Source organism: Leptodactylus fuscus, chromosome 5 (genome assembly GCF_031893055.1).
Source record: "Leptodactylus fuscus isolate aLepFus1 chromosome 5, aLepFus1.hap2, whole genome shotgun sequence".
Lineage (NCBI taxonomy): Eukaryota > Metazoa > Chordata > Amphibia > Anura > Leptodactylidae > Leptodactylus > Leptodactylus fuscus.
The window spans coordinates 87953645-88097823 of NC_134269.1; the positions used below are offsets into that span (position 1 = coordinate 87953645).

General features: G+C 40.4%; 2 protein-coding genes across 2 annotated transcripts; one reads left to right on the top strand and one right to left on the bottom strand.

The window, feature by feature from the left end:
- Positions 1-6469: 6469 nt before the first annotated feature.
- Positions 6470-100557, bottom strand: LOC142203152 (dual oxidase 1-like). The gene is made up of 33 exons (XM_075273672.1): positions 100436-100557; positions 88153-88217; positions 86544-86627; positions 84953-85117; positions 77956-78143; positions 77162-77363; positions 76098-76264; positions 74489-74549; positions 67876-67969; positions 64249-64339; positions 61457-61559; positions 59958-60130; positions 52563-52738; positions 50166-50284; positions 47081-47218; positions 45687-45803; positions 44709-44908; positions 42356-42529; positions 32400-32625; positions 32127-32220; positions 31144-31319; positions 27712-27784; positions 26156-26340; positions 21645-21875; positions 21144-21243; positions 19810-19859; positions 19377-19504; positions 17528-17681; positions 16560-16792; positions 16293-16451; positions 14374-14529; positions 10371-10499; positions 6470-6592 (listed from the first exon to the last, which is right to left on the bottom strand). The coding sequence occupies exons 2-33, from the start codon at positions 88214-88216 to the stop codon at positions 6470-6472; spliced, it is 4533 nt and encodes a 1510-aa protein (XP_075129773.1). The 5' UTR covers position 88217; positions 100436-100557.
- Positions 100558-116986: 16429 nt separating this feature from the next.
- Positions 116987-140849, top strand: DUOXA1 (dual oxidase maturation factor 1). Its single transcript, XM_075273736.1, has 6 exons — positions 116987-117127; positions 119183-119240; positions 119763-119897; positions 120412-120625; positions 123685-123899; positions 140674-140849. The coding sequence occupies exons 1-6, from the start codon at positions 116987-116989 to the stop codon at positions 140847-140849; spliced, it is 939 nt and encodes a 312-aa protein (XP_075129837.1).
- Positions 140850-144179: the final 3330 nt, after the last annotated feature.

The window sequence follows — 144179 nt, forward strand, 5'->3', positions numbered from 1 at the left end:
GCTTTCCCGTTCTGTGCCCCCAGTGAAGAGCTATCGATGCCAGTACGGTAGCTCTTCACCGTCAAGGGTGTTTCTGGCTGTACTGTGAGAGTGGTGAGGAACGCCTCCTCCCCTCCAGATAATTCTCGTCCATAGACGGCTTTCTAGCAGTGTATTACACTGCGTGTGCCCCAATAGGTGAAAGGTCCTCTTTAAGTAAATCTGTCCGATCTACTGATATGTCTGTTAAGGAAATATTTATATTCTCCATTAAAATATTTAACAATTCTGGAACATCTTTTATCATATAAAATGCCATTTTTCCAGGAAATAAATTGACCCCCTGGGAGCTATTAACCATTAGATTTCTGGGATTCGCCACCCAAGAATTATTATTAAACTTTGGGGCTTCTTCATACCCCATTATATAATAAGCAGATGCCCAGGGGATGTGTGGAAACAAACATTGACACTCATGTTCCCTTAGTTCTCCTTCTCAAGCATCTTATGTTTTGTTCTGGACTCTTTCAGCCCCCTTGGTGACATCAGCAGCCCAGGGGACCACTGAGGACTGTGATTGGGCCTCACTGATCACATAGGGTGCACCAATGTTATGATGTTTGCGTCAAAGTGTCATGACTGATGAAACCGAGTCGCAAGCCTCACTGAGAACTGTAGATCCTGTAAAGAATCTGATACTACAAGGCAACCCACGAGGGGGAAAGGTGGGTATAAGTGTTTATCATTTCCCCACACCTTCTCTGGGTCTTCTGTTATTGTACAATGAAGTGTAATGAGAGCGCAAAATATAATAATAGCACATCCAGTATTTGGCGAAACTAAAATAGTGGCCAAGCTTTTAGAATAGTCTCTAAATGAATCTTGTGAGATTTGCCCATCACGAGTCAACATCTATTGGACAGTGGGAGAGAGATATCAGGATCAGCATTTCATGTGCCAGTTTTGATTTTCCCAATTTATTAAGGGGCACATGCCTCTAATAGGAGTTTTCCAGACTAAAAATATTTATTAGTTATCCTAAGGATCAATATAAGATCAGTGGGGTCTGACACATGTCACCCTCACCTATCTCAGCAACTGATATACGAAAACTAGAGCAGGAAACAGACAACTCTGTGTAGTGGCAACAACAAATCACTGCAGCTTATTTCCCATTAAAGTGAGTGGGAGTTGTCTGCAGTAACCAGATGTGGCTGCTCAATTCTCTTTGGATCAGCTGCTGAGAAAAGATTACCGGTCAGGGTGACAGGTGCCATCCTCACTGATCTGGTAATGATGACCTATCCTTGGGATAGGTCAGCAATAATGTTACCATGGAAAACCCTTTTAATAAATTAGCCACATCTCTTGCCCTTCATGTGCCGGAAAATCAAATCTACACCAGATTCAGTAAATTATAGTAAATTTGTTGGGCCGCAAAGTGGGCTGTGAAGACCCACTTTTCAGAAAAGTGCCATGGACTGCAAAGAATTGATCATATTTGGCATAACAATATGCATATTTGTACTTGAGAAAACTGTCATAGGAGGACTGATATATTCCCCTTATTACGCTTTGTGTACCAGAATTTTTATCTTATGGCAAATACAAGTCTTCACTAAAACAAACATGTCAGGAGAGCTGACAGGTCTTCTTTAATGAGATGGATTGTTGACTAATATCAATGTGTATCATCGTTTTTCTTTACTTGCACAGAGGTAATTCCCGTTCTAACTGTGACCAGATTCTGCAGAAACAGTTTCCACTCTCTGCACCTAGACAGATTGTGAGGCAGTATAATACATATTGGAGTTTCTGCCTGCGGTGTTAGATGAGGACAATATACCCAGCCTAATTATAGACACGTGTGATAGATTATGTTGAAAAGGATGAATATTAATAGACACACTTATCTTAACATAACCTAACCGACAGCGCCGCACCTCCCATGAGGCGACCTGAAGCGAGCGCTTCAGGCGGCACTATGCCAGGGCCCCAGGGAGGGCGGCATTTTTTCTTACCTAAGCCAGTCCAGGACAAGCTGTCCTGGACTGGCTTAGCACGGAGCGGTGGATTGGGGAGGCCGCTGAAGCAGCGCTGCTCCGGCAGCCTCCCCTCACGCTCAGGCAGAGAGCAAGTCTTCTCCGTGCCTGCTCTCTGCTAAGCCACACCCCCTTCGCTAAGCCACGCTCCCTCCTCCGGGGGGGGGGGGGGGGCTTTCTGTCGTTCGCTTCGGGCGGCGAAAGGGGCAGGTTCACCCCTGCTAACCGAGCTATACTGGAATATTATAGGTAATGCCCAGCTTGTCTCCCTTCCCTCCGCAGCTTTCAACCTTTGCTTTGCCTATATAAAATTCAATCTTTTACTAACATGATGATCAATGGATTATGTAGATAATAATCTGTTTTCCCTTAGTCATAAGAGCAGCATAATATGAGGTATTTCTGCCCCTGTGTGCTGGTAGGACAGGCGGAATTTTAAATTAGCAATTAAATACACATGCTTAATTAGGCCCTATAAGAGGGCACAGAGACCTCCCCCCGCGTGTTAATACAAAAGTACAAATAACCATACAGATAGGGAGGGAAGCCTTGTGCTACTGTTATGACTAAGGGAAATCAGATTATCTACATAATCCATGATTCCCTGTTGTCATACCAGCAGCACAATATGGGGAGATGACGTACAGAGCTCAAGACCGACCGCCTGAAGGCCGTAGCGTCCGCAGCACGAGAGCTCAATCTACATTTGCTTCACAAGTGTACAATGTGATGACCAGAAGGCAGCCGCACAGATATGTTCCAAAGGTACCGCCCTTTGTTCTGCACATGAAGTTGAGACCGCTCTCGTAAAGTGTGCCCTAAGGCATGCTGGAGAAGGAAAACCCTGTGAAGAGAATGCCAGCTTTATGGCCTCCCTAACCCACTCCTCCCCACCTTCCATCTACTGGACTGCAAATAGCCGCCCCCCCCCCCCCCCACACACACACACACACACACACACAAATACAGTCCTATGAAAAAGTTTGGGCACCCCTAATCTTAATCATTTTTAGTTCTAAATATTTTGGTGTTTATAACAGCCATTTCAGTTTGATATATCTAATAACTGATGGACACAGTAATATTTCAGGATTGAAATGAGGTTTATTGTACTAACAGAAAATGTGCAATATGCATTAAACCAAAATTTGACCGGTGCAAAAGTATGGGCACCTCAACAGAAAAGTGACATTAATATTTAGTAGATCCTCCTTTTGCAAAGATAACAGCCTCTAGTCGCTTCCTGTAGCTTTTAATCAGTTCCTGGATCCTGGATAAAGGTATTTTGGACAAACAATTCAAGTTCAGTTAAGTTAGGTGGTCGCCGAGCATGGACAGCCCGCTTCAAATCATCCCACAGATGTTCAATGATATTCAGGTCTGGGGACTGGGATGGCCATTCCAGAACATTGTAATTGTTCCTCTGCATGAATGCCTGAGGATTTGGAGCGGTGTTTTGGATCATTGTCTTGCTGAAATATCCATCCCCGGCGTAACTTCAACTTCGTCACTGATTCTTGAACATTATTCTCAAGAATCTGCTGATACTGAGTGGAATCCATGCGACTCTCAACTTTAACAAGATTCCCAGTGCCGGCATTGGCCACACAGCCCCAAAGCATGATGGAACCTCCACCAAATTTTACAGTGGGTAGCATGTGTTTTTCTTGGAATGCGGTTTCTTTTTGGACGCCATGCATAACGCCTTTTTTTTATAACCAAACAACTCAATTTTTGTTTCCAAAATGAAGCTGCCTTGTCCAAATGTGCTTTTTCATACCTCAGGCAACTCTATTTGTGGCGTACGTGCAGAAACGGCTTCTTTCTCATCACTCTCCCATACAGCTTCTCCTTGTGCAAAGTGCGCTGTATAGTTGACCGATGCACAGTGACACCATCTGCAGCAAGATGATGCTGCAGCTCTTTGGAGGTGGTCTGTGGATTGTCCTTGACTGTTCTCACCATTCTTCTTCTCTGCCTTTCTGATATTTTTCTTGGCCTGCCACTTCTGGGCTTAACAAGAACTGTCCCTGTGGTCTTCCATTTCCTTACTATGTTCCTCACAGTGGAAACTGACAGGTTAAATCTCTGAGACAACTTTTTGTATCCTTCCCCTGAACAACTATGTTGAACAATCTTTGTTTTCAGATCATTTGAGAGTTGTTTTGAGTAGCCCATGATGCCACTCTTCAGAGGAGATTCAAATAGGAGATCAACTTGCAATTGGCCACCTTAAATACATTTTCTTATGATTGGATACATCTGGCTATGAAGTTCAAAGCTCACTGAGGTTACAAAACCAATTTTGTGCTTCAGTAAGTCAGTAAAAAGTAGTTAGGGGAATTCAAATCAATAAAATGATAAGGGTGCCCATACTTTTGCACCAGTCAAATTTTGGTTTAATGCATATTGCACATTTTCTGTTAGTACAATAAACCTCATTTCAATCCTGAAATATTACTGTGTCCATCAGTTATTAGATATATCAAACTGAAATGGCTGTTGCAAACACCAAAATATTTAGAACAAAAAATGATTAAGATTAATAGGGGTGCCCAAACTTTTTCATAGGACTGTAGCTTATTATGTTAGAAAACAAGGCTTCCTGCTTTAAAGATATACCATCATTTTTATTTTTGAGTTATCAGCTATATTTGGGTTACTAAGTGAAAAGCTAAATATTGCCACCTGCTGGACACAACTAGTACTTTACTATTTTCAATGAGGATAGGGTTACATGGTTACAACATGGTCTCTTCTGAAGAATTAACACAGAAAATCAGCAGGGGTGTAGCTATAGGGGTGCAGAGGTAGCAGGCGTTACCGAGACTTGGAAGCTAAGGCAGTCCCTACGCCTCATTACAGCAAGAAATGACAACATTATTATGTGTAGCACAAGGTAAGTAGGGACCCTGTCACAGATTTTGCATCGGGGTCCGGGAGCATCTAGCTACTCCTCTGGAAATCAGCATACTGAAAGATGTAGCAGCTCTAAAGTAATGGTAGCAGAATTTGGCAAAAGGTTCTGTTTTATGTTTTTCTACATGCCTTTCACATGCTTACTTTTCTGTATGTATTGTTTTATAGCTTCCTTTCTTTGTAGATTTCCTATATAACTATACATGACTGTGAATTAGTATATGTTCTATTCATATAAATACTGTATCTACTTGAAAATGTGTTTAGGGCGGGCGGGTTCACACCTGCATCTGGTCTCGCTTTCAGGTTTCCATCTTCTGCCGAGAGAAACTGGACAGTAGACTGAAACCTGGGGGTCAGTTTTCAAACCCATTCAATTGAATGGGTTTGCAAAGTGACCGCCCGTGAGCGTCTTCTGCCTGTCCGTGGCGAAAGTTTCTTTTTAACCGGACCCAAAGCCCTCTATGTTCGACTTTGTGTACGGTTAAAAAAAAAAAAACAGTTTCCCCGCGGACAGGCAGAAGACGCACGCACACGGGCTGTCACTTTGCAAACCCATTCAAGTGAATGGTTTTTTAAAAAAAATGACTGCCGGGTTTCCGTCCCCTGTCCAGTTTCTTGGGGCAGAAGACGGAAACCTGAAAGTGGAGAGCGGGCGCAGGTGTGAACCTGCCCTTACCTAGATACTGTTTGTTAATCCAAATGATTTTTAATAAGTGAAATAAATGAAATTATATTACATAAATTAGGAAGTTGAGAACATATTTCAAATGAGACAGTAAAGGAAAATCATCAGTAGGGGTCCTTGTTAACTTCTGCTGATATCTATACATATTGTAAAGATTTTGCTAAAGCGTCCATGGAAAGTGAAACCATTTAGGTCATTGCTATCATCTCCCATTCTCTCTCTAAAGTTTACTACGGTTTACTTTCATGTAAATGAATAGACAGGGAAGTTATCTAGTAACAATAATGGCCACTTGTCATGAGATTAGTCAGCCTTTCCTTGCAGCTTTAGTGACACTTTGCTGCCATCTAGTGAACAATAGCAGTATTGTCACAGTGTGGTCATTTACATGAGCATTTGATCTACTTGGATTCTACAGTGTATTATTGTACAATGTGTGAATAATGTACATAGAAATTTTGTTGTAGATAAGGAGTAGCATGGCATAACAAAAAGTACATCTGCCTGCAAACCCCTTTCAAATACATTATTTAGCTCAGACATAAAATAACTAAATCTAGCAGGTTCTCCCATGTGCTCAGTTTATCTGTGGTTCATCTATGAAAGCAACGCTGCAATGTTAAAAAGTGAGTGAATTTAGTGCCAGGTCTAAGTGTATTGGGTATATGGGTCACCGTCATCTCCATCCTCAGATTATTAACATGTTTACCCAGGTACAAAACCAAGTGATCCCTGGCTACAATTTTCAGTACAGCAGTTGTCAAATCTACCAGTGAAATAAAAGACAGAGGTCAAATAACATAGAAATATTTATTTCCTAAATTTACAAATGTAATTCAATCTAAAAATTTTCAAAATGGTGAGCAAAATGGGTCTGGTCCCTCTTGTTGAGCATCTGGCAGGCTTTTTCAACATTTTTTGTCATTCCTGGAGGCCCACAACTAAAAACGCCAACTTTTTTAACCTTAAAAGGAAAGCACAAAATAGTTATCCAATAGCTCATATGAAAATCAGAATAATGATAAAAATAGTAACAATATAATAAGTATTATTATATTTAGTATTACTACTAGGGGTGAAGTAACAACAATAATATAATAAGTATTATTACTAAGGATGAAGTAGTCCACCTCAGCCTTAAATAACACCCATTACTCCAACAGGGCTCTATGTATCATGTAGAGACAGATCAAGGAATAGGCGCGCACAGGGGTTAACTTTATACAGTCACACTTGTCTGTGTTCACTTCATAGATTTTATTATTGACATAGCAAACTCTTATACCTCTGCTCAATCCAAGGTTTAGTCTCCACATTGATGATTTTGCTGCAGTTTTTAGGTCCAAAGCCAATGAGTGGATTGAGCAGAAGGGAGAAGTACAAGAAGCTTCCATATATTTCCCATTCCATTTGTAACCATTCTTGGCTTTGGCTCAAAAAAAAAAACGTATTAAAATCTGCATAAAAAAAGCTGCAATTCCACCTAAGGCTAAAACCACAGTGGTTTACAGTCTCTGCAAAGTGGATGGGATTCTAGTAAATCATTATCTCAAAAACCTCCTAAATTATTTGGTGGGAGGTTTAATCCATTTTATTCCCTCTATCAAATAATTCAGTATTTTGCAGAGCAGGATAGAGTGTACAGGAGTTTTCCAAAATAGGAAAGAAAATTATATAAAACTTCACCTCTAATAAATTTAAAAAGAAGACAAAGAACAGACAGACAAACCTAGATCAGCTGTGTCTGAGTCTGGTGTAAGATAAAGGTGGTTCAAAGATAAGAAAATAGTATCCAGCCCTGTCAGATTGTCTGATCTATACCTGGAATTGTTTATCCAAGACCAAATATGATCCCTCAATGGCGGACACATGTACTGTGTTACATATAATATGTGCACTATCCCTCCAATATCACCTGGCATGTGCACACTTTCCTGGAGTATATAAATATCATGAGCCAAGTTCATGAATGTAATAACCTTTGACTAGGCCTCTTATATATAGCTCTGTGCCTTAGCTGATCAGTCACCTGGATTATTAGGTAAACCCAAGTAATTCCTCTAAACAGATTAAGGGCAGGTAGTGTTTGATATCCTATATGCTCCCTTGTTACAGGGCAGTCATGCAGTCACCTGGCCTTGCACGATCCCAGACTCCATATGCACACTCAGCTGCACAAGTTTCACCATATATTTTGGTGCGCTCTTAAAATGGCGTCCCCTCTGTTATACTCCACACACATAACCTCAATCTGATACCTATCAGGCAATGTGAATCTGACCCTCAGACTACAGAGTTAAACAAAAAAAGGTCCCTATACGTATTTCACCAGCACTCTATTCAGTTCTGGATCATCAGGGGAGAAGCAGAGTAACCTCTCAGTGTGAGAGGTAAATGGTAGTGGTGCCTGTGTCTGGTGCTATTCTCCTTGTGACCACTGCTGGTGTTATAAACATTGATCTTGATTCTGGATAAAAATGTGATCTATAGCAGTATGGAGTTGAATGCTACTGTAGGCCTAAACATGGCGTACTGACACTTATTATATGCTTACCTACATTGGTGTGCATATGATTGTGATCATTGTTGCACCTAGTATTTTCCATGCTAGAGTTTAAGTATTTGCTGCTGAGTCTTCCCACCTGAAAAGAGGGTCATGTGATGATTCCTCCTAAATGGTTGGAATGTAAGGCTGAGTTCAGATGGAGTGTTTTGGTCCGGAATTTGAGGCGGAGGCTGCCTCAGATTCCGGACCAAAAAAACGGTAGCTGCAATTGAATGCCAGTGCAGTGCAGCGGCATCCAGTCCAGCACTCTGCTCCGGATTAGGCCCAAATGAATGGGCCTAGTCAGGAGGGAGTGTCTTCAGGCAGACATCTGCAACTGAACCAGCCGCGGCATCCGCCTGAAGAATGAGCATGTCGCTTCTTTTTTCCAGGAGCCAGAACAGACCGCTCGCAGAAAAAAAAAAAAAAAAATGACTGGCTTCCATTGATTTCAATGGGAGCTGCTTCTTTGGTCAGGATTTTGAGGCGGATTCCACCTCAAAATCCTGACCAAAAAATCCCATGTGAACTCAGCCAAAGGCTGCGTTCACACGTAGTTTTTTGGTCAGGAAACTGACTCAAATTCCTCCTCCAAAAAACGCCTCACCATACAGTCCTATGGTGATCATGCAAATAAAAATCGCTGCATCTAGCTCGAATGTGGATTTATACGGTTTGCACAGGACAAGCCCGAGACTGTATAAGGCCAATAATTTCCAAATTCGCAAAAAGTGTGTCCAGCGACAACATGTCCCGAAACACGTAAGCTGTGGTATCTTCTTTTTGTCTTGCTCCTGGAACATGTAAGATGTTTCTGTTTTATTGGAATATGAAGTAAAAGTTATATTTTATATACATTGGTTTGCTGGACACACTTTTTGCGAATTTGAGTCCTATGGTGAGGCGTTTTTAGGAGGAGGAATTTGAGGGTAAGTTCACATGGAGTTTTTTGGTCAGGGTTTTGGCATTGTCAAAACCGGACCGGAAAACGCATGAGAGTTTCCTGAGGCATTTTTTTGAGGCATTTTTCGAGGAGTTTCCTGATTCGTTTCCTCTTGGGATGCGGTCATGAATTATATTTTTTTAAAAGTGGCATTTCCTGATCAGGTTTTGCCAAAAACGCCTCAGGTTCCGCAAAAAACTGCGAGCAGGAAAAACCGTCTCACATTGACTTGCATTGAAGCCGTGAGCCGGAAAACGCTCACGGCTTCAAAAAGAATGGACATCTCACTTCTTTTTTGTCGCTAGCGGAAAAAACGCTAGCGGAAAAGACCCAGAAGCGTTTTGTATACTTTGAATGGTGAGGCGTTTTTTGGGTCAGGGTTTGGAGGCAGATTTCTGCCAAAACCCTGACCAAAAAACTCTGTGTGAACTCAGCCTCAGTGTGTTGTTTCCAAGGCAGTGTGGGGTGGTACTCTGACTGTATCCAAAGGCAAGTAGAGTGAACCTAGCATGTGCTTGAGGAGTGGAACCAGTACGAGCTGAGTGTAAACTCCTGTGATAACTGGACAATACTGCATTGCTGGTGAGAAAGTTACTTTACATACCAAGGAACTACTGTCAAGTTTATGTCACTGTCATCTACTTCTATTGAGGGGAACCACTTTTGTGCCGAAAAACTGCTACCTTAATAAGGGTTAGTTCACACGTAAATAACGTGTGGCTTATTTTGGCACCGGAAAAAAAAGCTTTTTTTGAGCTTTTTTTTGTAAAAACAGATTTTTAAAAAAGCCAGGCTGTTTTCCCCTCCTGTAAAGTGAATGGGCTGAAAAAACTGCGTCGCATTTTTTTACAAAAAAAAGCGTCGCTTATTTTAAAAAAAAAAAAAACACACAGAAAAAACGCTTGAAGAAAGGTCATGTGCTTCTTTATCTCTGCTAGCAGAAAAATCTGCTAGCAAAAAAAAAAGGTAGCAGTCTACATAGACCACTATTGTAAAGGGGCTGATTTTGAAGCAAAATCCGCTGTCAAAATTAGCATCTTTGCCCCTGTGTGAACTAGCCCTAAAAAAAGTGATAAACAGGCCTATAGAAGTGTGTGTTGTTTTTCAGATGAACTACAAAACTTTGAGAATGGGAATCTGTGTGCTTGTTGGGTAGAGCGCAAGGTGGGCTAATTGTGGATAAATGTAATTGGTGGGAAATCCTTTTAGCCTGAAGACTTTTATCTAAATTTATTTAACCATTAAATCACTCACCTCTGGGTGAACTTCCTGCAAGGAGGTAAAAAACAGCTCAAACTGTGGCCTTCCAAAATGGGTTATAGATCGTAAGCCCGTGAATAAACTGCGGTTCAGAACTTTCTGGAAGTGTCTTTCACAAATATACTACAATAGAAAAGACAGGCATTATTTTTGGAGGACTTTGCTTTATTTCATTTCCTTTGTTTGAAGCATTAGATACTAATATATTAATATGAATATCGGCCAATAATATAACAACTTACATGCATTAAGACATGGTTAAGAGGTTTAGCTGATCAGTCTAAACACTGACATAGGAAAGGAAGATGACCATGTTTCTTTTTTGAGGATGAAGTGTTGGTGCGAGGATGGGTGGCTTAAAACTGCTTTTGTATTCAGATTTTGGTGCTTTTTTTTAACTAAGTGAAAGATTGAAAAAAATGGAATGGGAAATATAGATGAAGCTCTGCCTTTGGTCAACATGAGCTAGTAGCCTTTTTGTTGTTGTGTCTAGTATATTTGGACCCCATGGGGCAGACCATGAGGGTGTCATGGAAGTTGCAGCACCCTGGAGGGTTTAAATAGCTAGTAAACAACAGAGTTTGGGGTGTCATAGAGCGACATGAGCCCTCCTTATTTTTTTCTGTTATCACAAATGTAAAAGAATAAAAATTGTTGCATGGTACATCAGTCTCCATATGTATTAATGTGTTGTCTCCTAGAAGCATTGCTTGGTGGTTGGATGGAGGTTTTGGGGTTTCAAGCTAAAAAGCCACACAGGCTCCATGCAGGGTACACTTGCTCAGAATATGACAATTCTGAAACTGTGTGATGTTATCATATCCATTCCGAATACAGTAAATTACAATCTAGAATCTTTTCAGCACATTTTTAACTTCACACCAAGAAGAATCCAGGATATGACTAAAACCATATATATCCCATAAAGTGGTCACTGAATATAATATAAAGTTAGAACTGTATCACTTACATGTATTAATAATCATTTGGAACTTAAAAAAATAGCATTTACTTTATAAAAAATGATCTTTTTTTTGGTTTTTATGTGTTTTATCATCTCACTTTGTAACACAGAACTGACATTAATTATATCATGGAATATTTATAGCATATTTTATGATTTCATTTTTACATGATTTCCTGATAGACAGGGGAAATAGGCCAGGGAAAAGGCTCTTGATATAACATTACTAATGGTACTTTTCTGTAGTAAAATTACTGTAAAATTACATGAAAGTACAGTACCTATCTAACACACTGCTCTAGAAAATTTTAGTAAAAGGAAAAGGTACATTAAGGCTTTTACAGAAAAAAATACATGATGATTTTCCCCTTTTATACTATACAGATTGGCATTAAGTTATCGTTCTGATTTGTCTAACGGATTTGCCTACTAGTTAACTTAGTATCTACTTTATAGGTTAGAGAATTGTGATGGGATGAGCTGCATGTGCTGCTCATCCAATTACATACTGGAATAAATTATAAAATCACATTTGTATTGACAAAAATGGAAAACAATGTGAAAATATGATGTATGTTTATTATAATTGTTTATAAAGCATAAAACTGATTTGTCAAACTGTTGGCCTGGGTATGCAGCCTTCATGGGCCCGCTGCACAGGCCAGGGCAATCCAAATTTTTATGGAGCAGCAGTCTGTTCCAGGACAATGATCAGGTATGAATGCTTCCATAATAAGTACACTGTCTAGCCATAATGATCATAAGAGTTACGCTGTATTCTACTTTGTTATGCGGGTAATGTTTTTACAAATTTCAGATTCTATGTACATTATATTTAATGTATAGAAAACCTACATACAGACGCAGTCCAAATCTGCTTTTATGAAATGAAATACAATTTTGTATATAAAGAAAATTCTAGGTTGAAAGATGACTGTGTGAAAAAGTCATATACAGTAAATGTGTATCTACTGCTCAACCCAACCCATACTGAACGGGACATGTGTTCAATTGATAGTCAATTAAGCCCCAGGATATTTTGGATTGCGTACCTTAAATATAACATCTGTGTGTGTTAGGGGGGAGGGGGACTACTGTGGAGCATATAATACTGGGGGGCCTACTTTGGAGTATATAATACTGTGGGGGGGGGCCTACTGTGACGCATATAATACTATGTGGGTGCCTACTGTGGAGCACATAATATTGCGTGGAGGCCACTGTGAAGCATACCATAGTTTGTGGGGGCCACTGTGAAGCATATAATACTGTGTTGAGGCCACTGTGGAGCGTATTGTGTTGTGTGGGGACCAATGTGGGGTAGATTGCATTGTGTGGGGTCCCTTCACTATTTATATCACACAGTATCTGTTTTATAGCAGACATGATATTAGTACAGGCTGTAATAACATTGCACGGTCATTATAAAACAGATCCTGTGCTATGTAAATAGTGAACATTAATTGTTCAAAAGTACCAAATGCAGAGACCTTTACCTTTCAGTACAAAGTTATTTCTATTATTGGGTTGCAGTTTGGGTACTCGGTTTCTAAAAGGTTTGCATCGCTTGTCTATGTTCTAAAATTTATAGGAATTCCCTTTATAAAACTAAAGTTACTACTTGAAAACAATATATTACATGTTACAAGTCTTAGTCTTCTCTTATTTCTTGATACATTCTACAAATGCCCTGACTTCCTAATGTAGAATGCAGAAATAAAAAGTACAGTAAAGCTTAAAAGCAGCAGCCATTGTAAACGAGCTAACATTAAAGTGACCTTTCAGCTTAATATGCAGCTATATTTTACTGTTGTACTATTTGACTTCTAGCAATACTGAAATAATACACAAGTATCATATCGATGAATCCTCCTTAAGTATATAGTTTACAAGAAACCAATTCAATACAACATTGCAACATGCTGGCAACACCTTTTACAGCACTACTAGTTCTAACTAGTATCACCCTGTAGTTATAGTATACAGGCTTTATCTAGGATAAAATATTACGCTGAAATATATACCTTAGGAGAGGTCATTTTAATATGTAAATAAACTTTTATACATTAACTAATTAATATAATTAATAGTGCCGGTGTCTCTTACTATTACTCCACTCTTTACTTATTATTTGCGCTTGACTCATTTTGGTTCATAGTCCAAACATAAGCTGTGAAGCCTTTAGAGAGGGTAGGGGAGGAAGCGAAGGGAACAGGCAGATATATGAGGCATCTACAGCATTAAATGGCTCAATAACAATTCCTTATAACCCAGTTGTCTTTTGTAAAAGTGAACTCACTATCTATAGTACAGATGTCTGTCTTACTCCTTGTTCACATCTACGTTTGGCAAGCCGTTCGGGGAGTCCGCATGGGGACCCCCGAATGGACTACCGAATGCGCTATGCAGTAAAAGCACATGGACCCCATAGACTATAATGGGGTCCGTGTGCTTGCTGCGAGATCTCCGCACAAGTCATGCGGAGAGGAAAGTAGATTGTGAAGTACTTTCCTCATATTCCCTGCGGAGATCTCGCGGCAATCACACGGACCCCATTATAGTCTATGGGTCAATGTGCTTTTACTGCACAGCGCTTGCAAATGTGTTTGGTATTCTGTTCGGGAGGGTCCCCATGCGGACTCCCCGAACGGAATACCAATGCAGATGTGAACAAGGGGTTATAGGAGCTCTTCTATTCCTCCCCCTCCACTCTCCAAACTTCTATTATACCAATTGTACCACTGTAAGTGCCAAAGTAGATAAATAAATGAAGAAACGGGCACTGTTCTATAATAGAGTACATAGCAAAGTTTATCTTCACCTACACAGTGTTTTTTTGTGTCCATTTAATGGACTCTTATTTTGCAAATTAGGGACAGCAATACAGTATGTTTCAACAAGCAACATGATGGTAAAGATTCTATGCTTGTACTGAGGTAAATAAATAGCGGCACTCACATAAAGAGAAGGTTTTCAGAGAGGGGGCATTTACAATATGTAAAGTCTACAGTGTCTATAAAAATCTTCTCTTACCAACATGGTTGTACGTAGGTCAAATTTTTCAGCAAATTGGGTGATGTAGATGTGAACAGACACCAAGTTATGTTCATCATTTTCCTCAACTTCTCTGATGATCTCTGCAAGCCATTCAAAATGGCGTTGTGTACGAGTAACCCAGATAAAGTACACCTAGGAAAATAGGGAAAATCTCCATTTATGCAATACAAAAAATACTCTGGAGCTCTGTGCTTGATGACTATAGTCATAGCTTCTGTTGAAATTTAAAGTGTTTCTGTCCAATTTTTTGAGCATATTTAAGTTATTTATTTTTGCTTTTATAGCACCATCATATTCCACAGCGATTTACAGACAATGACAGTCCCTGTCCCATATAGGGCTCACAATCTCCATTCCCTATCGGTATATCTTTGGAGTGTGGGAGGAAACCGGAGTACCCGGAGAAAACCCATGCAAACATGGGGAGAACATACGAACTGCTTGCAGATGTTGTCCTTGTCAGGATTTGAACCCAGGACACCAGCCAAGCGTATTCAGAATTAGTTTATCACATAGGGACGGCATAAAGAATTTTCTAAGTCCCTAGGCCAGTGACAGTGACAAGAGGACATCCTCTACGTCTGGAGGAGAGAAAGTTTCACCAGAAACATAGAAGGGGATTCTTCACAGTAATAACAGCGAGGCTCTGGAACTCTCTACCCCAGGAAGTGGTGATGGCGGATTCATTAAACAAGTTCAAGGAGGGCTTGGATGCCTTTCTTGAAGAGAACAGTATTACAGGTAATGGGTTCTAGATTTTGCTAAGGTCAAGTTGATCCAGGGTTTTATACTGATTGTTAGATCTTTGTGCAGTTTTTTTTTCCAATACTGTTTTGATTGAATTTAGAAATGACAAGACTTATACATGAAGATACATTACAGACAGTATTACATAAGCACTAGGGTGGAAAAACATGAACATATATATTAAAATAGTGCATCATGCAAATGATAGACCTACATTATTACAGGAAAGAATTTTTGGGAGGATCAGGTATTGATTTACTGATGTTTGAACAACTTTAACATAATACTGAATAAGATGTGATGTACATCATGGGCTCCAAACTTTATGGTTTTGTGAACATTTCCTATTTTTGAATAATATACTTTCATATTGTATAATGTTGTCAATCTCTGTAGGGGTAATGATGATGGCTGGTAACCCATCTGTTATGCATTGTCTAGGTAAATTGCACTAAAGAGATGACCCTAAAGGCTACAGTGACCTATCAGAATCAAAAAAGTATATCAAGTGACATGATCGACCGATAAGCTGCTGAATTCTGTTCTATAGGTAGGGTTGGGTATTTTATTAATATACATAGATACATCTCAGACAATCAGTCATTTAATGAAGGATATTTTTACCATTACTAGCCTCCATGCCAATTATATCCCAATATAATATTAGTCAGGTAATTGTATAGGCCATGTATATGGCATACCAAATCTGAATAATACGTAATATATTGAGGCTAATTGTATTGTACAGCATAATTGAGCAATGAAAAGTATTGGGCAGCACTCCTAAACTAGTATACACCATGCAAAACAATGTTTCAGCTCAGAGACTTGACATTTTTTCAAGCCTTAGACAAGATTCAAGTGAGCTGCATACACTACACTAACTTTTTGAGTGCTACCTAATTTTTTCATTGCTTATTGTAAGGACTAGTGGCCTGTTTCCGGAGCTCAATACCCTATGGTCTTTGCCAGTGATGCCTTTGTCTGAGCTTTTATTTTTTTTATACATCATATATCTATTTGTTCTTCATGTTTCTCTATTATGCACACATTGACTCATGTATCACTAATTTTTATTGTGTTATTCCTATGGTTTTTACTATAATCTTCCCTATATTTAATAGTAAATATCACAAGTCACATCTTACCTTTTTACACATTATCTTTGAATGCACAGATGATTTGAATACCAAATCTTTAAGGATAGAGGCAAATGGTGTGACTCCAATACCCCCTCCAACTAGTACTGAGACCTCATATTTGTTCCATTCTTGGTGTCCCTCACCAAAGGGTCCATCTAAATATATCTATGAAAAGTAAGAGGTTCATTAACAAAGTGAATAGGTTTGCATTGAAAAAGTCTCTAGATATGATGAGATGATATGAAAGTTATGAGGGAAAATGTCTGACTATACCTTTGGATATCCATTGAGTTCAGCAACACTTTGCGGAGAGTATAGCTCCCGTAGACGAGTGGTCCAGGGTCCTGCAGCTCTTATATGCAGGCTTAGAGTATCTTCATGTGGAGCAGTGGTTAATGTGAATGGGTGGTACTCATTTGTCCCCAGAGACAAGCAAGCAATCCTAACCCATTGTCCTGATTTGTACTCAAAATCAACCGGACGCTCAAACTTTAGATATGTGACATCTATACACAGAGAAGAAAGCTTAATGTATTTTGCCAACAAATACAGGGGAAATAAATTGTGAAAGTCCTATAAGGTATGCTGAATGTGATCTTTAGTTAATATGACACAGGAAATACAATTGCATATTGAAAATATTGACCACTGTATTATTGGTCACTGCTTTAGGGACCACTTGTAGATGAAAGTATGTATTGTAAATAAGCACCAGACAAAATCTATGAAAAATGGACAAATGGAAATTTGGTATTCCAGTTCAATCTACATTCCATGTTAAGATCTAAGATTGAAAGAAAAAATGTAATGGTTTATTTTAAATATGAACAAATGTGTTGTTAGAAACTAGGGCAAACTTGTAGTGGTGGGACGATTCACCACCTGTTGTGACACATGCACAGGTCCTAATGGGACCTGTTATCTCTAATAAAACATTTTTTGGATGGTGAAATGTTAGCATACAGATCAGTGTTTCAGCCTTACTCCATTATACAATGAAATGTGACTATAATATAAGGTTACAATACCAAGTAGATTCATTTGCAAAGGTTTCTAGTTGAAACACTTCACTGTGTTTGAGCACACAGACTTTTTCTTACCATAGGCCTTGTCTATATATGTACATATAAGAGAATATATTTTTCTACATTCTCATCCAGATATTGACCTTCACGATGATTTTCAATAAGGAGTAATAAGCAGATTGTTTCTATGGAAATTGTTAGAATATTCACATTTACCTGAAGGAAGCAATTCTGCTTTTATTACATTGATTTGTCTCTTCTTTCTGCTTAAGCTGATTAAATTGTCCCCAATAAAAATAATACCGGGAACTGACAAATAGATGTGAAACCTGGGGTACTGAAGAAGTCCAAAACTGCTATGAAGGATAATCTGATGGAAGAAAATTATTATTATAGTAATTTACTTGCACTACAACTGTAGACGTTTTCATGCTATCGCTCCACTGAATTACGTGTCTAACCCTGTGGATTGAAGGTTATTTCTTCATTATTAACTCCACTTGTGTACTGTCAACAAAAACTCAACCATTTCTCCATACAGTGGCAGACATAACACTGGTGCAAAACTACACCAGGCCCAGGAGGTAGGTGGCCCACTGTCACCCTAAGTCAGCCATGGCTAACAACTTGTAATACATTATTAGAGAGACATAAGAGTGGTGCTCTATGACAAGATATGTTATAACATGGGGCTCATATACAGTTCCTGAACAGGAACGTTCTACTATCTCTGTCTGCCAATGAATTCTGATTACCAATCAAATTGCTAGATCATTCTAAAGGCAAAATAGGTGATTTAGGTCAGATGTATACAGTATGTTGGTGTCACCGTATTTTTTGGACTATAAGACGCACCCAGGTTTTAGAGGAGAAAAATAGGGAAAAAAAAATTTTCAGGCAAAAAATGGTTAAATATTTAATGTATGGGAGTTGTAGTTTTGGAACAGCTGCAAGGCCACATTGACAGGTGACCCTGCAGCTGTACGGGGATGTATAGGGCGTTTTTTTTGTGGGGCCAGGTGTACTTTTTAGTTATACCATTTTGGGAAATGTTTATTGCTTAGATCACCTTTTATTTAAATCAGAGGCAAAACGGTGAGAAAAACCCGGCGGTTTAGCACTTTTGATTTTGACGTTCACTGTACATAAAATTATTAGTAGACCGGGCATTTTCACAGGAATACCTAATGTATATGTTTCACAGTAATGTTATACTTTTATATGTATTCTAGGGAAAGGAGGTGAACTTTTATTTATTTTATTTTTTATTATATTTTTTTAAGTGTTTTTTTTTTTTTTTTACTATTTTATTATCCCCCGCCTAGGGGGCTTGAACCTGCAATCATTTGATTGCAAGTCCCATAGACGGCAATACAAGTGTATTGCCGTCTATGGGAGATTCTATGCATTACTATCGCGGAGTGTCATAGGCCAGCCGTGATAGTAATATATATCTATGACAGGCCTGGGAGCCTTCATTAGGCTCCTGGCTGTCATCAGAACAGGTCGGCTCCTGCGGCCTCGCCGTGCAGGAGCCGGCCTGCATCACTAAAGGTATGGGGCCGGTGGGGACCGGCCCCGGGGCTAACTTTAAACTGCTGGGACCTGCGGAGCAGGAGCAGATTTGCAGCATGGCTGCACTACTGCCACCACTGGTTTTCTTCAGCGGCAGGAGCGTGGCAATCTGCAGGCCCCGGCAGCTAAGACAGTCCCCGGCATCTGCTGTAATAGACCGGCGGATGCCGGGGAGTGTTTTAGCTGCCGGGGCCTGCAGTATTGTCACGCTCCTGCCGCTGCAGAAAACCAGCGGTGGCAGTAGCGCGGCCATGCTGTAAATCCGCTCCTCCCACACATTCGGACTATAAGACGCACCCTCATTTTCCTCCGAAATTTTTGGGGAAAAAAGTGCGTATTATAGTCCGAAAAATACGGACTATATGGAATATAGTCTATAGAAAAGCCAGAAAAATTTTGATCTATATCTCCGTTTTTTTCCTGATAACAGTATATTAGAAAATTGTTTCTGCATTGACCTAAGACAACATGTTGAAAAACTTAAACTTACCAAAATATACATCAGTATATACAAATGATGAGTAAGCCAAAATCCACGAAAGCTAATGCGTCGGAAATGATGGGAAGCAAAGACATACATCAATGCGAGAATACCCAACAGCAAAATCCCAGTAAATCCTAGAAGAAAAGATTTCCATCAGAATTTACAATGTCTTGCATTACAAAAACTAAATTTTAAAGGTAAAAAATTTCCTTTCATATGTAGCCATGTCCTGATTTCATATGTAGCCATGTCCTGATTTCATATGTAGCCATGTACTGATTTCATATGTAGCCATGTCCTGATTTCATATGTATAGCAGGGAGCCCCCTCTACCCCAGGTAAAATTTGACTGCTACATGTACAAAGTATATAGCTGCCCAAATGTAGTTGGCTTTAGACATAATTTTTCTGCAAATCATCATGTTTTTTATAAACTTACCCGGTATTGTCTGGAAAAACCACCAGTAATATTTCTGAGGAATCTCAGACCTTGAAAGAGAAATTGATATTTTGTTAACTGACATTTTATGCCTATTGAAAGCAATGTGTTGCATTAATACTAAGTTTCTTACCCTGTTATTTTTATTATTAAAGCAAGATAGGAAACATAAAATACATAAACAAAAGCACAGAATATGGCATTCTACAGAACATTTGCCCACCGATGTTGCAACTGGGCCTGTAGTTCCTGCACACTTGTAGGTAGCTAGAGTCCCAACTGGTTCCATGTGCTCTCAACTGGTGATAAATCTGGATACTGGGCAGGTCATGGTAGTGTTGCAATCTGGTAAAGACATTTATGGGAAACTCTTGCTGTGTATACACAAAAGGCAGAGTTGAAGAGCTCACCATGAAGCCTCCATACTGAAACCCAACCGCACGATCCCAAGGAGAACCTGAATTTGTAACTAATGACAATACGGCTTCAGTCTGTAACAATCCAGGTTTCTTGTTCTCTACCACTGCAGATAAAGGTGAATGGTGGCTGGCTGTCAATGGCAGGATGCATAATGGGTGCCTCAAAACCAAATTTCTACCAAATGGTTCAGCAAATACAAGGGTGTGGAATGAAGGAGCCACCTGTGTCTGGATGTAGACAGGTAAATGGGGGGGTTTCCTTGTGCTTGTTGGTGAATCAAACAATTTTCTCTGCTGGTTATCTGTCCTGGTCCTCCTGAGCCTGTTCACTGTGCATGCCCTCATATAACCAACTCCCCACACCTCTTAACAGCTAGCTTAGAAAGGCCAAGATGACAGGCATTCTGCTTCGTTTAATCCAGTAATGCGCCCCCTGTCAGTCAGCTGGGCAAAATATCTTCAAGAATATCATATAAGCATGTCTATCAGTCAATAATTTCTCAACAGGAGATCCTGTGCCCAAATGTAGCCCTTTGGGTTATTTAATCAGGGTTATTTAACTTGGGTTTTTTAATCAGTTTTTTAATCAGACCATACCTGTAATCTCTTACATATCTATCTGAGACTTAACTACAAGACAATTTTGCAACAATCTGTCAGTTCTATCTACATTATTTTATTGTCAATGAGTGTATATGTCTGAGCCCAACTCCTGCCACTATCAGATAGGGCAGCATAAGAGATCTTACAGACCCCCTTCAAGGTTTTACCTACTTTATTGATGAAAACTTTTATTTCGAAAATGCTCTTTATCTTTCCTGATATACCCTTATTGGAATGTAGAGTGCTGAATGTGTTAAGTAGGAATTTATGCCTGTATACTGCTTTGGAATTAACATAACATACGTTACTTACCCATCATCTCTAAAGACTTTAGGAAATATGCAAGAAAGGGTACTAAGGGGAGTAATGGAAAACATATAGATGTTGACTGCGTGGCCAGCACTATGGAGAACTGTAAGACAAAGAAGCAATAGAAGCACATGATATACTATTATCATAATAATGCAAAGAAATGCTTGAAAATGAAATAGTAATCCATACATATATGGTCCTTCTCTATCAGTGCATCTAACCCCTGTCTTAAGGTGCCCAAACACCTTCAATAGCTTTGTCAGTTTGTCTGACAGCTGTTCCTCCTGACTCTCAGAGTATTTTGTATATCAGAACACAATCCTTCTTCTCCAGGTACAGTATAGAATCTTCATGAAGCACACTTAATGGTAGCACATTACAAACTACGATTATTAGAACTTCTAATGGCATAAATATTAGTTCATAAAAATATAAAACATGCAATATGCTATTACTATAATATGTTTTCAATAAAAACTTCTCAAGAAGCATAGTACTAACCTGCTAATACAACGGCAGTTTTTGCAATAAGTCGGTGAAAATCCACTGCAGCGTCAAAAGGAATATATTGGTTTAAGAAGGTCTCCCTTAGAAATGTGATGAGATTGCGACACATAGTAAGCAATATGTAGGTAAACATGAAGGAGATACTTGCAGCGGTTCCTCTTGATACAATGATGCCTGGTAATGTTACTTCACCAATGCCTGAATGCTGCGACTCAAAAGCGTAATCTGCAAAGAATATAGGGAATTTAGTCTTACTGAGCATTGCATTACAAAAGGTATTATAATTAGGGTTGAGTAATTGTGATCCGATCTTTCCCGATCCTGATCGCTCAACCCTAGTCAATGCTTATCTATGGGAAAATTCACTTTTAAAGTTGAGTCGATCGGATCCCGGTCGGCGATCGAGCAAATTTCACGATCGCAATCAAGATCGGCTGGAAAATGATCGGAAATCGGATTTTGAAATCTGAAGATCGGCTCAACCCTAAAGGTGACTTTTCCCATAGAGAAGCATTGACTAGGGTTGAGCGATCAGGTTCGGGAAAGATCGGATCCCATTCGGCGATCCAGCAAATTTCACAATCGTGATCAGGATCGGCTGGAAAATGATCGGAAATCGGATTTTGAAATCTGAAGATCGGCTCAACCCTAAAAGTGACTTTTCCCATAGAGAAGCATTGACTAGGGTTGAGCGATCAGGATCAGGAAAGATCAGATCCCGATCGGCGATCGAGCAAATTTCATGATCGGGATCGGCTGGAAAATGATTGGAAATTGGATTTTAAAATTGATCCTGAAATCTCAAAATCAGCTCAACCCTAACTATAATTCAGCATATGTGTTCTAGCACATGACAATTGCAGATGGAGTGTCAGCACTAGATCGCTTGGGCAAAAATAGGGTTAGACCTGTAACTTTTTTTTTTTATTTAAAACATTTACATGTATTTTTTTTATTTATTTTTTTATTAACAATTTGGATAGTCCCTTTACTGTTACATTAATGTAAAGGCACTCCCTGGGGTTATTTAGGTTCCATTCTCAGAATATCCTCCAAATGTGTTTAATGCTTGGAAGAAAAGCGTGTAGATTTTGAATGGCTGGCTTGTACAATAACAGGATAATAGCCGTATGGGGCAATAGACATTTGCTATACATGCTGCAGATGTATGTATCTTATGTAATATCTTGAATCATTATAAATCAGAAGTGTGATGATTCAGAAGTTTTGCAATAGTGACAATTCCTAGCTGTGACTCATGCCCATCAGGCCTGGCACACCTCTTCCACTGACTTTTACGTTAATGGACTGTCTGTCATCCAATATAAGTCTTATCTGGGATATATTACTGTAAGTAAGTTGTGAAAGAAATTTTCTGACAGAAGTCCTCAGTAGTTGATACCTTTTTTAATGGCTAACTCAAAAAGTTTTTTGATGACATATTTCGAGCTTTCGGGACTACTATAAAGGTCCCTTCATCAGGATGGTATAACACAATGTCTGAAGGTAGGCATATATATACAGAGAAATGGAGTGTTAGATGCAAAATAGATGGAAAACAGAACATAAACAGTTTAAAAAAAAAAAACATATATATCAGTTCACAGGAAAGTTCTCTGGGTTTATGGCTTCTTTGATCAGTGATGTGGTGTCTAGTGGTTATAAAAGGCCATAAAACTCTGGGCCCTGTTTAAACCTTGTTGGAGAGTGCGAAAGGTCTTCATAAGTTTAAATTCCCATATGAGGCGATCTCTTCTGTCTCTGAAATTCCCCCTTAGTACCAGGATCTTCATATCCTGGGTCATATGATTTTGATTACAGAAGTGTTTTGGCACCGGGAGGTCCATTCTTTGCTCTCTAATCGTATGTCTGTGTGAGTTCATCCTCATCCTAAGTGACTGTCCTGTCTCACCTACATACAGGCCCTCAGGACACTTAGTACACAATATCAAATACACTACATTAGGTGTGCTGCAGGTGAAGTTACCTGGGATCTTGTAGTGTCGATCAGAGTTCGGGATCTTTATTTTGTCCGTAGTCAGTATGTGCAGGCAGGTTTTGCACCTCTTCTGTCCACATGGAAATGTTCCTTTGTTAGTTGGAGGTGACAGTGAGCTGCTAATAATCATATTCCTGAGGTTTGGTGGCTGTGTGTAACACAGGAGAGGGGGTTCTGGAAATATGGATTTTAGATGGTTGTCTTTTTGCAGTAGTGGATGTAATTTGCGTGTAATTCCTCTCAGCGTCTCCAGGTGGAGGTTATATGTGACAACCAGGGGCACCCGAGTGTTCTCCTGTTTAGTATTGTATTTTAATAACTCTGATCTTGGTGTTCTGGTGGCCCTGGTGATTTAGTTATCAATTGTTCTTGGATGGTAACCCTGCCTCAAGAATGTGTTTTTGAGGCCCCCAATGTGCTTGTCTCTGTCCACAGGGTCTGAACATATGCGATGGTATCTGATGGCTTGGCTGTAGACAATGGATTTCTTTATGTGTTTCAGATGAAAGCTATCCCATCTTAGGTAGGTAGGGCGGTCAATCGGCTTCCGATACAGTGATGTCTCAATTTTGTTGTCCTGTATCTTGATGACTGTGTCTAGGAAGTTTATTTCAGAGAAGGAGTGATTGAGCGTCAGGTTGATGGTGGGATGGAACTGGTTGAATTGTTCATGGAAGGTTTTCAGCTGTTGTTCAGACCCAGTCCAAATGATTAGGATATCATCAATGAAACGGTAGTATGTAGGTGAGACAGGACAGTCACTTAGGATGAGGATGAACTCACACAGACATACGATTAGAGAGCAAAGAATGGACCTCCCGGCAGGGGTGAACCTGCCCCTTTCGCCGCCCGAGGTGAACGACAGAAAGCCGACCCCCCCCCCGGGAGGAGGGGGCGTGGTGCCGTGAAGGGGGTGGGGTGAAGTGAAGGGGGTGGGGCTTAGCGGCGTTCGCAGGCAGAGAGCAGGCACGGAGAGGACCTGCTCGCTGCCTGAGCGTAAGGGGAGGCCGCTGGAGCAGCGCTGCTCCAGCGGCCTCCCCAATCCACCGCTCGGTGCTAAGCCAGTCCAGGACAGCTTGTCCTGGACTGGCTTAGGTAAGCAAAAATGCTGCCCTCCCTGGGGCCCTGGCATAGCGTCGCCTGAAGCGGTCGCTTCAGGTCGCCTCATGGGAGGTGCGGCGCTGCCTCCCGATGCCAAAACACTTCTGTAATCAAAATCATAATATGACCCAGGATATGAAGATCCTGGTACTAAGGGGGAATTTCAGAGACAGAAGAGATCGCCTCATATGGGAATTTAAACTTATGAAGACCTTTCGCACTCTCCAACAAGGTTTAAACAGGGCCCAGGGTTTTATGGCCTTTTATTACCACTAGACACCACGTCACTGATCAAAGAAGCCATAAACCCAGAGAACTTTCCTGTGAACTGATATATATGTGTTTTTGTTTTTTTTTTTTTTAAACTGTTTATGTTCTGTTTTCCATCTATTTTGCATGTAACACTCCATTTCTCTGTATATATATATGCCTACCTTCAGACATTGTGTTATACCATCCTGATGAAGGGACCTTTATAGTAGTCCCGAAAGCTCAAAATATGTCATCAAAAAACTTTTTGAGTTAGCCATTAAAAAAAGGTATCAACTACTGAGGACTTCTCTCAGAAAATTTCTTTCATTTCATATCCACTGGCTAACACGGTACAAGGATATATATTTTTTCTTTTACAAAATGTAAGTAAGTTGTAATTGTCAAAATTGAGAAAGATCAGTGCTTTTGTTTCCTTAACTATGTTCGTGTTTTCCACAGATAGCACACAGACATTTGGTTTTCTTAACCCCTTGCTACTCTGCGCCGTACTATTAGCTGAGCATATAGCTAATGGACAGCGCCATAATAGTGCCTAATAATCTGTTTCCAAAATAGAATAAAACAAATATAAATATGGTATCCACCATAACAACCTACCATAGAAAGTTGCCATGTCATTTTTGTTACAGAGTGGACGCCGTAGGAACAAAATGCAAAAAATAATTTTAAAATTGTGGATTTTTTTTTTTATCTCCGCTGTGAAAGAGGTTTTTTTTTGCACGGACCTCAAGTAGGACATGCAGGACTTTGTGACCGTGCAAAAAAAAAAAAAACTGTTTTACATCGGAGAAGCTGCACACAGACACCGGCGGTTTGCTTTAAAAACCCATTGAAATAAATGGGTTTTAAAACTGACCGCCAACAAGCCATTCCCAAGCTGTTTTTCCTGGGATTTAGGTGGAATCGCGGCGGACAGGTACAAGGCACAAGTGTGAACACTGCATAACATACACATTACAAGGAACAAATCTGTATAGTTTAGAACACTGATATGAAGACCACTATAGCCTTTCCAGTTACATGTAAAAACCTGATGATTTCAATCACATTAACCCACATAAACTCCTCCAGCTATTGAAGTCTGGCCACTCCTATATAACTCCAGTAAATGCCAAGTTCCCATAATACTTACAGTAGGCTCTTTCTAGAAATAGCCCTGCAGAAATCCCATAGAATATAACCACACACACAATATGACGCCGGTAATTCTCAACAAAACGCTTAATCTCCTGTATTTTCTGATGGATTTTGCTTCTTTGGTATTTCCCCTTTTTGGCCTCTGTATATAGACGTTGTTCTTCTAGAGTATCAGATGTACTTATGAAGAAAAAAAGCAATATTTAATGAGTTATCAGAATATTTCATATATTTTAGCACAGACAGTAAGCTTTTATAGCTAATGGTCAGATCCATGAATGTATAGATCCAGTAAATTCAGATACAACATCAAGTAAAACATCAGACTAGACTAACAAGTCACATAGCAGATATTGCCTGAGCTCCAGTCATTAAATGTACTCTATTACAGTATGTAGCAAACCACTTTCTGTATACAGTATAAGAGGAGAGTATGTAGCAAACATCTCCGTGTACAGTATTAGAGATGAGTAAGTAGTGTTCGATTGAGTAGGTGTTCGATCGAATACCACGGTATTCGAAATACTCATACTCGATCGAACACTACTAGCTGTTCGAATGTTCGATGCAGAACCAGCGTTGATTGGCAGAATGCTATACATTCTGCCAATCAACGCTGGTTCTTCTCTTACTTTTCCGAAGTCTTCTCTGCGCTGCGTCCCCGCGTCTTCTTCCGGGTGGAATTCACTCTGCCTAGGCATCCGGCCTAGGCAGAGCCAACTGCGCATGCGCAGGCATGCATGCGCATACACGCGCATGCGCAGTCGGCTCTGCTCAAGCGTAAGGCCTGGGCAGAGCCGCACGCGCATGCGCAGTCGGCTCTGCCTAGGCCGGATGCCTAGGCAGAGTGAATTCCACCCAGAAGAGGACGCGGGGACCCTGCGCCGGGAGAAGACTTTAAGCAGAATCCAGCCCGACCGTCACTCGTGGACTTGGTAAGTATGATTTTATCGAATGTTGCCTACCTCTGAAACGAGCATTTCCCCCCATAGACTATAATGGGGTTCGAAATCTGTTCGAACAATCGAACAGTGTGTGGCTGTTCGAATCAGATTTCGAACCTCGGACACTTTAGTGTTCGCTCATCTCTATACAGTATTAAAGCACAGTATGTAGGTATGTAGCAAACCTCTTTCTGAGTACAATATGTACTAAACCTTTCTGTATACAGTATTACAGTACCATATGTGGCAAACCTCTCTGTATGCAGCATTACAGAACAGTGTGTAGCAAACGTTTTTCTGTGTACAGTATTGAAGTACAGTATGCAGCAAACCTCTTCCTATATGCAGTATTACAGTACAGTATGTAGCAAACATCTTTCAGTGTACAGCATTGAAGTACAGTATGTAGCAGATGTCTTTCAGTGTACAGTATTGAAGTACAGTATGTAGCAGATGTCTTTCTGTGTACAGTATTGCAGTACCGTATATAGTAAACTTCTTCCTGCCAAGTTATCTTTAATGCCACTTAAATATTAATTGAAACATTTCAGTGAGGATCAGTATTGAGTATAAGATAGCACAGAATTATAGAACAGAAGATACATACTTCTTTTTGTCCATTGTTTCAATACAGGAAACTCTCCTGCACATTTCCTTGTAGACCTCTGGGCCATCCATACCTGTGTAACAAACAAACGTATTATTTGAAGCAAGGTGAGGTAAGACAGATGCTAAGTCTCGGAAAGACACAGAATATACACTGGTCAAAAAAATAATGGAACACTCAAACAACACATCCTAGATCTGAATGAATGAAATCTTTTCATTGAATACTTTGTTCTGTACAAAGTTGAATGTGATGACAACAAAATCACACAAAAATCATCAATGGAAATCAAATTTATTAACCAATGGAAGCCTGGATTTGGAGTCACCCCCAAAATGAAGGTGGAAAAACACACTACAGGCTGATCCAACTTTGATGTAATGTCCTTAAAACATGTCAAAATGAGGCTCAGTAGTGTGTGTGGCCTCCACGTGCCTGTATGGCCTCCCTACAACGCCTAGGCATGCTCCTGATGAGGTTGCGGATGGTCTCCTGAGGGATCTCCTCCCAGACCTGGACTAAAGCTTCTGCCAACTCCTGGACTTTATGTTTTTTGAGCAGTGTAATACAGGACTGCAAGTTTACCAGTTACATAGAATAAGAGCTGGCCTGGAACAAGAAAGAAGGTCTAGGCTCGCTTTCAGTTCACTTGGTTATCTGTGCATTATCTCCTTGAAATGTGATAATCTACCTGTTCAGGGGTGTAACAAGTAATCATGGGTGCCCATAGCAAAACCTGTAATGGGGTCCCACTCTACTGTGACCACCTTAGGCAACAAGTTTATAACTCCAAAAATTGTACAATTATTTTGGTCTAAAATACATTTGACATAATACAATCTATAAAAACAGATGTACAAAACTTTAACTTGATACTTTTCATCTGGCTTTAGAGGGTAAACTGTTATGTAACTGTAAACGATAAATAGCAATATTTCTGGCCATTATATGATTTATATTCAGCAGTTTCCCCATCTGTATACTCTATATGTAATTTGTAGTTCCCTCTAAGCTGGCGGGGGAAGACTAACTCCAATACATTGCATACAGTAAGTACAGGAGAATCTGCTCTATAACTGTCTACAGTATTAGCGATGAGCGAACAGTAAAATATTCCATATTCGATATTCATTTCAAATAGCCGCTCAATAGTCGACTATTTGAACAAATATCGAACCCCATTATAGTCTATGGGGAAAAATGCTTCGTTTCAGGGGATCCCACCATTCAACTCAGGAGAGTCACAAAGTCCACTACCTCAACTTGGACAGCAGGGGAAGCATGTCTGGGGGCATCTAACATGCCCAAGTCACTGTATTATGTCGGGATCCCTGTCAGCTTGCGATATGCGGGAGCTGACTTTTTCCTATAGGAATGCATTGACCAGCGTTGATTGGCCGAATACCATACAGAGTACAGCATTCGGCCAATCAACGCTGGTTCTGCCGGAGGCTCGTCTGTGAGGAGGTGGAGTCTAATATCAGACCAGAATGGAGACTGCTGTGGACCGATCTTAGACTCCGCCTCCACCGGCAGAACCATACTTTGTATGGCATTCAGCCAATCAACGCTGGTCAATGCATTCCTATGCCGAGATGTAGCAGAGCTACTCCGGAGATGCAGTCGAGATCAGCGCACGGCCAGCATTGCTACATCGGAGATGAAGCAGAGCTGGCCGTGCGTTGAGCTCTGATACACCCGAGATGCAGCAGAGCTGAGTGTGCAGCAAGGTTCAATGCACACTCAGCACTGCTACATCTCAGATGCAGCAGAGCTGAGTGTGCGTTGAACCCTGCTGCACACTCAGCTCTGCTGCATCTCAGATGTAGCAGTGCTGAGTGTGTGCTGAACTCTACTGCACACTCTGTTCTGCTGCATCTCTGTGTGTGCTGAGCTCTGCTGCTTCTCCATGTAGCAGAGCTGTGTCAGCACTGAGATCGGACCACAATGGCAACTGCTGTGGACCGATCTTAAACTCCACCTCCTACAGCAGAACCAGCGTTGATTAGCCGAATGCTGTACTCTATATGGCATTCGGCCAATCAACGCTGGTCAATGCATTCCTATGGAAAAAAATGAGCTTGCGCATATCGCAAGCTGACAGGAATCCCGACCAGATAGAGCCCCAAAAAGCTGGGTGAGTAACATTCCTACCTAAGTAAAGGTAATCCCTAGCTAACCCTGCCTGTACAGCTATCCCTGTCTCACAGTCGCATAGTTCACAGTCTCAAATTAATCGAATGTTAAATCCACTATTCGTATAAATTGGAGGTCACCTGATTTAGCCAGCCAATTACTTTTTCCGATTTTTTTTTCGATGCCTCCGTTGTCGTAGTTCCTGTCCCACCTCCCCTGCACAGTTATTGGTGCAAAAAAAGTGCCAGGGAAGGTGGGAGGGGATACAAATTTTTACTGCGTTTGCCTCGTGGTATTCGGCCTGATATTCAATCGAATATGTATTCGATCGAACAGTGTTCGCTCATCTCTACTGTCTATCACTCTATCTATCCACAGCTCAGATAAAGCAATTTAGTTGTGATAGAAAGCTACTATTCTGCATCATCAGGCTGTATTTCTGCTGCCATCTTCAAGACATCCTACTGCCCCCACCCCCCATAGTCATCTATAAATATATGTAACCTAAGTCGTGACCAGCAGTCTAAGGAAGGAAAACAGCATTTTTATTTACTTAGATATAATATAAAGTTTCTTATCTCCTGTACTAGTCATTTATGGAAGGCGTGTTGAAATGACAATGCCTATTTAATAGCAATAAATGTCAACTTAAACTATGTTGGAAGAATGTGTAGCAATAAATGAAAGCATCAAGTTAGAGTTTGCTACATCTTTAAACTATATGCATACTATGGCATGTTTTCTGAATTCTGTAATTAATATTGAGCTGCAGTAAAAAACCGCTGTGGAAAAGACTGTGACGGAAACGCATTGCTTTTTTTCTACAACGTTATTCACAGGAAGTCCACAGTTTAACTTTGTAAAATGCTGCATTTTCACAACGTGGGGCTTCAGCCTCTAAAGGGTTTTCTGGAATAAAGATATTGATGACCTATCTTGAAAATAGGTCATCAATATCAGATTGATAGGAGTCCAATACATGGCAACCCAACAGCCACTTGGAGAGAACAGAGATGGAAACAGAAGGTTCCGTTAATTGTGTAATGGCCAATCTGAATCACTACAAATGTGCAGTGATAAGACACATTACAATTAATAAGGGACATCAAATATTTGGCAGTCCCTCAGGGAATTTTTCTCTTGTGAACCCAAGAAACTTCAACCAAGAACGCCCTGAATTATACATCTGCACTCACATTTCTGAATAAGTTAAACTGAAAAGCTTCATCTATAACATGAAATATTGTGTAATTGAAAACAGTGTGTACTACATATGTATGTTCCTGTATGCCACACCTTTAAATTGTAGCTTTGTAAAGCGGAGCTCTTTGTCATGGTCTCTCAGCAGATAATGGAAATCCTCCCATGTCAGCTCATTCTTATTTTCAAATCCTGCCTCCTTAAACATAACTTCTATTACTTGTTCTGCTTGATCTTTAGTAAGGCAGTTGTTGGAGATTTCAATGAACGATCTGAAATCATAAATAGCTAGATGTTATTTTCACGATCTTACTGTAGAGCTAATCTAAATATAAAAATTCATATATTTCCTTCTCCCCTCAAGACAAAGCATGCATAGGTATGATGGAGTGGTGCCAAGCTTTCCTCCATTTATTTCTGTATTGGTGTACCCTTTTTCACATAATTGTGTAGCAAGGAGTGGGATTTATTTAGATGAATAATAGTATTTAGTATTCCCTATCTCAGCTGCACATACTACATTACCTAGCTTTCCTAGAACCCTGAAAGGGAAAACCTGGCAAGCCATGTTGTAATTACCTAACAAGAAGTAAATTTATTCAGGTAAATATAATATGTTATCCAGCTTTACCAGAACTCTGAAAGCTGAAATCTGGCAAGTTCAAGAGCAAGGAAGGAGATTTATTTTATAATATATTACTTTATTTTTATGCATTTCCTATTAAATCATTACCTGGTATACTACCGAACTTTCCTGGGGTGCTAGAAAAGCAACTCTGGCATGGTACACCATGCTATTAAGTACATACAGTATACATAGAGCATTAGTACAATAGTGTTGAGTAGTTTGAGCAGAAGGGAGAAGTATAAGAGCTTTCTTATATTAGCCATTACTTTTGTATCCACTCCTAGATATTGCTAAAAAGAACACACCAAAATCTGCAACAAAATAGCTGTTTTTCCTGCAATGTGGGGCCCCGGCCTAAAGCTGCAATGCAATTTAATACAAATATAATGTAACTGATAGTATTCTGACAATTCTGTGCAATGTTTTACTACTTGCAGAAAATGTAATGTACTTTAACATCGTGAAGAATTCCTCTTTTGAAAGAAATCCATTTCCATCAAGATCATACATGGTGAACATCAGTTTTGATTTCTCCTCTGGAGATCCTGTAATTGACAAAGACTGAGATGTAACGCACATTAAATAAATAAGTAAATGTATGTATGTATATATATATATATATATATATATATATATATATATATATGTAACGCAATTATGGTTTACATACACATATATAGAAAAAGATAGCTAGATATCATGCATTAGGTAGTCGGTGACTAACCTTTCATTAAAATTAATAATATATTTAGAAACTCTCGAAATGAAAGATATCCATTTCCATCTTCATCTGCCAGAGAGAACATTGACTCCACAAATAAGGAATGAGGCTTCAGTCCCAGGGATTCTGCAAACTCTGTTCTGCTCAGTTCACATTTAAGAGCCTCTTTCACCTTCAAGGAGCTTCCTGCGGTGAAACTTTCAACGCTTGACTGATCGATGTGAAGAACCTGCAGAGTTTATATAATAGGTACAAAAGACATAGTGAGAGAAGAAACAATATATTGGATATATAAAATGTATTAAATATGTCTTAATTAATATTATTTACAATGGCAGGAATTTATTATCCCATGTATGCCAGTTTTCTGGCATAGGTGGGTGATAATGTGGCACATCATTGGCGCAAGGACCTTTCTTATTTTTTTGTGCCAAAGATGTGACACATTCTCACTTCGGTGCCTCTGTCACCACTTTCTACAAAAGAAGATAGAGTGGGGTGGGAGCAGAGTGGGCTGGGGCCAGTTTTCTAACATATGTTAAGCACCAGGTGGCATAAATGCCGCGATTTTGCCACAGTGTTTTACAGTACCTGCAAAGTGGATGAGATTCTGGCTAATTCCAACCAAACATTGCAGGTAAACTCTGCGGACTTTCTGTGAAAAACGCTACGCGTTTCTGCAGTGCAGTCTTTACTGCAGTGCTTTTTGGCCTTGGTTCACTAAATAGGATGTCAGCCTACTACAGGAGATCTTTGCCAGTTCCTGACTGGCATAGATTTACATTGTAGCTCACAAGTAAGTGGCTGAATTATTAAAGCGGTTTTCCCATCTCAATGTTTCAGCAGTCTGCCTAAAGTCTGTTGTTCTCACTCCCTGAATTTCTTTCCCCTCTTCCCCTCCTTGCTGAACAGGCTTGAGAAGTATCACAATACTACTGCAGATCAGATAATATGCAGACGCTTCTAGAGAACTACTCAGTGTTATCTGTGTGTTACAGTGAGATAACAGGCTTTATCAGCAAACTGCAATTATCTGAACGGATTGCCCTGTCTGCACTGAGTAAGTGATGTCACTTGTCCTATCTCACAGGTCTGTGGTTATAGCAATGCTGTGTAAACAATGGAAGGAATAAGGTCACAGAGCAGGAAAACAAAGCAGCATTTCAAAAGCAATATATTTAGGAAAAGTTGTCATTTACATAAGTTACCAGTATAGATAGGATCCTTGAGATAGAACAACCCCTTTAAGAGGCCAGAACTTATTAGTAATTCAAGTGTGCCCTTGCACCAGCGGGGCTTTTTTTTTTTTTTTTTTTAACCCCTTAACGACCGGCCCATAGGGAATCTACGTCGGCACTTGCAGGTCCTTCCTGACTGCCCTATAGGAAAACTACGTCGGGCAGTCAGGGAAGGATTCCCTGTAAGTGCCGACATAATTGGATGGGATTTTAGCTGTATCTAACAGCTAAGACCCCATTCCATAACCCCCCATCGGAGGGGTCTCCGATCGGGGGGTTTTAACCCCTTCAGTTCCGTGATCAAACATGATCACGGAACTGAAGCGGTTCCGTGACAGTGCCGGCGGTATCGGCACCCCCCGCGGCGAGATCGGGGGGTGCCGATATACAAAACATGCAGTCTGGGGTCTGGCCAGTGACCCCAGACTGCTAAAGACCCCCCATACCTGGTTGATCCTGCCCGGGGTAAGAGGAAGTCAGACGCAGGCAGCCCCTGCGTCTGACTTCCTCTAGACGCTGCAAGACACTGACAGCTGTGTCCTGCAGCGTCTAATAGAGAATTAGTGATGCTTTTATCAAAGCATCACTAATCCAAGTGTCCTAAAGGGACACATGAAAAAGTAAGAGAAAAAAAGTGAAAAATAAATAAATAAAGTGTCTGATAAAAATGAATAAACTTATAAAGCCCCAAAATTCCCTTTTTTCTATAGAAAATGAATTATATTAAAAAAAAAACCTCAAAGTTAATAAAAACAATACATATTTGGTATCGTCGCGTCCGTAACAATCTGAACAATAAAACTGCAACAATATTTAATGCATACGGTGATCGTCGGAAAAAAAAAACGGAAAAAACCCGCCGGAAGTAGTGATTTTTCGCCATCTCACCTTACAAAATATGCTATAAAAAGTGATCAAAAAGTCATAATCACCGCACAACAGTACCAATAAAAAGCGCACATTGTCCCGCAAAAAATAAGCCCTCAACCAACACTGTCAACCAAAAAATAAAAATGTTGCGCCACTCAGAAGATGGTGATACAAAAAACGTTGATTTATGTCCCTAAATGTGTTTTTATTCTACAGAATTAGTATCGCATTAAAAAATAACATAAATGAGGTATCGCTGTAACCGTACCGACCCGCAGAATAAAGGTCACATGTTACTTATACTGTACGCTGCATGGCGAAAAATTTAAAAGGTAGAATGCAATGCCAGAATTGATTTTTCTTTAGAAAATCCAGCAAAAAAAGAGTTAATAAAATGTATTCAATAAGTTGTAGGCACCCAAAAATGGTGTCATTACAAAATGCATCTCATCCCGCAAACAACAAGCCCTTATATGGCCATGTCACCAGAAAAATAAAGAAAATATAGCATCTAGTAATGTGAAGACAAACAACCCCAAAATCGCCAAAATCATTAGAACACAACTGGCTGCGGCAGGAAGGGAATATATAAGCGAGCGAATATCAGGGGACACCCCAGATTTACAGCTTGTGAGGGAACAGACACCAGAAGTGACCCCCAAAGTGACCCCCAGTTTGACTCCCCCAATCATAGGAGCTACTGGGACATAGTAGGGAATTTGGTGTTCCCAATGTCCTCCGCACAGCTTATATATTCCCTCTTCGCCATCCGCTGTGCAGTCACGTCTGGGATACTAATACTCACTACACCCCCTGATAAATTCTTTGAGGGGTGCAGTTTTCAAAATGGGGTCACTCCTTTGGGGAATCCACTTTTCTGGTATCTTACAGGCTCTACAAACATGACATGGCGTCCAGATACCAAACATCTGAATCTGTGCTCCAAAAGCCGCATCGCGCTCCTTCCCTTCTGCGCCCTGCTGTGTACCCCAACTGCAGATTATGCCCCATGTATGCCACATGTATGACACTGGTGTACCCAGGATAACGTACGTAATGTCATATGTGGGTATATACTGATATTAGGGCACAGCCGGACACAGAAGGGAAGAACGGTTATTGGGTTTTTGGAGCACAGACGGTTTGGTTTTTGGATGCCATGACACTTTTGCAGAGCTGAAGCGCCAGTAAAGTGGAATCCCCTGATATGAGACCTTATTTTGGAAACTACACCCCTGAAGGATTCATCCAGGGGTAGACAGCATTTTAACCCCCAAATGTTGCTATAACTTATTATCCATAAATGAATACGCGGCTGATTGTGAAAGGTGAAAATGACCATTTTTCCAGGAATCCGTCATTTCAGTGCATAATATGTTGTGCCCGCCTTGTATCAGAGATGAACGCTCCAAAAGCTGTTGTGCCCGGGATACCCGCTTAACAGTGTTTGGAGTGTCTCTGCTGACATAAGTCGGGCACAACATATCAGATACTGAAATGGCGAATCTCTGGAAAACTTCATTTTTAACTTCTCATTATCAGCCGCAATTTCATTTCTGGAAACCAAATAAATGCAACACTCAAGGGTTAAAAATGCTCGCTACACCACTTGATAAATCCCATCAGTGGGCTAGTGTCCAAAATAGCGTGACATGTCTGCGGATTCCACTTTATTGGCAATTCAGGGGCTTTGCAAAAGTGACGTCCAAAAACCAAACTGTGCGCCAAAAACCAAAATAGCGCTCCTTCCCTTCTGTGCCCGGCTGTACCCAAATAGCCGATTCTACCCACACATGGCATTAAGTCCGTTATCCAGGGTACACCAATGTCATACATGTGGGCATACACCGCCATTTGGGTACACAGCAGGGCGCAGATGTGAAGGAGCGCTATGTGCTTTTGGAGTGCAGATTTAGATTGTTGGTGTTTGGACACCATGTCATATTTGCCGAGACCGTAAAATTTCCCCTACAAAATAGGGTCACTTCTTGGCGAATTCCAGTTTACTGTCACCTCCAGGGCTCTGCAAAAACAACATGGCGCCCCAAAAGTCCCTCTAACTCTGTACCCCAATAGCTAAAAAGCGCAGTGCTCCTTCCCTTCTGCGCCCTGCTGTGTGCCCAAGCAGCAGTTTACACCCACATATATAATTTTCTGCCCCTCGGGATGGCCCCTTAATAGTTTTAGGAGTGCATGTCTCTGACAACACAAAGTGGGTGCAACGTATTGGGCACCGAGATGGCAGATTTCTTTAAAAATTTCAATTTTCATTCTGTACATTAATTTTTGGGAAGCATTTTTAGGCTCAAAATGATAATACCCCTTGATACATTCCTTGATGGGTGTAGTTTTTAAAATGGGGTCACATCTGAGGACTTTCCATTGTATTGGTACTTTAGGGGCTCTGCAGATACGACATGGCACCTGAAAACTATTCCAGCAATATCTGCCCTCCAAAAGCCAAATAGCGCTCTTCCCATTCTAAGCCCCACCATGTCCCCATACAGCAGATTATGGCCACATATGGGATATTGCCGTGTTCAGGAGAAATTGTGTAACAAACTGTGGGGGGCATTTTCTCTTTTAACCCCTTGTGAAAATGAAAACTTTGGGGATAAAGGGACATTTTAGTAATTTTTAACCTACACATCCCAAGGTTAGTAAAATCTGTGAAACGGCTATAGGGTCAAAATGCTCACTATACCCCTCAATGAATACCTTAAGGGGTCTAGTTTATAAAATGGGGTCATTTATGGGGGTTTTCAATTGTTTTGGTAACTCAAATCTTGTTTGAATGTGCAATGGGCCTGAAATATCTGCAAGCAAAATTTGTGTCTTGAAATCCAGTTGGTGCTCCCATCTTTTTGGGCCCTACCGTGCGTCCGTACATAGGATTAAGGCCACAAAGTGTACATTTTTGAACACGGGAGAAATGGGGCCATCTATTTTGGGGTGTTTTTCTTAATTTTCATGCCTTGTGTGCAAAAAAACTGCCTTTAAAATGACTCTTTTGTGTAAAAAATATGAGAATTTTTTGTTTGACGCAAATTCTTTTAAAACCTATGGGGTCAAAATACTCACTATACCCCTCATTGAATACCTCAAGGGGTCTAGTTTATAAAATGGTGTCATTTATGGGGGTTTTCAATTATTTTGGTAACTCAAATCTTGTTTGAATGCGCAATGGGCCTGAAACATTTAGAAGCAAAAATTGTGTCTTGAAATCCAGTTGGTGCTCCCTTCTTTTTGGGCCCTACCGTGCGTCCGTACATAGGATTAAGGCCACAAAGTGTACATTTTTGAACACAGGAGAAATGGGGTCATCTATTTTGGGGTGTTTTTCTTCATTTTCATGTGTTATGTGCAAAAAAACTGCCTATAAAATGACACTTGTGTAAAAAATATGATTTTTTTTTTTTGTTTGACGCAAATTTTCTCAAAACTTATGGGGTCAAAGTACTCTCTATACCCCTCAATGAATACCCTAAGGGGTTTAGTTTATAAAATGGGGTCATTTATGGGGTTTTCAATTGCTTTGGTAACTCAAATCTTGTTTGAATGTGCAATGGGCCTAAAATATCTGCAAGCAAAATTTGTGTTTTGAAATCCAATTGGCCCTCCTTACCTCTTAGGCCCTACTATATGTGCGTACATAGGACTAAGGCCACAAAATGAACATATTTTAACACGGGAGAAGTGGGGTGATATATTTTGGGGTGTGTTTCTTCTTTTTGATGTGTTGTGTGCAAAAAAACTGGCTTTAAAATGACATATATTTGAAGAAAATGAAAATGTCATTTTTTTCATCATTTGTAATAATTCTTGCAAAACAATATTTATTTGATCAAAATACTCACTAAACCCCTCAAAGAATACCTGAAGGGGTCTAGTTTTCCAAATTGGGTCATTTAATGGGAGGTTCTGTCATTATTCCACCAATTCCTGTCTGCAAACAGAGCTTGGTACAGGAAAAAATGACAAACTCAAAATTTCCAAAATTTGCTTATAAACTTGATAAACTTGTAAATTGTCTAAGTTACTCAAATATGCTAAAATTATTTCAAATATGCGTGAAACACAAAAGGGACATTTGGAAGTATATAACTACTAACTTTTTTGCCCTGTATTATTGTGTATATGTGAGATATCGCAGCTAAAAATGGAAAACATTGAAAAATTTTCAAAATTTTCAGCATTTGCGAGTTTTTAAATAAATTTACGCAAGTTATATCAGTCTAATTTTACCTTCTCAGTAAAGTACAACATGTCATGAAAAAACAATATCAGAATCGCTTGGATGCGCTATACTGTTACAGAATTATTCACTGATAAAGTGACACAGGGCAAATTTCCAAAATTTGGCTTGGTCATTAAGGTCCAAAATAGGCTGGTCACTAAGGGGTTAAACTGTGATTTTTATTGAAATTTTTAAATAAACAGTAAACAAACAAACCAGGTGTTAAGGAAATGCTAGGACAGCAATTCCCCAGTAACTGTTTGAACCCTAGGACGGGACACAAGAGACAGTGAGCCCTAAGCTGAAGCCCCCAACTGACCCTTCCTATTGCCAGGCCCTATCCTACGTAATAGGTGGCAACTACGAAGATAGTCTCTTCCTGGATATGTGAGACACAAAACGCAGACAAGCACTGGTGTGCATGAGAGTCAAGACTAAATAGGGAGGAAGAACCCGCCCTGGAGTTGACAGGAAGGCAAGCTGTCAATCACACAAATTAACCACTTCAAGAACAGAGGCAAACAAGGGCAGAAGACGGATGTGGTGCAAATACAATCTCAGAACTAGAGCAGTGTTCAGACAGTGCGACCAAAAACTTTAAGCCAAGTAAATATTACTGCCAGAGCCGGAAATGGCGGGGAAAACAAATATTAGAGCAACATAAACAAAGTTGCAATACAAAGCTGCAATAAGAACCAATGAAAAAAGGAAAAACTGACAAGAGACAAAGACAGGGAGACACAAGGAATGAGGAGGGAAGGAGGAAGGAAGGGAATCAGAGACCACGGGTAGCACAATACGAGTCCCAGGGTGCCCAAACCGCTCGAAGCTTCTCAACTGTATTGTTTAGAGAAGCTGTGAGGTATTCCAAGCATCTAACATCTTTAATGCGGGCTAAAAGGAAGGGAATCGGAGGTGGCTGGGTAGACTTCCAATGGCAGGCTATAAGGGATTTAACTGCAGTACAGATATACAAAAATAAGATAGAGGGACATTTGCTCAGGGAGCGAGGGGGGAGATTGAGGAGGCAGGGGCCTTTTATTAACAGTGGGTGTGAGGGACAGAATATCTGTATATGACATAGACATTGGTTCAGCCATCTTGTTCTATATTTTTCATGTTTTAAACTTTGCATGAACTTCCTTGGCTCTTAGAGGTAGAATTTTCCGTAAATGTTAATTAGTACAGTGTCGCATCAGAATATCTTGAGAAACCTTGAAGCCTTTGAGAATGTTCTAATACTCCCTATTCCTGGCAGGACATGGTGATGGGAGTATTCCTCATTAAAATTGTTGTGTGGAGCATTCTCAGAGACTACTGACTGTAATAACTAAAATGATTTAATGTCAGGTGCTCAAGATGGCAGACACGGGCATTCATGTGTTAACTCCTGGGTGCACGTACTCAACATATGTGAACACCCATTATATTCTATGATCATTTATAATGCATGTTCTTATGTGATGTATTCTGTGATGCTTAAGGTGGAATAAAGCCTTTATTTCTTTTTATAATCCTATGCTTGCTAGCAAATAAACTGAGATGTATCTTGGAAACAGAACTGCATGTATCTGTGCCTCTGTATATCTCCCGAGCGCTCGATATGTCACCAATCTTCTTTTAATTCAGCACCTCATGGCATACCTGGAGAGTATTTGGGGTATTCCCCCCACAGTGGCAAATACCAATTCTAATAAATTCCCCTTGGTGTTTGTTTTCTGTTTTAGGCTAAAGCCCCATGTAGTGTGCCGCATGCCAAAAAGTGCTGTGGGAAAGCCCTCGGTGGAAACGCATTGTGCTTTTTTCTGCTTTTTTCAAAGACAGTCAGCAGATTTTCCTCTGAGGACTTTCTGATTCTATTATACCTGTACAAAAAACCGCAAGATTAGAAAACATGGTTGATTTCTTCTTAGGAACTGACCCTATGTCTATTGGTCACTTGGCAGTGCCACAGTTTAATCCCATTAAACTGAATGGGACTGAACTGCAGCATGGCTATGTGACCAACAGACGTGATGTCACCTCCTGAGAAGAAATCAGCCATGTTTTCTAATCCTGCACATCTATTAATGCTCTTGAATACTGGATTTTTCATAAGTCTATTTCAAGGAAATTGAAACCTACTAAGCTAATTAATTCTGGCTTTTACTTATGACAACCACACCTAAATGCACACCGAGCCAGAAGGAAGATATTGGCAGATCATGAATTATGCATAATCTCAATTAGTAGAATAGGGAAGAATCTCTGGTGAAACCTCTCAAAAAGACCTCTCTGAGAAGACCACATCTGACTTAGACCAGAATTTCAATTCCTTTATATCCTATTCCTAAAATAAACATTTTTTCACTGAATTTAGGGTGGTCGTTATATAATACAAAACTAATCTATGCAAGTGAATAGTATAAAAACATTGCCACAAAGGGAGATAACACCTTCAAGGAAGGGTACTGTTGCACGCCTGTAGTTTTACTGTGCAAGTATTTTTTGTAGCAAGAGGACATGCACTAATGGTGAGTATACACATGACACGTGTAACAGCGCTCTAAAAGTATTCACTTCAATAAACCTCATTTGCTCTCTATTATTAAATCAAATTTAATTATTACATATTAATTTTAGCCATCGATGGTTGACTGCTAATTGGCTACTATGCATTGATATGTGATGTCTAACCACATACCTAAGCATGATTATCAGTTAGGAGTCTACTAAAATCTGCAAGATATACGTAGATTCCTCCACGCATAACTCATCAGTTTGGTTAAGGACTCAATTTGTCTTAATAGCAGTTCAACATAAACTCACAACCAACATTGAAAGGCTACAACTTCTCCTTCCCCTGGGTGGTAACACATTCACACTAATAGGATAGTTAGAATATCATAACTCATCACAAAACAATGTTGTGTTTATGGTTAAAGGGGTTGTCCTGCATCAGCAAATTACCCCCTATTCACAGGATTAGGAGTAACTTGCCAATCGGTGTTCCACTGCTGGGACTCCTATGGACCTTTACCACTAGGGTGTTTTGTATTCAGTTATCTCTGGCAGACCCCATTCAAATGAATGATGTGGTGCAAAATCATGAATGAAGTTCTCAAAATCATTGTGGGTCCCTGCTCTAGGACACCCACCGATCAGCAAGTTACCCCCAATCCTGTGCATAGTGATTGGACAATGGTTTAACTTGTGATATACATATCTGCAGATACCAAGCCAAGATGAGAGCTAAGGGGGGACAGATCTGTAACTAAGAAACAACTAAATAGAATTTTGTGTACTTGACTAAGACATAGTCATTAGCACAGAAGTCTAAGGCCTCTCGTTTTGAATAGGCAGTGGTCACACATGTCCCATGGTGCTTTATGTCTATGGGGCTGAGAAAAAAAGCCATGGACTTAAGACTGAAGACTACTAGTCTGTAGGTGCTAGTAGTGGGGTCCCCAGCTATGTAATATTTATCTACTTTCCAGTGAATAGGTGGTACATTTTATATTTTGGACAACCCCTTAAATGATTAGAATTACTGATGTAATGTTGTTGTAGCAATGCATCACATTTTTGGATATAGTTGCATAGACTACTATAAGAATACACAATATATAATTTACCTGAGCAAAAGAGTGCCTAAAAAAAGTTTCCAGAATTTGACTTCTTTGTTTTTTAGTAACCGCCTCATTATGTAGGCTTTCTTCATCCATTCTGTTTTCCATTAAGGAAAACCCATTTTCTTGCAGCTGATTGATAAAACTTGTACATTCTTCTTCATTATAAAAATACAGCACCTATGATGAAATGAAATAATATTTTAAAATATGTGACGTAGCATTGCAGAAGTCTTCTAAAAGATCCTCTAGTCCAAGGTCAGCAACCTTTTTGGCAAGTTTTTTGCTGATTTCTTTTAGGCTAAGTTCCCACGTAGAGTTCCGTAGCAAAAACGCGCTGCAGGAAAAAAACTTGTGTTTCTTCACGCCGGTTTCCTCTGCAGACTTTCTTATTTAATTATACCCATAGGGAAACCGCTGGCATTTCTGTAGGTATAATTGACATTGTGCAGTTTCTAAAATTCCATCCACTTTGCTATGACTGTAAAACACCCAGTTTTTTCCGTTTATGCCATGTGGGGCCCCAGTCTTAAAAAGAATCTATCATTGGAAAAAGAGCTTTTGAGCTAAACATATGTCTGAATAGCCTTTTAAAAAGCTATTATACTACTATCTTTACTGTTTGTTGTCCCCGACATTTCTTTCTAAACCGCCGCTTTATTTCTTTAAGCGAATTAACCCCATGGAGCACCCTGGGTGTTCCCCACAGCCTCCGAGCATCCCCCATGTCATACCTTTGATACCGCCCCTCCACTGCTTGTGCACCATCTGACCTCCTCCTCAAATCTCAGTTCTCAGCTCAGTTCTCCAGAGAACTACACCAAAATGGCTGCTCGGACCTGCACAGTACCGCATGTCTGAGCGGTTATTTTGGTTTAGTTCTCTGCAGGCCAGGGTGCTCCATGGGGTTAATTAACATAAGGAAATTAAGTGGTTAGCCATTAAAAAGGTATCAACTACTGAAGACTATCAAGTTTTTTTTTTATATATTTCCTATCCACTGGCTAACACGGTACGAGAACAAACATTTTCCTTTGGCTTATTCTGAGCATAGGCCATAAAAAAGATTAACCCTGGACAACCCCTTTAATATGTCCCACACATTTTAACATCCCCCTACCTCACAGGATGTCAGCCCCATCACTGCTCCCACACAATTTAATGGCCCCATCACTGTACCCCATTCATTATGGGGGACCAGTGAAGAGACCACTGTATTGGAGGAGACCAGTGAAGTGGCCATAAAAAAATTTGGCCCAGACAGCCCAGACATTATAAAGAGGTTGTCTATAAACTGGAGTGATCACTGTGGTGGCCGCCATGGAGGTGTAAAAATACAAAAAAAACAAATTAAAAAAAAAAGTATACTTGTTCCCAGCACCCTATTGTCCCCCGCCTGTGTCTGTTCGGTCTCATGGTCTCATTTCTGCAAATTCTTTACCTAACTAGTCTCAGCGATCATATGAGGTGCAGGACTCCCAGCAAGGAGGCGTCAGCATGAGACCGAATGGACACTGGCAGCGCACAACGGAGCAACGGGGACAGATGAGTATGCTTTTTTATTTATTTGTTTTTGATTTTACACTTCCCGCCAGGGACATGGGTTGTGCCAATTCCTGGACAACCACTTTAAGGGCTCGTTCACACGGGGAAGTTGGCAGCGGATTTTGAGGCAGAATCCGCCTCAAAATCCGTTGCCAAAAATTGCTTCCAATGACTTCAATGGGAGCTGCTCGCTTCTTTTTTCCGCTAGCTAGTAGCGGAGAAAATAAGCGAGCTGCCCTATCTTGCTGCGGATTCCGCGGCTGAGTCAGTATCAGCATCCGCGGCGCGAGGCTCCGGCCCATTCATTTGGGCCTAATCCGGAGCGGAATGCCACGACGGGATGCCTGGCATCTGCAATGGAATGTTCACATGCGGAGTTCATGTATCTCTTTGTGAACTAGCCCTAAAGGATTTATTCATCTTTCTAATATTGATGGTTTGTCCTTAGGATAGGCCACCAATATTACATCTGCGATGATACAACAGCCAGGACCTCTGCAAATCAGCCTTTTCCAGGACCGAGCAGCTACAGGTAATAGTAGCATTTATAAGAGCCATGCTGTTCACTTGCCATACAAGGTGTAGCAGTACATTTAGGTAGTGCACATGGTATAGTGGGTGAGCAGCATGGCTCGCGACATGTTATTACCTTTAGTCGTCGTGTCTTGGTACCGCCACTGATCTGCAGGGTCCTGGCAGTGGGCCCCTAGAAACAACTCCACTGGTGGGCCCTAGACATCCCAGTCCAACCCTGTTTCATGATGCAAAAAAATGGGACAACTAGAAGAGGCTGTGAAGTTAAGCAGTTTCTTACCATATCATATTCATTGGGCACTTTAACTAGCAGCGTACGGCAGCCACGATTATTAGATTGAATTACGTTAAAGACCTGATGGTTTTGCATATTAATGGTTCGTATCACTGTAAATCTACTGTCCAAGATTTTGATCACTTGTGAATGAATTTGTAACAGAATAGGAGAAAGTGGTTCATTTGGACCTTGCCATTCTTGAGCTGGAAAAAAAAAAGGAACTAATACAATGTAATACACACCAAACAATGTTTTAGGATTGAATAGATTCTTATACACAGATTTTCAGATGTCATTAACATAACAAGACAGTTTATTATAAAAAAATGTTTACTAACAAACTCCATTTATTAGTTAGTTTCAGTTAGTGGTAGATACTCTCTGCTATGATGACACCGATATATTGCACATAGAGAAAACAGGAAACTGTGGTCCCTAAGGGCTCGTTCACATCTGCGTCCGGGCCGTGAGCGCGGGTGAGCATTTTGTGCTCTCCGCGGGGAAACCATTTTTTTTTTTTTAACTGGACACAAAGTCGGACATGCAATACTCTGTGTCTGGTTTAAAAAAATGGTTTCGCCACGGAAAACCCAAAACGCTTACCGGCACTCACTGCCGGACACGGTCTGACAGGTTCTGTCTTCGGCCTGCAGAAGATGGAAACCTGAGAACGGAGACCGGACACTGGTGTGAACCCAGCTAATTCACACTCTCACTTAAATAGCAGCAGCAACATTATACATTAGTAGTGAATAGAACTGATAGGAATAAAGCACTGGGGGGGGGGGGGGGCAGAAAAATTACTATTAGCTGCAGCAGCATTTTTATGTGTACATCTCTGCTCTCTCATTTAAGTCTTTCTCCTTCCTATCTCTAGATATGTAAGCGTAGCATATAATCCAATACCTCTGTGACCAGAGAGTCCATCTTGGTCTCCTAAGAAGGTTTTAGGAGATAATTTAGAGTGAGTGAGGCGATTACCTGCAATTCCTTCAGCAGATAGAACAGTTTTCATGCTGGATACAGCTCGCTTTTTTTGGATTTTTTTGAAATCTCTTTTTCGAGACTGAGCAACAGCACAGGCAATAAAAAAGCTGACTGAAACAAGAAAAGTAAATTGAAGAACATGTGAGATTGAATGGAAAGTAACATTAGTGTCATGAAATGCAGCCATGTAAAGTTAATTCTTCAGGATATTTTTATAGATCATTGAGTGTTGTGAACTCAATTACTTTTTTGCTTGTACTTTTAAGCTAAAACCGAACTAGTGTATTTAAGATTTATTTATGTATTATTTATTTTGCAGACCCTATAGAAATTCTGTTTGTAAAGGGACTCTATCACTGGGAAAAGTCATTTTTAACTAATCACATCCTTGCATAACCTTTAGAAAAGCTATTTCACACCTACCTTTAGTATGCAGATTGCCTCAGTGGTTTCTGAATAAGTCCGTTTTTATTCATATGCTAATGAGCTTTATATATGGTTTATACTTGTTTATATTAGGATATGCTCCCATAGTGGACATGGAATAGGAATTAGAGGTGAAGAAAACTACTCAAAGTTCTACTTACTTTCTGCCGCCCTGGCTTCCCGTGACTTACTTTCTCAGTGTTGATCATTTTCTTCCATGGAAAACAATGGGAGTCAGTCATGGAAAAATTTGGTGCTAATTTTGAGGCGAAATCTGCCTCAAAGTCAGTGCAAAATTCTGGCATGTGAACATACCCTTAAAATTTAAGTAACATGCCATTCTCTGAATATTATTTTGAAATGTTCAGAATATATAGATATAGAATTAAAAGTTGGTCAACTTTATAAAAAAAATTGATCAATTCATCCAATTTTATTACCTTTATTTGAGTTAGGAGCTGCATTCAAAGATCTTCTGGCAATGTAATAGGAACACTAAAGAAGCTTTGATATCAGATATATTATCTAAACTATGATAGTGCTGTGGGATCATTTATTCCCACTGTTTTACCACTGCATAGACCGCTCTAAAGATTATGCTTTATGTAACGTACATCATGAGAACTAAAGTTCTGTATTTCTTATAAATACAGCTATGGAATATAAGAGTATGTCCACACAAGATGGATAAACTATGGACTTTTTGCCATCAGTTCCATGATGGAACATACTGTAATTCAGAATCAGAACAAAATAAATGATAAATCAACTATGGAACACAGTAATAAATATTCTTCTCTGGGGGGGTCTGGAGAGTTGCAAAGAGCATCAGCCTTTACAGAATTTGTGGTGAGTCTGAGATTCCAAAAAATGAGTCTTTCTAAAGAGTGGTCAAAATAAGCGGTGTTGACCTGAATCGTATGTTACCTTCTTATATTAGAAATATAGTTAAATCTACAAACCTAAAGGAAAAGCACAAATGATCACAATAAGACTGCTGTATCCGATTATACATCCTTCAAAGTAATCAATGGCGGTGAGAGGAACACAAGGTGGAAGCATTGTAGATGCTGTTTGTGCTGGCTGAGGACATGGATCACCTAAAAGTTGAAAGATAGTATAATAAACAGCAATATGGAAGCTGGATTTTAATAAGTATTTATTTTTTTACAATAGATCAAATATATCCAATCAAGATTTTTCCAGACCACTGAGATAAGATTATCTTATGTTAGTATTGCTAGAAGTGACCATCCTTAGCACAGAAAACTGTAATATCATTCTTTAAGAGAACAAACCTTCCCACTCTCTAATGTTTAAGTACTATGAAGATGCTGCATTTGATGTTACTACAATATTGTTTTGCTATAAATAGGGAAAAATGTGCAAAAGTATTCCTACTTAAACATGGGGTGATGTTTACTGCAGTGCTAACTTAAAGAGGACCTTTCATCAGATTGGGCACAGGCAGTTCTATATACTGCTGGAAAGCCGACAGTGCACTGAATTCAGCGCTGTAGAGTGTGAGCGCAGAGGAGCGCCCCCTCCCCTCCTGATAATACTCGTCTATGAACGAGCTGTGTGAGCAGAGGGAGGGGGCGTTCCTCCCCGTTCACTCTGTACAGCGCAATAGGCGCTGCTGAGCAGAAGGGCATCCCTGGATAATTGTCAGAAACGGCCTTCTGACTGTAAAACGCTACGGTCCCGGGACCGATAGCGCTTTACCAGGGGCACAGATCGGGAAAGCCGACAGTGCGCTGAATTCAGCGCACTGTCGGCTTTCCAACAGTATATAAAACTGCATGTGCCCAATCTGATGAAAGGTCCTTTTTAATGGATTTGCTAAAATACTGTTAAGGGTTGGTTCACACTAGCGCCCGATCTCCGTTTTGCAGGTTTCCGTTTCCTGCCCGAGAAACAGGACAGGAGACGGAAACCTGTAGTCAGTTTCATTTGGAAAGTGTCTGGCCGTTTGGAGCGTTTTGCGATCTCCGCGCCGAAACCATTTTTTTAACCGGCACAATGTCGGACATTCAGGACTTTGTGTCTGGTTAAAAAAAAAACGGTTTCGGGGCAGAGAGCACAAAACGCTCACAAGCACTCACAGCCAGACATTGTCTGCCAGGTTTCTGTCTTCTGTCTGCAGAAGACGGAAACCTGAAAGCGGAGAAAGGGGCGCAGATGTGAACCCGGCGAAACTGATAACCATTACCCTATAGTATATAAGTGTGCTGCAGCTGTATATGGTAGGGAGACTTTCTGAAAGACATAAGCTAACACTGAGTTCAAGGAGATTTGATGAAAGCCATGTGTATATAGGTAGTCTATGACTTTACATTGGATGAAGGCATTCTTTGACAGGTACTATGAGAAGAGTGTATGAGAAGAGTGCTGCCACCTAGCACCTTATGTGGGGCACATCCTACTATTCACTGTATATGGATGCTCACCCCAGTTCACACTAGTTATGGGGAACTTTCTATCAAACAGGTGATGTTATTCAGTAATGCTTGGTATTAATCAGTCATGAGATGTTGGTAATTTTCAGTTATTGTAAGGTGTTATTTATTTATTAAGGATGTACAACTACATGTTCTCAAATGACGGTACCTGGTAGAAGGGCTAGTATCGGCTGTATATATATATATATATATATATATATATATATATATATATATATATATATGCTCTTTTTCATGGTCATCTTTGCTTGGGTCAAAGGTCATTCTGTATCTCTATAGATACCCTATATGTATAATGAATTTGAGTACAGATTTGTGTAAGCACATTGTTCCAATGATCAGTTTTTCCCTTTTGCCCTGAAGGTATGTCTGCAGTATTTTAAAATGATCAATCCACATGTTGAACAAAGTCAAACTGCATTGAGAACTTGTTTTCCCACATAGCCTATACTACAATAAAACTCCACCTAAGATTTACATATGCTGGCAGGAAGAACAGAGTGATACACAGTGATACATCGGTGAGCACATTCAATCAATTGGGCTGAAAGAACTCAATATTCTTTCCAATGGACCGCAGCCAAGGTGTTGTTCTCTGCCAGATTTTAGCTTGTTCTGAACCTCATTACTGATTGTGGAAACATTATATTAAAAGGGTTGGACACCTTATAGCTAGAAGAGTATAGAATGGGCAATTACTTTATCTCTACTAATAATGGAATCACCGATTTCGACTGGCAGACACTTTGGTAGATATGAACAGTGGAGGCCTATGTCTTTTAGAGTTCTTAACATTTGCCACATGCAGAAAGGCTTTCTTGATGGTAGAACAATGATAGTTAATTTGAAAAGGGCCTCCTGAGATGGGTGACTGTGAATTGGGGAAGTCCAAACTCTTTAGAGATAGTTTTATAATTTTTTTTACAGACTGATCAGAATCACAACTCTTCTTTTAAAGTCCTCAGAAATCTCCTTTGTTTGTGTCATGATACACTTCCACAAACGTGTTGTGAAGATCATATATTGATAGATCACTGTTCTTCAAATATAATAGTTTGCCCAGGTTGTCCACCTAATTGTCCTCCAATTGATTGAAAACACCCGAAATCCACTCGCAGGCTGTGAGGTCATTGAGGAGACTGGAAAAGGACTTAGACAATATAGTTTTAAATGCCACAACGGAGCCCAGGAGAGGTGAGTACAATAGTTTATTATTTTCCCACATCTCCCCTGGTCCTCCACTTATTATACTCTGGGGTCTAAAGAGACCCCGAAGTGTAATAATGAAGTTCAGTTCATAACAAATCTGGCAGATGAACCTTTTCAATTATTAACAAGACAAATCTGCATGGTACACCCATTTCTACAAAACGCAATGGAAAAATGAAAGTACAAGGTATTTTTTGTATTGTGTTTTCTGCTGTGTTTCCACAAAATGTGGCGTTAGCCTAAAACCTATGCTGAGACATCAAGTTCTTACTTCACAGCATTGCCGTATCTATCTAAATGCTGAATATTATTTTTTAGTAGTAAAGGAATAAATGTGTCAAAAGATTGAGTTTCTGGGTTCCAAACTTGAACTCACCGTCCACCCAAGTGAATACATTCCGCTGGATGTCTCCAAATTCTGCAGCAGTAACTGCTAAAATGACATCATGGAATGAAGCATTCTTAATCTTTGCTATTTCATCTGGAGTAAATAATCTACAGCAGAAACAAATATTATATAAGTTAGTGTTCTGTAGGACTAATGCCCAAATACACGTGAGCAACTGCAGCTTCTAAATTAAGTAAAAAGATAGCCTTTAATTTAGAAACCAGAAAAAAACTGACCTGGTTATGTGATGCAGGCGCACCCTTCCTGAATGTAAACTAGTTCATGGCCAGACAGTGCCAGAAAAGGACTCATAGGAATCACAACAAAAACAATTAAGCATTCCTAGTAGTTAAATCAAAACCAAATATGTATTCCCCCAAGGTACAAAGCAATCGCTTGATCTCCACTTCTGGTATGTGACAGACAATCAGAAAGGAACAATTTCCACCGACATCTTGCAATATTGCATTCCATACGCACTCCATAAGGGCCTCTATAAGGGCTGAGACAGCTCCATTTTTTTGCTGGTGAAATTTTTTCTATTTTGAGATTTTAATATGTAATATACACCTTAGATATAAGCATATATAAGGTCGATATTTACCATCTTGAAAAAAATGTATTGTTTTTATACTTGATTCTTTTGCTATCTTTTCTTATTATCTTGGATGAGGACATGGGGGGTCCAGACTTTTTCATGGGCCGCACACCAGCATTTGTTTTGTATGTCTATCAAAAGCAGATCAATTTTTTTTGTTTTAGTCTATATATATTTTGTCTCTCGCTGCTTGAAAAATGAATGACACACCAATGCCATCTGTTTTCTTAAAGGAGATATGGACAGTTTCATTGGTGCAATGAAAAAAATGCTTCCAGACTCGAGTGGGTACGCATGGTGTCTGCAAAAAATGTAGATGCTGTATGTTTGTGAAATTTGGATGTGTAAATAAGGCCTTACTAGGAAAGTTGTTCCATAATAGCATATTCCTAAATCCACCAAATGAGCGCTACTTTCTTTATATGTAGCCTTCCTAAAATAACCCTCATCCACAGTATGTAAGACATTTATTATCCTTGCAAAAAATGCTGCAAACACTTCAAAAATAGTGTCCGAACACCTTGGTGGTTGCCTTTATGATATAAACACTTAGTAGTAGTATTATTCTTGTCTTTGTGCCAGGGTTCACAACGTCTCTCTAACCAGGAAAACCTGTTAGGTCATCTGTTTTACATACCGAAAAAACTTCCTCATGGTTACTCAGACCAGTAGTAAGGAATGACAGTTCACAATGATCAAACATTAGCTGGCATAAAATAAGTATATCCATTGCAAGATGTGTGAACTTAATAGCTTTTTCCAGGGTGAGGATATTGACTTTCCCGGGATTGTGCAAAGTTGCAATACTTGTTCAAGTTCTGTGTCATCATTGTTTACATGTAATTCACTATATAGTACTGGCTGTATAATGAATAAGTCATCAATATCCTGAAACTGAGAAACCTCTTTAAGATAAGGCCTTAGTCACAAATCCGCATTTCATGTACGTAAGGTGTCCGCATTTTTTGCAGACACAACACATATATATTCATTTCTATGAGTTTATTCAGATATGCGGACATGTAAATGAGGCCTAACACTGCACATAGTGATATGCAACTAAGAACTCTACAGAAAAAAAACACAGTGGAAAAAACAATACCAAAAATGCTTGCACTTTTTCACTGCATTTTTTTCTTCTCATCAATACAAGGAAAACACAAGTAAAGTTGACATGATGCATTTTTTTTTTACCAGGACAGCTTTATTAAGCTTACTGTTTCCTATGCCAGTCTTAGTAAAGGCCTAGACATTATGGTTTGTGAAGAGACATCTACATATTCATAAATCTGGTGCAGTCCCGTGTGTCAGAATGGACATGTATATTGATATAGATTCTCATTATAACTCACTGGTGTGAGTCAGGCTAAGGCACCTGATTTATCAAGAGGATCAGGCGCACAGCCATGTGCCACAATGGATATCTATGCCAGTCAGAAAGTGTATAACTCATGACAGAAATTGGCGTGAGCTATAATAAATGTGTTAAACTGAAATGTCCCTGCCCTGGCCTTTTCTCCACCCTGGTTCAACCACTTTCGAGGAACGTGGTAAGCAATGTGCAGAATGATGGCTGTGGTGCGTTTTTGGTGTTAGAAAGGGCCTTGCGCCAAAGATGCACCACAGTATCACAGATCAGCTAGTATAGGTGTATTGATAAATTCCATCCCCCCCCCCAATTGTGTACATAATTACTATAGGCACACTGATGGAAATGTGGTTTCATATAGCTCATATTTGTTTACACATTGTCTGCAATTGGCAAATTGGTTTATTATAATATTTACCCATTTCTTTTATTTTCAAACCAGAATCGGTCTCCATCACGCAAGCGTTGGAACTGGTTCATTGTAATGGCCGTGATTAGTTCTCCAGGATCTCCATAACATTCCAACAGGGCTCCAGGGAGAAGCTCCAGTTTACTGGTGTCATTGCCATATAATATAGCTAAGTCATCAAATAACTGGAATACAGAACACAAGAAATAGGCTTTTATACTGGTAGTTCCTACAATGATACTAAAAGACTAGGTTCAGATAGTGAAATTTGAAGAGAGGGCATTCTTTCATATTCCAGTCCTGTGGATCCCGCGGCAGAAAGCTGAAGCAGAGCTTTGGCTTTCTGCCACATGTTTGCTTTATGATTACCCTCAGAATGGGGATATCTCACTAAATTTTTCAGCATTCTAAAATAAAAGTGTTCATCACTGACTGTCATTGAAAACAATAGGAGGCAAATTCTAGCCAGAATTTGGAAATGTTTTTTTGACATGGAATCCACTTCAAAATTAGCTCCATATTCTACCATGTGAACAGATGACATCCATGTGTTGCACGTGTTTGTGCCGTTCATTCACGGCCAGCAGCTAGTACATGGTGATGTGCAACCTGTCTAGGGCCTACACCTGCATGCACATATCTTAATAAAATCACCAGAACTTAAAGGAACAAAAATCTGCTTTGAAGCTGGAAATGTTAAAAATGCACCCCAAAACCTATATTTCTTGAAAGTAGACATCCTGAATATTACATGTGCCTCATGTCCACCTTCATGTCACTTTGTGACAAACACAAATCATTTTTGAAAAAATGCACTAAAACATATTTGCACCTAAAACTCATATTTAGTCATAAATTCACACACAATACACATATAAAATAACAGATCAAGGTGTACACTATTTATATACACTGTAAACATCAAGTACATGAGCTTGGACTTTCAAAAACACAAACAGAAGACAAGCAAGATTTTGCTGTTGTTCACTAATATGTTAAAAATCTATACTGCACATATCATACTGTCGCTATGGTACCAAAACCTAACTTTTTTTTGAGATTCCACAGCATACTGTGTGTAAAACTACAACATAATATTTCATATACACAACCACCTTCATGCCCATGCGACTTGGCAGCAAACAGAGATTAAAAGCAAAAATTGCACAAAAATTCAAATTTGCCATAATGTGCCGATTCAAGCAATCCCTTTCTGCAAACAAAATGTACTTTCCAAAAAACTGCAATATATTTATATTTATACATATCATACATATAGATATGTGTAGATGTTAAAGAAACAACAAAAATCTCAGAAATTTTGTGCATGCGAACTAAATAGCAATTTACTTAAAAATATAATTTTCTATCCCCCTATAAAAATTGTATAAGGAAAAATATCTTTGTACCGGGTAAAAATTGTAATGCTAAAGAATAATTATAGTCTCTATACTTAACTAATGTGATGTGGAGGGGTTAGGCATAGGGATACCATTACTGCGCTATGAACTATTTAACTAGGCTTGTTGCATGAGTTGTGGTGGCAGGATCTGAGTGAGGAGAAACAGAGTTGGTGTTAGGGAATTGCTAGGACAGCAATCCCCCAGTAGCTGTTGAAAACCCTGGGGCTGGTCACAAGAGACAGTGAGCCCTAAGCTGAAGCCTCCCCACTGTCCCTTCCTATTGCTGGTCCTATCCTACGTAATAGGCGGCAACCACAAAGATGGTCCCTTCCTGTATATGTGAAACACAAAACGCAGACAAGACGGACAACAACAAAGGGAGGTCAGCTATCCAAGGGTCAGTAACAGTCGAGCGATGCAGTGCCAAATTGGAGTCCAAAGAATAGTCAGTAGGGAAAGCCAGAGGTCAAGGATTAGAATGCAAGCAAGGATAGTGACAGCAAAAAGCAAGTACGCACAAGGAAATAGCAAGCACTGGTGTGAATGAGAGCCAAGACTAAATAGGGAGGAAGAACCCACCCCTGGAGTTGACAGGAAGGCAGGCTGTCAATCACAGGGCAAGGCCAGATTAACCATTAGAGGAGCAGAAAGAAATGAAGGTGAAGGAGATGGGTGTGGTGGAAAATCAATTACCAAGGTGAAAGAATAGGGGAGTGTTCAGAGTGCAAAAAGAACCCAAAGGAATAAATCACAACCGAACACATCTCCTGCGCTGCAGCATGCGGCCGGATGATGACGTCAAAGCCTGGACGGGCAAAGATGTTACAGTTGGTCCTTCTATACAACATATTAAATTATCTCTTTTGCTCTTAATGAACGCACCATAGTAGTTTGGTGGGGGAAACGCGTTGAGCTTTTAAAGAACTTTGAAATTAGTGCTGGGACATGTTTCATCTAGCAGCGTAGTCTGTTTACTTGGAGCCTAGAAATTATTGCTTTGACACTCTGTTCTCAGTTGCTATACATTTGGCAGCTGAGGGCAATTTATGTGGGTTGGAGGCACTAATTCGGAAGCAAGACAATTTCATCCATAAGCTTTCAGTTATTGCTGTCACAATACCGCCTAGATTATTTATTTGAGGATGAGTACATGTTGCTTCATTCTCATACAGTGCTATCTGTGTCTCATTATCTAAGACATGGAATTAATAATGCTATTGAACAATATTTTTATCTGTCTCACAGTTACCTAGAGGTTGCTTGGGGTGGACAGAGGTATCTATAGAGTACCTGTGTGATTAGACAACTATTACTATTGAGGGAGTTGAATTAAAACTAGTTAATGAATTTTTAAAAAAAAAAAAAAAAAAACACTGGCATTTGCACCGGACCCCAAGATTGTAGTAGGGCTTACTGTAGTTACTCATGTAGTGTCCTTCTCTAACTCTGCTTACAAATTACATTAAATTGTATCCAGTAGCCCATTAAATTATTTTATGGAAATTAAAATAATATATCATTACTTAAATAATATGGTTGGTAACCTAATTTTGAATTTTAACATAGTATGGCGGCCCTTGTCACCAATATTTGGTAATATATGGAACTGGGTTGATTGTAAATCTATTTATAGGCTATATAATGAATCGGTCACTTAAGGACAGAGTGGAGTGTTGGTTGAAATATTGTTGCCATGAGTGTGCTCAAATAATATCAGGTGACTAGAGATGAGCGAGTACTGTTCGGATCAGCCGATCCGAACAGCACGCTCCATAGAAATGAATGGATGCACCTGGTACTTCCGCTTTGACGGCGGGTGGCCGCTTAACCCCCCGTGTGCCGGCTACATCCATTCATTTCTATGTGAGCGTGCTTTCGGATCGGCTCATCCGAACAGTACTCGCTCATCTCTACAGGTGACCATTACATTCATTCCTAACACATATCAGAACCAATTAATAATTTTTTTAGATCAGGGATACTAAAACCTTGTTTAGAATTTTTTTAAATTTTAATATTTGTTAAAACTGAGCAAACATCTAATCTAACTTTTTAGTACCTAATAATGTATAAAAATGATGCAGTAGATGCCCTAGCTCGACAGTACAGAGACAAATGGACACATATGGTATTTAGGTGCTGCGGCACACTGCAGTTCACAGAATTTATTTCTCTATATAGGTAAATGACTAGTGATAGGAAAAGTTAGGGGCACCAATAGTAAAGATTGTACAGATAAATAAAAGTTCTATCCTCAGACTACTCTTCTTCAGGTAAAGGCAGCTGTAAAGTCGACCCTAAATATTTCCTCACACTTTATGGGGGAAATTTATGGCGACTGTTGTATTCAATACCATCTTATCTCCTGTGCTGGCGGTGGGTGGGCCTCACATATGACAAGGAGCGCGACTACTCATAAATTAGGTGTACCCTCTGTGGGCCATGTGTCTTGAGGAAAATCTACAATAGCTCATAGCTGGTGTTGATTTCCGGCATCATTTACACCAAATTCTATGATGGTCCAGAGCAGGTATTGCTGCATTAAATATCCTGATTCCTACTTAAAGCACCATGGCGGGGGAGGACATTAATATAGTTTGTACAGAAGTTACTACCAAAAACTTATATTGTATCCCAGTACACGATGAATGAAATGGGAATAGTCACAAAGGGTATAACCACAGTAGGTGTAATCGCATAGGGATCATACCAGTATAGATAATCATCATCCATAAACAATACAATTGTCACTTGTTTAGGACAAAGATGCAGACAGGCCATGTGACCGATGAGCATGACATCACTGGTTTGTAAAGCAAAATAAGTGCGCACCCATGTGCTGATTAATCAAACGGCTGATCATGAGGGTACCCGGTGTTGGGCCTCCAGAAATCTGATATTGACAACCTATCCTAAGGAGAGGTCATCAATAATTATGTACCAAAGAACCTTTTTAAAGGGGTATTCCCACGTACATAATTATTTTTACATTTGTAGGTAATTAAAAGTTAAACATTTTTGCAAGTATAGGTAAATATTTTGCAAAGTTTTAAAGATTTTCTCTATATATCTTGGACTCACAGTCTTGTGGTCTTGATCAGTTGCCAATTGGATACGGCTATGAATGCAGGACCTTTCTAAGGTCATAGAATCAGCCATGATGTTCTTATTGTGGCCAGGATATCTTCTCATACATGTAGTGTCCCCACCTGATAACCCAGCTACAATAAGATGATCATGGCTGGATTTTTGACAAGTTCCAGACCATTGAAAGTTTCTGCATTAGTGGTCGTATCCATTGGTAACCGATCAAGACAATAGACTGTCACCACTAAGGTAGTAGAGAAAATCTTTAAAACTCTTCAAAATTTTTAACTATTTATATTTGCAAAAATGTTTAACTTTTAATAATCTACAAATAAAGATATGATTATGTTCATGGGAGTACCCCTTTAAAGGACGGTGCTCCATGTTGCGAAAACAGCCCAATTTGGCCACTGCAGAAACGTTGCAGCAAACACTGTGCTGTTTCACATTACTTACAAAATGGATGGGATTCTTGCTTATCTCATCCACACATTGCAGAAAAATATCCACAGCAGAAATACTGCAATTGCAACATGTCAACTATACCTATGGAAACGCTTCCGTGTAATAGGGAAAGGAAGACCACAGAGGAAAACTCTGCAGACTTTCTGTGAAAAGCACTGCAGAAAAAACTGTAATATTGTTTCAGCTGTGGTCTTTTCTACAGTGTTTTCTACATGTTGCCTTAGGCTAATAGAGAGAAGAAAAAACATCTCAAGTAATAAAGATATCTGCATATATGTGCAGCAATAAAGTAAACTTTAATCTCATAATAACTTATTAAAATCTAATGTAAATTAAACAATTAGTATATTAAAAGCAACATGTAAATACTTTTAAATAAACATCTATAAGCAATACTGGTATGAGGCAGATGTTACAAATGGCTCGCATTAAAACATTGATTCATGAATTTGCTAATATTTCGTTTCACTTGGTTAGTGGCATATCAGTATGTAGTTATTATAAATGTGACATCACTGCTGAGATGTGTGGAGTACACACAACAGCACATTGCAGCATAGTTACATAATCCTCAGGCTTTGTCACTTCTTTGCCAACTGGAAAAAGAACATTCAGAGATATTTATTAGAGATGAGCGAGTAGTATTAGATCGAGTAGGCATTTGCTTGAATACTACAATATTCAATCGAATACTAAAGTATTCGAAATACTCGTACTCGGTCGAATACCACGCAGTAATCGTCTTTTACGTTCACCCTGTGGTATTCGACCAAGTACAAATATTTTGAATACCGTAGTATTCTATCGAATACCATAGTGTTCGATAAAATACCTACTCGATCGAATACTACTCACTCATCTCTAATGTTTATAATTTGCCCCTTTTTGGCCATATTTTTTGCAGGTGTGCCCTTTTTTAGACTAGTCATTGTGTTGTCTATTTATAATGTAGGTGCACTGCTTTGTGCTCGTGTCAGTTACTTTAGATGTGCCTTGATAAGATATTTGACTTTTTTTGCACTTTGCCCTTTTTTGTTAAATAAATTGCGTAATTGCCCCCTTTTTCACTAAATAAGGCACAATTGCCCTTTTATATTGCAGTCTGACCTGACTGGCTTTTTATCGCTTCCCATGTACTGGATTGCATTTGTGCCTTTTTTGTCCCCCCCCCCCTTTTTTTTTTAAAGGGCTCCATCATTGGGAAAAGTCATTTTTAGATATGCACATCCTTGCATAGTCTTTAGAAGGGCTATTCCACATGTACCTTTTGTATGTAAATCACCCCAGTGGTTTTTGAATGAGCCCGTTGTTATTCATATGTTAATTACCCTCTTGGTGCACCCCGGAAGTCTCATCATGCACCCTCTGCCTATTGTTTCCTATGTATGTGTACAGCACAGGCTGCTGCTGCTACTGCTCATGGCTTCCTGTTTGCACACACAGATAGGAGAGAATAGCAGAGATGAGTGCTGCTGGAAACTTCCTGTGCTGGCTAGAAGCTAATTAGCATATGAATAAAAATGAGCTCATTAAAAAACCACTGAGGCAATTTACATACAAAAGGTACGTGTGGAATAGCATTTCTAAAGGCTATGTAAGGATGCAATTAGTTAAAAATGACTTTTCCCAATGATAGGCGCAAGACATAAAGACAGCATGAAAAAGATCTCAATTCAGGCCACAACCATTTTGTCCCCTCTTCTCCCTCACACCACCCCAAAAACAAAAGTGATGATGGAAAAAAATGCACAATTGCAAGTAAAGTGCAGGGCAGAGGTAGGCCACAAAAGGCAGAATTTATAACAAAGTAGTTCAATAAATGTGACCCATTTACTATTAGGAAGAAATATAAATCAGCTTGCGTCTGCTAAGTTATCTTTATTAGAACATCATAATTCTGCCAAATAAGCAACAATGTATCTAGTCATTGTGATATAATGCATGTATGGGAACAAGACAGTGTTTTTATTCACAGAGTACTTGTGGGCTTGAATACAAACTATGTGATCTGGTTTATCAATAGCCATTTACAGTGTTCACAAATAATTGTATCTGGGCCATATCCCTTGGAAATCTGTAAAGGCGAGGCCTACAGCAATTGTATATTTTATAGGGCTGACAATAATAAGATCAGTTTAGTCTATGACTCCTCAAGCAGTGATCCAATAGACACTCAATGTCTGGCATAAAGTGTACTGCCCTAGTTTCAATGGACCTGAGATTAGTTCAATGAGAACCGGTATGATATGGACATATTTGGGACACTAAACCATTGGTCCACAAGGCCATGCTGATATTTTAGTGTCCCAAATTCACTTAATAGGCGAAGAGCATTGCAAGCTATAAAAGTACCATGTAAATATACCTATGAGTTTCAGACTCACAACAAGGTTTATATTTTACATCTCATCAAACCATTGACGTATTATTTTAATGGTAATTTACTGACCTGTTTATTAAACCGATGAAGATTTGGATTAATGTCCTGCCAACCTGTAATTGGGGCAAGTCCAAAGTATTCTCTCGCACGGTTATAACAACAAAGCCCAAAGTCTCTGCCTCTCTGAATGCTGTTGGAAATATAATCTGTCCGGGAATATTTCAGGGTCCCATACCAGTAATCTGTTTTTTGAAACAATGAATAATAAATGTAATTTATTAAGTGTGCAATAAAATGTGCTAAGTATTGGGGGTTTTGCCAAAGTGCAAGACACGCACTTACAGCTTAACTGGAAATATGCATTTAGGGATCTTACAGACGACCAGTCATCTAACAGATCTTGTATCGTATAACTCTGTGTTGTTATTCCTCCTGGAAATTCATGAATCAATTGCCCACTGGATATTACCATAACTTTGGTCAAGGGGTGGGATACATTCCTACACAGCCTGACACTGGTTGCACTGAACAATGTCAGACACCCCTCTAATGGGAACACCCAGATACCAATTTATTAATACGTTTCTAGAAGAAAGATCAAAGGAACAATGCAGCATACAGACGGATGGCTAAGAAAATGTTCTCCAAAATCTAATGGAGAATACAAGTATGTGCTCACATTTATGGACATGTCAATGGAGTCAACATGTCCTCTTTAATCTTGGAATGATTACAAATTTTGGATAGTTTTTCCAAACATTTCAGATAATGTAAAGTTCAGTAGTTCCCAAATGCCTAAAGGTAATCTCTCAATGGTTAAACATGTTTGGCAAGTATGCAATAAGATGTGTATTTCCATCTCCTGCTTCCTTTGCCTTGCCCATTTCTCCAGAAAGGTTTTTCAGCTTCTTGTAATGTAAAATACAGCAGTTCCCAAATACCTAAAGTTATTGTCTCGATGGTTAAACACGTGTTTGGCAAGTATGATATAACATCTGTTATCAATCTCCTGTTTCCTTTTCCTTGCCCGTTTCTCCAGAAAAGTTTGTTTTCAGCTTTTCATAATGTAAAATACAGTAGTTATTATTATTATTATTATTTATTTATATAACACCATTAATTCCATTAATTCCATGGTGCTGTTCCCAAATGCCTAAAGTTTGCCGTCTCAATGGCTAAACAGATGTTTGGCAAATATAAAATAAGATGTGTTTTTCATCTCCTGCTTCCTTTGCCTTGCCCATTTCTAGAAAAAAGTTTGTTTTTTTCAGCTTCTCATTACAATACAATGTGGTAATAGTTCCCTTACTTTAGTGAACAGAACTTGAAGTCCATTACTTCTCATTTTCAGTGTCTACTATCCATCCTTTTAGGCTTTGTGAACTTTTTTTTTCTAATGATTGAAAGACTGACTAGCATGATACAATGACCCCAAATCTGTAGAAATATCTGCCTTCTTTAGGTGCAGACTGAAGTCTACTGTTTTAGGCTTCCTTATACATATAACTGGAAACCACTCACTATTCTATAATTCATAGTATTAATAATGAGAATTGAAAAATATTAACCTCGTAAATCTTCAATAATAACATTATCTTCATTTTCAGCAACCTGGGAAGTCATTCCAAGAATCAGGGCATCAACACCTTTTGCTGTCTGTATATTTGGATTCTTCAATAGTAAAAGAAAAAAAAACCGTCACATAGTCTTCAGCAAACTGTACACATTGTTTGGTGACATTTCCTACATAGGACTGTATTTTAATAATTATAAATTTGTATTGTTACACATGTTTGTATTATAAGGATAATGTATTTGCAAGACACTCAATAGTACTTCAAGCCTTCATGCCACAAGATTCATGCCAGTGAGAGATAAGATGCAGCCAGAGATGTCTACCTGGGCCTTGCTTTCCTGTTCCAATTGAAGACTCATGTGCTTTAATCCAAAAGTTTGTGTATATACTTATTGTGGAGCTAGAAAAAATAGCTGTCAGGTATAGTATATGGGCACCTTAAAGAGTACCACAGACATGAGATATTAATCTGCAGATCATTAGCTGATGCAATTCACTAGGTTGGTGGTTCAGCAGAAATGGCAACTATCTGTTGTGTATGAATATCACCAAACCCTCTCCCATCAGTAGGAGTATCAGGGAGTAAAGGAACAACATTCTAAACAATTTGCCCCAAGTGAGATAAGCAGCTTCCCCATTTAAAAAACATGCACACTTGACTGAGTCCTTGTTTTCAGGTATCAGCCGATTGAGTATACTGTATAGAGACCTTTATTTTAGTAACATCTACATCTATTATTAATCTTATAAAGTCACGTCTATGGGCAACGTAAGAGCTGTTTACACTTATGTATGACTACTTTATTTAGTATGATATTCAAAAGGATCTTTCACGTTCCCCATCAACTCCAACTCTTTGCATCCTTCAATAGACGCTGCTCCTATAATTCTGGTGTATCTAAAAATTTTCTCTAGTTCCTACCATTCCTAAGCAATCAATGCTGTTATTTTCAGCACCCAGTAAGATTATCAGTGTCTCTACTCTCAGGTGGATTGTCCAGGACTGACACAGACTGACAAGGACCACCCACCTGACAGCAGAAAGCATAATGAGCATATTGGGTCCTGAAAATAACAAAAATGATTGCTCAGGAATACTGTGGGCTAGAGGGAAAAAAAATCTACCTGCACTTCAATTACAGGAATGGCAGCTGTTGATGGATGCAAAGGCTTGGGTTGGTGGTGGTGAAAGATGTATCTCAAAAAAAGTTTTTTACTCATAGCCTGACCAAGGCCCTTTAAACAGCGACATATTTTGTGACATTTGGAAGAGTAACCCTGTAGATCTGTACTAGGGTTGAGCCGATCTTGAAATTTCAGGATCGTTTTTAAAAATCCGATTTCCGATCATTTTCCATTCGAACCCGATCCCAATTCCAATCCCAATGCAAGTCAATGGGATTTTTTAAATAATCGGAGATCGGATTTAAAAAACAACCCTATTCACTACACAGCATGTAGTCCAGAAATTGATTCAATTTTTGGACCCCACGCAGGGGTGAACCTACCCCTTTCGCCGCCTGAGGCAAACTACAGAAAGCCGCCCCCCCCCCCCCCGAGAGGAAGGGTGGAGCGAAGTGGGCATGGCTGCTCGAAGGGGGCGTGACCTCACAAAGGGGGTAGGGCTTAGTGCCGTTCGTTCGCAGGCAGAGAGCAGGCATGGAGAGGACCTGCTCTCTGCCTGAGCGTGAGGGGAGGCTGCTGGACTAGTATTTTAGAGATGCAGGGAGTAGGCGGGGCTTGGTGCGGCTGGAGAGTGTGGGCGGGGAGACATGAGTGCATCACTCACATCTCGCCTCCCAGTACCCGCCCACACTCTCCTAAGCTCCGCCTTCTCTATAATACTAGTCTAGGGAGGCAGAGGTGGGGGCTGGGTGCAGGGCGCTCTGAAGCCACATGAAGGACAGAGGACCAGACCAGCAGAGGGCAGCGGCAGTACTTCTGAGCAGGTAAGTTGAGCGTAGTTCACGAGTAGATAGATATTACTGTACACTGACTTGTTTAGTAGATAGACAAGTCAATGTACAGTAGTATCTATCTACTCGTGAACTTGCCTCGTCGTCCTCACAGCAGCGCAGCACACAGTGATTTACCGCAGCCTGCCACTCTTCTACTTCGTCCCTGTTTTACCGTATATTTAGCTGAGTATACGGTAAAACAGAGACGAAGCAGGCTGTGGTAAATCCATAGGAATGAATGGACGCAGCTGGTACGCAGGGGGTTAAGCGGGCGGCTGCTTCCATCCATTCCTATGGGTGCTAAGCTTTTCCCACAAAGATTGGCCAGTAGCCAAGAATTGTGGGAAATAAGCCCCGATCTCAATTACACCCGAAAAGATCGGGATCGGAATTCCGATCGCGATGGTGAAATTTTCTCGATCGCCGATCGGAATCCATGGCTGAGATCTTTAGAAATAACTCTCTCTAGGTGTATACATCAGTTTTTGGTATATTGCATTGAAAAATATGGCATTCTCCCTCATATTTTGCATAGTTTTCAAATCCTTTTGTGTTCAGAAACGTGTAGTAAAACAACGCCTCTTCCAATATGGCATAATCCTAAACCAACAACACATTTATTAAAATATTAATTTCTTTTGGTTTTTACGCTCTGGCAAAATCACGTGAAGTTCAGCCACTGTCAGACAGAAGAGCTTTACACCCTATGATACATGATGTTTTTAACCACTCCCAGGGTTTTGCAACTATCTGTTGTTAGGTGGAACATTAAAATGATTTGTATGCAAGACTCAAGATTACTCATATACAAACATGAAAACTCTACCTCTCTTCTCCAATAGTTGTCGCAGAAACGGTAGACTGGCCAAACGCCACCAGATGAGTCGGTGATATTCTGAAAAGTACATGTTTCATCTCTACAGGAAAACAGACACAATGCCAAAAGAGTGATGACACATAAGAGAGAATATATTGCTTACATATAATGTCATTATACTAGGATTAGGCTGAATTCACTTTCACATCTTGCTTCAAAGGTGTGCCCAGCTCTCGTCTTGCTTATTATTAAATGATGTCTAATTTGAATGAATCATTGGTATAATTTTAATAACAAAATACTTGAATACTATACATGCAAGTCTCATGCTAGCTCTTAAAATTATGACATGGCCAAATAATTTCTAATATAAAACAGACAGTGAAATACACTGGAGGACCCGACTCTTCATATGTATATCTACTCTACATATTTATGTCACTTTGAAGGTACTATTTACAGCAAGCATCTACAGGACAGACCAAAACTTTGGACACACCTTCTTTGCAGTTGCAAAAACCATCAAGCGCTACAAAGAAACTGGCTCACATAAGGACCGCCCCAGGAAAGGAAAGACCAAGAGTCACCTCTGCTGCGGAGGATAAATTCATCTGAGTCACCAGCCTCAGAAATTGCAGGTTAACAGCAGCTCAGATTAGAGACCAGGTCAATGCCACAAAGAGTTCTAGCAGCAGACACATCTCTACAACAACTGTTTTGAGGATGGGGGCAACACGGTAGCTCAGTGGTTAGTACTGCAGTCTTGCAGCACTGGAGTCCTGAGTTCGAATCTCGCCTGGAACAACATCTGCAAGGAGCTTGTATGTTCTCCCCATGTTTGCGTGGATTTCCTCCCTTTCTACAAAAGACATACCGATAGGAAAAAAAAAAAGTACATTGTGATCCCTATATGGGGCTCACAATCTACGTAAAAAAACAAACAAACAACTGTTAAGAGGAGTCTTTGTGCAGCAGGCCTTCATAGTAAAATAGCTGCTAGAAAACCACTGTTAACAGGCAACAAGCAGGAGAGACTTGTTTGGGCTAAAGAACACAAGGAATGGACATTAGACCAGTGGAAATCTCTGCTTTCGTCTGATGAGTCCAAATTTGAGATCTTTGGTTCCAACCACCGTGTTTTTGTGTGACGCAGAAAAGGTGAACGGATGGACTCTACGTGCCTGGTTCCCACCGTGAAGCATGGAGGAGGAGGTGTGATGGTGTGGGGGTGCTTTGCTGGTGACACTGTTGGGGATTTATTCAAAATTGAAGGCATATTGAACTTGCATGGCTACCACAGCATCTTGCAGCGGCATGCTATTCCATCCAGTTTGCGTTTAGTTGGACCATCATTTATTTTTCAACAGGACAATGACCCCAAACACACCTCCAGGCTAAGTAAGGGTTATTTGACCAAGAAGGAGAGTGATGGGGTGCTACGCCAGACGACCTGGTCTCCACAGTCACCAGACCTGAACCCAATCGAGATGGTTTGCGGTAAGCTTGACCGCAGAGTGAAGGCAAAAGGGCCAACAAGTGCTAAGCATCTCTGGGAACTCCTTCAAGACTGTTGGAAGACCATTTCTGGTGACTACCTCTTGAAGCCCATCAAGAGAATGCCAAGAGTGTGAAAAGCAGTAATCAAAGCAAAAGGTGGCTACTTTGAAGCACCTAGAATATAAGACAGATTTTCAGTTGTTTCACACTTTTTGTTAAGTATATAATTCCACATGTGTTAATTCATAGTTTTGATGCCTTCAGTGTGAATCTACAATTTTCATAGTCATGAAAATACAGAAAATTCTTTGACTGAAAAGGTGTGTCCAAACTTTTGGTCTGTACTGTACATAACATAGTTCCATACAGACAAAATAAAATTGTCCAATATTTAAGTTTATTGACCTGTCAGGTTGGCATGGTTGGGATGAAATACAGATAAAGAATGTGGTTCAGATTATTTGGGGCTAAAAGTTTAGTTTTCAACTCAACACTCAATCCAAAAACTCAAAAATCAATTCTTTCTGCTGTTAGTTAACAGTTTAAAGTATACTGCTCTCTTGTGAATGTCGTCATCTACATTATAACGCCACTCACAGCTTAAAATATTGCTGTTTGCCATACTATAATACATACATTGGTAAACTATGTTGCTAAGCTAATGGGGTTTAATATATAAAGAGATAATCACACTCCATGTTTAAGCTAGAATGATAAGATATATCATATATGTTTGTAAGTAAACGTCTCCGAATGATAAGATAGCCATCACCTACCATATATAGAAAGAGAGTAAGTGCCGAAGTAGCATGGCATGTGCACAGCTATATCTATTGATGTCTATCAGATTAGGCATTATTATTATAATTATTATTAATAATGTTTATTTATATAGCACCATTAATTCCATGGTGCTTTACATTTGACTTTATAGGGTGTGGCTATATTGGACGCAGACACAGCAATTTGTAATGGGCGTAAGAGCCTGTAAATGCCCAAATGCACGTCTGCCACATTAGAACACACCAGTAATAGACATGGCACATGGTCTGTGAGGGGCACTGGAACCCAGGAGTTTTCAGTTACAGTATGTCTTAGCGCTTTAACTTAACTAGATATCAATTATTCCTAAAACTGTAATAACAAAGCCACATTCAGAACAATCCTTCCATTATATTTCATACTGTTTGTGAAAATCTGTCCTTGTATACTTTATTGATGTGTCTGGTCTACTCAAACACACTAGGAATTCTGGATAGTATTTCAGTGCCTGCTTAGTATCAATATAATCATATTTATCTGCTGTAGAGCTACAGAAGAGAACAGCAATATTTTACTCTTTTCCAAAAGACTTCTGTTAAAAAATATAATGTTATAGAGTAACCCATTTATGATTATACTACATAACACTGTTGCATAATAATAATAATAATAATAATAATAATAATAATTAATTGCAATAGTGTTCAAAACAAAATATTTCCTGTATCCTAAATGAGCCTCAAACAAAAGGAACCATGAAATCCCAGCAGGTTCTTTTATTACAAACAGCTAAACTTTGCAGTGTTTATAATGCACCTTCCCCAAAAGAAGATTGAAGAAGGTTCCAAACTTGCTTGCATTCTGTGAAGGTGTTTTCCATCCGTGTACTCTGATTCCCCATGTCCGGATCTCTGCCTCTTTATCCAGCTCTGAAACTGTTCCACTTTGCCTGACAACCGTATTGTGCTGCCTGCCATGATCTCTGGCTGAATACAGCTATGTACAGTATGTATACAGCCCACCCTGAATTGTGCTAGATCACTGGTAACATTTCATCCTGTCTCTTTGGTGACCTACTTAAATCCACTACCACCGAGCTGAGACTATTCTTAGTGCTAGTAGTAACCAGTTGGTTTCTTGTAGTAAGCTCCAGATTCCCATACGGGGGTTCAAAGGTGAATACAGGGGACAAACTTAGGAGAAAGCTGCAGCCAAATCAGTTGACAACGCAGCATTTCAGAGTAAAATAACAAGGAAACCAGTCAGGATCTTAGGCTGCCCAATTGTTCAAGCAGTATGAATCGCCTTTAAACTACATGCTATAAAATATGTACAGCTACTGTAATTTCATCATACACTAATTATATTAATAATTACCTGGCGTAAATGCCTGGTGGCACCAAAGAAGATAGGTACTGGTAAACAACTTGGAATTCATTAGTAAGACTGGAGTCGATATGCTGATTGTAACCTATGGGAAGTCAAGTGATTACATCAATAATAGATTAACCCAAATATAAAACAACTTTTCATAAATGACAATTACAGGTGAATATAAGAAACTTTATAATACAGTATATATTGTTATCCTCTCTTTCCCCTTTCCATAGAGTTCTGTATGGGAGCTGGATGGCCGTAGAGATTTTATGTAAACAAATAGGCTGAGTGAAGATGTAACTTAATATTACAATGTATGCATAAAAGGGGTTGTCTTCTGTCTTTATTTACAGTCAGTTTATTTATTCTCTCTAGCCTTGAACCTTTACAACATCAACAACATTTTTGACAAAGTAAAGCGATGCTACCTCCTATTCTGCCTCTAATGTTACCGCCGCTACCTCATAGATTGTAAGCTTTTGTGAGCAGGGTCCTCAATCCTGTTGTGCAAATCGATTTATTACTCTATAAGCCTGGTCTCCAAGTTGTGAAAATGCAATGTTTTGGCTCCAACAGAAACACTGCATCAAAAAACTTTGCGTTTTATGTTTCCTGTAAAGTGGAAATGCTTGTGTTAGTGTAAATGGCAACATGTCAGTTATACCTACGGTTATGGGGCATTTTCCGTATAGGTATAATAGAGTCAGAAAGTTCTTAGAGGAAAACTCTGTGGATTTTCTATTAAAAATGCAGTGGGAAAAAACAAGATGTGTTTCCGCCGCAGTCTTTTGTGCAGTATTTTTTGGCTGCGTATCGCTGTCTCATTTTGTCTGTACTTTAACCCTATGATTTGTAAAGTATGGCAGAATATGTTGGCGCTATATAAATAAATTACATTATTATTTATCATGGTTATGAAGTTAATTGTTATGAATGCAGACTTTCATCTGAAACTCTTCCTTGTATTTGATACAATCACTGGAGAAGAACCATGACATCATTCACACACATCACCGGTTCCTTGTCACCGACCACTGAACACAAAGTACTCTACATTATTATTCGATGCAGGCAAGTATGTGTTTGTTTTTGTTTTGCCACTGAGATTCCATAGTCTGCAACAGCTTTTCTCCATTGGAAGACTATAGCTGTGGATTTTACTCCTATCAATATTCTGGATTCCACCACAAAGTCACTGCAGTGGATTTGCAGCAAAATCTATGGTACAAATATCGAAATGTGACGTAAACATTCCTGTTTTTAATGTATTATAATATTAGAGAGACAGGGCATAAAGTAAGTAAACCAGCAAGCAATAATCAAAGATTATTGACCATTCAGGGCTTTATGTGATACTTTATTTGTATCTATAAAATAGAATTTATAGGAAATTGTGCAATAATTATTGGTAATTTCAGCAATTTGCCTCTTATACATCATTTTCACAAAAATAATAGACCGTGTCCAATTACTTCTTTGCAACAAGCTAGCATTGCTTTAAGGGGATTCACTAAGGCCCCATATGCTGAAACACAGTTTAAAAAAATGCTGCGGTACAAATTACAGCAGAAATATATCACGTTTTTTTTCTTCAGCATTTTTCATTGTATTCATCAGTGTGCCTAATGCCTAGTCTGCCAGCTGAAAAAGCTGGACTATCTTCCAAAAGAGATCATAAGGTAGAAGCTGTTCCTCTTACACTTATCAAAGTCTGTGGATTTACGGCAAACAGTAAACCTTCATTGTATACTGCTGGTCAGACTGACGCTCCATCATGTGCCACAGTACGACTTTATGTGCATTTTACCTTACAACGATGAAATGAAGAAGACCCCCACTATAATGATCGGAGGCCAAGGATAGGTAAGAAACATTTAAAAAACCTGTTACTTACCTCTCCACGATCCGGGCAGACTTCGGGCCTGCGTCCCTGGTCATGTGACGTCTGACGTCATAGAAGATGGACTACAGCGGAGGCCGACAGCAGAGGACTGCAGCGGAGCCGGGAGATAGGTGGGTAACAGTGTTTTTTTCTTATTTATCCCCCCTGGGTCTCCAATTATTATACTCTGGTGTCTGAAAAGATCCCAGAGTATAATAATTGTTTATTTGTGTCCACAGTGGGGTATAATACTGTGTGCAGGGGCCACTATGGGGGATAATACTGTGTGTAGGGGCCACTGAGAGACATAGTGTGTGCAGGAGCCACTGAGGGACATAATACTGTGTGTAGGGGCAACTAAGGGACATAATACTGTGTGTAGGGGCCACTAAGAGACATACCACTGTGTGCAGGGGCTACTAAGGGACATAATACTGTGTGTAGGGGCCACTAAGGGACATAATACTGTGTGTAGGGGCAACTAAGGGACATAATACTGTGTGTAGGGGCCACTAAGAGACATAACACTGTGTGCAGGGGCTACTAAGGGACATAATACTGTGTGTAGGGGCCACTAAGGGACATAATACTGTGTGCAGGAGCCATTATAGGGCATAATACTGTGTGTAGGGGCCACTGAGAGACATAATACTGTGTGTAAAGGCCACTAAGGGACATAATACTGTGTGCAGGGGCCACTAAGGGACATAATACTGTGTGCAGGGGCCACTGAGGGACATAATACTGTGTGCAGGGGCCACTGAGGGACATAATACTGTGTGCAGGGGCCACTAAGGGACATAATATTGTGTGCAAGGGCCACTAAGGGATATAATACTGTGTGCAGGGGCCACTAAGGGACATAATACTGTGTGTAGGGGCAACTAAGGGACATAATACTGTGTGTAGGGGCCACTAAGAGACATAACACTGTGTGCAGGGGCTACTAAGGGACATAATACTGTGTGTAAAGGCCACTAAGGGACATAATAGTGTGTGCAGGGGCCACTAAGGGACATAATACTGTGTGCAGGGGCCACTGAGGGACATAATACTGTGTGCAGGGTCCACTAAGGGACATAATACTGTGTGCAGGGGCCACTAAGGGACATAATACTGTGTGCAGGGGCCACTATGGGGCATAATACTGTGTATAGGGGCCACTGAGGGACATAATACTGTGTGCAGGGGCCACTAAGGGACATAATATTGTGTGCAGGGGCCACTAAAGGATATAATACTGTGTGCAGGGGCCACTAAGGGACATAATACTGTGTGCAGAGGCCACTAAGGGACATAATACTGTGTGCAGAGGCCACTAAGGGACATAATACTGTGTGCAGGGGTCACTATGGGACATTATTCTGTGTGCAGGGGCCACTATGGGGTATAATACTGTGTACAGGGGCCACTATGGGACATAATAGAGCACGCAGGAATGCGGAGGAGGGGCGGTCGTGGTCATCAGTGTCAGTCGGGGGGGCTCCATCTCAAAAGTTCGCCACAGGGCCCCGCCATTCCTAGTTACGCCACTGGTCCAGACCTTGAGGTGAAGTTGAACAGCAGCTTTACTGGAATAAACGGATTTCCAAAAGATTCAGGATTGGTTTTGGTTCCAGCAGACTTTCGCATCTAACTGGCAGGCAAACTCAGTTGTGTTTCTTCCAAACTCAACTCCGCTATGTTGGCAAGCTGACTATATATTGGTTCCTTTGGTGAGCTGCTTCTGTCTGTAGTCTGACTCTCAATTGTGCCAGGGAACTTGACTTCTGGCAACTCCAAGATGGAGTGTCAATCCACTACCACCAGAATTCAACTCCTCCAACCAGCAAACTGACTCTAACTGGTCCCCAAGCTACCTACAGGGGACAGGACTTTAGAGGGGGACCTTAATGGAATGGAAGGTTCCATTCTAAGATAGCTGTTCCAATTTGTTGCCACCTGCAGTTGAACCAGGCACACTACATGTAATACAGTTACATAACATTACAGTGAACACACATTGATGGAGGACCTGGGAAAAATACATGAGATGTCATTGGGTTAGCAGATAAGGATGGCAACAGGGCATAGGAGTGGTAACACCACTGTGGGGTGTTACACATACAGTTATCATTCACCATATACTGTTGGTCAAACATGAAATGAAGAAGGGAGAGTGTAAGCAATGACTCGCCCTGGTGAAGTCGGGGGGGCAGGAAATGATCAAGTATGGAGTAACTGGAGGAGGTGGACTGGTCCCACCTGGTGTTGAAGTTGTGCCTTCCCTGAACCCATGAGGTGATGCCAATACTAGAAAGTAATGGAATTTGCTGAATTTCAATACTGCGGCTGATGATTCTCTAAACATTGACCCAGTGGGCCATGAAAGTTATGTATTGTCCCTGTCCATAATTGCTTCACCACGTATTGACAATAACATGCACCATTGCCAACATGAACATATACAAGGAGAAGTCCAAATGGCAATATCAAGCAGGGGCAGTTTTTCTAGAAAAATAATGGTGGCTAAGTATTCTCCATGAAGACTGTGCACTGCCATCAGTGGGTGAGATGCAGTGGATTCCATTAAGTGGAATGGCAGAGAACTACACCACCAGTAACTTGCCAGTTGTGAGTTAATTGTGCAGACCAGGCGGATGGGCACACATTCCTTTATGGATGATGACTGATAATGGTGGAGAGAAGGAGGAGGAGAAGCAGATGGATGTGATAATGATAATGAGATGATTATGTGCCAGGTGTGGATGTGGCCGGCCTACCAAGACAATGGGGAGAAGGAATAGAAGGGATTTATTTGGTGTCACTGACCGTGCCATTTCATGTGAGTAGGATGAGACCTAATTCCTACACATGTGCCTGCATGGCTAACCATCTGCTTGCCGATCTTGCACATTGCCATTGATTTGTCATTTGGTAATGTACTAAAACATTCTCATAAAGAGATGAGTGCACGCAGCTGCTGCCGCCAAGTCTTGTGCTATGAAGAATATGCCACATGAGTAATAGGGAATGAGGTCTACGCACTAAAAAGGGGACCTGGTTTGTGACTACTAGACTAGAATTGCATCAGTCAGCTTGTATTTTTTTGCCATTAAAATGACAGCACATTTAAAAAAAAACAAAAAAACAAAACCTTAACAAACAGATGTTTCAGATTAGCAGGCTGCGTCACACTGTTTATTGAGTTCTGGGGATAATATCACTTTCTAAGGAGAGATCACCTTTTCAGACATATGGAGTCTTACAAAAGCCTTTTTTCGCTCCACTGGGGGGATTATGGGAAAAATATGCAAATCTGTTTTCCAAGATGTAAATAGGAAAACAGTGCCTCTGCTTGCTGACCTCTAGGGGCAGCCCCTTTAAACATCATGCCCAACTTTTTCAACAAGTCTTTGTTGCTATGATGCAGGGATTAGCCAAATCAGTATCCCAGCTGTGAACGGTGCTGTTTCGATCTGATTGGATCTCCTCAGCACAGCATAGAGAAAACTGATTTGGCAGAGATGAGAGACTTCTTGACCAGGTTCTGGGGATAATGTCACTCCCTAAGGAGAGATCACCTTCTCAGGCGTATGGAGTCTTACTGTTTAATGAGTGAGCACGAAAACCTTGAAATAATGGAGATTTTTTTCAGAGTAATGCGGGCTGTAAAGCTGTACTCTACAACAAACTTAGACAAAGTTAGATCATTGGCAATGCAAGGGTTATCCGTCCTTTGTAATAGTGCAGGTGGCTGTTGTCAAGCTCACAATATCAAAGATATGATCCCTCACACCTTTCCGTTTATGATTTCTTGTGTCTTCTTCCGGCACGCGGGGTTCAAAATTCAACGTATGCGCAAGTCAGCTCTGCCAGCGGGCCTCGTGCAGAGCCAACTTCACATGCTGGCGGCCATAGAACTACAGGAGCATACTGTACATGCTCGCGTAAGCGGCTACAAAAAGAAGGCCACCTGCATGTGAAATCAAATCTGCCCAGGGCCCACTGTCGGAGTCAACTTGTACATGCGTTGAATTTTGACTCCCCCGCCCCCTCACCCCCGCACGGCAGAAGAAGACGCAAGAAGAGACCGTTGCCGACAAAGATGGAGGCGGCGCTGGAGAGTTCTCTCGCAGCATTGGGGGCGCCTCCAGTGCTGCTTGAGCGCTGGGACCCGTCCCCAGTGCTGCAAGAGAACTCAATATCGGCAAAAACCGAGATTTTAAGAGAATGACAGCGCGAAGAGGACAATGAAAGGTAGGAGAAGAATAGCCTTTCTTAAGGATATTCTGACGTGTTACTGAGAACAAAGGGCGCCTGAATGATAGGATCCCTTTAAAGAGCCCCCCCCCCTCGTCTACGGACGAGTACTGGGGGAGGCGTCCCTCCCCGCTCTCACAGTACAGCACTATAGGCTGTCAAGAACGCCCTTCTGATGGTGAAGAGCTACGCTACCTGCACTGATAGTTGTTCACCTGGGGTACAGATCGTGAAAGCTGACAGTGCACTGAATTTAGCGCACTGTCGGCTTTCTAGCGGTATATAAAACCACATGTACACCAACTAATGAACGGTTCTCTTTACAAAGTTTTGATGTAAATACAATTAATTCTACTGGTAAGTGGACAAACACTTTATGAACCATCTGTCAAGCATACGTAGATTATGATACTTAAGATAATTATGACTAATTCAGATTTACATAAATGTTTAAAGATTTAGTAAAATCTTGTATTTCAATAGACTTACCCTGGTAAGGAGGAACTTGCTTTTGAAGGAACACTGGTAACCATTCATATAATACAATATTCTAAATTAAGAATACATATGGCAATCAGATGACAGACATTAACATTAGAAAAACATTATTAATATACCTAAAATGGTAATTAAAATTCACTAATATTGAAAGAAAACCTGAACCAATTCATTGTAGTTTACAATATGCTAAAGTTATTTATTCCATTTGTACCCTTGGATATATAGTATAACTTGCATTCTGGGAAAATCGGTTGTATTTATTAAGATAATAGATATGCTCTCCCTAGGTCTCTTACATAGAACAAAGCTTCCATGATACATGTGTCACTATATGGTGCTTCATTACAGGTCATTTCCACCTTAAAACAATACTTTAGGGAAAAACAACTCAGTGGCCCACTTACTCAGGTGCTGTTGTAACACCAATGCTTTTCCCAGCAGACCTATCATACTGGCTGCCTACTGTATATGCTCCTGTCTCCTTAGTGATTAGTGTCTTCACCTGCTAAGCTTCATTCTGCCAATCCCTGTCTGTCTGTATACAGTATATGGAACTCTGATTCTCTAGCAATACTTTAACTGTTCAGTTACTTATGATCTGTTGGAGGCATGCATGCTGTACTGTCTGATGCTGAAAATTCAATCTATCCTGTTTGGTTGCAAGTACTTCTACTTGCTATGTCTGAACTTTGTCCTAATCTCTGTCTGCCATGTTTGGACATTCGTCATTCTATTATGGATGATTGGCCTTTAAGCTTCTGCCATTTATACATTGGTTACTGTATAGACATATTGTTCTTATGCTGATTATTCCCATGTGAATGCATTGTCCTTCGACCATGTTTGCATCTCTTCCACCAAGTGGACATATACTGTATGTCCTTCCATATGACATGTTTGTACTATGTCTCTGCCTGTCATGTTTGGGTGTATATCCTTCCGTTATGTCGATATCTCTGCTTCCTGTGGTTTTCAGGCTTCCTCATTGCCCCTGCTACCTGAGACCTTTGGGCTTTTGCAACATTTCTGCTATTTGAGGCTTCTGCAAAACCTCTGCTACCTGTGGTCTTCTGAATTTCACAATACCTCTGTTTACTGTAGCCTTCGAGCTTCTGTAGTACCTCTGCTACCTGTAGCCTATGGGCATCAGCTGTTATCTGTATGTTCTGGTCTGTCTTTTTTTCCATACCTCTGTTACCAGTCTTGAACTGTTAGTTTTAGATTTTGCATGTATTCAGCATTAGCCTGCATTCCTATTATGTGTTTTGCCTATTTCTGTGGTGTGACGGACTACCTCAGGAATAGTGGTGAGCTGTCAAACTTCTAACAGTGAAACCAAATCCCTGTATGGGTGTTGAAGGTGAAAACCTGGGAGTCTGCATAGACTGAACGTCTAGAGCTCACCTTGAGCCAATATGGTTTGATAGGACAGAGGGTCCACAATCCCTTGTCCATAAAAGCTGTATTATCACGCCACACAATTTAATTTGTTGAACGCAACCTTACTATGAGGGAAGTATTACCCAGTAGACCTGATTTATACTTTGTATATTCCACATAGAAATAGTCTATTCAATCTGTAAAGCTTTATATTTACCTGGTAGGTAGCAATCACCCATTTTCTAGCATGATGGAATAAATCTTCATCTGACCAATCTGGATGAGTTTTAGCAAATTCATCAGCTAAAAAATTATGATATCTGAACCAAATGATGCTTTCAGCTTGAAGAAATGGGTTTTCATTTGCTCTGTTATAACCAAATCCTATATAGAAAAATGAACATTTTAAAAGAAAAACTTAAATAGAAATATGGCATTCATTATGTATTCAATTATGTAGCCAATACATGCAGTAGATACAGTATGCGCAGTCACTGCCTTGAAACTATACTACATAGAGGGGACAATATTTCATGGATATATAGTCTGTAACCGGAAGAACTCAGCACACTCATGAAAGATAATCCACTACAAAATCACAAGTCAAGTTTTGGTCCTCTCGCCTTTATCACTCTCAATGCTGTGCTGGTGCCACTACGGGGTTGGGACTCTACCATAGGGACCTGGCTTTGATAATACAGAGTGCCGCACACATTTTACCATAGATTTTACCATAATCACTATGAATACTTTTCTTTTATGAAAGTAGTAAAAGAATCTACTGTATATAACAAATAGATATGAAGGTTCTCGCTTGCCATACCATTTTTGCCCAATTTAATGAAATTCATTTGTAAAAAAAATTGTATGCCAGAGACAGATTCAAATGAATGAATTCTGACATACTGACAGGGAATGTAAATTGTGAGCCCTATATGGGACAGTGAGTGTCAATGTCTGTAAAGCGCTGCGGAATATGATGGCACTATATAAGTAAGCATAATAATAATAATAATAATAATAATAATAATGGGTCAAAGTTACCAGAAGTCCCAGTAAACCCAATAAACACTAATGTGAACAGAAAATAATGCGTGAATTTATTACTAGTGATATTCAGTATGTTATATGTCAATGTTATATGTAATGTTACTTTATTATCTGGCAGTATCTAACACATACAATGGTAATATGGCGCTTTGTTAATTTTCCATAGTGTTTAAAACTCAAATTAAAATTTTTGTGTTAAACCAGTCAGTTTTAATACTCTATTGGCCTTACCATAAATCCCAATGTTTCCTTCGCCCCTTTTGAAAGGGTAGACAGGTTTCCACATAGGAATCCTATCACTGGCTTCTTCAGGAAACATTGGGTCTGAGCCAGATGCCAATTTTCCGCCAGAAAAGCTTCTTAAGGCATCACTCCAAGAATGAGAGGGGCCGTATATAGAGCTACCATCAATCCAGGCTGTTTCAGAGTTAACCTGAGAAACACAAAAGCAATGTAGACCTAATAAAACACTCCTCTAGTCCTTCAGAAAGATACATTGTTCTGTATTTCACCAATGGCATCACCAAAACAATAAAGGGGTTGGAAAGCCTTATGTAAATGAAACAAAATCATTGTATAATGAAAATGTATTTATTAAACTTTCATGCTTTTACCCTTCTAAGCATCCCAAAATCTATTTACTATAATTTTCGCTAGGACTTTAAGAAGAGTAGTTAGAATTTGTTAGGGGTTGTCCAAGCGCATCCTTATTTCTTTCAGATCTAAGGCTTTCAGATCTAAGGCTGATGTGATGACACAATACTGTATGTGATCATTGCAGCCAATTATTGGCTATAGCCATGACCACAGGCAGTGGTTGACTGCATCACTCACATGTTGTGTCAGCATATCATCATTGGCTCCAGAAGAGCAGAGAACCAGCACTTTCTTATATTACAGGTTTAATGTTTTGTTAATTCTTACAGTCAGACAACCCCTTTATGGAAATACTTTAATAGGTTGCTTTCATTTATTATCAGCACAAGATTTTTTTTTAAAGCTTCCACAAGCTATGTTGATCTTACTTGGTAGCGTGGATTATTTGGACTGTTCCCACTATGTCTACACCATTTACTTCGCCGGAATGGGATGACAACCTTTCCAGTGGAGTCTGGATCGAAAATTTCATCTCCAGCTGGTACTTCAATATTTAAATACTCAATTGGACATCCCAGATTCTCAATGCCATATATTTCAGACATGACATGATATCCTGTAAAACAGGTAAATAGTATGAATGACTAAACGATAACATGTAATATGTATTAGTACATCTCTTAAGCAAATTAAAGAATAGTCTTAATATTAAGTATAGATGTATCACTATATATAACATATTAAACCAAGGACAGATATAATGTATTTGCCTGGTATGGATTTAAATAAAAACTAAAAGATTATTAAATTGTTTTCATGTTAAGGTTAGTGTTATTAATGGAAGGAGGAGGATTAGAGGTAGTAATATAAAGGTAATAGTAGTAGTGGTAGAAGCAGTGGCAGTATTGATAGTACAGTATTAGTGGTAAAAGCAGTGATAGTAGTAATAATAGTAGAAGTGGTAATAGAAGCAGTGGCAGTAGTAGTATTAGAAGCAGTAGAAGGAGTGGCGGTGGTAGAAGTAGTAGTAGTAGTAGAAGCATTGATAGTACTAATAGTAGTCGTGGTAGTAGAAGCAGTAGTAGTATTAGAAGCAGTGGTAGTAGTAGCAATAGAAAAATAGAAGTAAATGTAATAGTGGTAGTAGAAGCAGTGGTAGTAGTAGTAGTAGTAGTAGTAGTAGAAGCAGTAATAGTATTAATAATAGTAGTAGGGGTAGTAGAAGCAGTGGCAGTAGTAGCAGTGATAGTAGTAATAATAGTAGAAGTGGTAGTAGAAGCAGTGGCAGTATTAATAGTAGTATTAGAAGCAGTAGTAGTAGAAACAGTGGTGGTAGAAGTAGTAGAAGCAGTGATAGTACTAATAGGAGTAACAGTAGTAGTTTTAGTAGAAGCAGTGGTAGTATTATAAGCAGTGGTAGTATTATAAGCAGTGGTAGTAGTAGTAACTATATGAGTAAAAGTAGTAGTGGTAGTAGAAGCAGTGATAGTAGTAGTAGTAGCAGTGAAAGTAATAATAGAAACAATGATAGTCCTAATAATGGTAGTAGTAGTAGTAGTAGTAGAAGCAGTGGCAGTAGTAGTATTTAGTGGTGGTAAAGGCAGTAGTAGTAGGAGTAATGGTAGTACAAGCAGTGGCAGTAGTAGTAGTAGTAATGGTGTAGAAGCAGTGGTAGTAGTAGTATTTAGTAGTGGTAAAAGCAGTAGTAGTAATGGTAGTAAAAGCAGTGGCAGTAGTAGTAGTAATGGTAGTAGAAGCAATGGTAGCAGTAGTAGTGGTAGAAGCATTGGCAGTATTAGTAGTAGTAGTAGTAGTAGTAGTAGAAGCAGAAGTAGAAGTAGTAGTAGTAGTAGTAGTAGTAGTAGTAGTAGTAGAAGTAGTGTAATAATTCTCATTTTAAAATGAGAATGACTTGTAACACTAAGGGCTTTTTCATACAAGTATTTTATTTATTTTATTTTTTTATTAAAAATGCTGTTGTAACAAGCAGCGGCTGGTACACCCACTTCGCTACCCAATTGGTTTGACTTTTGGCCACCTCTAGGTGTGCGGTCCAGGCAGACTCCCTGGTATTAACCCTTTAACTCCCCTGTGGGAATCTGGACTTTTGTGTGGAGAGTCTGCCAATTTTCTACTTCATGAGGTAGTCCAGAAGTTCTTTGCAGCTGACCAGAGACTTTAGAGACTATGGTTCTGCACACCAAAGACTCAGGTAAAATTTACAATGTGAATACTATACAATGTGAATGCTACAATCAGAGCAGACTGAGTACAAACACAGATAAAAGTAGACTGGAGTTCAGGGCTGGTAGTAGAGGTACTAAATGAGCAACAGACCAGAGCATCCATATGACGGATCTAAAATAGGATTCCAAAGCAGGACATTTGGACAGATAACAGGCCAAGTCTACTACAAAAGGTAATATGCCGGCAAGTACATAGCACCAGGATTCCTGCTGTGGTTTTGTGACTTCATCATAGGATTCTTTTAAGTGCTCCTGACATTTTTCCTGCGTTTTTGTAATATAAAAAGAGCAGCCAAAAATCCTTCTAAAAATGCATGAAACTCATTGCATTTATTTACAGGCTAAAAGAAATACTGCCACAATATATTTATTTTATTTATTATGCGAAGAGATATTATACTACAGCAGAAAGTAGATCATGTAAAAGAATTCCATTTCCATTTTCCAGAATTGACTAATCTCATGATACTGGAGATTTACATGACTGGTTGTGGTCTCTATGAACGCTATGGAATGACTACAAAGCTTGGCATTCATTCTTTGTCTCTACATGTTATTAGAAGAACATTCAGTGTTTAGAAGATGAAATCATTATTTCTTCATGACAATGCAAACACACCCAGAATCACTTTATGCTGTCATGTCAAACAACAGAAGAGGAATCAAGAAAAACAAACAAAGTGAGACTTTACTGGTGATAGGTGTTTCCTTGCTTTGTCCTCACTCCTGACTCCTTGTATCTCAATACAATAAAAATACTGAAAGCGTTTATGTTGTGACAGCCAATGACAACATTATGTAGAACATGACTCTGCCAGAAAATGCTCCAATATGCAGTGCCGTTTGGCTCATCTTGGAGCATATTAGTATCTTCTGGTGCACTTAGTTTGACATTATTTCCAACTGGCAAGAAGTGACTATACCTTTACAGGAAATGGGGACATGACTTAAATGTGCCAAATTTTCAACGTAAAATTCTGTCTCCACTAGGACTAAGGAGAGGTATAAATTTAGACAAAACAGATTAAGGGTACATTCACAGTCTGCTAGCAGAAAAAGGAACCCATTGAAGTCAATGGAAGTTTTTTTTCAGCACTGAAATTCCATATCAAATTCCTCACCATTTTCCTCTGTGTGAATGGACCCTAAATTTGCAGCAGATCTATTTCCTTAATTAGACAATGTGATAAATCTGGCCCATTTTCAGTCTGCCTAAATTACGCTAGGTTCACACTAGCGTTCGGCACTCCATTCTGTGGTTTCCGTCTTCTGCATGCAGAAGACGGAAACCTGTCAGACCGGGTCCGGCCGTGAGCGGCGGTGAGTGTTTTATGCTCTCCGCTGCGAAACCTTTTTTTTTTTTTAATCGGACACAGAGTACTGCATGTCCGACTCTGTGTCCGATTTAAAAATAACGGTTTTGCGGTGGAGAGCATAAAACGCTCACAGCCGGACATCTTTCAAACCCATTCAAATGAATGGGTATGAACGAGTCCTGCAGGTTTCCGTCTCCTGACCCTGTTTTGTGCAGGAAATGGAAACCTGCAGAACGGAAACCGGGCACAGATGTGAACGAGCCCTTATACTCTTACTATAAGTAAATATGAGCTATTGTACAGTATATGTATATCATTTATCCCACAGATGTGGCAATTGTTAAGCATTTGTACCTTGCTAAGGAATGTTTATCCATTGACTTTGTATGACAGCAGCTATTAAATGACGTGCCATAGCATGAACATGGCACAACAAGCAGGAGTTTAACAGCTGCTACCTCTGTACTTAGTGTCCCTGTTGTTTCAAGTGACTTTTCAGGATAAGCTGCTATGTGTCTACATGAAGAGTAAGACTATTTCTGTTTCCTCCTCTTCATGCTGATTCTGTACAGCCGGTGGATGAAGACTAGCTGCCATACACTGCTCACACTACCAGGGGTCAGCAACCTTCGGCACTCCAGCTACTGTGGAACTACAACTCCCAATATGCTCCATTTACTTCCATGGGAGCTCCAAGAACAGCAAAGCAAGTCTTCATGCTGGGAGTTGTAGTTTTACAACAGTTGGAGTGCCAAAGTTTGCCTACCCCTGCACTAGGCAGAAAAAAATCTATTCTATAGCAGGCTCTCTTTTACACAGAAACAGTCCCAGGACCCTGCAGAAACATAGTGAAGTAGTGACCTGTACTAATGTGAATAAAGTACTTTAGTTGTGCAAGAAAAACTTCTATTTGGTGCTTTCTTGTGTTATTGTATGCTTATTCCTCCCCTTCCCATCTCTAAAGACTATAGCAATAAGTCATCATGGGACAGGCAGTCTGTCTTGAGACAGATACAGCAGTGATTTTCCTGTGAAGGGTTTTTTTTAGCAGAGGAAGGGGAGAAGAGAAACAACCTGCCTAGAGCAGAAAGAGGTATATACTCCAATAACATATATTACAAAGTTACTTAGAATTGCCAGTACTATTCACATATATAAAGTTTGTAGAAATGACTGTGGCTATTTAGGGGTAAAGAAAGATAGCCCAAGCAATATTAGATCACTCTAAAGAAAGGCTTTTTACAGGAATGGAAATACTACTTAGCAGGCTTACAAATGGGACCATCGGGGGGTTTTCTATTTGGAAAGTTTGGAAGGCTTGTCTTTAATAATCCCCCTTGTATCCCTTGTATTAGATACAGTGTTCAACAGTAGAAGTTTACAGCTCATCCTAAAATAGGCCAATGAGCTTAGCATCAGCAAGTACAACACTAATAGACTATGTTCAATTTCTTTTTCTTAATACGTACTGTCAAATGGAATAAGAGATTCTTCATTCAGGTCCCTGATGTTTCTGACCTTTGACCTTCATGTGACCAATACGGGCAAACAGATGGAATATCAACGGTCAGCCATTGATTGGTTTTATAGGTCACATGCAGGCAAGAGCTCCATAAGGATCAGGGAACCAGAGACTCTCTGCTGGATCCCCAGCCAAACAGAGAGGTAAGTATATTGTGATTCTTATTTTAAAGGGATTCTATCATTGGCTCTAGTGATTTTTAATAAGCATATATTTGCATAGCCTTTAGAAAGGGTATTCCACACATAGCTTTTATTCAGTAATCCTCTCAGCCGTTTTTGAATTAGCCTTTTTCTATTGATCTGCTAATTAGCCCGGAAGTGTTTGTGATGCTCTCTGAGATCTGTGTGATGTGTGTAAACAGGGGGAGTTGAGAGCAGGGAAGGCTGATGAGCCATCAGCAGCAGCAGCAGCAGCAGCAGTGGCAGCAGAAGGCTCCCTGCTCTCACCTTCCCCTGTTTACACAGATCACACAGATCTCAAAGAGCATCACAGACACTTCCAGCAGAAACACAATGCATTTTTCATAGAAAGTCTGCAGAGTTTTTCTACGTATAGGCCTGTGTTTCTGTACATATACTGATTTTGGAAAGTGACGCATTTCCGCTGCAGATATTTTTCTGCAATGTGTAGATATTAGCCAGAATCCCATCCACTATTCAGATACTGTATAATACTGCAGTTTTGCCAAAGTGGTTCTGCTACGCCAAATCGTGATATTTTAGCAACGTGAGGCCCCAGACGCATTTATGTTCCAGATGAAGAATTCACTCAAGGTTCTGCTGATGCCAACAGCAGGATATAGACTGTTTCTACACTGTCTACCAATAAGTATTTGTACACCTGTGGTAGAATAGAAACCAACATTTCTTCATATTCAGTAGTTGGTAGAACCCAGCAGATGCTTCCTTACGGATGGTATTGGTCATCACAATACTCCCAGATGCCTGTTGAAACTCCTGGTGTATGTGAGCCATCGGTTGGGTGCGGTTTCTCTGGCCAGCACTCGTCGGTCTCTATCTCCCAGTTTTGGGTGTCTGCCGACTCGGGGCACATTCCGACATTCACTGTTCATCTTCCATTTCATAATTACATTGGTCACTGTTGATTTTGGGTAATTCAGTTCACTTGCTATGTCCGTTACGGATTGACCATTTCTGTGGTACCCCACAAAAACCCCTTTCTCAAAATCAGACAACTCTGCACTTCGTGGCATCTTGCATGCAACTAATTCCAGTGCACTAATACCAATGCTGTTTCCTATTTAACGGTGGAAGGCGTGACATACATTAAGATCACATCTTCATTTGCATGGGTGTCCAAATACTTATTGGTAGAGAGTGTATGTACATCTGTGCATATGTATTAATATTTGTAAGCTGATAATTATGGGTTTTACTGCAGGCTTTCTGAGCTATGTACGATAAGATCAGATAATGTTCACAAACACACTGAAGATCTCTGATACATTGTGAAAGTGAAAAACCTGATAATCAAGTGCATTAATGATTATAACTTAAGATAAACATTGACATAGATAATACAGCAGCACTATGACTGTGACAATGTTTACATACATGTCAGTAAATATTGTGTAAAACATGACTTTCCTACAGTGTTATAAAGCTGTCTGCAGAGATTGTCAAGCTATACTGTACATCACTCCCTGTCCCCAGGCTAAAAAAGTACCGAGATTTTAATAAACTAAATGCAATATCTATCTATCTATCTATCTATCTATCTATCTATCTATCTATCTATCTATCTATCTATCTATCTACCTATATGGTATGAATCCGTTCAGCCCCTCCTGCTTTATAGCATGCTGCCTGCTGACTGGGCTGCACTTTAATGTGGCAGGTTCACCCATTCAGGTTCTGTATACATTTCTGGCAAAATTTCCTGTTTTCTGTCCATTTAGTAGCAAATAGAAGGAAAATGATGGGTGCTTTCAAGTATCCATATATGGGAATCCGTACCTTTAACATCAATTGTCTTTCTGTTTACGCCAGTTAACAGAAATATTTTAATAAATTAAAGTTACATAAATATGCTCGGCATGAATCCATTCAGCAACTACTGGTTTATAACTACCTGCTGAATGGGCTGCTTTATCAAAATGGCAGGTTCTCTTTAATACACTGGAAATGTTATTTTTCTGATACTTTTAATAACGAAAAAATAGAAAATGACGGGGGCTTTAAAGTTCCCATTCCTTTGAATGGTTACTTTAATCATGAGTTGACCTTTGGTTTGCTTCTTTACAGATTTACATATTTTCAATGAAGTAGAATAACAAGTAGAATGTAAGCGAGAAATACAGTATAAGTATTTTTCTTACCAAAAAAGACTCCTAAGACTGTTCGGTTTCTTTGAGACGATTGACCTGAAGGCCCTTTCATAGCAACATTGCTTATTTTTCTTGGGTTAGGAAGATGTGGTTCCTTCATTGCTTGATAAACTCCATCAGAATATGCTGGAGGCATGAGTCGTAGGAGTCTGGAACCTGATAATAAGTACAATTTAGTGACATTTCAATATCATTTGTAATCTTGTGATCTGCCGCCTTTCATTTTTGAGATGTGGGTTTTACAACTGATCCTTTCTGTTCCTCTTTTTGTAAACAAGTTTTTTTTTAAGATGCTAAAATAAAAAGTATTATCAGTCAGCAGGTCAGACTTATTTCACCCAAGAAGTGCGAAAAGGAAAAAGGCTGAGGCCTCACATTGCAGAAATGCAGATTCTTTGGCTGCAGATTTTGATACAGTTTTTTGAGCCAAAGCCAGGAGTGAATTGAACAGAAAGTATAAGTAGTTACTATAGATTTCCCATTCCATTTGAAGCTCATCTTGGCTGTGGCTCAAAAAAATGCAGCAAAATCTGCAACATAAAAAGCTGCATTACAGCAACATGGCTCTGCCTTAGAGTATATTTGCTGTGTAGATTTGCTGCAGAAATATTATCAACTGAAAAACTGACTTGTAATTGTACATATGAATTATCATTTTCGTGGAGAAGTGGGATTGCAGCATGAGTTTTGCTAATTTTTTTTTTTTTTTTTTTAACAAATCCACCACATATGAACATACTTAACTGAGTTACGTCAGTGGAGTGGATTTCAATCCACTAATCATCAGCACCTTAAAATACCAACTCAAGCTAAGGCCCCCTGGGATGTCCCACAGCAATTAAGCGCTGCGGGAAAACCTTGGTAGGAACGCATTTTTGTTCTTCCTGCAACGCTTTAGACAGAAAGTTTGCAAAGTCTTCCTCCTCGGACTTTCTGTTACAATTATACCTATGAGGAAACCAACAGCGTTTTCGTAGGTGTAATTGACATGCTGGAATTTCCAAAACCGCGCCCGTTTTGGAAATCATGGCGTGTCCACATGACAGTTTTTACTGCAAAGTGGGCATGGGATTCGGTTTTTCCCTTGGCGTTTCCAACGCAGGCAAATTGTGGTGTTTCTGTCCCATGGGGCCCCGGCCTAATAGGTTCAAGTCTGAGACAACTCAGGCTGTGTGGTCCGTATTGAAAATATGGGGTAAACCTGTTCTATGTAAACTCCCCTCAAAAGACAATAGGAAATGCCTCTGAAGAAAATAAAGTTTAATCTCCATAGGCGACAAGGATTCTTCACTATAAGGACTGTGAATCTGTGGAATAGCCTATCCAAGAAGCTGGTTACTGCAGCAACGGCTGACAACTTAATAAAAGGCTTAAGTGTCTTCTTACAGCAAAATAGCATGGATGTTCATGTACATACATAGAATGCTTGTATCCTTTACTCTTCCCATTAGCTAGGTCCATGACTTTCCCCTTCCCTTGGTTGAATTTGATGGACATAGGTTTATTTGTGAACCCTGCTTACTATGCAACTATGTAAAAGGACGAGTTATAGAGAAAGATACTGTACAAAAGTTTAATTTACCTGCAGATCCTCTACTGTGATGAACCAAATTATTATACCAGCCATCGTAACGCTGAATTTCCCAGTTAATATTATTTTGTGTGCCTATAAAGGATAAAAGAAAGAAATTATATAAAAAGGGCCATTGTTATATAGCAGATATAATAATCATACTAGCAACAAAATCATTAGCAATAATAATAATTTAATATTACATTCAAACAAGTAAAATGTTTGTTTTTTTTTTTTTTTAAATAATATAAACTATTCAATTTCAAATATTGTAAATAAGGCAGAATTATTTGCAAGTAGAAATCCAAAGAACTATGATTGTACATAAGGCAGTAACAGTTACAGTAATACCCTTATGTACAAGTGCATCTCAATAAATTAGAATATCATCAAAAAAGTTATCTTTTTTTTTAGTAATTCAATTGAAAAAGTGAAACACTTCCTGTGCCACTCATTGGGAGCAATACCATAAGCTTCTCTTACGCTAGTACTATACCCCACTGAGACTCTCAAGATTAAACCCAACTTCTTCACCCTTTTGCTGGAGTGGTTGCGGTCAAATCGGCTCATTCTACCATATTTTCTGCAGCTGCCCTCATATCGTTCCATTCTGGTATGACACTCTCAACATACTTAGCTACTACTGTATGTACACTACACAATAGCTCCGTCTGCCCCTCTGTCACTCCTCTTGCTGGGGATCCACAAATTCTCCCCTCATCACCAGATCCTTACTTGTCAGTTTCTTCACACTGCCCGTCTACTAATTGGAAATCTTCACACATTCCATCCCTTGCCGAACTTCTATCCATTATCTCCAGTAACTGTATGCAGGAGTACATGCTAGCTTGTTGGGAGGGAAAGCTTAAGAAAATCTTCTCACATCACCCTCTCCCTTTCAACTAGATAGCAAAACGATCCCATCCCTCAGAATTTTCCTTTATTCTTCAAAAATGTATTAACACCAAAAATTTACCCTAAATGTTTGTTTTATATGTTTTAGCAGGTTGGTCCTAATTCCCTTTCCTTTTAGGGTCCTCCTGCCTTATTTTCACCCTCCCTGTGTTTTTCTCTTCTCTTCCTGGCCACATGATATCTACATTGTCATTGCTATACTGATGTATAATTAATGTCTTCTCCGAGAGACGTCCATGAATCGCCATTGTTTGTACCATTTTTTTTATCATGGTCCCTTTCATGTGACCTTTTGTTCTATTGTTGTAATAACTCAGCATAATACTGTATATGTGTTTCACTTTTTCAATTGAATTACTAAAAAAAAAAAAAAAAAAAAACACTTTTTGATGATGTTCCCAGCAAGGAATAACAAGATGGGCCATGTAACTTGAATTGTAGGTTTTGGAGCCAGGACATGAAAAGTTAATTAAGGAAAAAGCCATTGCCACATGCCAGGTGGCATCGATGTGGGGAATATAAATAGAATAATGGGAAATGATTAGGAAAACATCTCCCTACAGAGGTTGATGAGATAATAACACAATATGCGGTTCTGCACCACTCTGACATTGGAACTTTATAGACAGAGAATGGTGCTCCAATCCCAAATCTCACATATATAACAAATACACATATATGTAATTGTGTTTTATGCACTTACATGTAAAAGTCCAGAGTTCTGTATGGAGTAGCAAAGCATAAAGCAGCCCAAGTTTTGGATTCATCCTGAAATGAAGTGAACATTAAGAGAAATATAGCAGATAATTCAGACAGAGGCTCGACAATTACTAACAATGGAACAATGTGTCACAAGACATATCTAAATCTAAATGAATATATGAGTAAGATGTCACTAGAAATTAGTGGACCACTTACATCACACTGAAAGCAGCCAGAACATGGCCCATCAATTGTACATAATTCAGAGTGCCCAAAAAAACATACCACCAAAAAATACCAGGCTAACCAGAGGGACTACTTTTTCTTTTTGGCTACTTTTTTATCTGATGTATATGAGCAACATTAGACTGTGTTTATTTATCTACACTCAGTATGGTCCATCTAGAAGTGGATCATTATGAGTAAATGGTGGAAGTGAAGGGTGTTCTGTGACCTATGTCAAATACTCTGAATCCAATTAATATGGCAGTGATACTGAGGAGGTGGACCTAGAAACTAGGACTTATAGAAAACCTTTCGCCACCTCTACCAAGTCAATTTCTTTTCATTATTTAGTAGGTATTGTTCCACTGATTGTTATTCCAGCACAGCTGGAATTTTTTACTCTAGCCCATACTTTTTTCAAGCAATAAGTGCTGTTAGTCTTAGTGCCTTATATTTTATATAGGCTCTGTATTGTCAGGTGGGTGGTGTCAAGGAGGAACAGGCATGGGGTGTGATTCTGAGCTTTTACACTGGCTGCCTCTGATTGGAGCTCTGAATCACATGCCTGATATCCTCTTCACTCGTCTTCTTCTGGTGCAGGCTTCAAACGTCTTCGCCTCGGGCCTAGGGCAAAGACGACTGCGCATGCCTACTGGCCACAAGAAAATGGACACTTACAATACTGTGTAAGTGGTCATTTTCTTGTGGCAGGTAGGCATGCGCAGTTGACTTTGCCCTAGGCCTGAGACGAAGACGTTTGAAGCCTGTGCCGGAAGAAAACGCGTGAAGAGGACGTTCCTGAAGAAGATAGAGGCGATGCTGGAGAGTTCTTTCGCAGCATTGGGGACGTCCCCAGTGCTGTTTGAGTGTTGGGGCCCGCCCCCAGTGCTGCTTGAGAGTTGGGGCCCGCCCCCAGTGCTGCAAGAGAACTAATTTGTATAATAACGAAAACTGGGATTTATACTGAACGGCGGCGTGGAGAAGACATCTAAAGGTAGGAGAAGAATAGCTTTTCTTAAGGCTATTCCTACATGTTAGTCACAAAAAAATGAGTTTTAATGATAGGATCCCTTTAAAGTAAGGCTATAGGATGTAGGTGTCTTTCTCAGGAACATTATCTAATAAGAACTCTGACCAAAAATAAAGCACAATTACTTAACTGTGATATTGTATATGGTGAATAAATTAGGAGAATCCCATTATAGTTATATATGGCTATACTGACATTCTGCTCTTTAAGAATAGACACTTAATAGAATTAGAAAGCTGTTGTGATAAAAATAAACAATTAGGCACTATGGAATCATTAAAGGGCTTTCCTGCTGTTTTAAGTATGTATGATGTTTCCTGGTTATAAGGTTGGATCGGAAAGCAGGAACCCTGCAATCTTCACATTTCCAGAGAAACCCCTTCATAGCTTTTCCTTACATACTAATTCTTAAAGGCAATTGTTGTGAGAAAACCTACAACACAGTCTCATTTACTTAGGTGGTATTGTGGGTCGCCAAAAGTGTTCAGGGCTCTGCCTACATGTTTTGTTGTTTATTAGAATTAATGAGATGTCATAGACTGGGGTTAGTGATATCCAATAAGAGTATGTGATAAGAATATATTTTTAATTTGGGCTGTCTTCTTGGAGGAAATGTTATCCTCCATCCATCTTGTAATGCTCTGTTCATTTCATTGGGAGTGCCAGAGATAGCCAAAGTGCAGCAATAAGCTATCTCCATTGCGATGAAGCAATGGGTGCATGCACAGCTTCATTAAGATTTAGGCTGCCTTCACACGAAGTGACGGCGGGCTCAATTTGAACTTATTTTTACAGGCATAGAAGTCCGTTGCACTTACGCGGCGTTTTTTTTACTATGAGCGTATACGCTGCATTTTTTGCTCGCGTACACGCTCCGCATTTTTTAACAGCCTGGTCGCGGTTGGAATGAAGGACTTGCGATAGCGCTCCTTCTCACACTTGGGGTGAAACAGACGGTCACTTACAGTGCTGCCAAGTCCCATCAAGGTCCCATACATGGGGTGGGATTTGTTCTCCCACATGGAGGTCACCACAATGGTGGACGTAGCACGCAAATGAATGGACGTAGCACGCGGGAGGTGTCAGAAACACCCTTCTGATAGTGAAGAGCTACCAGCATCGATAGCTCATCACTGGTGGCACAGAACGGGAAAACTGTGCCCCCAGTCAGCTTTCTAGTGGTGTATTACACCGCATGTGCCTGGGGCCTATGAATAACAATAACTACATAGATAAATATTGAGCAGATCACATACAGTATGATCAGAAATGTTATTATATATGTATTACTATATAATCTCCAAAGACTGTAATGATGGTTTTTTAGGTGCTAAATAACTTTCCATAAATATAAACATACATTTATAATAGTGTTTTAAAAGTTTAACCCTTCTTATATGAAGACCATTAAAGGGGTTGTCCCATGAAAAGCATCCTATCTATACTGCTAGTTTAGGTGGATTTAACTTTTCCTAAATACATTGCTTTATCAAAATTGCTTTGTTTGACCGCTATCTTAATTTATTCATTTTGTTGTTTACACTCTGTTTCTATGACCACAGGGCATATCTGCTCACTTCCCAAGTGACTTAGCTCCCTGCTCTCAGAGGGGGGAAGGAGGGGCTGAGTGCTCAGCAGCAGCTCTGAGCTGTTTATGTCTGACAAGTAAAAGAGCTCCTCAGATAGGGGAGGGGGGAGGTGAGAGCTCCGGGATTTCAAAACTCTCTATCTTCAGCTCTTCCACCTATCAGCCGGTTTAATTGAATTTGGCTGATAAGGGCTGAGATAGGGAGTCCGGTACCTCTGTATGTAATGCAAGATGACTCAAATCTAGCTCTGCTACATCAGTTTCCTCATCAGCTTCATACTGTGGTAATTCATTACCCCCAATCCCTCATTACTGACTGCAAACATAGCAGATAGCAGAGCGAGTGAAACCCCGTCCACCAATGTGCCGAGAAAACCAGGAAGTGAAGAGAGCACAGAGCCTGCAGGTTGGTGAACAAGGGTTATGGGAATACCCCTTTAACACACACCATGTAGGGTTTGTATAAAATAGCAATAAATAGAAAACTCCAATAAGCTGTCAGCAGTTGAACTCATTTTATAAGAATGCTATATCTACATGGCTGGTATAGGACTCATATTGTGCACTCATATTTTAAATAAGTTAATTATTATTGGAAGTGCATCAAAGCGCAGGTGAATTAACGCTAGAGAGCCTACATGCGGAGAGAAAAGTACTTCAAGCAGCACTTTTCTCACCGCATGATTCGTGCGGACACCGCGCAGAAAACACACGGACCCCATTATAGTCTATGGGGTCCATGTGGTTTCATTGCTCATCGCTTTTAATGCATTCGGTATTCCATTCTGGATGTAAACTGGGCATAAACAGTATGATAAATATTTTAATATCTATCATTACACAGGTGCGGCTTCTGACCTATATCCTCATGTACAAGGGACTTTGGTAGTGGGACCAAGAAAGAGGTGTTCTCTGTATTCTAAACAATCTTGAAGCAATCCTACTTTCATAGCATGGGAATGTGGAGGATACTGTCCATGGACACAGGATATTACATAAGGACTGCAGGTGGGATATATCTGATAGGTAGTGTTGTACTTTAGTATACTTTAATGTGTGTGTGTGTGTGTGTGTGTGTGTGTGTGTGTGTATATATATATATATATATATATATATATATATATATATATACACATCCAATATACATATATTTTTCCCAGTATTTAAACAAGGGTGTGACAGGCACCCAAGTAGATCTACAGGATAGGGTCCCAACCCAGATCATATATTAGAAAAAAATCCTAGTAGAGTTTTTTACGATATCAAAGATAATTTTATTATAATTCAAATTGCACTGTGCCACACGTGGCCATACAGAGTACACAAGAGCAACATTTCGGCAAAGTCTGCCTTCCTCAAGCTCTCTATTTGAAAAAGTATGAGTCTAACCTGTCAACTGTGACAGGTGGTAGCAGTGGAGGAACAGGGTGGTTGGCAGCTGTAAAGGCCTTCTGGAGGTCTGCTGTTTAGTTGACCATAGTAGCGTGGCCCCGGGCGGGTACCGTTGGTGGCGGTCTGTGGGATATATATAATAGGGGTTGGGTGCATGGAGAAGTGAGGAGTCAAAGATGTCTGTGTTTCAAACTTTAGAGAGTCAAGTCACAGCTGGAAAATGTGGTCATGGCGGCTCAAAGGGAAGCAATGGGAAATGTGGGAAGACGTCTCCTGTGAGTATTATTGTATATTATGTATATTACTGTATTATTGTTTTTATTGTAATGTTACCGCTAGCAACCCCAACTCCCCTGAGACGGACAATCACAAGATGAACAACAATCCCCCCCGGACTCAATACGGGGGGGGTGGGGGGGGTGGTGTCTTTTGATCGTCCACCTCAGGCAGCAGAGAGGCTAGATTCACCACTGGGAATACTATATAAACTACTATGAGCACATCACATTAAACAAACTTAGCTCATAACATACAACTATTTATAAGATTTACTGAATGCAACTCAATCGTTACATTGGAAGGCAGTTCATAGACTACATCCAGATGCCTCTTCTAGGTATTAGCTGCTCCATGCTCCTGCCCAGCCACACCAGGTTTCATAATACAGTCAGGAGTAGTACTATGATGCCATGATGTATGTCGTCTATCATGTGAAGCAATCTATAAAGTAGTCCTGCTACACCAGTTAAAGGTGACACGCCAAGACATTTTGGATGACACACATTCTGCCATCTCTCACCTGAGGCGATGGCTTCAGGTGGCGCCTCATGGAATAAACAGAGGAATGGAATTTTTTTTAAATCGGCAGCTACTTATTGTGCTATTACAATAAGCAGCTGCTGATATGTTAACTCAGGGTTTTTTTCAATGAATTGTGACATACCAAACTCAAAATGCTAGCTACCACTGTGCTACGCCATACACTGTAGCATCAAAGCATGGCACTGCTCTCCATTTCCCATATACACTGACATAAAAAAGGGTAACAATGATTTGAACTTTTGACTTTCAGACTCCATATCTCACCATCCACTACAGTTTCAATCGTGAGACTACCATCATGTTATAGACAATCATCTTAGCTATCTCATACAAAAATTTGCATCTATTTAGCATATGATTAGTTATGGAGATTCTTGTCATGTAACTGCATTGTTACTGTTTTGCTCCTAAAAATCTAAATAATTCATTTTTATTATTATGATAGTATTTGGTAAATCCATCTTTAGACTTCATTACATACTTGTATAGAAAAGACTCAGTGTTATCTGTGTGTTTACATAGGGATATAGCACACTCGGCTTTATCAGCAAAGTGCAATTAACTGAACGGATTGTCCTGCTGGCAATGGGTAAATGATATCACTTGTCCTATAGGTCCGTGGTTATAGCAAAGCAGTGCAAACAATGGAAGGAATAAGGTCACATAGCAGGAGCACAAAGCAGAATTTCTAAAGCAATATATATTTAGGAAAAGTCTTCAATTTACATAAACTACCAGTATGGATAGAATCTTTGAGATAGGCCAACTTTAAAGTGTTGGACTTGTTTTTAGAACATTTTAAACAAAATTAAACAGGTATTTCTTGTTTTCCACAAGCCATATTATATTTGCACTGACGTTAATATAGGTAGTTTTCTTAGTTTGACTTTAATTTACTGCTTTTACTGCTCTCATGGATTACTTTGGATTACTCCATGTGATACAACCGTACAGGGTGGTTTTTTTTTTGTCTTCTACTTCCTGAATTAAATGAAGCTGATGCCTTTCAGTGTCTGACAGTTAGGGTAAGTTCAGACTGAGTTTTTTTGATCGGAACCTGAGGCAGAAGGCCGCCTCAGGTTCCGATCCAAAAGCCGGGTCGCTGCCAACTGAAAGCCGATGCAGTGCACTCGGCATCCAGCCGCGCACTCCACTTTGGATTAGGCCCAATGAATGGTTGGTCAAAACCCTGACCAAAAAACTTTGTTTGAACTTACCCTTATCCATGTATGCACTAATCATGAAATTCTGCATACCCACCTTGTCCCCATTGTTCTGGTGTCGTTCTGCCCTCCTGATCTTCTACACTCCCAGGTCTCTTCCAGCGTTCTGCTGAAGCTGCTGATTGGGGAGGGGGAACGATTTGAATTTATATATAATTTTATTTATTTTTTATTTTAAAATTATTAGATTTTTTTATTTATAATATTTTTTTTACTATTTTTTTTTTTTATTTAGAATCCTTACGATACTTGAACTAACAATCATTAGACTGCTTATGCAATAGAATGCAATAGTGCAGTACTGCAATGTATGGCAAAATTACTATATTACTATTGAACCCTGCCACAGGGAGATCTGGAGAGAAATATAGCATAGCCAAGCCTGAGAGCTAGAAGTCTCGATTGTAAGGGATGAGAATCAAAGGGATGGAGGGATGTAAGGTGGTACAGATGCATTCCTTGTTTTGCTAACTGATATATGATGGGTACAGTAACACCGCGGGCCCCACAAAGACTATCATTATACTCGGGGGTCTTTGCAGACCCCCGAGTATAACGATTGGAGGCCGGAGAGAGGTAAGAAACATAAAAAACACTGTTACTTACCTCTCCATGATCCGGGCAGGCTTCAGGCCTGCGTACGGGGTCATGTGACGTCCGACTTCATTGAAGAAGGACGACAGCGGAGGACTGCAGCGGGGACAGGTAAGTAACAGTGTTTTTTTTTTATGTTTTTATTCCTCCTGGGTCTCCGATTATTATACTCTAGGGTCTGAAAAGACCCCAGAGTATAATAATTGTTTATGGGTGTCCACAGTGGAACATAATACTGGGTGCAAAGGCGACTATGGACATAATAGTGTGTGCAGGGGCCACTGAGGGACATAATACTGTGTGCAGTGGCCACTGAGGGACATAATACTGTGTGCAGGGGTCACTATGGGGCATAATACTGTGTGCAGGGGCCACTAGGGGACATAATACTGTGTGCAGGGGCCACTGAGGGACATAATACTATGCGCAAGGGCCACTAAGGGACATAATACCGTGTGCAGGGGCCACTATGGGGCATAATACTGTGTGCAGGGGCCACTAAGGGACTAAATACTGTGTGCAGGGGCCACTAGGGGCATACTAGAGCGTGCAGAAATGCAGAGGAGGGGGACAGTCGAGGTCGTCGGTGTTGGTCGGGGGGGGGGGGCCCCATGTCAAAAGTTCGCCACGGGGCCCCGCCATTCCTAGTTACGCCACTGCTTAGGACCAACAATAATGACCTCCAAAGTGATCATTTATTGAAAGTATAATAATTTGATACCCTGCTGATCTATTTTTACAAGAAACAATATATTCAGGTTGTATCATGTCATAAATATGAAATTTGGTGACACGGAAAGTGCTCTGAGTTTGCCATATTCATTCATATACATTCTATCCCAGGCTTGAATTCCTGTAGCTTACCCTCAGAAAATGAACAAGATCATATTATCCTTAACAAAAAGCACCTTTGTTAAAAGAGGACCTTCTCAAATTCTTGAAAGCAAGCCAAGCAGACAAAACTGAAGTTAGGGATCGGAAAACCCTGTGATTGTATCTTTAATGAACTTGTTTTTACTGCAATTTTCTGAATTTTGTGAATACTCTTGCTTTGGGTTTTCAGGGTTGGATTTATGCCAGAGTTGCATAGTGCCTGACCAAAGTTGGTGACCTGTCACCTGACCAAAGTTGGCCATTATTGTTTGATTTTTTGACTATATGACAACATTACAACATTCCCTAGGTCACAATACAAGTCTATTCACTTACATTAGTGTGTTGTGGCCCAAGTAACCGTGTGACCCTCTTCTAAGATATAGAGGCCTAAAAGACACAGAAGATTCATTGAGCTTTCCATCAGCACCTGATACTAGTTTCTAGATGCTGATCCTGAGAGCACAGCAACATATATCATATTATGGGGTGTCAGAATATGGCCCCCAATATAGGACTCAGACACCCCCCCCCCCCCCATTTGTATGACCCAATGCCATCTGAGATACTCTCAAATCTTTGCATCTTTTCCACGCTGCTTCATATTTTATTTTAGCGGTATTTTGGTTATATAAAGGTAAACTCTAGCAACATGTTTCCCTATGTGAATGGAGTGACAGATTAAACACAAGTGCTATTGCTTATAACTGGAAGTCTCATAAAAATGAATGCAGCAGCTGCACATGCAGGATTATTTTATTTGGGACTTCCTTGTTTGTGATCCTGCAGATATCAGGCAAATTGTAGCAGCTGGAATACCCCTTTAACCCTATTCCATCGCAGCCATTTTTTTTTTTTACTCCCCACCTTCCAAAAGCTATAACTTTTCCGTTCACAGAGTCATGTGAAGGTTTCATTTTTGTGGGACAAATTGTACTTTGTACAATTACTTAATAAGTAACATTAAATATTTGATATGATGTGCTGAGAAGCTGGTAAAAAAATTTAATAGATTTTTGCCGTGGTGGGGAATGTCATAATTTTTTATTAGATTTTTATGGGACAAGAAACGGCATGAATGGCGGTTCAGCTCTTAATTTTTACCTACTACATCCTTGACCAGATAAGAAAAATATCTTTATAAGTTTATAGATCTGGCATTTTTAGATACAGAGATACCTTATTTGTGTTTTAGACTTTGTTTCTTCCTTTATTTTTTTATATCTGATCTAGGGAAAGGTTGGTTTGAATCTATCTATGTAAAACAGGAACACACAAAAATTTTGCAACAAAAGGCACACAAAAAAGCGACTGCTTCAAAAATAAACTAAGTATGACTATGTCCAAGAAGGGACAGAAGCAATACAATAAATAAAATGACAATTTTTATTAAGTGATAAATATGAAAACATAAATTACACATAAACAATAGGGGATAAAAATGCTTCACAAAAAGACAGGTGGTGTGTGGTAATAAATAGTATATAGGTCTAGGGTGAAAAAAGTATGTACATCACAGTCAAATAATAAGGGTTCACATGTTGTTGCAAGTGTGGCAGTTCCAAAGCAGATAAAAATATCCCATCAGTAAGAATGCACAACAGAGAGACATATGTGAAAATTGCATACATAGAAGGTAAAGAACCAACCCTAAGACCATAGTTATAGTGTAAAGCACCTACCACCCGTACCGCACCCTGACACGCGTTTCGCCCAACGGCTTCGTTGGTCGCACATAAAGAACAGACAGACAGACAAACTCATTTTTATATGTATTAGATTAAATAAATATACACATTGTGATCAAAAGTATCCGGACACTTGGCTGAAAATGACTTACAAGTTTGTGGCACCCTCTATCAGTAATGCTGGAATTCAATATGGTGTTGGCCCACCCTTAGCCTTGATGACAGCTTCCACTCTTGCAGGCATACGTTCAATCAGGTGCTGGAAGGTTTCTTAGGGAATGGCAGCCCATTCTTCACGGAGTACTGCACTGAGAAGAGGTATCGCTGTAGGTCGGTGAGGCCTGGCACGAAGTCAGCGTTCCAAAACATCCCAAAGGTGTTCTATAGGATTCAAGTCAGGACTCTGTGCAGGCCAGTCCATTACAGAGATGTTATTGTCGTGTAACCACTCCGCCACAGGCCGTGCAGTATGAACAGGTGCTCCATCGTGTTGAAAGATGCAATCGCCATCTCCAAATTGCTCTTCAACAGTGGGAAGCAAGAAGGTGTTTAAAACATCAATGTAGGCCTGTGCTGTGATAGTGCCACACAAAACAACAAGGGGTGCAAGCCCCCTCCATGAAAAACACGACCAAACCATAACACCCCCGCCTCCGAATTTTACTGTTGGCACTACACACGCTGGCAGATGGCGTTCAACGGGCATTCGCCATACCCACACCCTGCCATCAGATCGCCACATTGTGTACCGTGATTCGTCACTCCACACAACATTTTTCCACTGTTCAATCGTCCAATGTTTACGCTCCTTACACCAAGTGAGGCGTCGTTTGGGATTGACCTGCATGATTTGTGGCACCCAATCACCTGACCACGTTCGTTCACGTGAGTCCGTGAGTTCCGCGGAGCGTCCCATTCTGCTCTCTCACGATGTCTAAAGTCTACTGAGGTCGCTGATATGGAGTACCTGGCAGTAGGTGGCAGCACAATGCGCCTAATATGAAAAACTTGTTTTTGGAGGTGTCTGGATATTTTTGATCACATAGTGTATATAGATTTTTTTTAAACAAAACAGGCAATTGGCTCCTAATACCCTAAAATGTTAGAAAATATCTGAAGGAAAGAAAATACATAAACATCTTCAGATTTATGCTAAAGATATAGCAGTCTTTATACATAAAAGTGAATCAAAAGTGATTGGAAGCTATATATGTTCTGTGCATCAGAAAAATAACATGGAGCCACTCTTAGGGCGGGTTCTCATCTGCGTCTGTGCATGCTTTAAGCAATCCTGCTGGGTTTCCATCTTCTGCCCCGAGAAACTGGACAGGTGATGGAAACCCGGCAGTCAGTTTTCAAACCCATTCAAGTGAATGGGTTTGAAAAGTGAGCATTATGTACCTGTCCGTGGCAAAACTGTTTTTTTTTTTTATCCGGACACAAAGTCCTGCATGTCCGACTTTGTGTCCGGTTAAATAAAACAGTTTTGCCGCGGACAGGTACAAAACACTCACTTTTCAAACCCATTCACTTGAATGGGTTTGAAAACTGACTGCCGGGTTTCCGTCCCCTGTCCAATTTCTCGGGGCAGAAGATGGAAACCCAGCAGGATTGCTTAAAGCGCACACGGGCGCAGATGAGAACCCGCTCTTACCTGGTGTCCACAGATAAAATCAGTGCATGTGCTTCACTAATACAGGGGTTTTACCAGTGAAATGACCATGCTGATTTCTTGGAACAAGCATTGCATGTTGTCTAGTTTCAATTTACAATGGTACAGAAAAAAAAAACAATTGTTTGTTGCAATATTTGATGGTGAGGCCACTATAACTGTAGAAAGAAACCTCACTAAAATGTTAGTCCAGGAGATTATATGGATCCAGTGACATCATATTAATATCCAAGAATACTTGCTTCCAAAGAATGATTTTATTTTTCTAGTTAAAGGTGAGAGTAACTAATTTTAATTGTATAGTCCTCTATTTAATTTAAATTAATTATTATATATGAATAATGTTAGGGCAAGCCTGCTTATGAATTGGAATGACAGCCGCTGGTATAGTGTTATAATTATTGTATGGATTATACATTATATTTTCTGCTGACTTTATGTCTTTATGTTTTTAAATTGAGATTATATTTAAAGTTTTCCAACAACAGCCTTTGATATCAATTCAGTAAGAAAGTTATGGCTGGCATTCAAGTACACTTAGGAAAAGCCCTGGCACTTTTTTCATGCAGAAATTGCTAAAATGAGATAGTGTTTCATAGTTTCTATCAGAGGACAGCTCTCAAAAAGTTTTGGTCCTCCCAGACCTTGGTCACTGTACAACATTATGCATGCACACACCTAAACCACTGACAATGCAGTTGGGGAACCCCAGTGAAGACACTTGACTTTGATGTACTGTAATGCCTATGCATGGACAAATATCCGACCACCTACTTCAGAACCTTCAGGGGTGAAGACACCATCAATGTACAGACCCCGGTGACATGCTGACTACCCATACCCACATACCATATAAAATTTATGGTATCATATTTTTCCACATTCATTATACTATCACGACATGCAAACAAAGCATGGAATGAAGTGATGAGAATGCCTGTGCAAATAACTAATCAGATAAGTAATACAGATATACGTTATATGTATGTGAAGGCAACTTTAATGTACTGTATAGTCTTCAGTCCCTACCTATACACAGTCCATTCAATCTAGACTACTATATACATATACTGTAGGGATACATTTCATGAAAGTAATGCATTACTATCAGAAAACCTAATATCCATGTGTAACACAAAGGTCTAAGCATACAGTAGCAATATGAAAAGTCACTGACCTTCACTGAAGAAGAACTTATGAAGCAGTTTTATTCTTCCCTTCTCGCCTTCTTTACACTTGCAGCATTATGTGTGTTTCTTAAAAGTTTGTGGGTGAGACAAGATACTCTGTGAATCAGACTCTGGTATGGTGGTGTGGGCAGGGCTGCGAAAGTCTCATTTAAATATACAGTTCCAGACATGTAGATGCAAAGAGTGAGCCTTTGTCAATTGCTTCCACCTCCCTCTGTAGAAGGGATGTGAAGATAGAAGAGTATGAAACTCAGTATTCACTGATGAAGCCACAAGGTACTAAAACTTCTTACAGGCTCAGCAATTGCAACCTTCTGAAGCAAATAGGAGCAAGGTAAGACAACTGATCTATTCCTGAATTCTCTGATACTATTTGACTTTTACATTTTGGTATTTCAAGTCTTTGTCCCTATAACTGACAATGTTGAGGAAGATCTCACACAGCTTACATTGAACCATGCTAGTTATTCTAATAGATACTGAATCATGTGGTTACATTATATTGCAGATATTACACAGGTTTACAGCTGAATTTGTCACTTCAGGAGGTGACGTACACTCAACTACTATACAAGGGATTTCTCTTTTCTTTAATGGAGATGAATATTGCACGTATAGTATATCGAATTTTTACTTTACTTTCACAAGTACAACAATAAACCACTGTACTCTGAAAAAAGATAAATGAAGTGTACAACATAAGTCATATCAGAGTAGGATACGCAGGGCTTCATTTTTAAGTAATTTTTGTAGTTTTGTTTGTTTTTGTGTTTTTTTTTTAAATCTGAGTAAAGGTAAAAGTGCCACAAAAAAACTTTTCTATTTTCTGATGCCGCTACCTGGCACCCAATGATCATGTGGTAGGAAGCCATGATGCTTCTCAACAGTATACACAGTGCTCACAAAACGATGAGGAAAACAGGAATAGTATTAACCGTCTCTACATTTTCTATGTGAAAACTTTGAAAACTTGACAACTTAGGCTATATTCACACAGAGGTTTTGAATATCGCAGCATGTCAATTATGCCTACAGAAACGCCAGCGGTTTCCCCATAGGTATAATTGAAGCAGAGGAAACTTCTGTGAACTTTCTGTGAAAAGCACTGTGGGAAAAAATGTGATGTTCTGCTGCCACAGTTTTTCCTGCAGCGATTTTTTGCTGTGCACCGCTATTTAGGACCTTAGCCTTAATCCTTTAATGGCCAAAGTGTTTTGTTCCTAAATTACCAGACAATGACTAGATGTTGCACGAGGTAGCTGAATGGCCCTAACATTTTTTTGTTGTTGTTGGATTTCCAAAATAACTTTTGTGCCTTTTTTGTGAAACATAGAACTGCTTGTAATATTTTTTATATACCGTATATATACTCGAGTATAAGCCGACCAGAATATAAGCCGACCCCCCTAATTTTACCACAAAAAACTGGGAAAACTTATTGACTCGAGTATAAGCCTACGGGGGAAATGCAGCAGCTACTGGTAATTTTTCAAAAATTAAAATGGTTGGAGCTTTTGGGTGCAGTAGTTGCTGGGTGCTGGGGAAGGGGAGGGGGTGTTTTGGTTGTCTGTCTGCCCCTTCCCTGAGCTTAAGGACTTGGTTTTTTCCCCCACTTGGAATTCAGCCTGGCTGAATATAGGGTATCTGCAGTGCTCCTATTAACCCCTTCTCGACGGAACCGGAGCTCTGTAGATACCCTATATTCAGTAGACCGGGCACTGTCAGACACAGGAATACCTAATGTGTATGTGTTTCACAGTCATTTTCTACTTTTATATGTATTCTAGGGAAAGGAGGGATTTAGAACTTTATTTTATTTTTGTATTATATTTTTTTTAATTTTCTTTTTTTTTTTCCACTATATTATGGGAGATTCCATACATTACTATTGCGGCTGGTCATAGACCACCCCCCACCCAAAAAAAAATAATAATATTTTTTTTTTTTTGCTTGACTCGAGTATAAGCCGAGGGGAGCTTTTTCAGCACAAAAACTGTGCTTAAAAATTCGGCTTATACTCAAGTATATACTTTTTAAATTTTGTTGCATTAGGAAAACAGTGTACAACAAAAAATTCAAATACATTTTTAATTTAAAAAAGTAAAAAACTATACATTAATAGACACTGAATAAGTAATAAAAAGAGTTCCCTTGTTTTGAAACATAATTTGTATGATCTCCAGTGATTGGGGAGTTTATGATGATGGTTTAGAATCAGGGGCCCTGATCAATATGAAGATTGTGGGTCCCCCATCTGTCTAAAGTCTTTCAGATGATATGATACCTACCATCTAAATGGGAACCAAAGCTACAAAACATATCTTGCAACTTCATAGATAAAATGTAGGATGGGGGGATGCCATCAGCTTCCTGCTTGTTTAGATGGGAAAGAAAGCACCATGCTGCTCTTTTTTACTAAAAAAAAATAAAATAAGAAAACCATTTCAATAATTCTTCTTTCTTAACAGTGATGTCAATGATGACAAATACAAAAGGAATGTCTTCTCTTTGTATGTGTTATCCTGGCATTTTTAAAGTCTGTTGTTCTGATCTTCTGATGGATCACAACAATGGACGGACCAAGAGAAATGCCCATATAGTGTATAAATTATTACAGGAGTGGTATTGTGTAGTGCCATATACAAAATGCAGGATAAGAGTAATGGTGTGCTGTGGACATATATACAGGATAAGAGTAGGAGTGTGTTGTACCTATACGTGCAGGATAAGAGTAGGAGTGTGCTGTGGACATATATACGGCATAAGAGTAGTAGTGTGTTGTACCTATACGTGCAGGATAAGAGTAGTGGTGTGCTGTGGACATATATACAGGATAAGAGTAGGAGTGTACTGTGGACATATATACAGGATAAGAGTAGTAGTATATTGTACCTATACGTGCAGAACAAGAGTAGGAGTGTGCTGTGGACATATATACAGGATAAGAGTAGGAGTGTGCTGTGGACATATATACAGGATAAGAGTAGTAGTGTGTTGTACCTATATGTGCAGGATAAGAGTAGGAGTGTGCTGTGGACATATATACAGGATAAGAGTAGGAGTGTGCTGTGGACATATATACAGGATAAGAGTAGTAGTATATTGTACCTATACATGCAGGATAAGAGTAGGAGTGTGCTGTGGACATATATACAGTATAAGGGTAGGAGTGTGTTGTACCTATATGTGCAGGATAAGAGTAGGAGTGTGCTGTGGACATATATACAGGATAAGAGTAGTATATTGCACCTATACATTCAGGATAAGAGTAGGAGTGTGCTGTAGACATATATACAAGATAAGAGTAGGAGTGTGGTGTGGACATATATACAGGATAAGAGTAGTAGTGTGTTGTACCTATATGTGCAGGATAAGAGTAGTGGTGTGCTGTGGACATGTATACAGGATAAGAGTAGGAGTGTGCTGTGGACATATATACAGGATAAGAGTAGTAGTGTGTTGTACCTATATGTGCAGGATAAGAGTAGGAGTGTGCTGTGGACATGTATACAGGATAAGAGTAGGAGTGTGTTGTACCTATACGTTCAGGATAAGAGTAGGAGTTTTCTGTGGACATATATACAGGATAAGAGTAGTAGTATGTTGTACCTATACGTGCAGGATAAGAGTAGGAGTGTGCTGTGGACATATATACAGGATAAGAGTAGTAGTATATTGTACCTATACGTACAGGATAAGAGTAGGAGTGTGCTGTGGACATATATACAGTATATGAGTAGGAGTGTGTTGTACCTATACATTCAGGATAAGAGTAGGAGTGTACTGTGGACATATATACAGGATAAGAGTAGTATTTTGTTATACCTATACATTCAGGATAAGAGTAGGAGTATGCTGTGGACATATATACAGGATAAGAGTAGTAGTGTGTTGTACCTATACGTGCAGGATAAGAGTAGGAGTGTGCTGTGGACATATATACAGGATAAGAGTAGTAGTGTGTTGTACCTATACATGCAGGATAAGAGTAGGAGTGTGCTGTGGACATATATACAGTATATGAGTAGGAGTGTGTTGTACCTATACATTCAGGATAAGAGTAGGAGTGTACTGTGGATATATATACAGGATAAGAGTAGTATTTTGTTATACCTATACGTTCAGGATAAGAGTAGGAGTATGCTGTGGACATATATACAGGATAAGAGTAGGAGTGTGTTGTACATATACGTTCAGGATAAGAGTAGGAGTGTGCTGTGGATATATATACAGGATAAGAGTAGGAGTGTGTTGTACCTATATGTGCAGGATAAGAGTAGGAGTATGCTGTGGACATATATACAGGATAAGAGTAGGAGTGTGTTGTACCTATACGTTCAGGATAAGAGTAGGAGTTTTCTGTGGACATATATACAGGATAAGAGTAGTAGTATGTTGTACCTATACGTGCAGGATAATAGTAGGAGTGTGCTGTGGACATATATACAGTATAAAAGTAGTAGTATGTTATACCTATACGTTCAGGATAAGAGTAGGAGTGTGCTGTGGACATATATACAGGATAAGAGTAGGAGTGTGTTGTACCTATATGTGCAGGATAAGAGTAGGAGTGTGCTGTGGACATATATACAGGATAAGAGTAGTAGTGTGTTGTACCTATACGTGCAGGATAATAGTAGGAGTGTGCTGTGGACATATATACAGTATAAAAGTAGTAGTGTGTTATACCTATACGTTCAGGATAAGAGTAGGAGTGTGCTGTGGACATATATACAGGATAAGAGTAGTAGTGTGTTGTACCTATACGTGCAGGATAAGAGTAGGAGTGTGCTGTGGACATATATACAGGATAAGAGTAGGAGTGTGTTGTACTTATATGTGCAGGATAAGAGTAGGAGTGTGCTGTGGACAGATATACAGGATAAGAGTAGGAGTGTGTTGTACTTATATGTGCAGGATAATAGTAGTAGTGTGCTGTGGACATATATACAGGATAAGAGTAGTAGTATGTTGTACCTATACGTTCAAGATAAGAGTAGGAGTGTGCTGTGGACTTATATACAGGATAAGAGTAGGAGTGTGTTGTACCTATACGTTCAAGATAAGAGTAGGAGTGTGCTGTGGACATATATACAGGATAAGAGTAGTACTATGTTGTACCTATACGTGCAGGATAAGAGTAGGAGTGTACTGTGGACATATATACAGGATAAGAGTAGTATTTTGTTATACCTATACATTCAGGATAAGAGTAGGAGTGTACTGTGGACATATATAAAGGATAAGAGTAGGAGTGTGTTGGACCTATACATTCAGGATAAGAGTAGTGGTTTGCTGTGGACATATATACAGGATAAGAGTAGTAGTATGTTGTACCTATATGTGCAGGATAAGAGTAGGAGTGTACTGTGGACATATATACAGGATAAGAGTAGTATTTTGTTATACCTATACGTTCAGGATAAGAGTAGGAGTGTACTGTGGACATATATAAAGGATAAGAGTAGGAGTGTGTTGGACCTATACATTCAGGATAAGAGTAGTGGTTTGCTGTGGACATATATACAGGATAAGAGTAGTAGTATGTTATACCTATACATTCAGGATAAGAGTAGGAGTGTGCTGTGGACATATATACAGGATAAGAGTAGTAGTGTGTTGTACCTATATGTGCAGGATAAGAGTAGGAGTGTGCTGTGGACATATATACAGGATAAGAGTAGGAGTGTGCTGTGGACATATATACAGGATAAGAGTAGTAGTATATTGTACCTATACATGCAGGATAAGAGTAGGAGTGTGCTGTGGACATATATACAGGATAAGGGTAGGAGTGTGTTGTACCTATATGTGCAGGATAAGAGTAGGAGTGTGCTGTGGACATATATACAGGATAAGAGTAGTATATTGCACCTATACATTCAGGATAAGAGTAGGAGTGTGCTGTAGACATATATACAAGATAAGAGTAGGAGTGTGGTGTGGACATATATACAGGATAAGAGTAGTAGTGTGTTGTACCTATATGTGCAGGATAAGAGTAGTGGTGTGCTGTGGACATGTATACAGGATAAGAGTAGGAGTGTGTTGTACCTATACGTTCAGGATAAGAGTAGGAGTGTGCTGTGGACATATATACAGGATAAGAGTAGTAGTGTGTTGTACCTATATGTGCAGGATAAGAGTAGGAGTGTGCTGTGGACATGTATACAGGATAAGAGTAGGAGTGTGTTGTACCTATACGTTCAGGATAAGAGTAGGAGTTTTCTGTGGACATATATACAGGATAAGAGTAGTAGTATGTTGTACCTATACGTGCAGGATAAGAGTAGGAGTGTGCTGTGGACATATATACAGGATAAGAGTAGTAGTATATTGTACCTATACGTACAGGATAAGAGTAGGAGTGTGCTGTGGACATATATACAGTATATGAGTAGGAGTGTGTTGTACCTATACATTCAGGATAAGAGTAGGAGTGTACTGTGGACATATATACAGGATAAGAGTAGTATTTTGTTATACCTATACGTTCAGGATAAGAGTAGGAGTATGCTGTGGACATATATACAGGATAAGAGTAGTAGTGTGTTGTACCTATACGTGCAGGATAAGAGTAGGAGTGTGCTGTGGACATATATACAGGATAAGAGTAGTAGTGTGTTGTACCTATACGTGCAGGATAAGAGTAGGAGTGTGCTGTGGACATATATACAGTATATGAGTAGGAGTTTGTTGTACCTATACATTCAGGATAAGAGTAGGAGTGTACTGTGGATATATATACAGGATAAGAGTAGTATTTTGTTATACCTATACGTTCAGGATAAGAGTAGGAGTATGCTGTGGACATATATACAGGATAAGAGTAGGAGTGTGTTGTACCTATACGTTCAGGATAAGAGTAGGAGTGTGCTGTGGATATATATACAGGATAAGAGTAGGAGTGTGTTGTACCTATATGTGCAGGATAAGAGTAGGAGTATGCTGTAGACATATATACAGGATAAGAGTAGGAGTGTGTTGTACCTATACGTTCAGGATAAGAGTAGGAGTTTTCTGTGGACATATATACAGGATAAGAGTAGTAGTATGTTGTACCTATACGTGCAGGATAATAGTAGGAGTGTGCTGTGGACATGTATACAGTATAAAAGTAGTAGTATGTTATACCTATACGTTCAGGATAAGAGTAGGAGTGTGCTGTGGACATATATACAGGATAAGAGTAGGAGTGTGTTGTACCTATATGTGCAGGATAAGAGTAGGAGTGTGCTGTGGACATATATACAGGATAAGAGTAGTAGTGTGTTGTACCTATACGTGCAGGATAATAGTAGGAGTGTGCTGTGGACATATATACAGTATAAAAGTAGTAGTGTGTTATACCTATACGTTCAGGATAAGAGTAGGAGTGTGCTGTGGACATATATACAGGATAAGAGTAGTAGTGTGTTGTACCTATACGTGCAGGATAAGAGTAGGAGTGTGCTGTGGACATATATACAGGATAAGAGTAGGAGTGTGTTGTACTTATATGTGCAGGATAAGAGTAGGAGTGTGCTGTGGACATATATACAGGATAAGAGTAGGAGTGTGTTGTACTTATATGTGCAGGATAATAGTAGTAGTGTGCTGTGGACATATATACAGGATAAGAGTAGTAGTATGTTGTACCTATACGTTCAAGATAAGAGTAGGAGTGTGCTGTGGACTTATATACAGGATAAGAGTAGGAGTGTGTTGTACCTATACGTTCAAGATAAGAGTAGGAGTGTGCTGTGGACATATATACAGGATAAGAGTAGTAGTATGTTGTACCTATATGTGCAGGATAAGAGTAGGAGTGTACTGTGGACATATATACAGGATAAGAGTAGTATTTTGTTATACCTATACGTTCAGGATAAGAGTAGGAGTGTACTGTGGACATATATAAAGGATAAGAGTAGGAGTGTGTTGGACCTATACATTCAGGATAAGAGCAGTGGTTTGCTGTGGACATATATACAGGATAAGAGTAGTAGTATGTTGTACCTATACATTCAGGATAAGAGTAGGAGTGTGCTGTGGACATATATACAGGATAAGAGTAGTAGTGTGGTGTACCCAGGGCCGGCTCCAGGTTCTTGTGGGCCCCTGGGCGACAGAGGCTCAATGGGCCCCTTTTGGAGCAGCCGTTGCGGTTTTGGAAATCCCAGCATGTCAATTATACCTACAAAAACACCGGTGGTTTCCCTATAGGTATAACGGAAGCAGAAAGTCCATAGAGGAAAACTCTGCAAACCTTCCATGAAAAGCGCCGCAGGAAAAAACCTCAATGTGTTTCCACCATGGTTTTTCCTGCAGCGCCATTTTGTTTCAGCCGCTACGTCATAGTAAGCTCCTGATTCCTCCTGACATCAATACTGCGCCCCTAATGACCCCTTATATAAATTACCCCCCTTATGTTCATAATGACTAGAGATGAGCGAACACTATTCAAAACAGCCGTTTCGAATAGCACGCTCCTATAGAAATGAATGGAAGCGGACGCACACAGACTTTGCCGGCAGCCGGCTGCTTAACCGGCGTGCCGGCTATGTCCATTCATTTCTATGGGAGCGTGCTATTTGAAACGGTTGTTTTGAATAGTGTTCACTCATCTCTAATAATGACCCCTCCCTTATATCAATGACCCCCCTTATATTCATAATGCCCCCTCCCTTATATAAACAACCCCCTTATATTCATAATGCCCCCTCCCTTATAGAGGAAGGGTGGGGAGTGCCTCATATTAATAGCAGTTAACCCCATCATGTCCCTCACATTAACCCCTGTGTGATTCACATAACAGTTACTGATATGTGAGACATGGAGGCAATAAGTATCTTCATTATTAGTACCCCCGTATATCTCACATACTAGTATCCCTTATGTGGAGCATATAAGGGTTAATGTGAGGGCGTGAGGGGATTGTCATTAATGTGGAGTTACTAAAACTAAATTAATCACCCCAAATGCCTGACATTACTACTGCAGCAAATACCTGGTATTTTCTTTTTTTTTTTACTTTCACTTTTGCTGAGCTGTGCTCTCCTCCTTCTCTTGTGTGCACTATGCAGACGGCAGGGGTCCATCTGTAGAGCCCCGCCTCCTGGGCTCTCCTCAGCCCTCTCATTGGTGGGCAGAGGGCAGCCAGAGAAGGCTGGGGCAGGGACGGGGATGTCCTAAAAGCAGTGAATAGAGCTTCCATGATCAATAGCAGCAGCTCTTGCACTGGCTGCTGTCTAATTAGCCGATGCTGCAGTGTCCTTCCGACCAGGGCCGGCTCCAGGTTTTTATGGGGGGGGGGGGGGGGTGCTGACGGCAGCCAGGCATCAGCACAGAACGTTGCACTTGCGTTCTGTGCTGGAGCAGGCAAGTGCTGGGGTGGGCATGCCCATGCCCGACTATGCCATGTGCTGACGCTGGCCCTGGGTGTATCTATATTGTACGTTCAGGATAAGAGTAGTAGTGTGCTGTGGACATATATACAGGATAAGAGTAGTAGTGTGCTGTACCTATACGTTCAGGATAATAGTAGTAGTGGTGTGCCCACATGTGCAGTAATACCCCAATACAATCATAGGGCCAATGTGTGTAAATTAAGACTAGTGCAATAAAATAGCTATAAAGTAGTGCTTAAAAGTTTATGAACCCTTCAGAGTTTTCTATAAATCTGCATAAAGTTTACCTTAAATTGCATTAACCTGTAACAAGGTAAATAAAAAGAACAGAATGAAAGAAAATAGTAATAAATATTAGACTTGGTTATAACACCCTACTCACAACTTCCTTTAACAAAAGAGATGAAATCTTGTCTATAGCAATGGATTCTGTATGCACCAATTTGCTTCCTGTTGTGGATGTTGTTTCTGTTTCATTTTGCAAAATAAAACTAAGATGCCGAGAGAAATCCTACTGGGACAATTGCCAAAAAGTTGGAGCTATAAAAACAATTTGCCTTGCAACTTCTATTTATAATTGTACACCACATCTTTTACTTTTTCTCCTTCTGCATTTTCCCGCCCCATTCCCTGCTATGCCTATAATTCTTTATGTGCGGGCCTACACACCCTTTCCCTCTCAGACTATGGCACATGTGCTTTAACTTACATCCATGTTAAATACGTTTGAGAAAAATATTTCACTTTTTTTATAGAAGAAAATGATCCAATGTTAGATATCTGTGAGTGGCTAAAGGATGTGAAGCTTTGGGGTTGATGCCTTGAAGGAGAATTTACAGCCAGGTGTGAATGAGAGAACTGATTTCTTTACAGAACAAGGATCTTTACGTCTAATAATCCTTAAAAGACATTTGTGAATCTGTACCATGTCATGAACAAGAGATTTTTGAAGACCTCAGAGGAAGAGGTTTTTATGCTCCTCAGGCTTGAAAAGGTTACAAAACAATGTCTTAAGAGTTTGGAGTCCATCAATGCACAGTCAGACAGCTTGTGTGTACAAACTGAGGAAATTACCAAGGAAATCACAAATGGAGGACCAGTATTACCCTCCCTAGGAACAGGTGACCAACAAAGATCATGCCAAGAACAAAATGTACAACAGTCTGCAAGGCCACAAAGGAATCCAAGGTAACTTTGAAGCAACTAAGAGCCTTTGTCACATTAGCTAATGATAACATTCATTGGTCCATCACCAGGTGGACACTGAACAACAATGACATACAATGGTATGGCAGGATTGCAAGGAGGAAGAGATCTCCAAACAGTACACTGCTTCCTATCTTCAGTATGCAAATCATCTGGACAAGCCAGAAGGCTACTGGAACAATGTTTTGTGAATGGATGAGACTGGTTTAAATGAGAAGGATTATGTTCAGAGAAATTAAAACTCTGCATTCATACTGTCTGTGAAACATGGTGGTGGTATTATCATGGTTTGGGCCTGTTTTGTGTTTTGCTGCATCTGGGCCAGTATGGCTTCCTATCATTGATGGAGAAATGTATTCTGAATTATGCTAGCAAATTTTAAAGGAAAACATCAGGACATCTGCTCATGAGCTAATCTCAAGAGAATGTGTGGTCAGGCAGGTTTGGTTCTCTTCATCTAGATTTGTAGTTTTAAGTCAAATTTCTGCAGAAATATAGAAAATTCCAAAGGATTCACAAACTTTCAAACACCGCTGTATAAGGGCATACATACAGAAATAAACTCACAGATAAACACATCCATGCAGACGGAGACACAAACCATACACTCACAGATACACACACAGACATAAAGCTGACTTTTCATTGCAGCTGCAAGTTTCACTTTTTTTCTCCCTAACACGTAGGAATAGCCTTAAGAAAGGCTATTCTTCTCCTACCTTTAGATGTCTTCTCCGTGCCACCGTTTGGTAGAAATCCTGGTTGTCTTCTGTATGCAAATGAGTTCTCTTGCAGCACTAAGCATGGTCCTCAGCGTTCAAACAGCACTGGGGGTGTCCCCAATGCTGTGAGAGAAATCTACAGCGACACCTCTATCTTCGCCTGGAACGTCTTTACCTGCGTCTTCTTCTGGCAGTGGGTTTCAAACTTCTATGCATGTGTAGTCGGCCCTTCCATCGGGCAGAGCCGACTGTGCATGCCCACGACCATTTTCTTAAGGCCGCTTACACAGTAAGCTGGTGTAAGTGGCCATTTTACACGTAGGGGTCTCAGTTACAGGGCAAAACAGGCCTTGTTGTAACATTACTCATTTACAGAGCTGATCTGGTCCTGCTCAGCAACTATGTGATGCCGAGTGACAACGATAAATTGTGTTACCTAGTACAAAGCTAAAAAGATTGTTGCATGACTTTTATCTTTGGTGTTATTTTAATCCAGCCTCCCCCGCCCCCTCAGACCTTGCACTATACATAATACAACATATCAATTCTGTAGTGATCTCTTATTATTATTGGAATCCCTTACTCTACAGACAGGAACACTGCCAAACACCAGACTATTCTCATGAAAATTGTATTTACCCAGTACAAGCCAAAGACCGGCCGTGGTACATTCAGTACATGTTAAAATAAACAATGTTAGGTACAATATGGCATTATTATAAAGAGTGACATATATTCTTAAGCACAAGTGCACCACAACTAAAGCACATGTTCATTTTTTATTACATAAACTATATTACACAATGTACAGTATTTCATGAGGACATACTGTAGAAAACATACTTAAAGTGTATATACAATTATAAAACCCCTCTAAGTTCTGAAGTGTATGGAGAGGGGAAGAAGACGTAGAGGCTGCTGAAAAGATGCACTCTTCTAAACTGAGTGAGGTTTCTGACACTGCTATGTTTTAAGATAAGACTTCTATGTGTGAATACCGAAAGGAATTCTATATAAATTAACAGTCTGAGTGACCATAAGGAAGAGAAGAATAGCCTAAGAAGTGAAGAAGAAAGCATAATTCTTTAATAAGATATCTCGCAAGTTTCTTATACTCAGATGTACTGTTTGTTTATTAATAGTGGTTTCGTAAAACCTGAAAAGGCCCTTTAAACAGCTAGACTATCAAACATTCTGCTGTCAACTGCAAGAAAGCAATGTAAGAAGGCAGATGAACATCCACTGCAAACCATATCATTGCAAAATGCTGAGCCTGAAGTCCCTATTGCAATCATTTATGTACAGAGATGAGCAAATGGGCTCATATTGAACTGGATTCATCCTAAATTTTTCAAGTGTTTCAGGTTCAACCCAAACTCAAACCATTCATTGGGCGTGAACTGGTAATGAAATTTCTATACTCAAGGAATTTTTTAAACCCCATAGTATAATATGTGGAGGCTCAGGGGAGGCGTGGAAACATAGCAAGCATTTATACTCTCCTTCCCTCCTCTTCTCCTAAGCTTTCTTGCATTCTGGTTCCTCTTCTGGCCTCCTGGGTGATATCACGTGTTCCAAGGCCAACACTGAGGCCCAATCACATAATCACATGTCACATGCGTCGTGTTGACACTTGCATTACACTTGACTTGGCTGATTTTTGGACTGGGTTAAAGTTCCTTGATATCCTGTAGTAAATACTATTTGCAAAAACAGTGAAAGATCCCCAGTTCTGTGATCTGAATGTGGATCAAAAGAATCAGAGAAATGTAGCTGGATCCCCTGGGTACCTATTGGGCCAAAGTGCACCTGTACTGACTAGATATGGTTTATCCACTAGTGTGTATATGCATGTGTGTATATCTTATATTAATGCCAATTTGCAATTGCCTGTTTCTCACAACCTGTGGTTCCTCTCTCTTAGGTACACAGTAAAGCATAAACTATCTCATTAGTGGAGAAGTGGTCCAGTGCAAACAGCCAGGTAATAATCTTCTTTCCTCTTCATATAACTTATCATTTAGTCTATTATAAAATGTTATTGGATGATCATTTATTTGTATCTTACCATAAAGGACCATAGATTGAAATCCAGCTTGACCTCCCCTGTATTCCCAATATGACAGGCATATCGGATTTCGTATACAGTATTAAAGTAAAAATAGTTGCTTGCATTTTCTCTTCCTTTTTATTGTTTTTTGAAAAGACAGTTACAAAAATCATAGCACAACACAGAATTAAAAGTATTGACATCATAAGGAGACTGAGCGCACCCTTAGGCCCCGTTCACACGGGGCGCGGAATGGCGAATTTTGGTCCTGATCTGACGCATCAGAATAGGGCCAAAATGCGTCTGCCATGACTGTCGTGGCTTCCGACAGTCGCGGCTTCCCGCTCCGGAGTAGGCCCAAATGAATGGGCATAATACGGAGGGTGCTGCCATGAGACAGACGCTGAGGTTGAATCAGCCACAGAATCCGCCTGAAGATAGGTCAGCTAGCAGTCTACATAGACCTCTATTGTGAGGAGGCGGATAATGACGTGGAATAAGCACCAAAATCTGCCCCCTCTTGCCCCATGTGAATGAGCGCTTATGGTTTCACTAGTATTGTTATAGTAACAAGTTTAGGACAAAGTAATAGCAAACATCAAATGGATATTATTCCTAGAAGCCCATACTGGAAGTCCATTACTGTTTCATAGCCTGATGTTCTTCTTTAATGTATGAGTCACCAATATGTTTTAATGTCTGGTATTAGCAGGTAACAGAGAGTTAACACTTAAAAATAACAATACAAGTGACATTAATCATTTGCTTCAAACACTACTAGATGTTTATCGCTAGTAAATAAGGATAAGGGATTAGACACTTAGAAATTTCTCATTATCTCACGTGTTATCTTCCATTATAAGACTGCATGTGATCTATTTATACTGTAGTTATTGAAAGATCATATGAAACCCATTGCTAAGATGTATTATGGTACCAGCACCCAAGTTCTCCTCCTACAACTGCAGCAGTAGGGGAATAAACAACTACCTGAACTGTCCTACAGCCTCCATGAGCCGGTTTAAGGCTGAGGCTTCCCATTGCAGAAACACACCATTTTTTTGTTGCAGATTTTGCTGCAGTTTTTTGAGCCAAAGCCAAGAATGGCTACAAAAGAAATGGGAAATATATAGGAAGTTTTTATACTTCTCCCTTCTGGTTAATCCACTCCCGTCTTTGGCTCAAATAAACGCAACAACATCTGCAACATAAAATCTGCATTTCCTGCCAGGCCCACATTGGGAAAAAGTTGGGATTTGGCTGTGGTGTTCTAAAGTGCCTGTAAAGTGGATGCGATACTGGATAATCCCATTCACACATTGCAGAAAAATACCCACAGCGCAAATGATACAATTTCAAAAACCATTGCGTCAATTATACCTACAAAAACGCTGGTGTTTTCCATATAGGTGTAATAGAAGAAAACTCTGCAGACTTTCTGTAAAAAGCATTGCGGAAAAAAAAAACGCAACGCATTTCCACAGCGCTTTATCGCTGCAGCTTACTACAAGGGGCCTTATCCTTAATTTTTTTTTCTTTTATTTATTATGTCCTAACTTTTTTTTTAGGCACATGGCAAGGCATGCCCCGAGCTTTATTATATTACCTGAAACAGCACTAGGAAGTCTATTGTTATCTTTATCATTAGAGACTTATGCATTAAGGGTGTCTGCTGAAAACAATTATAAGTATATGAAAGTCATGTTACTTAATCTGCATCACAGGAAATGTGTCTGCAATATTCCACGTATTCCATGAATAGGTGCAACCCTGTGCTCTACCTACAAAACACCCTTAAGCATTTTAGAGTGAGACAAGCTATCTATTAGACATGCTGACACCCAAAGGCGTGGCTTAATAGGGCAAACAGGAGAATTGCCAAATATGGGAACGAAAGCAAAAGATAGCGTTAGTCAGCTAATAAGAGAAACTTATTTATTTTTATCACTTGGTTAATGACTCTATAAATAGTACATGGGATTCCATTACCATATCTGTGTTATTATCTGTATGTATAACAGTGCACTCTTAATAATGAAAAAACATTTATTATGGTTAAATGAGGTTTTAGAAAAACAACGATTCTCTGGAGGTGATATTTATTCACTGGGCATCATATGGTGTTTGATAAGACTATATATGACTGTATATACACTATATTTATTTACTCTATGATGAGGTAATGTACACTGTTAGTGGGCAGGGATAATATTGAAAACATACATAGAAGTACAAGTGTATTTCTTTACAAACATAATGTTGGCACCTGGGTATGCAAAGCCTTTTGAGAACTATTGAGATAGTTGGGTGCGGTCTAAAATTGGATTTTAAGGTTTTCGCCAGAGGTAAAGTATATATTAACTTCTAACAATTGTTAGCTTAAAGGGATTCTACCATTAAAAACCTTTTTTTTTTGTGTGGATAACACATCGGAATAGCCTTTAGAAAGGCTATTTGTCTCTTACTTTTAGATGGGATCTCCGCTGCGCCGTTCCTTAGAAATACCGGTTTTTACCGGTATGTAAATTAATTCTCTGGCAGCAATGGGGGCGGGCCCCAGATCTGAAAATGCGATGAGGGCGTCCCCACGGCTGCCAGAGAACAGGATCCTGCGCCGCCTCTATCTTCTGCTGGATCCTTCCCTTCTTTCTTCGGCTGCGTCATCTCTGTTGGCTCTGACACCAGTAGAGCCAACTGCGCATGCGCGCAATTGCGGCCTCGGAACTATGGCTGCGCATGTGCAGTCGGCTCTACTAGTGTTAGAGCCGACAGAGGTGACGCCGCGGAAGAAAGTCGGAAGAAACCGGTATTTCTAAGGAACGGCGCGGCGTAGATCCCATCTAAAGGTAAGAGACGAATAGCCTTTCTTAAGGCTATTCCGACATCTTATCCACAGAAAAAATGGTTTTTAATGATAGAATCCCTTTAAAGTTTACCAATTCATTGTAAAAGCCACCCACAAACCATGTAAATGTTGTTATCATTTGATAAACATGAAAAAGAGCCTTGCATTATACAATGAGTGAAAAGTACATCATACAATGACATGACAATAAGAAATGGCAGCATTAAGATAAAATAAGATAAGATAATGATTTAATAGTCCTACCTGCTTTTTTGACAAATTCTACTTTACTATTTTCAGGTTTCCTGGTCAATAAATAAATTATCATGCAAACAAATGTTTTCCCATTTTATTCCTTGTGGAGAACTCCATTCCTTTTTGACACCAGAGTTGTTGAGATTGTAATAATATGTTTAGTTACTGCTGCTACTTTTATCATCATATTACCTGGGATCAGAGGAAAATTGGTAAGACTATATATATATTTAATTGTAGCATAGTGTTTGCATGTTTATAGTATTGTGCTACATTATAGGTTCTGTCCAGGTGGGTTCACATTGTTATCCCTAAAATAACAAAAGTATGTGGGAATCCCTACCTATGTCCAAGCCCTCGAGAAATAAGAAACATTAAGGGTATGTTCGCATGGTTGAAAACGAAGAGGAATTCATTTTCACCGCCGGCGTTTTTCCCCTGGTCTAGCCATGGCATCAGCATCCCGCTCCTGATTAGCCCCGGATAAATGAGCCTATTCAGAAGGGAGTCTGAGCTAAGAACCTGCGGAATCTGCGGCAAGATCAAGCAGGATGCTTCTTTTTTTTTTGAAAACAATGGGAAGCTGATTCCAGGAGGAATCTGCTCCAGATTCGGGGGCGAAATCCACCACAAAATCCACAGCAAATTCTTCCGTGTGAACACTGCCTAAGAGAGCAAAAGAGGCATTCAAAGTGGTCTCATGTTCATACTTGTGTTATAGCTCCATATGCTGTATGTTCTGAAATCAACCCTACAACACTGTCCTCTCTGATTGTAGCATTAACCTTTCAGATGCCTTGGTCAATTGTGACTGAGGAATTTGAAGACTAGCTATCCCTTGGAGGGAGATCTGGGAGTGGCGATCTGCAGCTAGCTCGCAGGCCTGTTACAAGCTTCTATAGAATCCAAAACATTTGTCTCATATGATGAATGTCAAAGACCTGGTACACCTACTATTTTTTTTTCTGCTTCGTCTACTCCCAAAAATTGAATAAAAAAAAAAAAATGCCAAACCATTCTTAAAATAGCATTAATAACAACCAACCAGTTGTACTACAAAAAAGCCTCATACATGGAAATTTTGGATTTTTGTAACATGTTAAAGCAAAAACTACATGAGGCCTCATAAGATGCAGTGCCGCACATCTCATGAGGCGACCTGAAGCGACCGCATTTTTGCTGGCCTAAGCCAGTCCAGGACAGGCTTAGCGTCACCGTCTCGGCAGCCCGGTACGGGAAGCGAGCAGTGGATTGGGGAGGCCCTGTGGACGCAGCGCTGCTCCAGCGGCCTCCCCTCCGCCCCGCCCCCTCCGCTCCGCCCCTCCTCCCGGGGGGGGGGGGGCGGCTTTCTTTCGTCCACCTCAGGCGGAAAAAAAGCTAGGTTCACCCCTGATAAGATGATATGCAATGCTACAGCAGGAAAAACCGTGGCGGGAACACATCACGGTTCTTCCCGCAGTACTTTGAACAGAAAGTTCGGAGTTTTCCTCTGTGGACTTTGTTACCATTATATCTACGGTAAAGGTGCCGGTGCTTCTGTAGATATAATTAACATGCTGCAATTTCCAAAACCGTGCCGGTTTTGGAAATCGCAGCATGTCTGTGCTGCAGTTTTAACTGCAAAGTGGGCATGGGAGTCGCATGAATCCCATCCAGTTTGCATGTACTGTACAATGCCACAATTTCTGGCCTGTGGGTTCTCGGCCTTAATTGGGTATTGCTGTGATTGTACCAATTCGCAGAATACATACAGTAAGAGTGAAAATGCAGTCTTTCTAATACTATCCCATTCAGATTTTTTGTAGCTTTCCTGTGCATTGTGCAAAATATGGTAGCAACAGCAATTTCTATTCGCCCTATAGCTATAGCTGTTTTTATGTCTAGCACGAGAAGTCTGGACAAGTGCATGATAATATCATCACTGTGTCCAGCTGAAACTTATAACAATTGGTCAGATACAACTGTCACACATGAATACAGGTTCTGCAGGAGCTGAGGTGTGGGTTATAAGTAATAGTACGACTTGTATAAAATGCTTTATATTTAATGACAGACAGAAATAGAAAGAAAAACGACTGGCAAACGACTCGCCATTCCTTAAATTTCCCTTTGTCCCTTACTATATACCTTTAGGTACTTTATAACATCTGTGATACTAAAGCCATTTCATTGACATTTTAGTAAAGTAATACTCAAAGTCTAAAAGTTCTTATATAATGAAATACTCTCCCAGCGACACATTGTAACATGTCATTTACTATTTCCAGAGATCTTTTTGGTTAGTGAGGATGTTGACCAGTCTGTTTATTGGTGCTGTCATTATAGGTAAGTTTTTATGGGAAGTATTTTTAGATACAGTACTTACAGCAATAGAGTATACCTCGAACTGTTGTGACTGTTAGACTTGTTAAACTACATCTATATAACAACTTACCAGTCAATACATAGACTACTACTATTACTTCCATTGTCCTATTTTGTCTTCCCATACACTTGTATTGGTCTGTCCACAAAAACAGACAAAAATACGACATGTTCTATCTTTTAGTGCCCTGTTAAAATGTTACATTAAAAGAACATTGTGTTTCCTTCTTCACTCCCTTTGTTATGTAACAGTTGTTAAGAAAAAAGCCGTTACACGTCTGTTTTTCACTATTGTGTGCATGGGGCCTAATACATGGGGCCTAATTCTGTACAACCCAGGCAACAGGCCTAGAGATAAGAAGATCTATTCAGTTCCTTGCTGGTATTTGATATTATGTAGAGGAATGTAGACTGAAAAATACATAAAACCACATATATTATTGTAAATTTTACTAACCAATTTACTTTCTACATTATTTGCAGCTGTTAATTTTACCAGGGACTGGGAAGTTGGATCTGTATCCACAAAAACGGTGTATAAATCATTTAGTAATACCATGGTGAATGCCAGTATTGGATTGTGGGTCGGCTTACGGGGTGTAAACATAACCCTAGCAGGTAAGAGCTTCCATTACAGTAATGTCTCTACAAGAAGTGCAGTATGTTTCTAATGTCAGATATTAAGGGTGTATATAGTTATTGAAGTTTCGCTTTAAGAACAAATAGAGTTCTTTGCCAACAATTGCAACGTAACATTATGGGTAATCCGGGAGCGTAGCTTTAATAGGTGCAAAGGTAGTGATCACCACAGGGCCTCGGAGCTTCACAGGGTACAAAGGCAACATAAAAAGTCACCTGTATTATAGAGGGCACATGGGAAGAATGGGCCTGTTACAATAAATGGGGAAACTAGTGTAAAAGCATTCATGTCATAGCTAGCAGAGAATGTTTTGCCACAGAGAATGTACATAGTTGTAAACTCAGCAATATTACCCAGAAACTGGATAGCAATAAATTGTTTAAGCAGACAACGATAATTTGTTCGTCAAGGATTTTTACCACTTCAGTTTTTGCATTTTATTAATAAAAACAAATATACGAAATCTGAAATTGGCCATTCTTCTCTATATAGGAGATCCAGTGCACCAGCTGAATGAGACCATCAATTACAATGAAAGGTTTTCTTGGGAGTCAAGGATTCAGTATGATATAGATTATCAAGAAGGATTAGAGAGGGGTCTACCAAGCCCTATATTATATGTAGCTGAGAAATTCAACAGCAAGAGCCCGTGCAGCCTACATCAGCAATACTGCGTATCCACGTACTACTCTTCAGCAATAATGTGGTAAGATTTACAATGAAAAATCTAATAATCATGTGCTGGGATTAAGTCAGATCAGATAATGAGGGAGATGTAGTGGTATGTAGCACACTGACTGTGTATTATGGGGGTGCAGTGAGTAATTACCATATAGTCAGGGGGCACCATCGGTGGTGGAATTATTATATATTCTGTAACGTGGTGTAATTGCTATTAAGAGGGCACAGTGTGTGGTATAATTACCATATAGTCAGGGGGCACAATCAGTGGTGGAATTATTATATATTCAGCAATGTACACGAGAGGGCACACTGTACCATATAGTCAGGGGGTACAGTATGTAGTGTAGTTACTATATATATTTAGGGGGCACAGTATGTGGTATAATTACTACTCATTCTCAGACATAGTTTAGGGTGTAATCACAGTATATTTGGGGGGGCACTGCATGTTGTGTAAGTACTATATATTCCAGGGGCACAGTGTTTGCTGTAATTACTATATATTGAGTAATGTAGTGTAATTGCTACATATTTAGGGGTTACAATTTTTGGTGTAATGACAATATATTCAGGAGCCGCAGTATGTAGTGTAGTTACTATATATATTCAGGGGATACAGTGTGTGCTGTAAGTACTATATATTCAGGGGGCACAATCTGTGGTGTAATTACTACATATTCAGTAATGTACTGTAATCACACTGTATTCAGGGAGTGCATTGTGTGATAACATTAATATATATTCAGTCAGTACAGAATGTAGTGTATATTCAGCGGGCCACGGTGAGGGCTATGTTTAATTATACGAGGGCACAGTACTGTATGTGGTGCAAGTATATGCTCAGAGGGCACAGTATGTTGCATAATCACTATATTTTCAGGGAAAACAATGTGTAGTGGGATTAATTTCAGTAGGCACAATAAATTATGTGATTATAGTAATATTTAGAGAGACAATTTATGGCATGATTAATTTCAGTAGAAACAGTGAGTGTTGTAATTATAGTGATTTCAGGGGACACAGTGAGTGGTGTAATTGCTATATTCAGGGGAACAGACTATGGCATAATTACAATATAGTCAAGGGGCACAATGTGTGATGTAATTAATACACATTTAGTGGACACATTGTGATGTGATTCATTTCAGGACTCACAATGAATGGTGTAATGTAATTTTCAGGAGTGTGGTGCAATTACTATATATTCAGATTGTGATATAATCACTTCATAATCAAGGACTCAGTGTATTATGTATATACAGTATATTCAAAGAGTAGAGTGTTGTGCAATCACTATATAATCAGGGGACACAGTGTATGGTGTAAATACAGTATATTCAGAGGGTAAAATGAGTAGTGTAATTGCATTACATCTGGGGGAACAGTCTGTAGTGCAATAACTATATTCAGGGGTACAGTGTGTGGTACAGTTACAAGAAATTCAGATACCATAACTGGGGTATAATTACCATACAATGTATGACGTAATTATTAGATATTCAGAGGGCACAGTGTATAGTGTAATCAGTATATACAGTATTCATTTGACTTAGTATGTGGTGTGACTATTTTCACATGTGCAGTATGTGGCGTAATTATTTTCATATGTAATCAACTATTGATTTGCCCATAGCTATAATCACCCATAGATTTCTGCAACACAATGAAGAGTAAAAACAATTTGTGTCAAGTACTGCAAAGCCACTATAGATAGGTATTAAAAGATACAGGCAAATACTCATTGTCGGCTATCGTGCTGTTTTTTAATTTTATTTAAGGAGAAATTCAAATGGGGAATGGTAGTGGAGATAGAATGCTATGCTAGAATGAAATGGGGACTCCTTATCCGCTATCTGTAAGGGAATTGCTAGGACAGCAATTCCCAGTAACTGTTTAAATCCTGGGAAGGGGCACAAGAGACAGTGAGCCCTAAGCTGAAGCCCCCAACTTTCCCTTCCTATTGCCAGACCCTATCCTACGTAATAGGCGGCAACCACGAGGACGGTCCCTCCCTGAATACGTGAAACACAAAACGCAGACAAGACGAACAACAACAAAGGGAGGTCAGCTAGCCAGGGTTCGGTAACAGTCGAGCGATGCAGTGCCAAATCGGAGTCAAAAGAATAGTCAGTGAGGAAGGCCAAAGGTCAAGGATAATAATGTAAGCAAAACAGGGACAGTAAGAGAAAGTATGCACACGGCAATAGCAAGCAATGGTGTGAATGAGAGCCAAGGCTATATAGGAAGGAAGAACCTGCCCATGGAGTTGACAGGAAGGCAGCTGTCAATCACAGGCAAGACAAAATTAACCACTAAATGGACAGAGGCAACAAGGGCAGAAGACGGGTGTGGTGCAAATGCAATCACAGGACTAGAGCAGTGTTCACACAGTGCGACCAAAAACTCTAAGCCAAGAACCAAACTGCACCAGCCTCCTGCTCCGCAGCACACGAGCAGAGGGTGGTGCAGTGACCCGAACAGGCAGAGATGTTACACTATCTCTCTAGAATCTGAGAAAATGTAGAATAAAGCTAATGTTGTTATGCAAGCAATTTTAGCAGAAACTCCATTCCCCTATTACTTATTCTTTATATTCCAACAATCATTACTTATGTACCTCTGATGAACCCCTAATTTGGACAATTATTTATATGGGGGGGAAATGCGTCAGATAATAAGGTCATATAGGAAATCTCTTATTTAGTATTCAAGATCATACACCTTATGTAAGATTTCTTTTTACTATCAGTGCTTCAGATTCCCCATATTTTCTCCCTGAATTACAAAGAGAGGTTAATATATATATATATATATATATATATATATATATATATATATATATATATATATATTTATTCAAATGTGGCAAATACGGCAAATGCAAATGAACCCTCATATTTGGCAATAAGTATCCTGGATGGCTTTGACAATATTATCCAAAAGGCCAGTGAATGTTCACTGGATCTGGATTTTGGAACAATCTGTTTTAATATGGAGCTGTTCATAACTCATTTACTATCTGAACATGTCATGGTCTAGAAATTGTGACTGTACATTTATGTGACTGTACATTTATTACAGGGCTGCATTTTGCTCTTGGATTCTCAGCAATGTCCTTTTCTGCATGCCCTTCCTGGTCTATGGAATCTACATGCTCTTTGCAACTGCGGTGTGCATAATATTATCACTCATATCATTTGCAACCGTCAGACAGGCACCTGAATGCAGCATTCACTTTGGAACCACCATTCTACGTACAAGATTTGGACTTTCATTCTGGCTGAGTTTTGCAACAGGTATTTTGTTTTATTTCTTAAATTCAGTTTCATTTAGGCTTCAATGTTTTTGAAAATGCATGCAAGGGACAGAGTTAGCTTACAAATAAAGCAAAAAGGCACACTAGGACAGTAATCCATCAATAGGTGATGAACAATGTCACAGTAACAACAGATTATTAAATAGCAACTGAGCAGTGATGCACACATGTATAAAACGTAGCATTTATTCAAATACCCCCAAAACAGCCAATCAATATAAATATATGCAAACCTGCCACAAAATGGTATATAATACAATCAGGATAATGATCTCAATATATAGAGGCTCAGTACAATAAAAGAATATATAACCCAGTGAACACCAAGGAAAGAAAAATGGTCAGCTCCTAGGCTGTAGTCACATAGGTAACTAATAGAGATGAGCGAACACTAAAATGTTCGAGGTTCGAAATTCGATTCGAACAGCCGCTCAATGTTCGTGTGTTCGAACGGGTTTCGAACCCCATTATAGTCTATGGGGAACAGATACTCGTTAAGGGGGAAACCCAAATCCGTGTCTGGAGGGTCACCAAGTCCACTATGACACCCCAGGAAATGATGCCAACACCTCTGGAATGACACTGGGACAGCAGGGGAAGCATGTCTGGGGGCATCTAACACACCAAAGACCCTCTATTACCCCAACATCACAGCCTAACAACTACACACTTTACACACTCAATACCACCTCTCTGACAGTAGGAAAACACCTTGAAACATGTGTATTTGGCACTTGCAGTGAGGAGAGCTTGTCACCAGCAGTGAATTTGGCCCTTGTAGTAAGTTGAGGTTGGCACCAACATTTGTTTTGAAAATCAGGGTGGATTGAGCCTCTAACCAGCAGAGTTTGGGCAAATTCATGGTGGAGGGAGCCTCTAAAAACTCCAGTTTGGACCAATTCATGGTGGAGGGAGCCTCTAACCAGCCCAGTTTGGGCAAATTCATGGTGGAGGGAGCCTCTAAAAAACCCAGTTTGGACCAATTCATGGTGGAGGGAGCCTCTAACCAGCCCAGTTTGGGCAAATTCATGGTGGAGGGAGCCTCTAACCAGCCCAGTTTGGACCAATTAATGGTGGAGGGAGCCTCTAACCAGCCCAGTTTGGACCAATTAATGGTGGAGGGAGCCTCTAACCACCCCAGTTTGGACCAATTCATGGTGGAGGGAGCCTCTAACCAGCCCAGTTTGGACCAATTCATGGTGGAGGGAGCCTCTAAAAAACCCAGTTTGGACCAATTCATGGTGGAGGGAGCCTCTAAACAGCCCAGTTTGGGCAAATTCATGGTGGAGGGAGCCTCTAAAAAACCCAGTTTGGACCAATTCATGGTGGAGGGAGCCTCTAACCAGCCCAGTTTGGACCAATTAATGGTGGAGGGAGCCTCTAAACAGCCAAGTTTGGACCAATTCATGGTGGAGGGAGCCTCTAAAAAACCCAGTTTGGACCAATTCATGGTGGAGGGAGCCTCTAAACAGCCCAGTTTGGGCAAATTCATGGTGGAGGGAGCCTCTAAAAAACCCAGTTTGGACCAATTCATGGTGGAGGGAGCCTCTAACCAGCCCAGTTTGGACCAATTAATGGTGGAGGGAGCCTCTAAACAGCCAAGTTTGGACCAATTCATGGTGGAGGGAGCCTCTAAAAACCCCAGTTTGGACCAATTCATGGTGGAGGGAGCCTCTAACCAGCCCAGTTTGGACCAATTAATGGTGGAGGGAGCCTCTAACCACCCCAGTTTGGACCAATTCATGGTGGAGGGAGCCTCTAAAAACCCCAGTTTGGACCAATTCATGGTGGAGGGAGCCTCTAACCAGCCCAGTTTGGGCAAATTCATGGTGGAGGGAGCCTCTAAACAGCCCAGTTTGGGCAAATTCATGGTGGAGGGAGCCTCTAACCAGCCCAGTTTGGACCAATTAATGGTGGAGGGAGCCTCTAACCAGCCCAGTTTGGACCAATTAATGGTGGAGGGAGCCTCTAACCACCCCAGTTTGGACCAATTCATGGTGGAGGGAGCCTCTAAAAACCCCAGTTTGGACCAATTCATGGTGGAGGGAGCCTCTAAAAACCCCAGTTTGGACCAATTCATGGTGGAGGGAGCCTCTAACCAGCCCAGTTTGGGCAAATTCATGGTGGAGGGAGCCTCTAAACAGCCCAGTTTGGGCAAATTCATGGTGGAGGGAGCCTCTAACCAGCCCAGTTTGGACCAATTAATGGTGGAGGGAGCCTCTAACCAGCCCAGTTTGGACCAATTAATGGTGGAGGGAGCCTCTAACCACCCCAGTTTGGACCAATTCATGGTGGAGGGAGCCTCTAACCAGCCCAGTTTGGGCAAATTCATGGTGGAGGGAGCCTCTAAACAGCCCAGTTTGGGCAAATTCATGGTGGAGGGAGCCTCTAACCAGCCCAGTTTGGACCAATTAATGGTGGAGGGAGCCTCTAACCAGCCCAGTTTGGACCAATTAATGGTGGAGGGAGCCTCTAACCAGCCCAGTTTGGACCAATTAATGGTGGAGGGAGCCTCTAACCACCCCAGTTTGGACCAATTCATGGTGGAGGGAGCCTCTAACCAGCCCAGTTTGGGCAAATTCATGGTGGAGGGAGCCTCTAACCAGCCCAGTTTGGACCAATTAATGGTGGAGGGAGCCTCTAACCAGCCCAGTTTGGACCAATTAATGGTGGAGGGAGCCTCTAACCACCCCAGTTTGGACCAATTCATGGTGGAGGGAGCCTCTAACCAGCCCAGTTTGGACCAATTCATGGTGGAGGGAGCCTCTAAAAAACCCAGTTTGGACCAATTCATGGTGGAGGGAGCCTCTAAACAGCCCAGTTTGGGCAAATTCATGGTGGAGGGAGCCTCTAAAAAACCCAGTTTGGACCAATTCATGGTGGAGGGAGCCTCTAACCAGCCCAGTTTGGACCAATTAATGGTGGAGGGAGCCTCTAAACAGCCAAGTTTGGACCAATTCATGGTGGAGGGAGCCTCTAAAAACCCCAGTTTGGACCAATTCATGGTGGAGGGAGCCTCTAACCAGCCCAGTTTGGACCAATTAATGGTGGAGGGAGCCTCTAACCAGCCCAGTTTGGACCAATTAATGGTGGAGGGAGCCTCTAACCACCCCAGTTTGGACCAATTCATGGTGGAGGGAGCCTCTAAACAGCCAAGTTTGGACCAATTCATGGTGAAGGGAGCCTCTAAAAACCCGTTTGGACCAATTCATGGTGGAGGGAGCCTCTAACCAGCCCAGTTTGGGCAAATTCATGGTGGAGGGAGCCTCTAAACAGCCCAGTTTGGGCAAATTCATGGTGGAGGGAGCCTCTAACCAGCCCAGTTTGGACCAATTAATGGTGGAGGGAGCCTCTAACCAGCCCAGTTTGGACCAATTCATGGTGGAGGGAGCCTCTAAACAGCCAAGTTTTGGGAAATTCATGGTGGAGGGAGCCTCTAACCAGCCCAGTTTGGACCAATTCATGGTGGAGGGAGCCTCTAAAAAACCCAGTTTGGACCAATTCATGGTGGAGGGAGCCTCTAAACAGCCCAGTTTGGGCAAATTCATGGTGGAGGGAGCCTCTAACCAGCCCAGTTTGGGCAAATTCATGGTGGAGGGAGCCTCTAACCAGCCCAGTTTGGACCAATTAATGGTGGAGGGAGCCTCTAACCAGCCCAGTTTGGACCAATTAATGGTGGAGGGAGCCTCTAACCAGCCCAGTTTGGACCAATTCATGGTGGAGGGAGCCTCTAACCAGCCCAGTTTGGACCAATTAATGGTGGAGGGAGCCTCTAAACAGCCAAGTTTTGGGAAATTCATGGTGGAGGGAGCCTCTAACCAGCCCAGTTTGGACCAATTAATGGTGGAGGGAGCCTCTAACCAGCCCAGTTTGGACCAATTCATGGTGGAGGGAGCCTCTAAACAGCCCAGTTTGGGCAAATTCATGGTGGAAGGAGCCACTAACCAGCAGAGTTGTGGGAAAGCAGGGTGGAGGGAGCCTCTAACCAGCAGAGTTGGTGGAAATCAGGGTGGAGGGAGCCTCTAACCAGCAGAGTTGGGGGAAATCATGTTGGAGGGAGCCTAGTATTAGCAGAATTGTGCAACGCTTATGGTGGATGAGTATGAGGATGCGGAGGAATTGGAGAGGTTGAGTACAGACATGGAGTTTCATGTTGGGGTGCTTTACACAGGTGGGCACAAAAATGACGGCTCTACCCAGTGGTGGTTCATTTTTATCAAAGTGAGCCGGTCGGCACTCTCAGCTGACAGACGGGTGCGCTTGTCAGTGATGATGCCACCGGCTGCACTGAACACCCTCTCAGATAGGACGCTGGCGGCAGGACAGGACAGCACCTCCAAGGCATATAGGGCAAGTTCAAGCCACAGGTCCAACTTCGACACCCAATACGTGTAGGGCGCAGAGGGGTCGGAGAGGACAGGGCTGTGGTCGGAAAGGTATTCCCGCAACATGCGCCTATACTTCTCACGCCTGGTGACACTAGGACCCTCCGTGGCGGCACTTTGGCGAGGGGGTGCCATCAAGGTGTCCCAGACCTTAGACAGTGTGCCCCTCGTTTGTGTGGACCGGTGAGAACTTGGTTGCCTACTGGAGGAACTGCCCTCCCTGCCGCCACTGTCACATGCTGGAAACATCTCCATCATATTCTGCACCAATTGCCTGTGGCAAGCATTGATGCGATTGGCCCTCCCCTCTACCGGAATAAAAGACGAGATGTTGTTTTTATACCGGGGGTCAAGGATAGCAAAGATCCAGTACTGGTTGTCCTCCATGATTTTGACAATACGCTTGTCGGTTGTAAAGCACCCCAACATGAACTCAGCCATGTCTGCCACAGTGTTAGTTGGCATGACTCCTCTGGCCCCACCGGAAAGTTCAATCTCCATTTCCTCCTCATCCTCCATGTCTACCCATCCGCGCTGCAACAATGGGACGATTCGAAGTTGCCCGGAAGCCTCCTGTATCACCATCACATCATCGGACAACTCTTCTTCCTCCTCCTCCTCCTCCTCCTCCTCCTCCATTAAACGCAGTGAAGCGGACAGATGTGTGGACCTACTCTCCAGCTGTGACGGATCGGATGCTATCCCTAACTCCTCTGTGTGATCTGAGTTATCCCTGATGTCAATCAGGGATTCTCTCAGAACACACAAGAGCGGGATTGTAAGGCTCACCATCGCATCCTCAGAGCTCACCCTCCTTGTGGACTCCTCAAACACCCGTAGGATGTCACAAAGGTCTCTCATCCATGGCCACTCATGGATGTGAAACTGAGGCAGCTGACTTTGTGGCACCCTAGGGTTTTGTAGCTGGTATTCCATCAAAGGTCTCTGCTGCTCAACCACTCTATTCAACATCTGAAACGTTGAGTTCCAGCGTGTGGGGACGTCGCACAAAAGCCGGTGTTGTGGCACATGCAGGCGTTGCTGGAGAGATTTTAAGCTAGCAGCGGCTACTGTCGACTTGCGAAAGTGGGCGCACATGCGCCGCACTTTCACCAGTAGCTCTGGAACATTGGGGTAGCTCTTTAGGAAACGTTGCACCACTAGGTTGAAGACGTGGGCCAGGCATGGAACATGTTGGAGTCCGGCAAGCTCCAGAGCTGCTACCAGGTTCCGGCCGTTATCACAAACGACCATGCCTGGGCCCAGGTGCAGCGGCTCAAACCATATTGCCGTCTCATCGAGGAGGGCATCCCTCACCTCGGAGGCAGTGTGCTGTCTGTCCCCCAAGCTGATCAGCTTCAGCACAGCCTGCTGACGTCTACCAACGCCAGTGCTGCAACGTTTCCAACTCGTAGCTGGGGTCAATCTAACAGCGGAGGAGGAGGCGGTGGCGGAGGAGGAGGCGGTGGCGGAGGAGGAGGCGGTAGAGGAGGAGGAGGAGGGGGGTGTTCTTCTCGTGTCCCTGCCAGGAATGTTAGGCGGGGAGACGAGGTACACCGGGCCAGTTTGGGAAGCAGTCCCAGCCTCAACTACATTCACCCAGTGTGCCGTCAGTGAAATGTAGCGTCCCTGTCCGCATGCACTTGTCCACGCGTCGGTGGTCAAGTGGACCTTTGTGCAAAGCGCGGAACTAAGGGCCCGCCTGATGTTGAGTGACACGTGCTGGTGCAAGGCGGGGACGGCACACCGGGAGAAGTAGTGACGGCTAGGGACGGCATAGCGAGGTGCCGCAGTTGCCATCAGGTCCAGGAAGGCGGGAGTTTCAACAAGCCGGAACGCCAACATCTCCTGGGCCAGCAGTTTAGCGATGTTGGCGTTCAAGGCTTGCGCGTGTGGGTGGTTAGCAGTGTATTTCTGCCGCCGCTCCAATGTCTGAGAGATGGTGGGTTGTTGTAAAGAAACGCCTGATGGTGCCTTTGATGGTGCAGGAGAAGGAGATAAGACAGGACCAGGGGAGGATGAGGTAGAAGTCAACAAAGTGGCGGAGGCAGATGAAGTGGTGTCCTGGCTCGTCCTCTGGAGTGCATCGCCAGCACAGTCAGCAGTGGCAGTGGCAGAGGCAGAGGCAGAGGCAGTGGCAGTGGCGTGAACGGCAGGCGGCCTTTGTCCTGCCGTTGCTGCCTGCCACTGATTCCAGTGCTTGGATTCCAAATGACGGCGCATTGAAGTGGTGGACAGGTTGCTCTTCTCAGAGCCCCTAATCAATTTCGAGAGGCAAATTGTGCAGACAACACTATATCTGTCCTCGGCGCATTCCTTGAAAAAACTCCACACCTTCGAGAAACGTGCCCTCGAGGTGGGAGTTTTTCGGGGCTGGGTACGAACTGGAACATCTTGGGAGATTCCGGGTGTGGCCTGGCTTCGCCTAAGCTGCTGACCTCTGCCTCTGCCTCTAGCTACCCTTTTTGGTGCTGCACCTGCCTCAACATCCACACTACTTTCCCCGCTTGACATCCCCCCTGTCCAGGTCGGGTCAGTGTCCTCATCATCCACCACTTCCTCTTCCAACTCCTGTCTCATCTCCTCCTCCCGCACAATGCGCCAGTCAACTGGATGCCCTGACGGCAACTGCGTCACATCATCGTCGATGAGGGTGGGTTGCTGGTCATCCACCACCAAATCGAACGGAGATGGAGGAGACTCTAGTGTTTGAGCATCTGGACACAGATGCTCCTCTGTTAGGTTCGTGGAATCGTGACGTGGAGAGGCAGGTTGAGGGACAATGAAAGGAGCGGAGAACAGCTCTGGGGAGCAGGGACAGTTTGGGTTATTGTTCTGTAAAGCTTCGGAATTTTGGGAGGAAGGAAGACAAGACTGTTGGGTAATAGGAGGAGAGGAGGCAGAGTCTGACTGGCTGCTGGACAATGTGCTGTAAGCGTTCTCTGACAGCCATTGCAAGACCTGTTCCTGGTTCTCGGGCCTACTAAGGTTTGTACCCTGCAGTTTAGTTAATGTGGCAAGCAACCCTGGCACTGTGGAGTGGCGCAATGCTTGCTGCCCCACAGGAGTAGGCACGGGACGCCCTGTGGCTTCACTGCTACCTTGCTCCCCAGAACCATTCCCCCGACCTCGCCCACGGCCTCGTCCACGTCCCTTTCCGGGAGCCTTGCGCATTTTGAATTCCTAGTTAGAAATTGGCACTGTATACCAGTAGTAAAAATTGTGGGTGCACGTAACCCCAATATATTCTTTGAATTCCCAGTCAGACACTGGCACTATATGGCAGTAGCAAGAAATGAGGGTATTTGTATTCCCAATATATTCTTTGAATTCCCAGTCAGACAATGGCACTGTATACCAGTAGTAAAAATTGTGGGTGCACGTAACCCCAATATATTCTTTGAATTCCCAGTCAGACACTGGCACTATATGGCAGTAGCAAGAAATGAGGGTATTTGTATTCCCAATATATTCTTTGAATTCCCAGTCAGACAATGGCACTGTATACCAGTAGTAAAAATTGTGGGTGCACGTAACCCCAATATATTCTTTGAATTCCCAGTCAGACACTGGCACTATATGGCAGTAGCAAGAAATGAGGGTATTTGTATTCCCAATATATTCTTTGAATTCCCAGTCAGACAATGGCACTGTATACCAGTAGTAAAAATTGTGGGTGCACGTAACCCCAATATATTCTTTGAATTACCAGTCAGACACTGGCACTATATGGCAGTAGCAAGAAATGAGGGTATTTGTATTCCCAATATATTCTTTGAATTCCCAGTCAGACAATGGCACTGTATACCAGTAGTAAAAATTGTGGGTGCACGTAACCCCAATATATTCTTTGAATTCCCAGTCAGACACTGGCACTATATGGCAGTAGCAAGAAATGAGGGTATTTGTATTCCCAATATATTCTTTGAATTCCCAGTCAGACAATGGCACTGTATACCAGTAGTAAAAATTGTGGGTGCACGTAACCCCAATATATTCTTTGAATTCCCAGTCAGACACTGGCACTATATGGCAGTAGCAAGAAATGAGGGTATTTGTATTCCCAATATATTCTTTGAATTCCCAGTCAGACAATGGCACTGTATACCAGTAGTAAAAATTGTGGGTGCACGTAACCCCAATATATTCTTTGAATTCCCAGTCAGACACTGGCACTATATGGCAGTAGCAAGAAATGAGGGTATTTGTATTCCCAATATATTCTTTGAATTCCCAGTCAGACAATGGCACTGTATACCAGTAGTAAAAATTGTGGGTGCACGTAACCCCAATATATTCTTTGAATTCCCAGTCAGACACTGGCACTATATGGCAGTAGCAAGAAATGAGGGTATTTGTATTCCCAATATATTCTTTGAATTCCCAGTCAGACAATGGCACTGTATACCAGTAGTAAAAATTGTGGGTGCACGTAACCCCAATATATTCTTTGAATTCCCAGTCAGACACTGGCACTATATGGCAGTAGCAAGAAATGAGGGTATTTGTATTCCCAATATATTCTTTGAATTCCCAGTCAGACAATGGCACTGTATACCAGTAGTAAAAATTGTGGGTGCACGTAACCCCAATATATTCTTTGAATTCCCAGTCAGACACTGGCACTATATGGCAGTAGCAAGAAATGAGGGTATTTGTATTCCCAATATATTCTTTGAATTCCCAGTCAGACAATGGCACTGTATACCAGTAGTAAAAATTGTGGGTGCACGTAACCCCAATATATTCTTTGAATTCCCAGTCAGACACTGGCACTATATGGCAGTAGCAAGAAATGAGGGTATTTGTATTCCCAATATATTCTTTGAATTCCCAGTCAGACAATGGCACTGTATACCAGTAGTAAAAATTGTGGGTGCACGTAACCCCAATATATTCTTTGAATTCCCAGTCAGACACTGGCACTATATGGCAGTAGCAAGAAATGAGGGTATTTGTATTCCCAATATATTCTTTGAATTCCCAGTCAGACAATGGCACTGTATACCAGTAGTAAAAATTGTGGGTGCACGTAACCCCAATATATTCTTTGAATTACCAGTCAGACACTGGCACTATATGGCAGTAGCAAGAAATGAGGGTATTTGTATTCCCAATATATTCTTTGAATTCCCAGTCAGACAATGGCACTGTATACCAGTAGTAAAAATTGTGGGTGCACGTAACCCCAATATATTCTTTGAATTCCCAGTCAGACACTGGCACTATATGGCAGTAGCAAGAAATGAGGGTATTTGTATTCCCAATATATTCTTTGAATTCCCAGTCAGACAATGGCACTGTATACCAGTAGTAAAAATTGTGGGTGCACGTAACCCCAATATATTCTTTGAATTCCCAGTCAGACACTGGCACTATATGGCAGTAGCAAGAAATGAGGGTATTTGTATTCCCAATATATTCTTTGAATTCCCAGTCAGACAATGGCACTGTATACCAGTAGTAAAAATTGTGGGTGCACGTAACCCCAATATATTCTTTGAATTCCCAGTCAGACACTGGCACTATATGGCAGTAGCAAGAAATGAGGGTATTTGTATTCCCAATATATTCTTTGAATTCCCAGTCAGACAATGGCACTGTATACCAGTAGTAAAAATTGTGGGTGCACGTAACCCCAATATATTCTTTGAATTCCCAGTCAGACACTGGCACTATATGGCAGTAGCAAGAAATGAGGGTATTTGTATTCCCAATATATTCTTTGAATTCCCAGTCAGACAATGGCACTGTATACCAGTAGTAAAAATTGTGGGTGCACGTAACCCCAATATATTCTTTGAATTACCAGTCAGACACTGGCACTATATGGCAGTAGCAAGAAATGAGGGTATTTGTATTCCCAATATATTCTTTGAATTCCCAGTCAGACAATGGCACTGTATGCCAGTAGTAAAAATTGTGGGTGCACGTAACCCCAATATATTCTTTGAATTCCCAGTCAGACACTGGCACTATATGGCAGTAGCAAGAAATGAGGGTATTTGTATTCCCAATATATTCTTTGAATTCCCAGTCAGACAATGGCACTGTATACCAGTAGTAAAAATTGTGGGTGCACGTAACCCCAATATATTCTTTGAATTCCCAGTCAGACACTGGCACTATATGGCAGTAGCAAGAAATGAGGGTATTTGTATTCCCAATATATTCTTTGAATTCCCAGTCAGACAATGGCACTGTATACCAGTAGTAAAAATTGTGGGTGCACGTAACCCCAATATATTCTTTGAATTCCCAGTCAGACACTGGCACTATATGGCAGTAGCAAGAAATGAGGGTATTTGTATTCCCAATATATTCTTTGAATTCCCAGTCAGACAATGGCACTGTATACCAGTAGTAAAAATTGTGGGTGCACGTAACCCCAATATATTCTTTGAATTCCCAGTCAGACACTGGCACTATATGGCAGTAGCAAGAAATGAGGGTATTTGTATTCCCAATATATTCTTTGAATTCCCAGTCAGACAATGGCACTGTATACCAGTAGTAAAAATTGTGGGTGCACGTAACCCCAATATATTCTTTGAATTCCCAGTCAGACACTGGCACTATATGGCAGTAGCAAGAAATGAGGGTATTTGTATTCCCAATATATTCTTTGAATTCCCAGTCAGACAATGGCACTGTATACCAGTAGTAAAAATTGTGGGTGCACGTAACCCCAATATATTCTTTGAATTCCCAGTCAGACACTGGCACTATAGGGCAGTAGCAAGAAATGAGGGTATTTGTATTCCCAATATATTCTTTGAATTCCCAGTCAGACAATGGCACTGTATACCAGTAGTAAAAATTGTGGGTGCACGTAACCCCAATATATTCTTTGAATTCCCAGTCAGACACTGGCACTATATGGCAGTAGCAAGAAATGAGGGTATTTGTATTCCCAATATATTCTTTGAATTCCCAGTCAGACAATGGCACTGTATACCAGTAGTAAAAATTGTGGGTGCACGTAACCCCAATATATTCTTTGAATTCCCAGTCAGACACTGGCACTATATGGCAGTAGCAAGAAATGAGGGTATTTGTATTCCCAATATATTCTTTGAATTCCCAGTCAGACAATGGCACTGTATACCAGTAGTAAAAATTGTGGGTGCACGTAACCCCAATATATTCTTTGAATTCCCAGTCAGACACTGGCACTATATGGCAGTAGCAAGAAATGAGGGTATTTGTATTCCCAATATATTCTTTGAATTCCCAGTCAGACAATGGCACTGTATACCAGTAGTAAAAATTGTGGGTGCACGTAACCCCAATATATTCTTTGAATTCCCAGTCAGACACTGGCACTATATGGCAGTAGCAAGAAATGAGGGTATTTGTATTCCCAATATATTCTTTGAATTCCCAGTCAGACAATGGCACTGTATACCAGTAGTAAAAATTGTGGGTGCACGTAACCCCAATATATTCTTTGAATTCCCAGTCAGACACTGGCACTATATGGCAGTAGCAAGAAATGAGGGTATTTGTATTCCCAATATATTCTTTGAATTCCCAGTCAGACAATGGCACTGTATACCAGTAGTAAAAATTGTGGGTGCACGTAACCCCAATATATTCTTTGAATTCCCAGTCAGACACTGGCACTATATGGCAGTAGCAAGAAATGAGGGTATTTGTATTCCCAATATATTCTTTGAATTCCCAGTCAGACAATGGCACTGTATACCAGTAGTAAAAATTGTGGGTGCACGTAACCCCAATATATTCTTTGAATTACCAGTCAGAAACTGGCACTATATGGCAGTAGCAAGAAATGAGGGTATTTGTATTCCCAATATATTCTTTGAATTCCCAGTCAGACAATGGCACTATATACCAGTAGTAAAAATTGTGGGTGTATATAGCCCCAATTCTATTGCTAGGGGACTTGCAGGGTATTTCTGGGGTGAAGGTGGGGGGGCACACCGTTGGAACGGGTATCGGGGTATATATCGGGTATACGGGAATACACTGACAGTGTATTCCATTCAGGATCCTGGGAAAGCTGGGTTGCGGCGATTGAGCCCGTCAGTGCCACGTTACACTGACAAGCTTCTCCCTGGAATTTAGCTCTTACAAGAGCTGTTGGTTGTCTTCTCCTTCCTATCCTAGCCTGTCCCTGCCTACCCAGAATCTAAGCCCTAGCTAGCTGGACGGAAACCTCCGTCCTCGGTGAATTGCAAGCTCAGAATGACGCGAAGCTGGGCGTCGCTGTTCTTTTAAATTAGAGGTCACATGTTTTCGGCAGCCAATGGGTTTTGCCTACTTTTTTCAACGTCACCGGTGTCGTAGTTCCTGTCCCACCTACCCTGCGCTGTTATTGGAGCAAAAAAGGCGCCAGGGAAGGTGGGAGGGGAATCGAGTAATGGCGCACTTTACCACGCGGTGTTCGATTCGATTCGAACATGCCGAACAGCCTAATATCCGATCGAACATGAGTTCGATAGAACACTGTTCGCTCATCTCTAGTAACTAACAATATGATAAAGTCATAGATGATCAAGACAGTCCCTGAACTATCCCAAGAGGACTGTCCTTATGTCCCAGAAATATCTCTAACCCTAACAAGGGCAGTCCCAAACTGTACCCTTAGGAAAATATATTGTTCCTACCAGTTCCTACGCATTTCAAGGTGCATTGGCTCCAATCATTAGGGGACCTCTTTCATGTCTTTAAGTAAGATAACCAAAAAACATATTACTACCAACACAGTGGTGAGGGGAATAGACAGCTCTCACTCCATTGATTAGCATAGAGACCAATATCAAAAAATAGCCTTACTAAAGCTAACTATCTAACTATTTAGCTAACTAACTGGTAAAATCACTGACAGTGGTCATTTCCTGGCTTACAATTACTGGTGAATTGTGACATTATGGTGACTGCTCTGTGATGAGCAAGCAGCTCATTTCCTGTTCTTGCATGGAGATCCCTATTATATGCACTAACTCATAAATTATAACATATATAATTTACATGTGTAAATGTGACTATGGGATGAAGATGAGATAAAGTGCCCTGTTTAGGGTAAAGTGGCTATTGTTCAAAAATCACATCCATACATGGTGTAACATGGGCATTTAAGGGAGGACGTATCTGAGACATGTCCACTCTTAACTGCTCTCAATTTTGGTTAAGAACCCCAATTTGTCTTGAATCAAAAAAGTCTTGAAAGGCTAGTCAAACATAGACACAAATATGATAGTTTGTAAACTACTTTCTGATAACTTGTCATAAAACCATCCTGTGTTTTGAAAAGTATTTGGTGAAAGGAAAGCCAGAGCATGTGGTCATAGAAATAAATCAAAATAAATCCAATTTTATTTTTATTTTTTTGTTTCATTTTTCAGTGATCTTGTTGGGAATGTCAGTGTGCTAAACAGCTAGCTGTTGTTGCCTTAAGGTTATGGTACCAACTTATGAAACTTTAATCAGCAGCAAAGAATGGATATTTAAACTATTACCTTCCCACACAGGTGCCTGCTATTAGTTTGTACTTGGCTCCTGAAATCAGATCACTCATGCTGGATTGCTGTATTTCCTTTTGGGTTGTAAATGTTAACTTCTCTTATCCATCACTCTGGTTTAGAACTGACTTGAAAGTTTGATATGGGTTCTGGTTTGAATTCAGTATGTAGAGTACTTACTTCATATACTAGTTTCTGTTGTAATAACTTGGGTCCAAATTCAGCACAAGTCCATCTGACTTCGTGGCTGGTGTTGGTGAAGATGTTTAAGTACCCAGGATCTATCTTTCAGTGTTGTGTGAGGTTTAGATAGCTCATTCTACTACTCTGTTGTCAGCCAGATTTTGCAATGCTTGTCTAACGGTGTGTTATCCAATCTGGAGTCCAATTGGTGAGGCAAATGGCACAGTACTTTAACAGTAGTAGATGCAGAGCAAAATATAAAGGAATAGCACCTCATGAGTAAAAAGCAACTATGGTCAGATGTTTGCAGGATTCTGTACACAGAAGCAGTGGATCAGCCGTGGTCAGATGTATGCAGGATTTCGTACACAGGAACAGCAGAGTAGTTGTGAGGCTCAGGGCCAACAGGAAGCAGACAGCCAGAATAATGAGGCACAATATGGACTAAGCTGTGGGTTTATATAGGGATTGCTATACTGTGATTAGCCAAAGAGGAGGTGAAATCCATAAGCTAATCACACCAATAAAAAAGACCAGGCTAAGCAAAGCAAAGAATAAACAGGCTTCTTCAATGGCATAGTGGTCTAGGATGCAGAACATAGCAGGGAAGCCAAGGGTAGATGACCCTGTGAGCTCAGTTCCTGACAGTTTGCCAATATCTGCTCCAGCAATAATATCATAACATATTTTTTTTCTGATTTGGTGTGTGATTCATAAATTGTCCTATTACTCAGTTAAAATGACATCACACATTTCTGTGGTTATGTGATTGTTTTGGTAATGAAATGATCATGATAATGAGCATGGTGCCATTTGGCTTTTTAGTTTGACATACTTTCTTAGTATCATATTTTAATTAATGTAATTTTGTACAAACATTAATAAATTTGAGTTTACATTGTAACATACTATGGAATAAAAACTGTACCTTTAGCCTATTGCAAAAAAATATAAAAATAAATAGAATTAAAAAAAAGTGGTTAGACCTATTCAAAATTGAAAATGATAGTCTAGTCCCATGAAAAATCTGGTCACAGCGTTAAAGCTCATGCACCATGCAAATCAGCTCCTAGCTTTATTCTATAAAGAGGAAGGCAATAATTCTGTGGGCAGCAGCCTCATCTTCCCCATCCCCTCTCAATAGACTTCTATATGTGATATGAATACAAAGCAGATTCTTTGGAAATAAACTATCTGAGTAAATATAAAGAGAGCAGCCTTATAAGTGAAGAAACATATTTCTTCAATAAAATATATTACAGTGTCTTATATTCAACTGTACTATTCATTAATGAAAAGTTCCTTTATAATTGAAGGTGTGCTTTAACCCTTTTCTTGACAAGCATGTAGCTCTACATCCTCCCAGGGTGTCACTTGTCTAGCCAAGGACGTAGCTACTACGTGCTTACTTCTATTGCCCATATCTCTGGTCTCGTTTGGGCTATGAAGATAATTATAGATTAATTTTAAAGATGAGAATCTCATCTTTAAAATGATACCAAGGGCTTCATGTTAACCCTTACTGTGCCAAAGCGATTCACTGTTGAAAACGCTATTGGGGATTGAGATCCCATTGAAGATCTCAATTCCCGATAGCATTTTTAACACTGATTTGCTCAAAATCTGTAAGGGCTATCATGAAGAATTATGTTCATAACCCAAAGGAGTCCTGAGATACAGGACTTTAAAGTGTCCCCCCTCCTGTCTTGTGAACCATAAGGAAGGGGAGGGGGGAGGAGGACTCCTGCAGTGTGCACACAGAGACAGAGAAGCATTTTCTCTGTCTCTGTGCATAACCTATATGTGACCCCAGGAGGGGGGGGGAGGGGCTTTAGTACCTATTTCCCCTCCGCATGTCAAGCAGAGAGTATACTGATTGTCACATACAAGTATAATGTAATTCCCCCCTGAGCCTTACTAGGGGGTATTCTTATGTTATACCCTCTAAACATAACCAGGAAGTTTATTGGCGCTGTCAGCCAGACATATACCATTGTCCAGGTCGTAGTGCCAAAAAAAAATGTCACACCAAACACACACAACACATACACAAAGTCGTGAATAAAGTTTACATTTCACCCAATCCCTGTCCTGTAATCCCTACATTTTATAGGATGATACTTTTTTAACATTTCCAGCTTCACAGCAGATTTTTGTTCCTTAAAGTTCTGGTGATTTTCTGAAGACACGAGCATGCGGGTTTAGGCCATAGTGATATGAATGAACTCTGCACATTTTGAACTCTTTTTTGTAGGAGGTTTTGTACATATAATTTATTGTTTGGTTTCCACTTTTAACAACTAATATACATTTATTTGCATTTTATCATAAAACATTCACTTTAAATCAAAATTGCATGAAGGTCCCTGTTCGTATACAGTACCAAGTGGCATTCTGATAATGCTGCAGGTGTCTACTTTAAGAAAATATATAGGTATGGGGGGGTTGGATGATTTTTTAATGTTGCAATATAGGATTGATTTGTCCATCTCAAAACTGTGAAAATTGTTCTGGCTACTGGAGGTGCAAAATTTCCAGAGACCCTTGGCAGTGAAAGGGTTAAAAATGTAGGTGTTCACACACCAGATCTAGATGTAGAATACGATATTAGAAGTATATTTTAATACATTTCCTTCATGTTTCTATAGTTTAGATGTAATGGTCTTTTTATATTACCGTAATTTCTCTTCTGTTTTAGGTTTGCTTAGCCTTGTTCTCAGCATCATCCTATTGACGATACACATAGTAAGGCCAAATATTCTCCGGCGTTTATTCGGTTTTAAAGATAATGAGGACTTATGCAATAATTCTAACAAAGAAGATGACTCTGTGACAGACGAGAACAAAGAAGGCACTGTAACCCAGATATTATGAGAATTACCATTACTCCGCTGAACTTGCAGGTCTTTCAGTGGATTCATATATGGATTGGATAAATGCTTTAGGTATCCTTTTTTATTATGATAGGGTCTTGGATAAAGGAAGGAACTCAAGCCTGGAGTCGCATGGTGGAGATCTGACATGCCAAGAGCACTTGTTTTTGGATAAAAGCCCAGGTTCTGCTTTTGTAATGAAAACTTACAGATGCACGCATTAGGACATTTTGCTATATTCAACATCCACTGAAAAGCTTTCAAAAAAAGACAAGTAAATCTGTTCCTAATGACTCTTTATTCTTATTTCTACTTAAGTGGAACCAAGCTTTAAACTGATACAGTATTGTCTAAGGAAGAAAGCCATTGACTTGGTTTTGAACTTTTTTTTACTATAGCGTTTAATATTTATATGCATAGAAGGCATATAAATTGCATAAAACTAACAGAATCATTTCACTTGTACAATGGAAAAATAACCAGTTTACTTAAACTTTTTTTGCATTTATATGTATATATTGTATCCGGTTCATTAAATTTGACAAAATATTATACATTACCCAATGCCTGATAAAAGAGTTTTCTAACATTTAAAAATGATGTACAAATTGTTTACATGCAGTAAGATATGTCACTTTCTAGTCTGTACCTGAGATGTTTCTGTGAACAAGTATCACATCCAGTTACATGACAAGGCTTCTAGAGTTTATCTCCTACCTGTGTGATATCCCGTACAATAAAGACACAGTTATCATGCCGCCCTGATGTACTCGATGGCAAACATAACATGCCTGTTATCGCAACTGCCCCCTTGCTCCCCCCCCCATTGCTCTCTGTGTCTGTCAGTGATGTGTTTCACATGCTAGGAAGCAGATTGTGCAAAGTCTGGTGAGTAATGACATCACTTACACCTAATGGCAGGTCCAGCAGGCAACTAATAATAGAGGCAATGTCTGTAGAAGGGGTGAGGATCTGTAGTTCTTCATAAGGTAATCCCACCTACAGCAAGCCCTGGCAGCATCAAAACAAAAGAGCAGCACAAAGCTTGCTAAGGTAAGGAAAATTGGTACTTTTCTTTAATGTTTTCATAAGTTTCATTGTTATATAACACATGGAAAATAATAAAAATACAGTAGCATATGCCATACTTCTTTCACGGTACTTGCATGTATTTCAATTATTTTTGGTTTATTTCATCAGCAATAATTGTATGATGAAGGATATTTTCATGACACGGGGTTAATGATATTAAATAATGTATAAATTATACTTGAGCAAGTGAAAATTAAAAGAAAAAGATAAATACAGTAACTCCATTTTAAGGGCTGTTCATTGTCACTATTTTTTTCTTATTTTGCATATTAATTTGCACGTTACAGACTAAAACACTGCAGTTGTGATCACTATGTTTAATTTATTTTTGTGCCGTCTTTTTGTAAGGGTTCATGTGTAGAGATGAGCGAACAGTGTTCTATCGAACTCATGTTCGATCGGATATTAGGCTGTTCGGCATGTTCGAATCGAATCGAACACCGCGTGGTAAAGTGCGCCATTACTCGATTCCCCTCCCACCTTCCCTGGCGCCTTTTTTGCTCCAATAACAGCGCAGGGTAGGTGGGACAGGAACTACGACACCGGTGACGTTGAAAAAAGTAGGCAAAACCCATTGGCTGCCGAAAACATGTGACCTCTAATTTAAAAGAACAGCGCCGCCCAGCTTCGCGTCATTCTGAGCTTGCAATTCACCGAGGACGGAGGTTTCCGTCCAGTTAGCTAGGGGTTAGATTCTGGGTAGGCAGGGACAGGCTAGGATAGGAAGGAGAAGACAACCACAACAGCTCTTGTAAGAGCTAAATTCCAGGGAGAAGCTTGTCAGTGTAACGTGGCACTGACGGGCTCAATCGCCGCAACCCAGCTTTCCCAGGATCCTGAATGGAATACACTGTCAGTGTATTCCCGTATACCCGATATATACCCCCGATACCCGTTCCAACAATGTGCCCCCCCACCTTCACCCCAGAAATACCCTGCAAGTCCCCTAGCAATAGGATTGGGGCTATATACACCCACTATTTTTGCTACTGCCATATAGTGCCATTGTCTCACTGGGAATTCAAAGAATATATTGGGCTTACATATAACTTCAATTCCAGGGAGAAGCTTGTCAGTGTAACGTGGCACTGACGGGCTCAATCGCCGCAACCCAGCTTTCCCAGGATCCTGAATGGAACACACTGACAGTGTATTCCCGTATACCCCATATATACACCCCAAATCCCCGTTCCAACGGTGTGCCCCCCCACCTTCACCTCAGACATACCCTGCAAGTCCCCTAGCAATAGAATTGGGGCTATATACACCCACAATTTTTGCTACTGGTATATAGTGCCACTGTCTGACTGGGAATTCAAAGAATATATTGGGGTTACATGCACCCACAATTTTTGCTACTGCTATACAGTTCCATTGTCTCACTGGGAATTCAAAGAATATATGGGGGTTATGTGCACCCACAATTTTTGCTACTGCTATACAGTGCCATTGTCTCACTGGGAATTCAAAGAATATATGGGGGTTATGTGCACCCACAATTTTTAATACTGGTATACAGTGCCATTGTCTGACTGGGAATTCAAAGAATATATGGGGGTTATGTGCACCCACAATTTTTAATACTGGTATACAGTGCCATTGTCTCACTGGGAATTCAAAGAATATATTGGGGTTATGTGCACCCACAATTTTTACTACTGGTATATAGTGCCATTGTCTGACTGGGAATTCATAGAATATATGGGGGTTACGTGCACCCACAATTTTTAATACTGGTATACAGTGCCATTGTCTGACTGGGAATTCAAAGAATATATGGGGGTTATGTGCACCCACAATTTTTAATACTGGTATACAGTGCCATTGTCTGACTGGGAATTCAAAGAATATATTGGGGTTATGTGCACCCACAATTTTTACTACTGGTATACAGTGCCATTGTCTGACTGGGAATTCAAAGAATATATGGGGTTATGTGCACCCACAATTTTTAATACTGGTATATAGTGCCATTGTCTGACTGGGAATTCAAAGAATATATGGGGGTTACGTGCACCCACAATTTTTGCTACTGCTATACAGTTCCATTGTCTCACTGGGAATTCAAAGAATATATGGGGGTTATGTGCACCCACAATTTTTAATACTGGTATACAGTGCCATTGTCTGACTGGGAATTCAAAGAATATATGGGGGTTATGTGCACCCACAATTTTTACTACTGGTATACAGTGCCATTGTCTGACTGGGAATTCAAAGAATATATTGGGGTGACGTG

What these genes read in the sequence shown, in the direction of transcription:
- LOC142203152 (XM_075273672.1), bottom strand. Translation starts at nt 88,216, where the DNA reads ATGAATCCAAAACTTGGGCTGCTTTATGCTTTGCTACTCCATACAGAA. An exon ending in TTTGAAAATAAAAGAAATGG is followed by an intron (nt 50,285 to 52,562) that starts GTAAATATTATA and finishes TTTCTGCTGTAG; the next exon opens with ATTATTTACTCCAGATGAAA. An exon ending in CAAAGATAATGTGTAAAAAG is followed by an intron (nt 14,530 to 16,292) that starts GTAAGATGTGAC and finishes CTATTTTCCTAG; the next exon opens with GTGTACTTTATCTGGGTTAC.
- DUOXA1 (XM_075273736.1), top strand. Translation starts at nt 116,987, where the DNA reads ATGCAAACAAATGTTTTCCCATTTTATTCCTTGTGGAGAACTCCATTC. An exon ending in TATTGGTGCTGTCATTATAG is followed by an intron (nt 119,241 to 119,762) that starts GTAAGTTTTTAT and finishes CATTATTTGCAG; the next exon opens with CTGTTAATTTTACCAGGGAC. An exon ending in TACTCTTCAGCAATAATGTG is followed by an intron (nt 120,626 to 123,684) that starts GTAAGATTTACA and finishes CATTTATTACAG; the next exon opens with GGCTGCATTTTGCTCTTGGA.